The sequence below is a fragment of the Mus musculus genome, chromosome 6 (assembly GCF_000001635.26).
Source record: "Mus musculus strain C57BL/6J chromosome 6, GRCm38.p6 C57BL/6J".
Lineage (NCBI taxonomy): Eukaryota > Metazoa > Chordata > Mammalia > Rodentia > Muridae > Mus > Mus musculus.
The window spans coordinates 73,927,759-74,071,937 of NC_000072.6; positions in this window are offsets into that span (position 1 = coordinate 73,927,759).

The window sequence follows — 144,179 nt, forward strand, 5'->3', positions numbered from 1 at the left end:
GGACTTGCAAACTTTATATGCCCCAGTACAAGGGAACGCCAGGGCCAAAAGGTGAGCGTGGGTGGGTAGAAGAGTGGTGGGGAGGGTATGGGGGACTTTTGGGATAGCATTGGAAATGTAAATGAGAAAAATACCTAATAAAAAAAATGAAAAAAAAAGAAAATCAAGGTTACATGGCTGCTTGCAGAAGAAACTGTAGAATAAGTTGCTCATTGCCCAAGTTACACCAGGTAATTTACAAGCTGTGATGCTAAGATATTTTTCAAATATATTAATGTATTTCCTCTTTTTTAAAACCCTCCTATATACTAATGGCTTTTTAAAAAAATTAGGTATTTATTTCATTTAAATTTCCAGTGCTATCCCAAAAGTCCCCCACCTGCTCAGCCACCCACTCCCCCACCTACCCACTCCTACTTCTTGGCCCTGGTGTTCCCCTGTACTGAGGCATATAAAGTTTGCAGGACCAATGGGCCTCTCTTTCCACTGATGACCAACTAGGCCATCTTCTGATACATATGCAGCTAGAGACACGAGCTCCGGGGGGTATCTGTTAGTTCATATTATTCTTCCACCTATAGGGTTGTAGATCCCCCCAGCTCCTTGGGTACATTCCCTAGCTCCTCCATTGGGGGCCCTGTGATCCATCCAATAGCTCATTGTGAGCATCCACTTCTGTGTTTGCAAGGCCCTGGCATAGTCTCACAAGAGACAGCTATAACAGGGTCCTTTCAGCAAAATCTTGCTAGTGTATGCGATGGTGTCAGCGTTTGGAAGCTGATTATGGGATGGATCCCCGGATATGGCAGTCTCTAGATGGTCTATCCTTTCGCAGAAAATGTGGTACATTTACACAATGGAGTACTACTCAGCTATTAAAAAGAATGAATTTATGAAATTCCTAGGCAAATGGATGGACCTGGAGGGCATCATCCTGAGTGAGGTAACCCAATCACAAAAGAACTCAAAGAATATGTACTCCCTGATAAGTGCCCAGAAACTTAGAATACCTACGATATAAGGTACAATTTGAGAAACACACGAAACTCAAGAAGAATGAAGACCAAAGTGTGGACACTTTGGTTCTTCTTAGAATTGGGAACAAAACACCCATGGAAGGAGTTACAGAGATAAAATTTGGAGTTGAGACAAAAGGATGGACTATCTAGGGACTGCCATACCACTGGCTTCTATTCTACAAATTTATGGCCTCTTTTTTTTTCCTTTCATTTCTATTACACACACACACACACACACACACACACACACACACACACACACACACACCTACTCAGTTCATATAATGCTACTTCTTTGTTTTCAGGCACTGAACAAACAACTGATGTTCTCTTCACCTCTCCCACTCTCAACTTTCTCCAATGCCCTTTAGTTCTTGGTGTTGGGTTGAGTCCTCCTGGGATTCTTTCCCCATCTGCTTTGGCATGTTTGCTAGGTGTCATCATGTTCAGCTCCTGTTGGAGAATTTCTATGGGTTTAATGTCTAACATTCCCTGGTTATACAATCCTATAGAAAACTTCCTGAACATCTTACAGTCCTTCCTCTCCCTTTTCTAGAATGTTCCCTGAACTTAAGGTGTGGTCATGTTTTATAGGATTTTTATTAATGAAAAGCAAAGTCCTATGCTAGTCACATTTAAAACTTAATGCTGAAGTGTGATCTACAAGTTGAAATTTGTCTAAACTATATGTGGTCTATGTGTTAATAGGTAATAACTGATGGCAATACCATAAAATACATTTCACTGTTGATAGATAAATCCACAGTCATATAGAACTGAAAAGCCCAATTGTGTTTTTCTGTGAATGAATTATTCAGGTTGAAAGTTGGGGGAGAATCTGACAGGATCATCTGGCATGGTAAACTGTAGGCATGTCTCATGGGTTGTTGCTTGGGGTTGTACTATACAACAGCAAGCAGCTGCCTGAGCTAAAATCAGTAGTACATTTATTTGCCTTGCACCTTGAAGAGGGCAATGTCCGTCGGCCATAATAAGACATGTTGAAAATAACAAGAATCCAACTAGTGACTTAGTACTAGGGCAAAGTTTGGACTGAGATGTTTAGTTAGAAAGTGGATATTAGTCCCCTATCTGATTTAAGATAGGTAAAGATCCTTTCCCAATCGGTTGGTGGTCTTTTTGTCTTATTGACGGTGTCTTTTGCCTTGCAGAAGCTTTGCAGTTTCATGAGGTCCCATTTGTCAATCCTCGATCTTACAGCACAAGCCATTGCTGTTCTATTCAGGAATTTTTTCCCTGTGCCCATATCTTCCAGACTTTTCCCCACTTTCTCCTCTATAAGTTTCAGTGTCTCTGGTTTTATGTGGAGTCCCTTGATCCACTTAGATATAAATAAATAAATTAAAAGAAATCCAATACCTAGGGAAATTAAAACAAATATTTTCTAAAAGTTAGAAAGAAATAGTGTGACTAAATTTTTGCCAGTTAAAGTAACCAAGTGCAACAAATTTTCACTCAAATGACAAATAGGAATAAGGTAGTCATTTGTATGTGATTCTCCCTACTTTATCTTAAATTAAAGGTGCATCCATTGTTTTTTCCAAACAAGAAGAATAAAAATAAAAACAGGTGCAAATGTTATTGCAATAAAAAAAAAAAAAAAAAGAAAGTGGAGGGTTGCTTTCACAAAGCTCCGCTGCCTGCTATGGTATTAATCACCTGTTATATTTGTTTCTTGCTTGTTCTGTCTTTGGGGAAAAGAAAGCCTCAAATCTCTTGCTGATTGTAATTGTGAACTCTGCAGTGAGTGATTTTGTATTTCATGCATAATTATCCCTCAAGTGCCTTGGACATAATTTCATTTGAACTATTCCCTTTTCCAGCTGTGAGGGTGTTAATTACTGCATTGTCTGAAGGCTAATTGGTCAGTCTTGGAATGAGCATCTCTGTGTGTGGTGTGTGTATCCAGATGTTTATTCTATTTTTCTGCTCATGTGTTACTATGATGTTACAAAAATCTGGCTGCAGCCATATTTGACGTGTTAAGCTCTTGTGCCTGATGCAATGTCTAAAGATTTCTGAAATGTGAGTAGCCCCTTCCCTTCCAACATGTCAGAATATTTTCAAAGTTCTTTGTAACCCACTATTTTTTAAAATTTCATTTTTTATTTAGTGTTTTTTTTTTTTACTTATTCATTTTACATCCCACTCACTGGTCATGTCTTCTCACAACGCATCCCCCCCTTCTCTTCTGAGTTGTAACCCCTTAAGTATCCCTCATCCTGGCACTTCAGATCTCTGAGAGGCCAATACTTCCTCTCCCACTGAGGCCATTCAAGGCAGCCCAGGTAGAAGAACATATCCCGTGGATAGATCTGTATGTTCTTTGGTCAGTGATTTAGTCTCTGAGAAACTCAAGGGTTCAGATCTCTTGGTTTTCCTGTAGAGTTCCTATTTCCTTCAGGGCCCAAAATTGTTTTTCTTATTCTTCCATAAGAGTCCTCAAACTCCATCCACTGTTTGGCTGTGGGTGTCTGCATCTGTCTGAATCAGCTGCTGGGCTGAGCAGCTCTGAGGACAGCCATAATAGACTCCTGTCTGAAAGCATAACAGTATCATTAATAGTGTCATGGATTGGTGCTTGCCCATGCGATAGGTCTCAAGTTGGGGAATCAATTATTTGTTGGCCATTCCCACAGTCTCTGCTCCTTCCCCCATGCCTGCATTTCTTGTAAATTGGCTAACTCGATATTAACACCACTATTCCTGGACATGAACTAGCTTAAAATTTTTCCATTCCCCATGTCTTTGAAAATTCCTGACCAAAGAAAACATAAATAGTATCATATAAATTGCTACTTCCATGACCATAGAAGAAGTGGTAATTCTCTGGCCAGATTTAATCCATCCACCTCATTAAAATTATGTACCCTGAAGTTTCTTCCAGTGGAATAGCCAATGTATGAACAACATAAGAAATGATTTCTGTACACAGTGAGAATAAGTTCTCTTATTTAACCTGAAGAGAAACTGCTTTTGTTTGTAACCATGTGGATAGATGTCTCATAGTTGAACCATTTAAAAAATGAAAGCAATTTATCCAAAGCCTCTAAAGTTTCCTTAGGCTCTTGATTAGATGGATTGTTTCCCTCACAAAATTCTAATCTTGAAGTTTGAAAATGTCTCTTACTCCTATACCTCATGGCTCTGATGAACATGAAGTGACTGAATAACTAAGATATTTTTAACACCAGTGTGTGCAACCCCTAAGGAAACTCATGTCCTGAACATTTTGCTTTACTAGATCCTGTGATGTTTGAAGGTCCTCTCATACATACTCTTAAATATCCCCTTACATAGCTAGGAAGGATAAGTCAGAGTTATCAATATTGTGTGTTTTACGGAGAACCCTAGTTTCAGTCTCAGCATCAGCACCTCAGAATACCCATTTTTAGCCCCAGCTCCAAGGGATTTGGTGTCCTCCTTCTGACCTCTGCAGGGACTCCTACATGTGTGTTATCTATCTATTCCCCATAGTGGGGTGGGGAGAGAAAGAAATCTTAAAAATCTCACCCTAAAGATCCTCCCACCATCAAAGGGAGCATTATGGGTAAAGAGCAGGAAGAATCTATGAGTTTGAACATAAACAAAAGAGCTGTAAATGCTACTTCTGATCATGGAGTCATAGCAGCTGTGGTTACTTGCAAAAGAATTGTACATCACCCATCCAGTTACAAATTTCATCATAAAATAGCAAGGGGCTCCTGAGGATTGGTAGTTGATGGTTGCGAATGGAGGGCCAATAGCTTTATTTTACTTGGAGTATTGTCATTGGTAAGTGGTCCATGCCTAGCAATGACCCTGTGCCCATTCATATATAGTCAGCAGTAATTAGACTTATTATAACATGATAATAAGGAAATGAATCTACAAGGGAGATAAGTTGGTGTATCCTAAGTTTGAGAGAGATAGTGTGGAATTATAATTGATCAAAACATATTGTGTTCATGGATGAAAATTTCAAAAAATAATGTATGTTCTTTCAGAAATAATAAAATATATTAATATATTATTAAAATATTACCCTAGATTTGGCTTAAACACCTAAATTCTCCCTTCCTTCAGCTGTCTTGTCTGTATAGGGGAGATGAAATCAAACAGGCCATTCTTATGGCCTGACATTGTGAAATCATCTATGTCTATGGGCCTCCAACTAGTGAGATGCAAAGTGAACAACCCCACTGTAAGAATTCCAGGCAAGGCAGCTCTTCAGTCCTGGCAGGGTCATGTCAAATTAAGCCAAGCCTCCATTGCTATAATGCATGGACCTTGAGGGGAACTGTACTGCCTGGTTTTGTGTGTAAACTTGACACAAGCTGGAGTTATCACAGAGAAAGAAGCCTCTCGAGGAAATACCTCCAAGAGACCCAGCTGTAAGACATTTTCTAAATGAGTGATCAAGTAGGGAGGGCCCAGCCCATTGAGAGTGGTGCCATCCTTGGGCTGGTAGTCCTGGGCTCTATAAGAAAGCAAGCTGAGCAAGCTAGGGGAAGCAAACCAGTAAGCAGCACCCCTCTGTGTCCTCTGCATCAGCTCCTGATCCAAGTTCTTGCCCTGTGTGAGCTCCTGTCCTGACTTCTTTGGTGAACAGCAATGTGGAAGTGCAAGCTGAATCAACCCTTTCTTCCCCAACTTGTTTCTTGGTCATGGTGTTTTGTGCAAGAATATAAACCCTGACTAAGACAGGGACAATAGCTGAAACCTCTCTTCAGATTCAAAAATGTAAAAAACAGATTTGCTCTAATCATTTTTATTGGCTTGTGCAGGGTTTTTCTCTACTTCCTCTCTAGCATTCTCTTTAAACCTCACAAGTAGCTATCTGTAAATATAGAACAACTGGCATGTCTGGAATTTGCTATCAGATATTATGATGAAGAAAGATGTCAAGATCAGTTGCATATGAGTGCATACTGTGCTGTGGGGTGTGTAGTAGATTGAGAAGCAAATGTTATGAGGAAAAAACTAGTCTCCTGAGACAGTGGGAATACTTTTCATTAGATAATTAAGTAACTAGATAAAATCCATTAGGATTCTGCAGCCTCTGTTTGCACAGCTACAGAAGAGGAATAAGATTTGAAACCCAGGTGTTTGCAGTGATGTTTCATTAGTCTCCTTGACTTCTGCTGCGGCATTGCCCATGGACAACTGCTTCTCAAATTCCAGGCTTCTTCCATGGTCAGTGAGGCTTAAAAATAATTCTGTCTGGACTGGGGTTGTAGCTCATTGGTAGGTGCTTGTCTAGGGTGCACAAAGTATTGGGTTCAATCCAAGCAGATCATATCCTGGGTATGCTGATGTGTGTATGTAATCCCAGCACTTTGGAGGTGAAAACAGAAGAAACAAAATTTTAAAGGCATCTTTGGCTACATACTGAATTAAAAATTAGCTGGGACTACTTGAGATATTGACTCAACAAACAAATAAAATACATTTTTCACATTTTTCAAGTGTGGCTGTAGACACTGAAATCTGATGCATGTTCCCATGTTAGCTCACACCCTACACAAGCTCTCCCCATCTGACATAACCCCAGGCCTTTCTGTGCTGAGTTCTAGTAGTTACTTTTATGTCCATTGAGAACATTTTGCTATTACTTCAAAATAAACTTTCTCCTTGATCAAGAAGACTGTTCTTTTCTTTGAGTCTTGGAAGTCTTGGAGTCAGGGTCAATTTTTCTACTGATCAGAAAATAGTTATACTCAAACCCTATGAAATAACTCATCATTGATGATTAATTTCTACCTAAAAGAAAATGGCTATTCAATGTTTTAAAAGGAGTATGATTATTATTCACCCTTTATTGAGTTATTTATTGTGAATGAATGGCCATCATTCAAGCTCTCCTTGGGTGGTTGAGGAGGGTGGGTACAGAAGTCTTCCATGTAACATACAAGAGCAAGGATTGAGGATTTTATACTTGGACTTCGAAAAGCCTTGCTTTGATTTAGCCTCAGTCACCTTCTTTAATTGATAATCCCATTTCATTTATATGTCAGTTCACCTAGGGCTCTTAAAACGGCTTTTATAGTAAAAATTATTAAAAATCCCAGCCCGGGGCTTCTTTCCCGCCTTAGACCATTTACATTCCCAGATGAATGACACACACACCCTTTATATTTTTAATATGCCTTAGGCAGCATAATAGCTGGGCAGCTGCCTACCCTCCATACTGTTAGAATCTACTTTCCTGTTGATAACCCAAGTTATTACTTACTATGTTTTATCTGGGCTGCTCTTATTTCCAATTGGAGAGCCTACATGACCATGTTTATTATGGCTCAGCTAACCCATGATGGCTCTCCGTTCCCTCTTTTGCACATTCTCCTTCAATTCCATGGTGCTTCCTCCTGCTCCTTCCCTCCTCCTGGTCTTCTCTCTCCAAACCTTGAAACCTAACCCCACCCCACCTACATCTCTTTTTGCCAGCTATTGGCTTTGGCATCTTTATTTGCCAATCACAATTTACAAGGGGCTGGGGGGCCAGGTCACAGGGGCTATGTGCAGACTTCAGGTCAAGAGGAATTTCCTTATTATTACAATAGACAGTAAGACAGTAAAAGAAAAAAATCTGAACAAACATTAACTGCCTACAGTGGATTAAGGGCTTCCTCTCCATTCTGCCTCTAAGGCGGTTGAGGAAAGGATCTGTTAATGAAAGCATCTTTGCTGAAGAGTCTAGTTTCTCCTTGCCTTCAACTCCCTTTAGAGAGTTTCGTGTGCAGACTATGCTTTAAATCAGGTGAATGTGGACTTTTGTGTGTGCATGCATGCATATGCAGTGTGTGTGTGTGGTGTTTGTGTATTGTGTGTGTGTGTGTTTGCTTGAGAATCTCCTTAGATGTATTGGAAAGAAACTTGTCTCAAATTAAAAAAAATGCAGTTAGTTTTTTTAATTTTAAAGATTTATTTATTTTCTATATATGGGTGTTTCATCTGAAATCATATCTATATATGATATAAATGCCTGGTATCTGTTGAGACCAGAAGAGGGAATCTTATCTCTTGAGACTGGAATTCCAGGTGCTTGTAAGCAATTATATAGGTGCTTGGAATCGAACCCTGGTCTTCTGCAAGAGCATCCCATGCTCTTAACCACTTACTGAGCCATCTCTGTATCTCCACTTGGAGTGTTTTACTGAACATTGACTGCTCTGTTCTCTGTGGCTCACTCCAGCCATTCCTCTCTAGAAACCCTTCACTTGTTTTCAGAGCTTCTTTTCTGTACTTGGTTTACAACTTTTTTTACCCTTTTCTCTAATGACCTAGATATGTGAATACTTACTTGCGTGATGTTTTATTTTTGTACCGCTATTCACACAGGAAGCCTACAATAGCTTTTCATATCCTCCTCCTGTTTTGAAGCTTCTTGGGGTTCCTATTCAAGGTCAAGTGTCCCAAGAAACATTTCCCCTTAGCCTTGATGTGGGAGGAAGGTGCCTATCCTTATTCCCAAACCCCTCTCACCTCAGAGAGGAGATTATACTATGGCAGTGGAATTCTTGCCAGCTTTTTTTCTTTCCTTTTCTCTAAACCCCTATAGAATTAGATTTTATAGCTGCAAAGTGAGTGTAGGCTCAGGAATATCAATTATGGGAAAAGCCTGCATAATTGGTCTCAAACATATCATTCTGATTTGGATATTTTTAGATTTTTATTATTCCTTGTGATGCAGTGCCCACAATTTTGATTAATTGTTAATTAATGTGTATGTATGGGTTCACACAATCTCACTCTGGTGCTCATGTGGAGGTCAGATGGCAACTCACAGGGGTGGCTTCTATTCTCTTACCATATGGGTTCTGGGAATTGATCTCAGGCTGTTAAGCTGAAAACATGCAGCTTTATCTTACACATCTCAGTGGATACTGCATCAACTTTTGCCACTGACAATACTAAGGCCCAATAAGTTAACAACACTCATTGGTGATATTATGAATTTTATCAGAAATTTTGAGACAATTATTTTTCAATTTATGATTGTTTTATGCATATGAGTGTTTTGCCTGTATATATGTCTGTGCACTACATGTGGGTTTTGTATCCACAGAAGCCAGAGGGGAGTGCCAGGTCCCAGGAATTGGAGTTACTAATAGTTGTCTCTATATGGGTGTTAGCAACTGAACCTGTGTTTTCTGCAAAACTAGCAAGTATTCTTAATTGCTGAGCCATTTGTCCAGTCCTCACTTAATTATTATTTAACTTCAGTAGCCAGTTTGATAATAGCTTCACTTACAGTGATTTTGAGGAGATGAAAAGTATTAATTTAATCTACTTTATTGTTAGGATCAAATTAAATAATGTAAGTAAAGTTGCCAGAAAGAGCCTGAGCTATTCTGGGTTTCCAAAGGCATAGTCCAAGTTTTCCTTATTTTTCCCCTCATACTCAAAACCCATACATATTTCTGTAACTTTTTAAAAATTAACTAATTTATTTATTTACATCCCAAAGACTGTCCCCTAGGCCCCCCTCACAGACCCCCACCACCAAATCCCTTAACTCAGAGCGCAATAGTGATAAAAACTGCATGGTATTGGTACAGAAGCAGACATGATGTTCAATGGAATTGAAGTGAACACCAAGAAATAAACCCACACACCTATGTACACTTGTTCTATGACAAAGAAGCCAAAACCATACAATGGAAAAAAGAAAGCATCTTCAACAAATGGTGCTGGTCTAACTGGATATCAGCATGTAGAAGAATGCAAGATTCTTTTTCCCCTCAAAAAATATACATTTATTCTTCATTGTATACTCTGCATGTAAGTATTTAGAGCAATAAACCACAGAGGAGAGACACCTCATAGCATTTGTCTTTCTGGATTTAGTTTAGCTCATTCAATATAATCTTTTCTGGGTTCATCCACTTACCTGCAAATTTAGAAATTTAATTTTTCTTTAGACCTGAATAGTATTCCATTGTGTATAAATAACAAATTTTCAGTATTCATTTGTTGGTATAAGACACTAAGGTTGTTTGCATTTCCTAGCTATTATGAGAAGAACAGAAATGAACATTGCTAACAAATATTCATGTATTAGGATGTTTAGTCATTTTTGCACATCCTAAGGAGTAGTATAGTTGAGTCATATCATAGGTTTAATCATATTTTCTTGAGGATTTTCCATACTTATTTCCAGAGTGGCTGCACTAATTAACATTCACTCCCACAGTGAATGAGGACTCCTCTTTCCCCATAAACTCACCAGAATTTGTTGTCAGTTGTTCTATTGACCTGATGGAGGTGAGATAGGATTTTTTTTTTTTTTTGGTTTTTCGAGACAGAGTTTCTCTGTATGGCTCTGGCTGTCCTGGAACTCACTTTGTAGACCAGGCTGACCTCGAACTCAGTAATCCACCTGCCTCTGCCTCCCAAGTGCTGGGATTAAGGGCATGAACCACCAGACCCGGCTCGAGATAGTTTTTTAGATTTGCTTTGATTTACCTTTTCCTAATTGCTAAGTACCCTTTTTGAGGCACTTCTTAGTCATTTTGTTTTCTATTGAGAATTCTTTGTTTAGATCCCTAGCCCATTTTCTTAGCAGGTTATTTATTTACTTTACTATATTTCTTTATATATTCTGAAGATTTAAAGATATGACAAAGTTAATCTTTGTCAGATGTGTAGCTGGTACAGTTATCGCCCGGTCTGTGGACTGCTTCTTACTTGACCTGATTGCTTCCTTACTTGTATAGAAGCTTTTTAGTTTTATGTGATACCAGTCATAAATTATTGGCTTAATTCATTTATTTTTTAATTAATTAATTTACAGTCCAAGATCTACCCTCCTCCTATCCCCCATTCCCTTCTTCTCTGAGAGGATGGGGCCCCCTTGCTTATTCTCCTATCAAGTCTTTACCAAATTAAGGGCATCCTCTCCCTCTGAGGTCAGACAAGCCAGGCCTGTTGGGGAACAGATACAACCATCAGCCTACAGCTTTAGAGAAAGCCTCTACTCCAATTGGGGGAACCACATAGATATCTGCTTCTTATGTGTTCTTTGGTAGCTCAGTTTTTGAGAGCTCCCAGAGGTCCAGGTTAGTTGACTTTGTTGGTCATCCTGTGGGGATCCCGTTCCCTTCAGTGCCTTCAATCCATCTCTCAACCCTTCCATAAAAGTCCTGGACCTCTATTCAATGTTTGGCTATGGGTATCTGCTTCTGTTTGAGTCAGCTTTTGGATAGAACCTTTCAGAGGAGAGTATACTAGGCTCCTGTCTGGAAACATAACTGAGTGTTGTTAATAATATCAGGGGTTGGTGCTTGCCCATGGGGTGGGTTTTAAATTGTGCAGGTTATTGGTTGGCCATTCCTTTAGTTTATGCTCCATCTTTGTCCTTGCATTACTTTTATAAAGGACAAGTTTGGGGTCAAAAGTTTTGGGTAAGTTGGTCTTCTTATCCCTCCATTTGGGGGGTTTTGCCTGGTTATAGGAGATGCCCTTTTCAGGTTCTATGTCCCCACTGATAGGCATCTTGGCTAAGATTACCTGCATTGACTCCTGGGTTCCTCCCCATCTCAGGTATCTGGGATTTCCTGAAGATTCACACACACACTCCCTACCTCTAGCAGCTGCAGACTTTCATTCATCTTCCTGGTCCTTTGAGTCTCTCTCACTTCTCTTTCCCCACACATGCTCCCTGTCCCCCCTCCCCTCTTCCACCCATTTCCTTTCCTCCATTTGCCTCCTATGACTATTTTGTTCCTCTTTCTAAGTGTGATTTAACGTTCCCTCTTCGGCCTTCCTTCTTGTCAATAACTTTGGGTGTGTGAGGTGTTTCTTTGTTTTATGGCTTATACCCACATATCAGTGAGCACATACCATGCATGTCCTTTTGGGTCAATAAACCAAAGAACACAATTAAAAATAGTTTTACAATGGAAACTCAAGAACGAAGACCAAAGTGTGGACACTTTGCCCATTTTTAGAATTGGGAAAAAAAAACACCCATGGAAGGAGTTACAGAGACAAAGTTTAGAGTTGAGACAAAAAGATGGACCATCTAGAGACTCCATACCTGGGGATCCATCGCATAATCAGCCTCCAAACGCTGACACCATTGCATACACTAGCAAGATTTTGCTGAAAGGACCCTGATATAGCTGTCTCTTGTGAGACTATGCCGGGGCCTACACAAACACAACAAACACAGAAGTGGATGCTCACAGTCAGCTATTGGGTGGATCACAGGGCCCCCAATGGAGGAGCTAGAGAAAGTACCCAAGGAGCTAAAGGGATCTGCAACCCTATGGTGGAACAACAATATGAACTAACCAGTACTCCCCCCAGAGCTCGTGTCTCTAGAGGCATATGTATCAGAAGATGGACTAGTTGGCCATCATTGGAAAGAAAGGCCCATTGGTCTTGCAAACTTTATATGCCTCAGTACAGGGGAACGCCAGGATCAAGAAGTGGGAGTGGGTGGGTAGAGAAGTGGGGGGGGGAGGGAAGGGTATGGGGGACTTTTGGGATAGCATTGGAAATGTAAATGAAGAAAATACCTAATTAAAAAAATAATAAACACATAAAAAAAGAGAAAATAGGGTTACAGAGCTAAACAGAAAATTCTCAACAGAGGAATCTCTAATGGCTGAGAAGCACTTAAAGAAATGCTCATGGAGGGACCCATGGCTCCAGATCCATAAATAGCAGAGGATAGCCTGGTTGAACATCAATGGGAGGAGAGGCCCTTGGTCCTGAGAAGGCTAGATGACCCAGTGTAGGGGAATGCCAGGACAGGGAAATGGGAGTGGGTGAGTTGGTGAGCAGGGGAAGGAGGGAGGCCATAGGGAGTTTTCAGAGGGGAAATTAGGAAAGGGGATAACATTTGAAATGTAAATAAAGAAAATATCTAATTAAAAAAAAAGAAATGCTCAACATCCTTTGTCATTAAGAAAATGCAAATTAACCCACCTTCCCAGAGATTCCACCATACACCAATCAGAATGGCTAAGATAAAAAAAAAAAAAAACAAACAAACAAACAAAAAAAAACAACTCAAGCCACAGCAAATGATAGCAGGGATTGTGATGTTCTCCACAGAAAGGGGAACACTCTTCCAATGCTGGTGGGATTCCAAACTTATACAGCCACTCTGGAAATTAGTCTGCTGCTGTCTCAGAAAATTGGAAATAGTTCTACCTGAAGACCCAGCTATACCACTCCTGGGTATATACCCAAAGGTGCTCCACCATATCAAAAGGACACATGTTCTACTATGTTCATAGCAGCTTTATTTATAAGAGCCAGAAAATGGAAACAACCCAGATGTTCCTTAACCAAAGAATGTATTCAGGAACTGTGATTCATTTACTATGCAGCTATTAAAAACAAAGACATCATGAATTTTGCAGGTAAATGGATGGTACTAGAAAATACCATCCTTAATTCATTTATTTTCATTTGTAATTGGTTTTCATTTTATAACTCCTGTTGTAATGAAGCTACTAGGACTGGATATAGATGACTGAGGTGGCAAGGGACAGTTGCATTTGATAAGGAAAAAGAAAAGAAAAACCCAGAAATATTAATATTCTTTGACAGTATATGATAGGGGATGTGGGGGATTTACAGTTTAAGATAGAAAGTTGGCATTAAAGGGGATGTAAGACTTTAAACAGCACATGCATGGGTATTTGGGTATATATATTTGTCTAACATTGAAAGAAGCCTTAGAATTATTCACTTACTCTGGAGTGCTCAGACTGCACCTCAGTACTGAGAAGTCTTGTTTAATTTGTCAGGGATGAAATCTAAAGAGGTGTGAAAGTCAAAGATGGAGGGGTTGTTTTAGAGTTTGTGACCTTGGACAACTACTGATTCATTGTTAAGGAATATTTGCTTGGTAAGTCAATGACTGGTTGAACACCAGTCCTGGTCACAGAGTCACAAGCAGAGGAGGAAAGGAACAATATTACAAAGATAACAAAAAACTCCAAATATACATGGCAAATGCATCAATGGCTTTGATGCAAAAATAGCACCATAAATCATTCTCATTCAGTGGGTACAAACTTTTTCTTGATTACCATGTATGCATACCCACCATTGGAAGGGGATTTTTTTTTCTTCTGGTCCTGGCATTCTCACTGCCAACCTGTGGAGAAGAGATTTTGTAAGAATTACTGCCCACTGGGAAATTTCAGGCTTGTGAAATACCGAATGATCTTCTAGGAAGAAAATGCAATTCCAGCGTAAAATTAATTCTGAGCTGGTGTCACCCCTGGCCCTAAGTTCTTCCCCAGATGCAATTAGGCACATCAGGAAGTGCTAGCTGTAGCTTCTTCAGCTGCCAATTTCTTTGTCTAGCCTCCATCAAATACCTACTATTAGTCACGGTAACAGTACACTATATCTGGCCTGTTTGCTGTCTATTACCCACCATCAAGTGCCTTGCTGTTTTGAACTGCTTCATTTCCATAGATTCCTCCTTGTTCTATTATGTGTTATGAGATTCCTGTTGAGACCAGAGAGACCCAAGGCCTGGTTTGAAGATCAATTATTGAACTAATTTGATACTAGGCACGCTTTCCTATAGGAAACCAGTGGTATGTAGAATAAAACCTGTACTCAATCAGTCTGAGAGACTTCATGGCTAGGTGGTGTTGCCTGGCTCACAACTGATTTCAAATCATAATGTACTCAGACTAGCTTTGAAGTGAAAGTTTAAGAGGAGAATTTCTGCTTGAGATATCAGGTTCTAAAGCTCTGGTCTAGATGTCAGAATAATAAACATTCGTGTCCCCCCCATCCCCAGATTTCTGAATGCTATTTTAATGTCAGGAAATCTGTGTCCCTGTGTCATGGAAAAACAGTGGTTTATAGGTCATAAAACAGAAGGACTCTCCCTTCAATCTCCTATTTATAACTTATGAGAGGACTTTGCTATTCAAATGAGTGCAAGAATTTTAGCAGTTGATGCTTTGGCTAGTACAGAATGGAGGCTCAGATTCACTTATTCCATATACAACATGAGTGCTCAGAATGCTCCTCAATTCTGAGAAGTCTGGTCTTAACTGTCAGTGATCCACAGGAAATTTCACATCTGTGATGGGGAGTAAAACTGTCTTTCACAGTGGTAAAGCTCGGCATAAGAGTATGTATATAAACTGCATGCACTGAATATAAGAGACAGATATCTGAACTGTCTGTTATGGAGCATTAATTTATTATCACTAAGTTTTATTTATTCTTTGAAGTTTTCATAATTATACAGTGTATTCTTTTTACTTTTTAAAAATTGAAAATAGTTTTTCAAGCAATATAATTAAGTTATGGTTCCTATCCCAGCAATGCCTACAAGATCATCCTTACCTACCACCAACTCCACATCCTTACTTGTTCTCTCCAATAAGAAAACAAGCAGGTATATGAAAAAGTAAAATAAAAATAAACTAAGATTGGGTGAATTTTGATGAGGATTGCTTTTGCTAGTATAGCCATTTTTACCATATTAATCTTTTCAATCAGTGAACATGGGAGATATTTCTATCTCCTGATAACTTGTTCACTTTCTTCAACTTACTGAAGTTTGTTTTTAAATCACACAAGTCTTTCACTTGCTTGGTCATAGTAAATCCAAGATATTTTATGTTTATCTAGCTATTAGAAAATGCAATGTTTCCCTGATTTCTTTCTCAGTCATTTTGTTATTTGTATATAGAAAGGTTACTCATTTTTTGTATATTAATTTTGTATCATGATACTTTTCTGAAAGTGTTTATCAGCTGTAGGAGTTTCTGTTGGAAATTCTTGAATTGCTTATGTATACAACCATACATTTTATCTGCCTAAAGATACTTTGACTTCTTCCTTTCCAATTTACACCCCCTTGATCTTCTTCAGTTGTCTTATTGCCCTAGCTAAGTCTTCAAATGCTATATTGAATAAGTATGGAGACAGTGGACAACATTGTCTTTCTCCTGATTTTAGTGAAAATGCTTTGAATTTCACTCTACTTAAATTGATGTTGGTTGTGGACTTGTAATTGCCTTTATTATGTTTAGGTATGTTCTCTTGTATCCCTAATCTTTCCAGAACTTTTATCATGAAGGGGTGTTGGACTGATTTTGGTTTGAGGTCTATTTTGTCAAATACTAAAATGCCTGTACTGGTTTGTTTCTTGGAGTCCATTTGCTTGGATATCTTCTTACATCCATTGACACTGATATTTTTATTGGATGCAGCAGAATGATACATCCTGTTTTACCATCCAATATTTTAGTTTGTGTCTTTTTATAGGGATAATTGTTGCCAATGAAAGTTATCAATGAGATCATTGATTCCCATTATTTTGTTGTGGTGGTGTAGGTTTCCCCTCTCTTTGGATTTCCTGACTGGATATTATTTATTCCTTGAATTTTTATGAGAGTGTGGTTAACCTCTTCAGGTTGAAGGTTTTTTTTTTCTATCCATTTATGCAGAGCTGAATTTGTAGATATTGCTTAAATAAGTGTTTTCATGAAATGTCTTTCTTTCTCCATCTGTTGTTATTGAAAGTTTTTATGGGTATAGTGGGCTGGGCTGGCATCTGCAGTCTCTTAGAATTTGCAGAACATCTGTCCAGGTCCTTCAAACTTTCAGAGTTTCTATTGAAAAGTCATGTATTATTCTAATAAGTCTGCCTTTATGTTATTTAACCTTTTTCACTTTACAACTTGAAATATTTCTTTGTTCTATATGCTTAGTGTTTTGATTAGCCTGTATTATGGAGAATTTCTTCTCTAGTCCAGTCTATTTGGTGTTTTGTATGCATCTTGCACATTGATGGACACCTCTTTCTCTAGGTTGGGACTTTTTTTTTTATATGATTTATTGAAAATATCTTCTGTGCTTTGGAAATGAGTTTCTACTCTTTTTTCCTTTATTCCTATATCATACATATATTTAGTCTTTTCACAGTATCCCAGATTTCCTGGATGTTTTATGCCTAGAAATTTGTAGATTTAATATTTTCTTTGACTAATGTATTCATTTCTTCTGTCTTCAATGCCTGAGATTCTTTCCCCCATATATTGTATTGATTTTTTAATGAGACCTGCCGCTGAGATTCCTGATCAAATTTCTAAATTATTTTATTTTCCCTAAGTTTTCTCCTACTTTAATGCTTTGAGACATTTTTGTCTTTTCATTCTATTGTTTTTCTGTGTTTTCATTTATGGATTTGCTCATATTCTCATATCATATAATGTCTTTGAGCTTATTCATAACTATTTTGGAGTTGTCATACGCTTCAGCTGTATTTCATTTCTCAGTGACTATTGTAGTATGTTTGCTGGCTCTAGTGGAGACATATTATCCTGATTATTACTGATTTGTTTTTGTGCTGGCATCTAGGCATCTGGGTTTGGGAGGGTTATGACTCTAGGTGCTGATATCTGGTCTTGTTTGTTGGAGGGTTTTCCAGTCCTTGCTTTATGTTGGCTTCTCTGGATCTTGGGAGCATGTGGTGACTCTGGACTGCTTGGGAGGGAGTACAGAGAATCTGTGTCCCTGCCAGATGTGATTACTGGGGGTCCTGGGTAGAGCATGTTCTTCGGTATTAGGTACTGACATGCAGGAACTGGATAGACAAGAAGGGTAGGGTGCTGAGAGGATTCACAGAAGGGAAATTGCTAGGAGAATCTTTGGAGTCCACAGGGTACGGAAAAAGAGGAAAGACAAGGCCTTCTCCGTGCTCAGATAAATGCTTGGAATGAAACTGTAGAGTTGGAACTAGAGGACAGAAAGAACAGTGAAATAACCTACCTGACTCACTAGCCTACTTCGGCAGCACGTTTCCAGGGAGAAAGAAGGTGTTGACGACTGAGATTAAGAGATGCAGTGAAATCTTGCTGGTGTATGCAATGGTGTTAGTGTTTGAAGGCTGATTATGGGATGGATCCTCAGGTATGGCAGTCTCTAGATGGTCCATCCTTTTGTCTGAGCTCCAAACTTTGTCCCTGTAACTCCTTCCATGGGTGTTTTGTTCCCAATTCTAAGAAGAGGCAAAGTGTCCACACTTTGGTCTTCGTTCTTCTTGAGTTTAATGTGTTTTACAAATTGTGTCTTGTATCCTGGGTATTCTAAGTTTCTAGGCTAATATCTACTTATCAGTGAGTACATAACTTGTGAGTTCTTTTGTTATTTGGTTATCTCACTCAAGATGATGCCCTCCAGGTCCATCCATTTGCCTAGGAATTTCACCCTGATATAGCTGTCTCATGTGAGGCTATGCCAGGGTCTGGCAAACCCAGAAGTGGATACTCACAGTCAGCTATTGGATGGAACACAGGGCCCCCAATGGAGGAGCTAGAGAAAGTACCCAAGGAGCTAAAGGGGTCTGCAACCCTATAGGTGGAACAACAATATGAACTAACCAGTACCCCTTCAGAGCTGTGTCTCTAGTTGCATATGTAGCAGTGGATGGCCTAGTCAGCCATCATTGGGACAGAGGCCCCTTGGTCTTGCAAACTTTATATGCCTCAGTACAGGGGAACGCCAGGGACAAGCAGTGGGAATGGGTGGGTAGGGGATTGGGGGGGGGGGGAGGGTATGGGGGACTTTTGGGATAGCGTTTGAAATGTAAATGAAGAAAATACCTAATAAAAATTAAACTATAAAAAAAGAGATGCAGTGAACACAGAAGGCTGTGGGGAGAGAAGATCATTTTAGTCTCCTGTAAATGGGAGTGTAGGGGAGGGCAAAGATCAGCAGGTGATCTGCTGCAAAGTTGGGAATAAGACCGTGTGATTGGAATGGAAGGATGAGAAAGAGTGGAGATGCCCTACCTGATTCTCTTGCCAACATGGGTTCCAGATTGTCAGGCCTTGTGACATGCACCCTTACCAGGATATAGATTTTTCCATCTTTATTTAATCAGTCAAACTGATTAAATAATGTTGGATTAATTATGCATTCTAATAAGTAGCTAACCAGTCCTTTAAAATGCTGTATAGATTTAATCCTGCTATACTATTTAATAAGTGAATATGGAATTCTAAAATATGATCAAGAAACTCACAAGAAGGAACAAAATATAAAAATGGCAAAATGCAGAACAAACCAAAAAATAAAATAAAAATGCAAATTTGAATCCCAGCAGATATATATAAATGCAAATGTTCTAAATATTGTCATCAAAAGACAGTGATTACAAAATATTTTTAAAGATGGTTAATCTGTTCATCTTAGTATCTCTATTTTGATGTAAGGGAACAGACTTTTTCAATTTTTAAAAATGAATTAAGTGTATCGGTACATACCATCAATTCTAGAGCTTATGAGGCTAAGGCAAGAAAATCCCAAGTTTGAGATTAGCCTGAGCTATAAATAAAAAACCCTAAGTCAATCAACCAATCAAAGAATTCTTAATTCTTAATAAATGTTATTTTCCAGAGTTCTTTGAAATCAACCAGTACTTTTCATTCTCTGTTTAGCTTATTTCATTTAACATAATGTCCTCCAAAGTAAACCATTCCTTCACAAAAGTTAAGATCTCATTTTTGAAGTGGACTTGCATTTCTTTGTGTGTGTGCATGCTATTAACTTCCTTATCCATCAGCAGGCACTGAAATTATTTCGATATCTCTTCCATTATAGTAACTAATTTTATGGTAAACTTGGGAGCTCAAATACCTCTAAAGTTACTGATCTTTTAAAATAAAGATTCTTTGTTGTTGTTATTTTCCATTATGTTTAAAGATCTACAGAGACTCTGGCCTGGATCTAGACATAAAGACACCTGATATGGGTACTGGGAACCACTCATCCTCTGAAGGAATAGTGAATGCTCTTAGGCATTGAGACATCTCTTTTGCCGCTATTCATGACTTTGCATTATTTTAGTACATACCTTGAAAAGAGATTTATTGGCTGATATGGTTAAATTTTGTGGAACCTCCACTTTTTTTCCATAATCGTTATGACCATTTACATTTCTACCAAGAATTGGAGAATTTATTTCCCTCTGCATCATTACCAAATCTTGACATCTCTTAATGGCTGACATATCAACAGGTTGACTTAGTATTCTATGTGATTTTTATTTGTGATGATTAGGAATGTTGGGAATTTATTTATGCTTTTGTTCATCATTTGTATGATTTCTTTGAAGGAATATCTATTTATTCTTGTTTATTTTACTTTTTAAAAATATTTATTCATTTGTTTGTTTGTTTATTTGTGTGTATATATTCATCTTCTATTTTCATTGTGTGGGTCCCCAGGGCTAGAAGGCTCTTCTGTAGGGTGAGTAGTGAGTGCCTCTAGGTCAGTAGTTCTCATCTTTCCTAATTCTACACTACTTTAATATAGTTCCTCATGTTGTGGTGACTCTTAAACATAAACCTATTTAATTTCTAGTTCATAACTTTAATTTTGCTACTGCTATGATATGTAAATACCCGATATGGAGGATGTCTGATATGGGACCCCACAGGAATCATGACCCACAGGTTGAGAATGTGAGAGTCTAGATGCTGTGCCCTCTCCCTGGCCTCCTGGGTTTGAATAGCAGGTTTCTTGTTCTCATTGCTATTAGTCTGTATGAATTCCTTTCATTTGGCTATGACTCCTCTGAAAGACAAATTAGTTTTATAGCTTCCCCAACTGTAAACCACCTTCCTAATTGTCTATCGTTCCTTCTACTACCCAGAATCTGTTTTACTTTGGTGTGGTCCCGTTTCTATATTTCTGCTTTTATTGTCTGAGGCTTGGGTCCCATATTTCAAAAGTTCCCTTCAGCATCAACAGCATACAGCCTAACTCCCCATGTTTTCTTCTAGTATATTTATACCTTCTGGTCTTCTGCTCAGGTTGCCCAATACTTTTGATTGGAGTTTTATTCACAACATGAGATAAGGGTCTGAGTTAATTCTTACAGTTCACTAGCAGTATACACTGTAGATATTATCATTTCCTTCATGCTGCTTCATGAAGATATTATCAAATATTATTTGGCTGTATTGTTGGATTTATGCTTAAGTCATTTTGGCTGGTTTAACTGTAATGTAGTTTGAAGTCAGAAACAATGAAGCTTCCAGACAACATTGCATTTCTTTCTCAATTCTCAAAATTGTTTTGATTATTTAGGGATTTAGGTATTTTTTTTCCCTTCTAAGGTACATGTTACAGTGATTTGAGTGTTTCTCAGGGTTTGAAACTTCTCCTTGATATCTGCAGCAAACTTTTTTTGTGTACTTTCTTTCCCCATGTCAGAGGCCTCCACTTAACAAGTCTTCAACAGCCTGTGAATACTTTGAACATTTCCCTTCAATCCATTATATCAGATTGTATATTCAGAAATAAGCTGATGAGTAATTCCATCTCACAGACACAAATACAAATGTTTTCATGCCTTCCTTGTCAAGAAAAAACTTTACATTTGCAAAGGTGTACCCAGGCCTAGGGATTAGATTTTTCTTTTTAACTGTGGGAGTTTGGCATTCCTACAAGATTGGGAAAAGCTTTATTTGGGAAAAAGAATGTGTCTTAGTCTACTGGAGTGGCCTCTCTAGACTCATGTCTATTCAAGTATCTCAGTTTCACAGGCTCACTAATTAAAGTATGTGTCACATATGGAAGTGTTATTACACATGGACCTTTTAAAGCTCTTGTATGAAATTTAAGAGTTATTTCCTCAGGGATTTTCACAGTGAAAGAGAGAGATGTTTGTGATTGATTGTGGGTGTAGAGAAAATAATTTGATTGTACTGGCAACTGGCCACCCAGTGGAAGTCTGAACCCTTTTGTTCTTCGGCTATGTAACCCCCTCTTGTTTCTCAGCTGAGTCCTTCCCCTGGAGGGTTTCTTATGCATGTTTGGTGCCAGTTCAGTTTATTTCCTGGGAACCAGGGAAAGCAGAACTCAGCAAGCAGAATGCCACATTTTTCTTTTCTTGCAGGACCACCATAATCATTAAAGGCATTTGTGAAATCATCGTACTCAGCACTAAACACGCTCAATAGATGTAGTTTCCAGCTCCCTCACTCCAGGCGTTCCAGATGATGAATGTGAACATTCCTAAAGGATGCTTCCAAGGTGATTATTTGTCTACTTGTTCTAATGTAACTGTCTGCTTAAAGAAACCTAAAGAGAAAAACTGGACTTTGTGTAATAAATTACAGTACAAGGGGGTGGGGGGCCGCATAGGCAGCAGGTGAATTTGAAAAGTAAGGAGGAAATAAAATAAACCAACTGCAAAGAACATGAAGTGCCCCTGGAGGCCTATTCTATTCTAAATAAAACATTTTTGTTTGATCTTTCCATGTATCCTGTTGCAGGTTTGCCTCCTATTGGAGTATTCACTTGAGCCTGTTGCCATTGGTAACAGTCACTGAAGTATATTGCAGGGACCTCCTCAACACCCACACAGCTGAAAACTGCTCCCTATATGGGCTCCTAGAGTTTAAATTTGATGTGTTTGTAACTCTGATTTGTCTCTGCCCTTGGGTCTCCCAAATGTCACAGGAAGGACTTAGGATATGTGAAAGAAGTGTTGCATAGACATTCTTTCAACACTATAAAAGATAAATTTGAAATTTTATATTAGAAGGGATTTTAATAAGGGTAGGTGAAACATTATATTAAGAAGATCAGATAAAATGCTTAATAATCTCACTATGAAATATTGTTTATTCTTTCAACTGGCACTTATATTTCATGTATTAAATCTTTTTAGGTTATTTTGAAACCAGATCCTACAGAGAAAATCTATTTATTTTCTTTCAATGTTTGTATTAACAGAATTTAAGTATTTTCTAAGAGACTAACCTGTGATTTAAAAACATCATGAACAATGAGACATAGTTTTTTTTCTATAACAAAATACTCCAATGAAACCCAAGGAAAGAGGGATTTGTGGGTGGCACACAGTTCTGGGGTGCTGTTTATCATGGTGGGGAGGTCAGAAAGACAGGAGCTTGGGGCATCTGCTCATGCTGTACTTTCCAGAAGAAAAGAGGCACGAGCCCTCATGCTTACTTAGTCTTCTTCTTTCTAGGTAGCCCAGGATCGAAGGTAAGTGGGCCACCCTTCCTCAAAGCAGGTCTACCTATATACACAGGATTAGCTCTAACAGGTACCAGAGGCAATAGTGATTGGCCATCATGGAAGGAGAGAACAGGCATTTATACCTGAGGGAATTTTTAAAAAAGCAATTAAACTTTATGTCATCTTTGTGCAAACAAAACAAAACCAAGCGCCAAACAAATGAGACAGTGAAAAACAACATGTACTCGGGTTTTCTTATCCTGTTCTCCATCATTGTTTCCACAATTCCGGTATAATCATTATCTTGAATTCTATCATTTCTTTTTTATGATTATAATTTAATTACAACAGTTCTCCTTTCTCTTTCCTCCATTTGAACCCTTCCCCACTCTCCTTCAAATCCATGTCCTCTTTTCCTTGTTATTATCTGCATTTATGCATACGTATATGTCCTGAAATATAACCTGTTCAGTACATATAATGTTACTTGTAAGTATGTTTTCAGGGATGATCATTTTCAGTTAACCTATTTCTAAACATTAAATAAATAACATCAAATAGTATTGATTTTGTCTTTCTCTTTTTCTCTCTCTCTGTCATTGATTCTCTGTGTCTCTGACTCTGTCTTTTATCTCTGTCTCTCTGACTCTCATTAACTGTCTCTTTGTCTCTATCTCTGACTCTGTCTTTCTGTCTGTCTCTGTCTCTATGTCTCTGTGTCTCTGGCTCTCTGCGTCTCTCTTTGTGTCTTTGTCTTTCTCTCTCTCCTCTCATTCTCTCTCTCTCCCTCTCTCTCTGTGTATGTTTGTGTTAGTAGAAATTTTAACAGCACTAATAAGGCATAAACATGGAAATTCCAATAATAATTAGTACAAACACAAGAAATTAAAGCCTAAAACAGTGATATAAATTATTGTAAAGTTGTTCTTCCCAGAATAAGCAATATTTTAGGCTACTTCACAAATTTCAATTAACTTTTAAAATGTGAAAGTATAGGGTCAGTGAGATGAAATGAAGGACCTGCTGTCCAAGCTCACTGAACTGAGTCCAATCAATGAGGCCCACATGATGGATGGAGAGATCTGACTCCTGCAAGTGGTCCTTTGACTTTCATACACATTCTGGGGTACATTTACACAAACACAAAGAATAAATGCTTGTAATAATTTTCAGTAAAAATAAAGAAAATCTTTGTGCCTTTTTTTGTAAATGCAATCAAATTTAACCAGAATTCCACAACAGAAATAAAGCTGGAGATATGCAGATTTTAACACAAAGTCAGTCAGAGAGTAGAGGAAAGGGGATCAAAGAAAGAAAGACTTTTACTCCCAAAGAAAACTTTAAAAAAGTTCAAATAAATAAAATAAGACCATAAACAACCAAACTTATGATTGAAAAGAAGGTTGTAGTCAGAGACAAAACAATTTTAAATCTATTTATCTATCTACTATCTACTATCGATTAACCTATCTATCTGTCTGTCTGTCTATCTATCTATCTATCTATCTATCTATCTATCTATCTATCTATCTATCAATCAGTATATGTGTCCCTGTGTGCACATACACATGTGCCTGCATTTGGATGTCAGAGGACAAGATGCTGTGCATAGGTTACCCCTCCCACTATGTAGGTCTTAGGGATTGAACTCCAGCTTCATATTAATTTGCCACCCCAGCACCTTCTTCATTGATTCCTCAGTAGTCAGAGGATTAAGGATGATGGTTTTGAAAATTTGTTATATTCTTTTATTTTTGAGGTGTCTATGATATGAAATACCACTCTTCAATAGTAAGAAACCTTAAAGATTTAATATATTCTTTCAGGAGTAAAATATGTTCTTGGGAAAAAGCCAAACTATTTCTTTCTAATAGCAAAGTTTTCTTTCTCACCACCCACTGTCTCTCCAGGCTGTTTTGCATGTATTTGATCTAGTATATTCTACTCCATATAATTTTCGTTAAATATCAATGGCAATAAAAGGAAAATATAAATTGTAATTAGAATGTGTGTGGTGATACTTGCACAAATACGTGAAGAATGGTTATACAATTAGAGTCAATTGTCAGTCCACGAGTCACAGTTTCTGTGGGTGAAGCACTGAGGCCTACATTAGACCCTTTTTTTCTTTCCAGGCTTTGCAAGAGTATTTTGTCAGAGACTTTAGCATATATCTTGCTCTGTTAGCGTAGAAAGAAATCTAGCCTGAAAGATAACAAGAAAGGGTTTGAGGAGGAAAAAAGATAAATATCCTTTATCTAAGTACACACATATGTATATATGTATGCATGCATGCATGTATGTATGTATGTATGTATGTATGTATGTATTACATGTATGCCTCTTCTCTTCTCTTCTCTTCTCTTCTCTTCTCTTCTCTTCTCTTCTCTTCTCTTCTCTTCTCTTCTCTTCTCTTCTCTTCTCTTCTCTTCTCTTCTCCCTGTCCCTCTCCCTCTCCCTCTCCCTCTCCCTCTCCCTCTCCCTCTCCCTCTCCCTCTCCCTCTCCCTCTCCCTCTCCCTCTCCCTCTCCCTCTCCCTCTCCCTCTCCCTCTCCCTCTCCCTCTCCCTCTCCCTCTCCCTGTCCCTCTCCCTGTCCCCTCCCCTCTCCTGTCCCCTCCCCTCCCCATCCCCTCTCCTGTCCCCTCCCCTTCCCTCCCCTCTCCTGTCCCCTCCCCTTCCCTCCCCTCCCCCCCTTGGAAGCTATATAAGGGGAGGGAAAGGATTTTCAAAATTGTGGAGGAAAAAAATAGGGTACTGGAGGGAGTTGAGGTGAGCAAACTACATTGATACACAAGTATAAAAGTGCCATAAAGTCACTATTTTATGTAAACTAAAATATTAGTGATAATAATGTTTATATTCTCAGTTGGATATACATCAATGATAGGGTAATACGTGTTTTAAAGAATGTAAATAAAGGGTTTCTTTATTCCTAGTATGAATTGACACTAGGATTTCCTGAGTGACAACTGTGGATAGTAATTGTCACTCAGCATGTTAGGAGAGCTGTCTGAAGGTTGAGTCTCTGTGAGGTATTCACTTCAGGCAAAAGCTGTGAGATTTTTAATTGTAATGTTAGCAGCTATAACCTGTTAGTGTAGCCTTTGTTACCACCCCACGTTAGTATTCTGAGAAAAGTCAATATTCCATGTCATGGTTCATATCATTCAAAGACACCCAAAACTTTTGTGTAGGAACCACATCACATGCCTCCAGAACCTAGCAGCTGACTCCTGCTTTATTACTGTGATTCTGTCTAAGCTATGATTCAGTGTATGTATGTGATCAACATCCAGCTTTCAGATTTCAAATATATTGTTCCAGCACTGAACACATATTTCCAGTCATGGGAAAATGGAAATATAAGAAAGTAAATACACACAAGTGAATTGTTCAACAGGAAAAGGTAGAAAAAAAGCTATAATATTATAGCAATGTCTCCTCGCATGTTAGCAGTCCCCACCTGCCCAGCATCTGGTGGTACCAGAGGCTTCACTTAGTCGTTTCCACTATAAGTGAGTTAAAGATATCCAAAATCATCCACAGCATGGTCAACTTGAAAAGAGAAATATCTCCGTGGAGATGTGTGTTACACTGATTCATCCATCACAAGAACCAGAAGCAAAGGAGAAAGCATGTCAGTCAAGTCTGTTTAGTTTTACCCTTTAAAATATGATGACATTAAAGAAGAACCATCTTGCAGGCAGGAAAAATTTTGGGTCAAAGGTTTTGTGGGTAAATTGATGCCCCCTTCCCTCCACTGGAATTCCTGCTGTGACTTGATTTCCCAGAGTAGTACCCAATGGAGGAGCTTCTCTTTCTCTTAGAGAAAGGGAAGGAGTGATGGGGGAGGGATTTTTAAGTTTGGGACTGGGAAGAAATGAGGGGGAAAGGCTGCAATTGGGATGAAAAGTGAATAAATGAATTAACAGCAACAACAGCAAGAACAAGAAGGATAGCTACACAAATGGAACGAGGCATGTACTACTTGCCACAGCAAAGGAGTTAGCATCATTTAGAGTCAGATAATATGGAAGGCAAGCAGGCTGGGGAGAATCTTCAAAGCAGAGACAGGGAAAGCTCCAGTGTAACTGAGCGGGAGGTCTAACTAGAAGTTAGGTATTCTGACTGACACACTGAGAAGCATATCTGACTGTCTGTGGTTGCTTGTAGTTAGAACCATAAGGAAAATTATGAAAACTTATGTTCAATACATCCTGAGCATTGGTTGCAAAGGCTGTACTCTTAACCTATAGGGTTGGTTGTTACCAATGTTATAGGTTAGGTCTCTATTGTCACTTATAATCTACCTTTTGCTGCTTTGTGCATTTCATTTGTCATATCAATGCGACTTAAAAATCTTAAAATTTTCTACAAAGACTTGGAACTTATATTTGACAATGGAAGAACATCAAGTAGCTCATAAATATCTAAACCTATCCATTTCCATTTTAAAGTTATGCTTGATTTGGTAGCCATAAAGGATGGATGATGAGCATACAATTTTATTTATAAACAATGATAGTTAGGACTGCTTAAAATATACAATAGCATGATAACATTAACGTGTTCAATTAAAGTCCTGTGTTTAGAAATCTATTAGAATAGAAACATATTCTTCTGTGTAGCAGAAAGAAGATACTTTTAGAAGATGTCAGATGGGTCAGCTGTAATAGGGGTCCAGAAAGGGACTTGGCCAGGTGCACTGGCATAGCTCTTCAGGATGAAGTAATGATGTTAAGGCTCTAATCCCTACTCTGAACCCATAGCTCTCATAGTAGAGACAGGCAGGCCCAGAGTTGATGCCATTCCCCAGGTTTCAGTTTGGTTAATCTATATGGAAGCATTAAAGATATTAAAAATCATTCTTAAATATAAGACTGTGCAGAACAGGCTGTAACTTGTTTATCCATGAACTCACATATCAAATTACTGAATTGAAAAAAGAGGAACAACAACAAGCAGAAAAGATCAAACCATACAACCCAAACTAAATTTGTTACTTCTCCTGTAGTAACTAATAAAATTCCCTTAGCAGAATCATCACATGGCAATGAAATGTAGATTAAAGGAACAAAGGCTTGTAATATTTGAGTAGGGCCATTTGTACAAGCAATGGACAAAAAAATCTTTTAGAGAAGATCTTTTAAAGTTGGAAATTGCAGATTCCAGTAGACACTGAGATTCAGCAGAGTTAAAATTATCACTTTTCTTTTTTTTTAATTAGGTATTTTTTTCATTTACATTTCTAATGCTGTGGGGAGCCGCCCTCACATTCGCCATTACAAGATGGCGCTGACATCCTGTGTTCTAAGTAGTAAACAAATAATCTACGCATGTGCCTGGGTAGTTCTCCACTCCATGTGCTCTGCCTTCCCCGTGACGACAACTTGGCCAATGGGCTGCAGCCAATCAGGGAGCAACACATCCTAGGCAGAGGATAATTCTTAAAAGGGACGGGGTTTTGCCATTCTCTCTCTTGCTCCTGAAGAAGCAAGCAATAAAGCTTTTGCTGCAGAAGATTCCAGTTGTCCTGAGCTTGTTCTTTCTGGTGGAAACAAAAGCTCAGGATACAATGCTATCCCAAAAGTCCCCCATACACTCTCCCCCTCCACTCCCCTACACACCCATCCCCACTTCTTGGCCCTGGCGTTCCCCTGTACTGGGGCATATAGAGTTTGCAAGACCAATGGGCCTCTCTTTCCAACGATGGTCGACTAGGCCATCTTCTGATACATATGCAGCTAGAGACATGCGCTCCGGAGATTACTGGTTAGTTCATATTGTTGTTCCACCTATAGGGTTGCAGATCCCTTTAGATCCTTGGTTACTTTCTCTAGCTCCTCCATTGGGGGCCCTGTGATCCATCCTATAGCTGACTGAGAGCATCCACTTCAGTGTTTGCTAGTCCCCGGCATAGCCTCACAAGAGACAGCAAAATCTTGCTGACATATGCAATAGTGTGTGCATTTGGTGGCTGATTATGGGATGGATCCCAGGTGGGGTAGTCTCTGGATGATCCATCCTTTTGTCTTACTCCAAACTTTGTCCCTGTAACTCCTTCCATGGGTGTTGTGTTCCTAATTCCTCTGTTGAGGGACATCTGGGTTCTTTCCAGCTTCTGGCTATTATAAATAAGGCTGCTATGAACATAGTGGAGCCTGTGTCCTTATTACCAGTTGGAACATCTGGATATATGCCCAGGAGAGGTATTGCAGGATCCTCCGGTAGTACTATGTCCAATTTTCTGAGGAACCGCCAGACTGATTACCAGAGTGGTTATAATAAGCTTGCAATCCCATCAACAATGGAGGAGTGTTCCTCTTTTTCCAAATCCTTGTCAGCATCTGCTGTCACCTATATTTTTAATCTTAGCCATTCTGACTAATGTGAGGTAGAATCTCAGGGTTGTTTTGATTTGCATTTCCCTGATGATTAAGGATGCTGAACATTTTTTCAGGTGCTTCTCAGCCCTTTGGTATTCCTCAGGTGAGAATTCTTTATTTAGCTCTGAGCCCCATTTTTAAATGGGTTTATTTGATTTTCTGGAATCCACCTTCTTGAGTTCTTTAAATATATGGATATTAGTCCCTTATCTGACTAAGGATTGGTAAAGATCCTTTCCCAATCTGTCGGTGGCCTTTTTGTATTAATGATAGTGTCTTTTGCCTTGAAGAGCTTGGCAAATTTATGAGGCCCCATTTGTCGATTCTTGATCTTACAAGACAAGCCATTGCTGTTCTATTCAGGATTTTTGCCCTGATCCCATATCTTTGAGACATTTCCCCACTTTCTCCTCTATAAGTTTCAGTGTCTCTGGTTTTATGTGAAGTTCCTTGATCCACTTAGATTTTACCTTAGTACAAGGAGATAGAAACAGATCAATTTGCATACTTCTACATGATAACCACCAGTTGTGCCTGCAGCATTTGTTGAAAATGCTGTCTTTTTTCCACTGGATGGTTTTAGCTCCCTTGTGTAATCAAGTGACCATAGGTATGTGGGTTCATTTCTGGGTCTTCAATTCTATTCCATTGGTCTACTTATCTACCACTATACCAGTACCATGCAGTTTTTATCACAATTGCTCTGTAGTACAGCTTTAGGTCAGTCATGGTGATTCCACCAGAGGTTCTTTTATCCTTGAGAAGAGTTTTTGTTATCCTAGGTTTTTTTGTTTTTCCAAAAGAATTTTCAGATTGCCCTTTCTAATTCGTTGGAGAATTGAGTTGGAATTTTAATGGGGATTGCATTGAATCTGTAGATTGCTTTTGGCAAGATAGCCATTTTGACTATATTAATCCTGCAAATCAATGAGCAAGGGAGATCTTTCCATCTTCTGAGATCTTCTATAATTTCTTTCTTCAGAGACTTGAAGTTCTTATCATCCAGGTCTTTTACTTCCTTAGTTAGAGTCACGCCAAGATATTTTATATTATTTGTGACTATTGAGAAGGGTGTTGTTTCACTAATTTCTTTCTCAGCCTGTTTATCCCTTGTGTAGAGAAAGGCCATTGACTTGTTTGAGTTAATTTTATATCCAGCTAATTCACTGAAACTGTTTATCAGGTTTAGGAGTTCTCTGGTGGAATTTTTAGGGTCATTTATATATACTATAATATCATCTGCAAAAAGTGATATTTTGACTTCTTCCTTTCCAATTTGTATTCCCTTGATCTCCTTTTGTTGTCGAATTGCTCTGGCTAGGACTTCAAGTACTATGATGAATAGGTAGGGAGAAAGTGGGTAGCCTATTCTAGTCCCTGATTTTAGTGGGATTGATTCTACCATTTACTTTGATGTTGGACACACGTTTGCTCTAGTTTGCTTTTATCATGTTTAGGTATAGGACTCAAATTCCTGATCTTTCCAAGACTTTTATAAATGGGTGTTGGATTTTGTCAAATACTTTCTCTGCATCTAAGGAGATGATCATGTAGTATTTGTCTTTGAGTTTGTTAATACAGTGGATTACATTGATGGATTTACGTATATTAAACCATCCTTGCATCCCTGAAATGAAACCTACTTGGTCAGAATGGATGATTATTTTGATGTGTTCTTGAATTCGGTTGGAGAGTATTTTATTGAGTAATTTTGCATCGATATCCATAAGGGAAATTGGTCTGAAGTTCTTTATGTTTGTTGGGTCTTTCTGTGGGTTAGGTATCAGAGTAATTGTGGCTTCATAGAATGAATTGGGTAGAGTATATTCTACCTCTATTTTGTGGAATACTTTGTGCAGAACTGGAATTAGATCTTCTTTGAAGGTCTGATAGAACTCTGAAATAAACCCATCTGATCCTGGGCATTTTTTTTTTTTTTTTTGGTTGGGAGACTATTAGTGACTGCTGCTACTTCTTTAGGGGATATAGAACTGTTTAGATCATTAACCTGATCCTGATTTAACTTTGGCCTGGTATCTGTCTAGAAATTTGTCCATTCATCCAAATTTTCTAGTTTTATTGAGTATAGCCTTTTGTAGAAGGATCTGATGGTGGTTTGGATTTCTTGAGGATCTGTTGTTATGTCTCCATTTTCATATCTGATTTTGTTAATTAGGATGCTGTTCCTGTGCCCTGTAGTGAGTCTGGCTGAGGTTTTGTCTATCTTGTTGATTTTCTCAAAGAACCAGCTCCTTCTTTGGTTGATTCTTTGAATAGTTCTTCTTGTTTCCAATTGGTTGATTTCTTCCATGAGATGATTATTTCCTGCTGTCTCTCCTCCTGGGTGAATTTGCTTCCTTTTTTCCCAGAGCTTTTAGGTGTATTGTCAAGCTGATAGTGTGTGCTCTCTCTAGTTTCTTTTTGGAGGTGCTCAGAGCTCTGAGTTTTCCCCTTAGACATGCTTTCATTGTGTCCCATAAGTTTGGGTATGTTGTGGCTTCATTTTCATTAAACTCTAAAAAGTCTTTAATTTCTTTCTTTATTCTTTCCTTGACCAAGGTATTATTGAGAAGAGTATTGTTTAGTTTCCAAGTGAATGTTGGCTTTCTATTTTTTATGTTGTTATTGAAGATCAGCCTTATTCCATGGTGATCTTAGAGGATGCATGGGACAATTTCAATATTTGAGCAATATTTGACAATTTCAAGCCTGTTGAGGCTTGTTTTGTGACCAATTGTATGGTGAATTTTGGAGAAGTTTCCATGAGGTTCTGAGAAGAAGGTATATCGTTTTGTTTTAGGATAAAATGTTCTGTAGATATTTGTTAAATCCATTTGTTTCATAACTTCTGTTAGTTTCACTGTGTCCCTGTTTAGTTTCTGTTTCCATGATCTGTCCATTGATGAAAGTTGTGTGTTGAAGTCTCCCACTATTATTGTGTGAAGTGCAATTTGTGCTTTGAGCTTTACTAAAGTTTCTTTAATGAATGTGGTTGCCATTGTATTTGGAGCATAGATATTCAGAATTGAGAGTGCCTCTTGGAACGTTTTACCTTTGATGAGTATGAAGTACCCCTCTTTGTTTTTGTTTTTGTTTTTTGTTTTTTTTTTGATAACTTTCAGTTGGAAGTTGATTTTATTCAATATTAGAATGGCTACTCCAGCTTGTTTCTTCAGACTATTTGCTTGGAAAATTGTTTTCCAACCTTTTATTCTGAGGTAGTGTCTGTTTTTTCCCTGAGATGGGTTTCCTGTAGGCAGCAATATGTTGGGTCTTGTTAGTGTAGCCAGTCTGTTAGTCTATGTCTTTTTATTGGGGAATTGAGTCCATTGATATTAAGAGATATTAAGGCAAAGTAATTGTTGCTTCCTTTTATTTTTGTTGTTAGAGTTGGCATTCTGTTCTTGTGGCTGTCTTCTTTTAGGTTTATTGAAGGATTACTTTCTTGCTTTTTCTAGGGCATGGTTTATGTCCTTGTATTGGTGTTATTCTGTTATTATCCTTTGAAGGGCTGGATTCGTGGAAAGATGATTGTGAATTTGGTTTTGTTGTGGAATACTTTGGTTTCTCCATCTAAGGTAATTGAAAGTTTGGCTGGGTATGTTAGCTTGGGCTGGCATTTGTGTTTTCTTAGTGTCTGTATTAAATCTGTCCAGGATCTTCCTTCTCTCATAGTCTCTGGTGAAAAGTCTGTTGTAATTCTGATAGGCCTGCCTTTATATGTTACTTGATCTTTTCCCCTTACTGCTTTTAATATTCTATCTTTATTTAGTGCATTTGTTGTTCTGATCATTATGTGTCAGGAGGAATTTCTTTTCTGGTCCAGTGTATTCGAAGTTCTGTAGGCTTCTTGTATGTTCATGGGCATGTCTTTCTTTCGGTTTGGGAAGTTTTCTTCAATAATTTTGTTGAAGATATTTTCTGGCCCTTTAAGTTGAAAATCTTCTTTCTCATCTACTATTATCTGTAGGTTTGGTCTTCTCATTGTGTCCTGGATTTCCTGGATGTTTTGACTTAGGATCTTTTTGCATTTTCTTTGATTGTTGTGTCCATGTTCTCTATGGAATCTTCTGCACCTGAGATTCTCTCTTCCATCTCTTGTATTCTGTTGCTGATGCTCACATCTATGGTTCCAGATTTCTTTCCTAGGGTTTCTATCTCCAGCATTGCCTCACTTTGGGTTTTCTTTATTGTGTCTACTTCCCTTTTTGGGTCTAGTATGGTTTTGTTCATTTCAATCACCTGTTTGCATGTGTTTTCCTGTTTTTCTTTAAGGACTTCTACCTGTTTGGTTGTGTTTTTCTGTTTTTCTTTAAGGACTTGTAAATCTTTAGCAGTGTTCTCCTGTATTTCTTTAAGTGATTTATTAAAGTCCTTCTTGATGTCCTCTACTATCATCATGAGATATGCTTTTAAATCTGGTCTAGCTTTTTGGGTGTGTTGTGGTGCCCAGGACTGGTAAGTTGGGAGTGTTGGGTTCTGATGATGGTGAATTGTCTTGGTTTCTGTTAGTAAGATTCTTACATTTGCCTTTTGCCATCTGGTAATCTCTGGAGTTAGTTGTTACAGTTGTCTCTGGTTAGAGCTTGTCCCTCTCATGATTCTATTAGCCTCTTTCAGAAGATCTGGGAGACTAGCTCTCTCCTGAGTTTCAGTGGTCAGAGCACTCTCTGCAGGCAAGCTCTCCTCTTGCAGGGAAGGTACACAGATATCTGATGTTTGGACCTGCCTCCTGGCAGAAGATGAAGGCCTGAGACAGGGTCTGTCTTAGAAGCTCTTAGCTTCTGTAGTCCACACTCTCACCTGTGCAGAGTTCTCTTGGAGGGATCTGGGAACCAAGGTGGCTCCCCCAGGTGCTCTGACAAAGCTCTCTTGGGTGGGGCAGACACCTGTCCTCTGGCAGGGAAGGTTCCTAGATGTCTGGAGCCAGAAAGGGGTCTGCCTCAGAAGCTGTGTGGCTTCTGTCTGTCCCAGAAGCTGTTAGCTTCTGTAGTCCACACTCTCACCTGTGAAGATTAGTCTCAGAGGGATCCGGGAACCAAGATGGCTCCCCCAGGTGCTCCAGCAAAGCCTAGAGTCAAATTATCACTCTTCTTAAAGGGCTTTCACATGGTAGTCACAACATGTAAGTATGAAGTGACTGATAAAAACCAAACTGGTATTCTTAGTGAGTGACAAGATGAGGTTGTTTACAGGTTGGTTTTGCAGGACTTTGGATTTTCTGATGCAAACAGCTAAGTTATTATCTTTTCTGACTCCTTCACTGAGAAGCAGGAATGGAGAAACACCCTTTGTTCCACACTCCTTATTCTGGTAGAAAGACACACAAATGGCAGTTGACTTTGCTTCTGAGTACCTGAGGGTGACTGAATTATGGGCTTTTTATAGTGCAAAGACAAACTATAGATTTAACTTTTCAGTGACAAGTAATGCCTTGCATGTTGAGGACTAATGACAAAGAATTATAAAAAATTGTAGTATTTGATTTCAATTGTTAGTCCAAGAGGCTTAAGTTAGCTGAAAAAGAGTAATTCTATTTTCTATCACCTTGATTTTTCAGTCAAGGGCTTTCTGCATAGAATAAAATGCATGTAATTAGGTTATTAGTCCTTTATTTGCTACATACTTTTAGCACTGGAGTTCACTGGGGGGAAATGGTGCTCCATCTACAGTCCTGTATCTGTTTTCTTATTGTCTATTTCACAGTAGAAAGAAGGAATTTAATTCTGCTGATGATCATATGCGTGAAATACACCAGCCCTTCCCTACAGGGTATGTCATCCTCCCATTGAGAGACCTGCTAACAGGTGAGGTAGTGTCAGTGGCTTAACCTAGTCACCCTACAGTCTGAACCACTAATCTCCTGGACATCTTCATTTCCCCACTTCTCCTTCCAAGCCCTTGCTTTAGAAAGGAAAAAAAAAGTCTATTTCTTATATTTTGAAGTGGAAACTCTCAGCTGATTTTAGATAAAATGTAGCACAGCTGCAGCGATGTGTATTATAAAACTCCAGCAAATATTCTCTATGTCATATGTCAGTGGATTTGCCTAGGGTAACCTCCTCTGTATCAGCAGGTAGTCTTTCTGGCTTTGGCTGCCTCTTGCAACAAATTTTCTTTCCATGCTATGCATAGTTCTGTCCCTTCCACAAGTTCCATACAAATATTTCTAGATACAAATATTTCTTCTGGAGAATAGGAGGACTGTTTCATAGGGCAGTGTTTTATGAACCAAAATTACTTCAAAGATACATTAAGAATAATCAATATGAAAAAGTACCTTGAGGGCTTTAAATTGAGGACTTCATGCTACTTCACATTTAGTATAATTCATGAGTCAATCACCATATAATGATAGTTAATCTCAATGTTCAACTTGATAGAATTTAGAATCATGAGGGAGGCAAATCTCTGACTATGGCTGTGAGGTATTTTCTAGGTCAGTTTAATTGAGATAAATATGGGTGACACCATTGTACAGGCTTGGGCTCAGAACTGAGGAGAAAGGAGAGGGACACTGAGCCTCAGCATACAGTGCTATCTTTTGTAATTGAGGATGTAAGGAGAGGAGGTACCTCAAGTTCCTGACACCTTCGTTTTCTGACATAGTGGACTGAACCAAATTAAATCCTTCTTTCCTTAGGATGTTTGTTGTCAGGCATCTTATCATAGCCATGAGAAAGATGAGAAAGATAATTAGTGCAAGTCATGGGTTTGCCATGGCTTCTGTTTGCCATATATACTTAGGAGGCAATGACTTGATCCCATAGTTATTGATAACAAATGGTTATGTATAAGTGAATGAACAATGAAAAGTTGAATAAAGGAGAACAGACAGAAGCATGGCATGTAAGTTCCAGTTGGAAACAGAAAACATAAGTTGAACATGAGTGATTCAAGCAAGAAATGGAATTTCTCCAATATGTAATTAATGAGGGCAACCACATTCTTTTGGGATAGCATTTTCAGACTATAATTCTTTACATTATGGGACATATAATTTGGATGTATCCAAGGCTTCACTAAGATCCTAATATCATGCATCTAAAACTGGCGAAATCTTAAGTAATTGGATGTATTTACCCTTTAAATCAGGATTGATACTTATTTAGAGAACTAGTTGTTATTCTATTAAGAAAGTCACCACTCAAAGGGGCATTTGAAAGTTTGCTTCTTTAATAAACCATAAAAGGCTAAAATGATGCATTACATCTTATATGTTATTTGTGAGACTTCCTGTAGTTCAGATATTCCAAATTTTTATTCTATTTAGCATTTTACTTTTTATTTTTATACCCAGTTGACATACTTGAAATCACAATGTAAAGAAATCAAGTCTTTCTAGATCCAAGATTTGACAGTAAGTGGTCATCTTACCCAATTCAGTTTTTGATCTAGTGCTCTGTCCATGGTTACTTGATATAGTTAGCACATTATTTTGTTTCACATTCTTGTTACCTATATGGTTGATGAGAGTGGAGTAGAGAGTGGAGTCAATCTCCATTATTAAGAGTGGCGTACAGAAGTCTCAATCTATAATAGCTCAAATATTCATTTCTTCAAAATTGATATATTTTGTATCATTTACTTTGGTTACCTGTGAAATGTCAATACTCATAATTTTTCTAACTTTATTGCCATATGGAAATTTTTGTCCCTTTTATTATATTTATGATTCTTATTCATTTATTATTTACACAAGATATACACTTCTAATTTTAGTTTTCAATCTGTTTGTATACTATTTTTATTTGAATTGTGATTGTTGTAGATGGTATGTTGGTGGATTGTAACATTTTATCCACCCTGATAATTTCTAGTTTTTCTACTATAGATGTTAATCTGCTTATAATTAGAGTGACTATTGATAAAAAGGGATTTAGTTCTACAATCTTGACAGTAGCTTTCCCTCTGCCGATTAGCTTTTCATTCTATAGTGTGCATTACTAGTTACTTTTATGTCTCACTGAAGTTTTTGTTTTAATATCATATAATTTTAATATTTTATTATTTTAAATTTGAGATTATAATCTAATTCTGTTATTTACCCTTTTCCTTTCATCTTTCAGAGCTCTCTTATATGCTCTTCATCACACTCCTTCAAATTTTTGGCATATATTTTATTAATTGTTGTTACATATGTATGTATATATTATTTTCCCTAAATATAACCTGCTCATTCTGTATCATGTTAATTATGTTTTCAAAGCTGATCATTTGTTATTGGGTAATAAACTGATATACTCTCTCCTGGAAAAGAATATTTTTCCCATTCTGAAAATATAGTAGTTTCTTTTCTTTTCTTTTTTTATTAAGTATTTTCTTTATTTACATTTCAAATGTTATCGCCTTTCTTAGTTTTCCCTCTGAAAATCCCCTATCCTATCTGTCCCCTGCCCCCCAACCTACCCATTCAAGCCTCTTGGCACTGGCATTCCCCTATACTGGGGCATAAAACCTTCACAAGACCAAGGGACTCTCTTCCCATTGATGGCTGACTTGGCTATCCTCTGCTGTATTTGCAGCTAGAGACATGAGTCCCACCATGTGATTTCTTTGATTGGTAGTTTAGTTCCAGGGGGCTCTGGGGTTCATATTGTTGTTCCTCCTATGGGACTGCAAACCCCTTCAGCTCCTTGTGTAGAGTAGAGGCCTTGTGGTCTTTCCCTCATTCACTTTAGTGAGTCTATAGTTGCTGTTCTTGTTTAGATCATGTTTTGACATCATGTGCATGAAACTTTATGGATACTGCTTTTGACATTCCTAGGAGAGGCACAATCTCCTAGCAAACCCTGGATCCTCTGGTTCATGTAATCTTCTAAGCCCTTCTTCCACAATGTTCCCTGAGCTTGAGAGTCTGGATATTTTTTATAGATGTATCCACGAGGTTTGGGCTCCACAACTTTGAATTGTAGTTGATAGTTAATAGTGGTTTTATGTAAAAATTTCCTTCTGCTGAAAAGAAAAATTTCTTTGATGAGGGTTAAAACTACACTTGTCTGTGAGTATAAGAGAAAAAAAAAACTTAGAATGCAGTTAGGTTGATGCTGGTTTAGTAAAGTGGTAGTTGTAGTTTCTCCTTTAAAATCCATGACTTCACTAGCCTTAAGTGCTTGGCTAGCTTCCAAGGAAACTGGCATGACTTTCTTCTTGTTGAGAAGGTCTTCAGTCAGGTTAGAAGGCTGTTGGTTACCATCAAAGTATCTGTGCTACTGTTACACCCTTAAGATTATGTACCATGCTGGTTATTATTACGGTTTATACATGGTATACCTTGGTAGGAATGTTGATTGCTTCCTCCTTTGGAAGACCTCAAGATATCCTCTGGTACCATGAAAAACACTCCCCATGGATGAGGTATCCAGGTCAATTTCAGCTCAAGAGCTGTGGGTCCTATCTCTGAAGTTCATGGTTTCTTCAACAGCAGGACTTAATTCCAACTTTGGAGAACAAATAAGCACAAGAGTAATAGTCTGGAACATTTGAGCAATCTCCTGGACAACCCTGACCAGCAATTCCAAAGAGGATTTTTTTTCAAACTTTGTGTTGAGGTTTTTGTTTAATGATCTTTGACTCTTGGAAAGAACATTGTCAGCTCAGATGTAAAAACTCCAAATATTCAGATGTGAGTATATATTCTGTAGGAAACTACAAAGTCTTACAAAGTAAAAATGTAGCCTTGCTGGGATCGGGTTTGTGCAAGCCTTAGAGAGAAGGCATAGAAGATATATATAAACTGATTGGAGAAATGCAGAAAAGAGGGGGTCTCTAATTAGGGAGGAAGGGGAGGGATAAATACAGAGGAAGAAGGCAAGAAGCTTAAATAAAAGAAGGAATTTCTGAAAAGGTTATAAGGAATCATACAATTAACTATCTGTGACATAAAATACTGTACTACATATGCATAACTTTACATATTTAATATATATTTTATTTTTATGTATATATATGCTTATATTACTTTATGTGCAGCCAATGTTGCAGTATTCATGAAGACCATATGAGAGTGTCAGTTTTCCTGGAACTGGAGTTACAGGCAGTTAATAATGCTGGGACTTGAATCTGGGTCTGTTGGAAGTTCAAGTGCTCTTAGGTATTGAACTGTCTTTCCAACCACATATTTAACCTTTATAATAAAACAGTTAAATTCTGTCCTCAATCTTAGTTCTTAGTTTTTATATGGAGATTATAGTCAACATCCCTAAAGTATAACATTAGAATTTGAATTAATTCAAATTCAGAGTAATCAAAATATTAGAGTCATTTATAAAAGTTGCCTCTGAGGATATTAAATGTACTCACACAATCCATGTCAATTCAGTGCCTTTCTTACAGTATCTATGACTCTGCTCCCAAAAGAAATAATAAATATTTTTATGTTCCATCACATATACTGAACTGTGCTTTCTGATCACTGCAAGCTGATACCTACACTAATTATTAGATTTGTTGTTAAGCTAACTAAGGGGCCATTAATTTAAGGAGTTAAGTAAGAAGAAGTTATTTTTACAACCTCCCCAAATCAGAAATACTTTTATAATTGAATTTTCATACAATTTCTTCTTGTGTGAGTCTATGTACCTCATTAAATGAAGTTTTGAAATGATTCTGAGAATTGAATCTACAAGCACTTCCAGGGTACCAGTGTACTCTATGTACCAAAAATTTAAACATTTCTACCATGAAAGAAAAAAAGAATTTGAATTAATAACAGCATAGCTGCAATAACCCCTTGTCTTTGAACAGATCCAGCCTCACTCTTCTTGATCATTGAAGATATAAAATTGCATATTTAAATTTCATTTCATCTAAAGCATGGTGTAATTTCCTTTATCAGAATTATAGTTCCTAAATTATTTTGAAAACAAAATATGAAACCACAAGTAAAATTCCAATCCTTTAACCCTTATAGTAACTGATTTTTAATAATATATATTAATATCATAAGTAATATAGAAAAATATTAATCATTGTTATAAACACTTTAGATTTTGCAATTTCTCATGTTTTAATCTTTTGGTGGATATTTATGCTTCAGTATAGCTTCAAATAATTGTTTACTGTTCTTTTAGCTCACCTTCAATTCCCATCAGGATTTTTGATAAGTAGGTCTCTTGGTAACAAATATTATTTTTTGTTTAACCTAGGAATAACTTAACTTCTTTGACTCGTGAGAAACAGCATTTCAGATGAAGAATTCTATGTTGACTGTTTTTATTGTCCTATACAGAAGTCTATGTATATAGTCTCCCCCCACCTTTTTTTTTAACACTTTGAATGTATTGACCAATGACCAATACATTCAAAAGTATTGGGCCATGACTTTCTGATTCCTGAAGCTTCTGAGGGAAATTATATCATGTCAGATATATTGTATTGTAGTGTTTATTGTTAACTTGACTGACTAGAGAATCATCTGAGATGGGCCTCTGTGCATATGTGTTGGCGACTTTCTTGGTTGTATTAATTAATTGGTATGGGAAAACACACCCATAATTCCATGGGCAAGAGATCCTGGTGTGTATAAAATGAAGAGAGTGAGAAGAGCACGATCATACATGCGTTCATTGCTCCCTTCTGACTGGGCAAGTAGAAGAGACCAGATACTTCAAGCCTCTAGTTCCCAAACATCCTAGTTTTGATGGCTAATGCCTTGATATGTGAGTTAAAGTGAACCTTTTAATTAGTTTTCTCCTAAGATGTGGCTGTCAGAATATTTTGTCATGGCCTAAGAAAACAAAAGTAAAACAGTAATTGGTAGTACATAGTTGGGCAGTTGCTATGATACACCTGACAATGCAGTCCTTAGATTATTGGAATGCTGGGTTAGAGAATCCCTTGAGTGATAGATACAGATTTATTTTATTTTATTTTGTTTTTAGAGGTTGTTTTGAAATTTTTTATTTGATATCTCCTTTCTTTACATTTCACATGTTATCCTTTTTCCTGGTTTCCCCCATTTGAAAACCTCCTATCCTATAAGTCCTTCCCCTGATCACCAACCCACCCAACTCCTGCTTCCCTGTCCTGGCATTCCCCTACACTGAGGCATAGAGCCTTCTCAGGACAAAGTAAAAAATGGGCCTCTCCACCCATTGATGTCCAACTAGGCCATCCTCTGCTACATATGTTGTTAGAGCCATGGTTCCCTCCATGTGTAAACTTTGTTTGGTGTCTGGTAGCTCTGGGGGTACTGATTGGTTCATACCGCTGTTCCTCCTGTGGGCCTACAAACTCCTTCAGCTCCTTAGGACCTTTCTCTAGCTCATATACTAGGGACCCTATGCTCAGTCAAATGGTTAGCTGTGAGCATCCACCTCTGTATCTGTCAAGCACTGGCAGAGACTTGAAAGAGACAGCTATAGCAGGCTCCTGTCAACAAGCATTTGTTGGCATCCACAATAGTGTTTGGGTTTGGTGATTGTATATGGAATGTATCCCCAGGTGGGGCAGACTCTGGACCATCATTCCTTCAGTCTTTGCTCTGCACTTTTGTCTCCAAAACTCCTTCCATGGGTATTTTGATTCCTGCTGCAGACCCTCTGGGCCCCTTTGTCTACTTGGAATGGGTCTCTAGTCGCAGGTGGGCAAAGCATTGGATGAGATGACAGGCAGATGCACACAGGAGAGGTTGTGTAGAATCTGAATGTAATTTGTCAAATCAAGCATCAAACTTTTTATACAGAAGAAAATAGGTAAGTTGGGTGACACACCAGCAAGGTACAAAGAGGTTACTGGATTCTTACACAAAACAGGAAAACAAACACAGAAGGTCTAACAGGAACCACCTGGGATAGAATTCATTGTTAACAACTGGGATCAAAAAGAGCTCCACCTAAGATCCATTTAGTCTTAGAAGCCAGGGTCAAGGACTTCGTTCCCTTGCCATAGTTCCTATTTTAGTCTATTGTATAGTCCACTTCCCCCCTAGACCATTGTAAATACGTGTGTATGGGTGTAACTCAGCTATCTATAGTTCTAAGTATCTACTCTGGTTCCTCCTTAGGTCTCAAAATTCCTTCTTCCTAGATGATGGTAAATTCCTGTGTAGGGCAGTGACCTAGCTTTTATTCAAAATGATAGTATAATACCAGATGCAATTCTGAATGTCACTGAATAGGCAACATTCTTATTGAATTCCAAGCCCATTGTCAGCTCAAGGACTTTCTAGGACATTGGAACACTGGTGAAGGCTTAGCTATGTCAGAATTCAATCTTAAAGGCACTTATAATAGGATAATACTAAAAGAGAGCACATGGATCCACACACCAGACTAACTCGGGAATGGAATATTAATATATGGGTTAGAGAGGGTGCCAGACTCCAGGAGGTGAGTTTCCATGAAACTCTTTGCCTCCTGAGTAGCTTCCAAGCCTCTTGGCTTGTCAAGCTGACTCGACCAGCGTGTGTGGCAGATTCCCCTTCTAAGAAGGATCAAAGTATCCACACTTTGGCCTTCCTTCTTGAGTTCCATGTGTTTTGCAAATTGTATCTTGGGTATTCCAAGCTTCTGGGCTAATATCCTCTTATCAGTGAGTGCATATCATGTGTATTCTTTTGTGATTTGGTTACCTCACTCAGGATGATATCTTCCAGATACATCCATTTGCCTAAGAATTTCATAAATTCATTGTTTTTAATAGCTGAATAGTACTCTATTATGTAAATGTACCACAGTTTCTGTGTCTATTCCTCTGCTGAGGGACATCTGGGTTCTTTCCAGCCTCTGGCTATTATAAATAAGGCTGCTATGAACACAGTGAAGCATGTGTTCTTATTACAAGTTGAAGCATCTTCTGGGTATATGCCTAAGAGTGATATAGATAGGTCCCTAGGTAGTACTATGTCCAATTTTCTGAGGAATTTCCAGACTGATTTCCAGGGTGTTTGAACCAGCTTGCAATCCCACCAACAATGAATGAGTATTCTTTTTTCTCCACATCCTTGCCAGCATCTTCTGTCAACTGAGTTTTTGATCTTAAGCCATTCTGACTGGTGTGAGGTGGAACCTTAGGGTGGTTTTGATTTGAATTTCCCTGATGACTAAGAATGTTGAACATTTCCTTAGGTGCTTCTTATCCATTCAGTATTCCTCAATTGAGAATTCTTTGCCCCATTTTTTGTAATATGGAATAAAATCAACTTTCAATGTAAAGTTATTAAAAAAGATAAGAAAGAACTCTTAATACTCATGAAGGAAAAAATCTACTAAGATGAACTCTCAATTCTGAACATCTATGCTCCAAATGCAAGAGCACTCAAATTCATAAAAGAAACTCTGCTAAAGTTCAAAGCACACATTGAACCTCATATAATAATAGTGGGAGACTTCAACACTCCACTCTCATCAATGGGCAGATCCTGGAAACAAACCAAACAGAGACACAGTGAAACTAACAAAAGTTATGAAACAAATGGACTTAGCAGATATCTACAGAAGATTCTATCCTAAAACAAAAGAATATACCTTCTTCTCAGCACCTCATGGTACCTCCTCCAAAATTGACCAGATAGTGAGTGGAACTATTCTTTTTTCCACCCCTTGTTTCCTGGACCCATGGATCCTGGCTATGGGGGCAACTGTACCATATATCGAACGCTGATTCAAAGCATATACTGCCTTCTGAAGTACTCTGCCCCAGCCTTCCATGCTGTTACCACCTAATTGGTGCTGTAACTGTGTCTTTAAAAGATCATTCCATCTTTCTATCAGACCAGATGCTTCAGGATGATGGGGAACATAGTAAGACCAGTGAATTCCATGATCATGGGCCCACTGTAGCACTTCTCTGGCTGTGAAATGAGTTCTTTGGTCAGAAGCAATACTGTGTGGAATGACATAATGATAGATAAGGCATTCTGTCAGTCCGTGGATGGTGGTTTTAGCAGAGGCATTACATGCAGGAAAGGCAAATCCATAACCAGAATAAGTATCTACTCCAGTAAGAACAAAATGCTGTCCTTTCCACGAAGGAAGTGGTCCAATGTAGTTAACCTGCCACCAGGTTGCTGGCTGGTCACCTTGAGGAATGGTGCCATATCTGGGGCTCAGTGTTGGTTTCTGCTGTTGGCAGATATGACATTCAGCAGCAGCTGTAGCCATGTCAGCCTTGGTGAGTGGAAGTCCGTGTTGCTGAGCACAAGCATAACCTCCATCTTGACCACCATGGCCACTTTGTTCTTGTGCCCATTGAGCAATGACAGGGATGGCTGGGGAAAGAGGCTGACTGTCCACAGAATGGGTCATCTTATTCACTTGATTATTGAACTCCTCCTTGGCTGAAGTCACCTTTTGGTGAGCATTTGCATGTGACACAAATATCTTCACATCCTTTGCCCATTTGGAGAGAACTATTCACATACTTCTTCCCCAGATGTCTTTCTCACCAATTTTCTAATTGTGATCTTTGCAAGTCTCCAACCATCCAGCCAATCCATTGGCTACAGCCCATGAGTCAGTGAATAATTGTATATCTGGCCATTTCTTCTTACAAACAAACTGTAATACCATGTGTACTGCCCGAAGTTCTGCCCACTGTGAAGATTTCCCTTCACTTGTGTCTTTCGGGGTTGTCCCAGAAAGGGGTCGTAATGCTGCAATTGTCCACTTCTGGGTGGTACCTGCATAATGTGCAGAGCCAACAGTAAACCAGGCCCTAGTTTTCTCCTCTTTGGTCAGTCGATCATAGCGAACACCCCATGAGGCTATAGGTGCATGCTTGGCAGCAGATGACATTGTAACAGGAATAGAAACTATAGGCATTTGAGCAACTTCTTCATGTAACTTGCTTGTGACTTCAGGACCTGCTCTGGCCCGATCACATATATACCACTTCCATTTGATAATAGACTGCTTCTGTGTGTGTCCCACTTTATGTCTTGCAGGGTCTGATAGTACCCAGCTCATGATGGGTAGTTCAGGTCACATTGTCAAATGTTCAGTTTCCACTCAGGCTCAATAGCAGGCCAAGAGCTGTTTTTCAAAGGGAGAATAGTTTCCTCAGCTCTTCTGTGATTCACCTACAGGGGCCTGCCAGAGGCTCAAAATAGCATCTCTATCAGCCACAGACACTTCAAGTACTATAGGGTCTACTGGATCATATGGTCCAAGCGGTAGAGCAGCCTGCACAGCAGCCTGGACCTGTTGAAGGGCCTTCTCCTGTTCCAGGTCCCACACAAAGCTAGCAGCTTTCTGAGTCACTTGGTAAATAGGCCTAAGTAACACACCCAAATGAGAGATGTGCTGTCTCCAGAATCCAAATAGACCCACTAAACATTGTGCTTCTTTCTTGGTTGTAGGAGGGGCCAGGTACAATAACTTATTTTTCACCTTAGAAGGACTATCTCTACATGCCCCACACCACTGGACTCCTAAGAATTTCACTGAGGTAGATGGTCACAAAACAGGCCTCAACAGATACAAAAATATTGAAATTATCCCATGCATCCTATCAGATCACCACGGACTAAGGCTGATCTTTAATAACAACAATAACAACAGAAAGCCCCATGGAAGCTGTACAATACTCTACTCAATGATTTCAAGGAAGAAATAAAGAAATTAAAGACTTTTTAGAATTTAATGAAAACGAAGCCACAACATACCCAAACTTATGGAATACAATAAAAGCAGTGCTAAGAGGAAAACTCATTGCTCTAAGTGCCTCCAAAAAGAAAGTGGAGAGAGCATACACTAGCAGCTAGACCCAGACTTAATGGCCATTTTAGTGGAAGCTTGGAACACAGGAGTGCTGAGGGAGTGTGGGCAGTAGAAGCTTGGACTCTACTGACCTCTCTTTCCTCATGGATATGGGGAGGGACAAGGTCTCTATTAGGACCTGAAACAGGGGCTATTAATATGCTACATTGGCCAAGAATATATCTTCATTATTTTTGTGCCTTGAGATCTTGAGGAAAGTTGCATTTTAAGACAATGGATTGAGTCACTTTGGTAGGAAAGCATCAGTGTTGGTGCTAAGAAACAGCTGTACTCATTAAAGAGATCAGCATTACTCAAGAGAAGCCTCCTGTGGTACACTGGAAGGATGGAAAAGGTATTCAAATGACAAAACCCTACTCCTGGGGATTTCATCTTGTGCAGACCTAAATTCATTTCAAGAACAAAAGCCCAAGCTGAAGAGATTCCCTGATCCTCAAAAGAAATTTCCTTAGGAAATCATCTGCCAGGGTAAGCACACAGAAGCTGATAGGGCTGTCTGTGGTCCAAAGGGATCCAGGTTATACCTTGAGTTGATAGACAGACTTGGCAATACTATCCACTGGGTGTTACTTTGGAAGTCAAGGAGAAAACATTGTTGAGAACAGGTGAGATCAGGTGCTGTGTGGCAAGTTTGAAGTCCTTGCAGACAGGCCCTGGAATGACACTGTATTAAGCATTGAAGATGAAGCTTCAGCTTCAATTGAGACTCTAGGGCATTGGGGATGCCAACACTATGGGAGCAAAAGGTCAAGTTTGGATCTATTTCCTAAGGATCAATCCACCATTTTTCTGTTGTTTGATTTGTTTATTTTATTTTATATTTAAAAAAATATTTTGTTTTTGAAACAGAATTTCTCATTCACTCAGAGCTTGGAAAGTAGGCTAGACAGACTGGCCAGTGATTCCAAGGGGCTCATTTGGGTCTGTCACTTTAGTGCTGGGATTACAAGTCTCTTCCACCACTGTTGAACTCATTTTTTTTAAAATGTAAGTTATTGGAATTGAACTCAGGTATCCATGCTTGCAAGTGAACATTATAGACTGAGCTACCTCTCCAGATTTGTTTCATTGTTACAATTTAGACATGCCTCTACCCAGTTACAGATTTCCATCCATTCTCATTGCCCTCTGGCCCTCTCTCCATCTCTCTCCACACCTGATCCTGAAGCACCCCCATTCCCATCATTCTGTCCTCCACCCACGTCCATCCCTCCATCTGACTTCCATGACTATTTTATTTCCCCTTCTAAGTGAGATGCAAGCATCCTTGCTTGGGCCTTCCTTCTTATCTATAAGAGATGCAGGGAAAAAGAAGAGAAAAGACTGAGGAAGTGGCCAACCAATAACTGGCCCACCTTAAGACCCTGACACTATTAATGTTACTTTGTTATGCTTGGCAGACAGGAGCCTAGCATAACTGTCCTTTGAGAAACTCCATCCAGCAGCTGACTGAGGCAGATGCAGAGCCCCACACACATTGGAGTGAGCTTAGGGAGTGCTGTGGAAGAGTTGGGAAAAGGATTGGCAGCCCTGGAGGGGATACAAACTCCATACAAAGACCAACAGAGTCATCTAACCTCGATCCTTGGGGACTCTCAGAGACTGAACCACCAGTGAAGTTAGCATACACGGGCTGGAATGAGGACCTTGACACATATGTAGCACGTGCACAGCTCTGACTTCATGCAAGTTGCTCAATAACTGGAGCAAGGGTTATCCTTGAGGTTGTTGCCTATCTGTAGATTCAGTTGCCTAATCTGGCCTTAGTGGGGGAGAATGTGCCTAGTCCTGCAGAGACTCGATGTGTCAGGGTTTGGGAATGCACAAGGGGTTCTCCACTTTCTCAGATGAGACATGGATAGGGGAGATAGAGGGAGGGACTGTGTGAGGGAGGGGACCATTGAGAGGAGAGCAGTGATCAGGATGTAACGTAAATAAATAAATAAAAAAACCCAATGATTTACAGTAATGAATCTGGGGAAAAATTGTTACTTTATTTCATTTCATCCTGCCATGACAAGAAGATGCTATCTCCAGAAGACATCCTGATCCTCTGGATCTTTTGCTTTTTTTGGCCCTCTCTTCCAAGATGTTTCATGAATCTTTGCTGTAGGAGTTATGCTGTAGTTGTCTAAACAAGATAAAACTGGAGCTGACCACCCCACAGTCTTATTCTTTTTATTTTGTCCTAGGGGAATCTCTGTAGTATCATCCGTTTACTGAAAAGGGAAACTTCTTTGGTGAGGGTTGAGAAATACACTTGTCTATAGGTATAAGATCAAGTGTTTAAAATACCCCTAGAAATTCTACGGATTTAGAACAAAGTACCTTGGAATAAACTTAACCAAGGAAGTGAAAGCCTTCTACAATGAATACTGTACATTTCTGAAGAAAGTGACTGATGTTGATGCTAGAAATAGAAAAACCTTTTTCCTTTCATGGATTTGAAGATTTAATAATGGGGAAATGACCAGAAGTATATAGGATTGATGCAACACCAATCAAAATACCTCAGAAATTTTCAGAAAAAATCATTCCAAAACATTCTGAAGTTCATACAGAGGTACAGAATATCTTACATAGTCCAAAAAAAATGATGGTTTAAGTTTCTAACAGGGTCTTGGTGGAAATGTGCCATTAGTGAATGAACTAAGAAGGCTATAACATATAATTTGTTTTCCCAAAACACATGGAAATTCCTTATTTTACAGGTGTATATGAATGTGCTTATATTACTCTTATTTAAGGAGGGTTATTGAGTCCCATATGATGATACAGGCATGCTCTTACTACCTAATGATACAATGATTAGTGAAATAGAATAGTCTCTTATACTCATGAGTGCACAATAAGTGACATTTCATCATTTCCCTTAACTTCTGATCTCCCCTGACTTACATAATATCATGCCAATTTGCAAATGACCATACAAGCCCAAGTAATACAGCTAATGGCAAAGAAGTGTGTATGTATGGGGAGGGCTGTAATCAAAATTCAGTGTTTAATTTTCATCTCTAACATTACACAAATGTAATCAAGTTATTGTTATATTTAACCTCCCAAAGATTTCTTGTTATAATTAGAGTAAATTCCAAAGTATATGAGAACAACTACATGCTCTGGTGTATAGCAAATACTCCAAGCTCACAACTACCTCTATTTTTTATCTCTCACTTCCTTTCACCTTTACTTGGTCCATCCTTTAGCATCTTTGCAACATTTGGCATACCATCAGTATTGTTATTGGTTATTAGTGATTATTTATTTAATACCTATTTGTGAGAGAGAGAGAGAGCACCATATTTGTTTTGCTTTTGTAATCTGTATTTTGTTTAATGTTGATGTCCATCACACCGGAATACAATATACATTCCATGCTTGTTAATTCAGAAAATTATTTTAAATAAGTAAATGTTCTTCCTCTGATCTTGAGGACTCCTGATATTTTATCTGATGTCTGGTAGAACACATCTTCCTTCTTTGCTCAGCTTTATAATGTCTGTCAACTACAAATCCAATTTAAGACTCTATAGGGCATGTGTTTTTGCCTTTTTTGTCATTTTACACATTCACTGTTGGAATGACAGAGTCAAAATTTTCTTACACCGATTATTTCTTATAAAAATATGTACATCTTGTAAATTGAATTTTCTCCAAGCAATATTTTAAAAGAGATTTTGAAAATAATTTCCTCCTATTTCATTGTTGAGGCTTCTGTGACTTGGCTCTTCAAAGTGATGCAAAAGCACTAGCTGACATTGATGGGCAGACACTGGAGAGCAGAGAGCAGTTAGGAGACCAAGGTTTTTGATAGAGTGCATGTTGTGAAGCTGATCAAAGAAAGGGCACAGAGCAGGTAGCCTTATTATTTTTTTAGCAGGCTACACATCTTGAGATTGTAGCAAACATTTCAAAACATATCTGAGAAAATAACAGCGTAGATCTTTGTCTCTCAGGATGCATCTGCGGGAAATGCCCTGACAAAGTCCATCTGAAAATTAATAAGAAAGTCAAGGTTAATACAAGAAACATTGCTTGAAAATTCCTGACAATATTCAAAAAGGTTCAAAAGGAACCTTATGTAAAAAGAAGTCCTACAAAAAAGAGAAGCAACTTCGTTAGAATTTAAATCACTTATGATCTATGTGTTAGGCTCTTTTTGTTCAATTTTATAATTCCCAAACATTGAGTTTAATCAACATTACAAAACTTGGCAATCTGACCGAGGGGAAATAATTGAATAGACTCTCTTCTTTGAACATGAAAAGAACTTGTGGACTGAGGAAACTATTTGCTCCCTATTCATTCCAAGTCATCAATCTATAGACCCAAGTAACCTTGTTTTGAAAAATCCTATTCAGACACAGAACATGGGCTCTTAATCTCAAAATCCTGTGTAGCAGTCTGCATTGAGCTGATAGGATTGCTACTTTTGCTACTCAATAGTAAATTTCTAGAGTCTAGAAATATTTTTTATACACCTCCAAGTGTCTGGTTTCTACAAAGCATCCTATTAAAAGTGAAAGTTTTAAAAAATACTTAGGACAGTGCCATTGTAGATAATAATATTCTAAAATTCCACTTGAAAAATATGAAACAAAATTTCTTAACTACAATTCAGGTAAATACTTTAATAAAGAAAGAATCTAAGAAGAATAGAGATGATGAACGCTTGAATCTTCCTTATCAAAACTGGAATTTCTTTATTTTAGGTTAAGATATGACATTGCTGGCTAGCTAATTATTATGCTATTTAACATGGCAATGATGAAATAAACATATTAAACAACTGACACATAAGCCAGCATATGTAGGTAAAATTTTCTATCAACTATATTTAGTATTGCCCTGATATACATCTCTGGATATGTCTATGAGGATGTTTAAAGAGATGATGAGTTGGAGAATGAAACTGGACTTGAGTGTGTGTGTGTGTGTGTATGTGTGTGTGTGTGTGTGTGTTGGATTGTATAATAAGGAGAAAGGAAAAAGGCAACCCAGTTGGGCACAAGCCATTTCTCTCCCTAGCTTCCTTCCCTAACTCCTGATTGTGGTTATAGTATGACCAGTCTCCTCTTATTCCTGGTGCCATGTCATCCCGGCTACAGCAGACGGTGTCATCTAAAACAGTGAGCTAGATTAAACTCTTCATGTCTCACACTGATTTGTATAGATATTTTATTAGAGCAATGAAAAATTAACTAATATAATTGGATAAAAATAGACAAAGCTATTTAAATTGTAGCAGCATATGTTTTGACAAAGAGACACAAAAATAACCATGATCCTGGATGTTCCTCCAGGAAGAAAAGATTTGTGATTATTACAAGAAGAGAAAATAGTTGTTGAAAGGATAGAGGTGGAAAAGGCCAAACTACAAATTTCTCACTTTGAAATAGATCCACCAAAACTTTTTCAATTCAATGGAAATTTAAGAAACTTTCTTGTGATCTGTGAAAGAATTATAGGAATGAGAAAAATAGCATGCTGAGCTCTCTCACAGAAATGTCACTGTAAGGGCACAGAATTATATCTCATCTCTGAGGGTTTGTGAAAATACTTTATGATTAACTATTTAGCATGGTTATTTTATCATCTTTAACCTGTTTTAGATGGAACAAAACTGTGTGGGTAAAGTGGTTAAGGGAAGTTTTGGGGAGGAGTGGTGGGGTACGTTGGCATGCTTAGTCTCCTCATGAGGCAGCGATGATAATCTTTTTGGGGGTTAATTTTCCTCTCAGGTTCTTCCTGTATTCAAAATACAAATTTATAATATTTAATGTTGTTTCTCTTTTAGTACAGATCTGATCCTGTGGAAATTGTAACATATTTTATAACAAATGTAGGATGGGTATGTGGGGACCTTGGACATTGAGGATAGGCATTTGAGAATAGAGTACACAAGCACTCCTTAATTCTTGACCAATGCTGGCTCATGTAAAGTTGGACATTCTAAAATGGCACAGCAAAAATATGTTTCCTTCCTACAAGTACCCATTAATATAGTGAAGTCTTAGCTCTATGAATATGCTCTGACATGACAAAAGATAATTTGAAGATATAATAGAATGACTAATGATTTGTCCATAAGGTAAGGGCAGGAGTGAGACCGGATTATATAATGTAATCATCAAAGGAATGACAAACAGGGATCTTTCTCCTGCTTGTCCACAGAAGAGAAATAGTGAACAGGATGTCAGAATAGTTTCAAGAATAAAAAGAACAGTCTATGGTTTGAAGAAGATGGATACTGAAGGAATGAAAGCAGCTTTGAGCAGTCAACATTACAGGCACTTAAATGCAGCAAGGAAGTGAATCTCAGATCTGTAGCTACTACGAAGTATATTCCCCCACACATCTAGAGTAGAACTGAGAACAGATTATTTTTGCACATCTCCACTAAACAAATGCAGTCTACCTAACATCCTTAACCTTGAAAGACCCTGGACCCATAGAATCTATTCAAGCTCACTTGATTCTGACTTACAGAAATACAAAATTATAAATGGATACTGTTTTAAGATAATATATTAGTAGGGATGTGCTTTATATTTATAGAAATTAAATGACATACTTATAAATTGAATAATTATTATTGAATATTGCCTTGTGGCAATATAATCTATTGGGTAAAGGTAGGGATAGGTAAGAGATGAAACTATATTTGTACACTTTTGAACTTATCCATAGTAAATATTTTAAAAAATTAAAATGAGTTCTTATTACTCATTTTTTTTACAAGGGAAATGATTGAAATTGGGTTCCATCAAATTTTGAAAGTTCACATTTAACCTGAAACCCTAGAAGTGTAAAGCCAGAGGGGAGTTTTTGTGGGTCTGTGATGGAACTTTGCTTTGGTATTCCTGGGAAAGGTTGGAATGAACATGCTCTCCCCTTTCAAGACTCTGGGAAAGCTTAATGTATTTATGATTTGATTCATGAAATCAAAGCAGCCTCGGATACCTGCATAAGCATGTATGAAATCCAGTCCAAATCCCAGCATGGATGGGAGCTAAATTCTCAAGATTCCACCTCTTTAGTTGAGTAGCAACTGGAATCAGATGGCTAAGCAGTATCAAGTGTAGCCAATGAATGAGGCTGCTTCTGCTGAGCCTATGGTTTCATACCTAGGCATATTTCTTCAGCACTCGTTGAACTCAGTGGCTTAAGATTAACAAGAAAAGTAGACATGAAGGCAGGGAAGAAGGAATGGGGGAGTGGGCATAATAATAAAAAAACATTATATAATAATAATGTGTTTATTATATATATAGGTATATACACATATACATATATATGTATATATATGGAGATTTCAAAAAATAAATGAAAATATAAATAAAAAATTAAAAAGCTAAATGAAAGCTTTCTGTAGTTGAATGACAACACAAATAAATAAAGAATATATTAAACCAGATGTGCTGTAGGACGCAGGGGAGAGGGAGGAAAGAGAGTCTACATTTGAGATAATACTGTACTCCTAGAAAGACAGAGAATATTTAAACAAGTAATATTTATTGGGCCAGAGATGGACTCTCTGCAAATACAGCAGGTCTGAAATGGACTTAGATCTTTCTGGAAGGCTTTCCTGAGGTGATGGTGCTTCAACACTCTGGATTTCTCTGGTCTGCAGAGTAGCTAAGTGACCTCTAGTAGAGATGTCATTTTCTGTTTTAAGAAATGTACATTTGTGTGAGTCTAGTTTTTTGTTTGACAGTTCTTTTCGCTGCATTAATGACTACTGGATATGTTTAATATGTATCTTTATATTAAAATAAAATGTAAATGTTAAATTATTTTTAAAAGATGAAATCTCTTGAGCACTGAGGAGTGATAAAAATCTCCAAAAAAGCCCAAATAAACATCTCCACAGAAGACTGTCTCTTTAACATTTTTCATAACAGAATCAGAACCTTCGTAAGTACGTAGAAGAAGAGAAAATACGAGCATGGGAAACAAAATTGCCCATCTGTGCCCCAGTTGTAGGCGAGAAGGACATATGCTTAAGGTAGAGTAGTTTCCACTATGACAGTTCTGTGGCATTTGCTTGCACACTAATTACTTCTCACAAGAAACTGATGGTGTTAGAGATGCTCCAAGCTGTTGGCCTTAGGGGCAGGAAACAAGGCAGTACTTGCCCAAATATCTCCTGGAGCCTATGACATGTAAAAGGCAAAGAATGATCTACAGAAACACATGCCAGGAGCCTGTGATCCTCTAGCCAGGGAGGGCAGAGAATCAGTGGTTTTCTTTCTGCAAGTTTGGTTTCCTCTTGTCTGTAAGAGAGGGACTCTGAGTCAACATTTTAGAGGGGAGGATTATTTCAAGCTTATAATAACTGTATGTTAGAGGACAAATGGATTTTAATTTAAAACTTCTGTTAGTATGCAATTTTTGTATATTGGTCAGATTTTTAAAAAGTATATAAACTCTGCTGAGGTTCCTTGAAGGTAATACTTGTATGTACTTCATGTACTGATGTATCTTGAGGCTCCAACAGACTGAAGGGCCCAAGTGAGGATGTCTCAGTCCCACTTGGGAGGGAGAAGAAAGCAATCACAAGTGGAGAGGGAGCGAGGGACCTGGGAGAGAAAGGGGGCTCAGTTAGGAGAGAGGAACATGATCTGGTATTGGGTGGGGGAAAAAGACTGAAGCACTAAGGGCCAGCAGAAAGAATGGAAACAGGCAATCTCAGGAGGTAGGAGGTTGGGGGGAATGCTTCATAATGAACCAGAGACCTGGGACATGAGAGACTCTCAGGACTCAAAGGGAGGGACATTATATGAAATGCCCTACAGTGGGGAGAGGGAACTTGTAGAGCCCACCTCCAGCAGAAAGACAGGACATCAAGTGAGGGATGGGGGTTGCTATCCCATAGTGAAAACTCTGGCCCATAATTGTTCCTGACTAAATGAACTGCAGGGATGGAAATGGAGAGGAGCCTGAGGAAAAGAGGGTCCAGTGACAGGCCCAAAGTGGGATCCAGCTCAAAGGGAAGCCCGAAGGCCTGACACTATTACTGAGGTTGTGGAACGCTCACAAAAAGGGACCTATCCAAATGAATCTGAGAATTGCATTTTCTAAATCTATGAAGAACTGAGTTGGAATTTTGATGGGGATTGCATTGAATCTGTAGATCTTTTTCAGCAAGATGGCCATTTTTACTATATTAATCCTGGCAGTCCATGAGCATGGGAAATCTTTCCATCTTCTGAGATCATTCTCATCAGAGACTTGAAGTTCTTGACATACAGGTATTTTACTTGCTTGATTAGGGTCACACCAAGGGATTTTGTTACTATTGTAAAGGGTGTCATTTTCCTAATATCTTTCTCAGCTTGTTTATCCTTTGAATATAGGAAGGCTACTGATTTGTTTGAGTTAATTTTATACCCAGACACTTTGCTGAAGTTGTTTATCAGGTTTAGGAGTTTTCTGGTGGAATGTTTTGTGTCATTTAAGTATACTATCATATCGTCTGCAAATTTTTGACTTCTTCCTTTCCAATTTGTAACCCTTTGACCTCTTTTTGTTGTCTAATTGCTCTACCTCGAATTTCAAGAATTCATGTAAAGTAACAAAAACCCTAGATAGCAAAAACTATTCTCAACAATAAAAGGATTCTGAGGGAATCACCATTTCTGAACTCAAGCCATATTTCAGAGCAATAGTGATAAAAAATACATGGTATTAGTACACAGACAGAGAGGTAGACCAATGGAGTAGAAGATCCAGAAATGAATCCATTCAACTATGTTCACTTGATCTTTGACAAAGAAGCTAAAACCATCCAGTGGATAAAATACAGTATTTTTTAACAATTGGTGTTGGTTCAACTGGTAGTAAACATGTAGAAGCATGCAAATCAACCCATTCTTATCTCCTCGTCCAAAGCTCAAGTCCAAGTGGATCAAGGAATTCTTCATAAAACCAGATACACTGAAACTAATAGAGGAGGAAAGGGGGAAGTGTCTCGAACACATGGGTACAGGGGAAATTTTCCTGAACAGAACCGCAATGCCTTATGCACTAACATCAACAATAGACAAATGGGACCCCATAAAATTGTAAAACTTGTGTAAGGCAAAGGACACTTTCAATAGGACAAAACAGTAACCAACAGTTTGGGAAAAGATCTTTATGTATCCTACATCTGATAGGGGGCTAATATCATATATATATATATATATATATATATATATATATATATATATATATATATATATATATATTCAAGAAGATAGACTCCAGAGAATCAAATAACCTTATTAAAAATGGGGTACATAGATAAACAAAGAGTTCTCAACTGAGGAATATCAAATGGCAGAGAAGCACCTAAAGAAATGTTCAATATCTTTAGTCATCAGGGTAATTCAAATCAAAACAACCCTGAGATTCTACCTCACACCAGTCAGAATAACTAAGCTCAAAAACACAGGCGACAGCGGATGCTGGTGAGGATGTGGAGAAAGAGAAACAGTCCTCCATTGCTGGTGGGATTGCAAGCTGGTACAACCACTCTGGAAATCAGTTTGACAGTTCTTAATAAAATAGGACATAGTATTACCTGAGGAGTCAGCTATAGCACTACTGGACATATATCCAAAAGATTCTCCAACATATAACAAAGACACATGCTCCACTGTGTTCATAGCAGCCTAATATATAACAGCCATAAGCTGTAGAGAACCCAGATGTCCTTCAACAGAGGAATGGACATAGAAACTGTGGTACATTTAGACAATGGAGTACTATATAGCTATTAAAAACAATGACTTCATGAAATTCTTAGGCAAATAAATGGAACTAAAAAAATCATCCTGAGTGAGGTAGCCTAGTAACAAAAGAACACACATGGTATGCACTCACTGACAAATGGATATTAGGCCAAAAGCTCAGGATACCCAAGATACAATTCACAGACCATATGAAGCTCAAGAAAGAAGAGCAAAGTGTGGGTGCTTCAGTACTTCTTAGAAAGGGGAACAAAATACTCATGGGAGCAAATATTAAGACAAAGTATTGAGCAGAGACTTAAGGAAAGGACATCCAAAGACTGCCCCACCTGGGGATCCATCCCATATAAAGTCACCAAACCCAGACACTATTGTGGATTCCAAGAAGTGCATGCTGACAGGAACCTGATATAGCTGTCTTCTGAGAGGCTCTGCCAGAGCCTGACAAATACAGAGGCAAATGCTTACACTCCACCAGTGGACTGAGCACAGGGTCCCCAATGTGGTACCCAGTGGAAGAGTTAGAGAAATGACTAAAGGAACTGAAGGGGATTGCAATTCCATAGGAAGAACAACAATATCAACCAACCAGTCCCCCCCCCCCCTTCCCGAGCTCCTAGGGACTAAACCACCAACTAAGGAGTACACATGAAGGGACTCATGGTGCCAGCTGCATATGTAACAGATACCTTGTAGGGTATCTATGGGAGGAAAGGTCCTTGGTCTAGATCTAGATCTATCTATCTATCTATCTATCTATCTATCTATCTATCTATCTATCTATCTATATCACTTGTGTGTATGTATGTGTGTGTGTATATATATATATATATGTGTGTGTGTGTATATATATATGTGTGTGTGTATATGTATATATATGTGTATGTATATATATGTGTGTGTGTGTGTGTGTGTGTGTGTGTGTGTGTGTGTGTATATATATATATATCTCCAGTTAAAACATGAAAAAAGGGGACCTATCATGACTGCCCTCTGAAAGACCCAACAAGCAGCTGAAAGAGTCAGATGCAGACATTTGCACCTAACCAATGGACAGAACCTGCTGACCACTGTGGATGAATTAAAGAAAAGCCGGAAGAAGCTGAGGAGGAGGGTGACCCTATAAGAGGAATAGCAGTCTCAATTAACCTGGACCCCCGAGATCCTTCAGACACTAGACCACCAACTAGGCAGCATATACCATTTGATATGAGGACCCCAACACATATACAGCAGAGGACTGCTGGGTCTGGGTTCAGTCAGAGAAGATGCACCTAACCCTCAAGAGAATGGAGGCCCCAGAGGATTTAGAGGTCTATGGTTGGGGGATGGCGGGTGTGGATATCCTTGTGGAGACAGGGGTTCAAGGAGGAGGTATGGGATGTGGAAGATTTGGAGGGTGGATCTGGAGCAGAAGAAAATCTGGAGTGTAAAAAAATAAAAAGATTAAATAACAATAAAAAAGAAAATTAGAAAAAAAAGAATTTAGGAATTCTCATGTTCTTATCATTATTCTTCGTTATTCATTGTAAATACAATTGATGACTTATTGGTCAAAAGAAAATGTATAATGTTTTGTTTTCCTAGTAGATATAGGTCCAGATCCATATGGCATTTTTGTTGATGGCTCTAAAAATTTAGTAGTTAGTATAAAACACATAAATTAACATAAAGGTAATATACTGATTTCAATGTATAAAGAACAATAATTAAATGGGTGTGTGTGTGCTTAGTAAGTATCTCTCAACTTTGAAATTTTTGGAATCACATTAGCATCCCATTTCCTTCAGTATGCTGATCTTCACACAGCATGTGTTTTCTTTTTCTTTTTCTTTTCCTTTAAATTATAGTGTTTCTGTGTGCACTATTGTCTTTGAGTATGTACAAGCCAGATGTTCAAGTCTTGAGAGTTTTTCTAGATCAATATTTTTTCAGATTTACTTTATTTTATTTGTATGAGTGTTTTGCCTGTATGTATTTATGTGTGGCATGTGTATGCTTGGTATCCAGGGAGATCAGTATAGGATGTCAGATCTTTGGAAACTAGATTTGTATATAATTGTGTACTGCTAAGTGGTTTCTGGGAACTAAATCCTGGTCCCCTGCAAGAACAATCAGTGTTCTTAACTACTGAGCCATCTCTATAGCCCTATCTTATCTTTTGAAATAGCATTTCTCAATGAAAATGGAGCTCACTTCTTTGACTAGGAAGATTTGCTAGCAAACCATTGGGATACTCCTGTCATTTCTCCTGTAAGCTCCAACACTTACTGAGCCAAGCTTACCTGATATGGTTGATAAAAATGAATTTTTATTAGGCCAGGATGAAATGGTGTCAGCAAGACTGAGGCTGAAATCAGTTTATCCAAGTAACAGACTCTTTCTATCCTTATTAGAAGTGGAATATAGCAGTGGCTGCCAGAATCAAAACAGGAGTAGTTTCCAGGATACAATGATATTTTCAAGCTTTACAGGGTACACAAGATTAATGTCTAAGACCAGTTGTCCTATCAAGCTACCATATGCTTTACTGACGTCCAGGAAACAGAAAATCACAAGGCAACCTGAATGTTTCACTACCTGAGGGAATGCCTCAATTTCTCAGGAACTGAAAGGCACACAGTACCTCAGGAACCATGGTCTCTACCCTGGAAAACCTACACAATCCTCTCAAGGCAGTTAGACCAGATTAACTCTATGGTTCTCTTCACTCCAGCATTGGCGTTATAACACCTGCTACTATGTCCGGCTTTTTTGTGGGTACTTGGGATCTGAACTCAGTTCAGCAAGCACTTTACCCTCTGAGAAATCTCTCAGCTCCAGGCTTTTTTTTTAAATTCAAAGCAAGATTGTTGAAACATGCATCACAGAAGGGAAAGAGTGAGACCCGAGTCTGGACCTCTGATCCAACAGGAGCTAGAAATTACCGTTTGTAGAGGGTGTTGAATAACACTGTTATTTCTCTTGGGAAATAAAAGTGACTCAGGGTACATCTCTTAATTCTCTGTAGACACAAAACACACTGTGAAGTGTTGAGCTAAGCAAATGGATGAAAATCATATGAGAAAACAAAATAAAGTGGAGAAGGTTAGGGATATCATTTGATCTTAAGACTCCATTGACCCCAAACACGATTTGTAAATACAAGAAGATTCCAGGGTTGCTGGAAAATGACAGATTTTTAAAATGTTAGTAGGATTCTGTGCATATTGGGATTTTAGCTATGTCTAGTAGATCCTTCCACTTACTTAAATGCTTATTAAACTCTGCAGTGATCAAGGTTTTCTAAAATGTAACTGAAGCAAACTCTGCTAGCACATATCTGCTCACAGTCAGTGTGTGTTCCTCGTACTGAAGTATTCTCAAAGTGATAATTTATGCAAATTAAGGGAAGTCCTATTTGTGCTCACAATAAAACCTGTTTAGTTAATTAAACACATTTCCCATTAAAGAAAGAGCTGCTTGGATTTTTCTGGTTGGTTGTGATTTAGTGGTGGCTTTCTTTTTTTTTTTTTTTATTTTATTTTATTTTTTTTTTTTTTTAAAGATTTATTTATTTATTATATGTAAGTATACTGTAGCTGTCTTCAGACACTCCAGAAGAGGGCGTCAGATCTTGTTACAGATGGTTATGAGCCACCATGTGGTTGCTGGGATTTGAACTCCTGACCTTCGGGAGAGCAGTCGGGTGCTCTTACCCACTGAGCCATCTCACCAGCCCAGTGGTGGCTTTCTTTAGAGATACCCTCACATGGTTTTTAACTAATATTTATTTGACTTCTTATCATTTCATGCATTTTAATGATACTTATCTTTCTCAAATAAACAAAATAAAACAATCAAAATGCCTGTGGAGAAGGATCGTTGTGTAAAATTGTTTTAGCCATAACATTAAGAAGTCCCACATTGTGCCACTGTCAAACTTCCCTGCTACTTGTTTATAATCTATCTGTGTCTCAAAACAGTATTATTAAAGTATGTTCAAGAATTCAGTAAAACTTTAAAGTGTTTTCTGTGTATGTATCCAATAAAAAAATCAGTATGTTATGTATTACATAATAGAGACCAACACTTTCTGAACTAAATTTCCTAATAGATTATATTTTAAGTTTGCTGAGGGAGAAAGACTTGGCTGCTGGGAGATTGAGCATGCTATGTGCACATGGAAACACTAGTTTTATGTGAGGTTATGTGGAGTTATCAATAACAAAATGAGATTTAAAAGGACACTGTATTGGGAGAGAAATAAGGTGAGAGGCGATAAGGGAAGATGGAGGGAGGTAGCAGTGGGCAGATATGATCAATGTTCATCATATGAATACGAGAGACTTTCTGAGAATAAAAACTATTTTTTGAGTAGTTAATCTAAACAAAAATAAATACAATTCCTTTACAAATAACTTTTTCATAATATCTAGGTGTGAACTCACAGTGTAGCACATACAGAAGATTTTCGAGAAGGAAATGGATCATCATCATAGAACCTTTAGGTTTTCATTTATTTTAAATGCAGGCAATTACAAACTCAATGTTTATAAGTAAAAAAAGAACATTTTACTACTGCAATATTTTACAACTTAGTTTTAAAGCTGAGAGCAGATTAATTGTAGAATTTACGCCTCTGTCTTTTAGAGGCACATGCATCAGTGGTTTGAACCACAAACATTTTGCATGTAATTTAAATGCTGTTTATTCTACAATCTCAAATAAAGACATATTTTTAATATATCCTAGAAAAGGTTTCTTTAAGTAGCTATTAGCAGGTGATTATATTTACAATCATTATCATGCAAGTGCATTGCTATGTGTACTTGTGTGCATGTGTGAGTGTGTGTGTGTGTATGTGTGTTATCTTTTGTTTCTAATGGGCTGTATGTGGAAGCCATAGAACAATTGTGTCAATCATTTTTAGGTTTAGTGAGATGCCAATTTATCTGCTAACATAGCTCACTGGTCCAAGTGGTTGTATTTAAATACATTAAAATACCAACATGTACTTTTGTGGGGGTGGGGAGTAGGGGGTGGTCCTGGACCAGTCAGTGATTCAGCAAGGGATTATAGCTGGCTGTGAGATGTAAACAAATATAAAAGCAATAAGAAGAGTTAATTTTGCACCCAGGACAGTGGAAGCCAGACTGGCTGAAGCCCACCATACCTCCCACCTCCATGTCATAGAGAAATGAATAGCAGTTACAGGTATGAGAGAGGGCTGAGGATTTTAGTGGAACAGTTTGTTGCCCAGTGGAGTTGGTGGGATAGTGAGCTGCAGTCTGGAGCTGAGAATGACTCAGGCTCCTAGTTGGACCACAGGATCGCCCTGGCTCTGGGCAATGAGCCTAGATGAGGAACAATTCACTTTCTGGATCTCATCTCCTCAAAGGACCACCATGATCCATAATGCCACTAGAAACCATCCTGATGTGGTTGGGGGGTCTGGTGTGTGACCTATGTTATTGGTGTCATTATCACCTTACACCCTAGAGACAGATAAGGTCTATGCTGTTGCCTGAAAACATGTTAAAGTCCACGGGCCATGATGCCTCCTCCGTGGGCTATAGTGATGTGAGTGAATGGCTTGCACTGCTATCTGAGCCCATGGTGATGTCAGGGTACCTGAAGCTACCAAGGGCCATGTCTGCATTTGTGGTCCTACTGTACCTGGGTGTCTGTGTTAATGCCTGTGGCCTATGTTACTACCAAGAGCCATGCAGATGTCCATGATATGTACTATAGCCTGAGGTTATGTTGATGTCTGTGGGCCTTGTTGACACTGGGGACCATACTGATCTGAGTGGCCTGAACTCTCCTCTGAGATCATTAGAAACTCAGTGGTCCAGGCTGCCTCTGAACATGTTGTCTAGGGCAGTGCCCTACTATAGCTGGGGGGGGGGGTCACATTTGCGGTCTGTGCTGTCACTAGAAACCATGAGTAAACCCATGCTTCAAGGCTCTAGCTGACTATAAAAAGGAAGATAGGTACTTTAGCAGGGATATTGATGACTGCAGATGAGCACTTGAGAAAGAACAGCATGGAAGGTTTCTGTGACAACCCCCATCCTCCACCCAAGTTGTTATTCTCAAGAAAATAACAGTATACAAAATAAGCCATCAAAGAGAACCCTTAAAAATTGTGATAATCATGCTAAAGTGTAGCTTTCCACCATTGATGGCTTCTGGCTGGGATCCAGGTGGAGAAGAACTCAGATTTCTTTAGTGGGTGGGCCACTGGTAGCTTAAACATTCTTCAGTAAGTATATGGTCAACACAAATTAGAGTAGTTTTATTCAATTTAATTAATTAATTATAGTGTTGGGAGGGTCACCAGGGTGGGGGCCATGGAAGGTTAAGGAAGTGAGTATGATTGGGGTGTATGAAATTAAATTTCCAAGGAATCAATAAAAATATTATTTTGGAAAAAAAGAAGAGTTACTTTCAAACATCAGGATCACAGAAGGCCCATAGTCAGGAGCTTGCCTAGAAAAATCTCAGCAGGACTACTGAATAGTATCTACAAATACAGAATCACATGGCATTCAAGCTTTGTCTTTTAAATATCCTAAAGTTGTGATCTTGGTGTGATTATTGAATATTGACCATATCTATGAAGATATACTGGATCTCAACATTACTTCATGTTCTTGAATTTCTTTTTTAATTAATTAATTATTTTATTTATTTATGTCCCCAATGTTGTCCTTTTCTGGTCCCCCCTCTCAGTGTTCTTTCTCCCCCCAAATCCCCCTTCCCTTTGCCTCTGAGAGAATTACCCCCCACCCTGGGAGACATCAAGTGTTTATAGGATTAGGTGCATCCTGTGCCTCCACTTAGTAGTAAAAGTTTACACTTCCCTTTAATGTCATCCATTATTATTTTCTTTTTTGTTCTAGGATGTGATGGTTTTTCCTTTCAATGAGTATGATTATAGGAGAAAAATGATGTTGTCTTATCCACTTGTTCTCTTCTGTCATCGCTGAGAAATATTTACTGAGCATCTATGAACTCTCAAACACATTTCTCTCAGTTTTGGGGGTTGAAATATTCAGCATTTATAACCTGTGACTGAAGATATCCAGTATGACTCTGGATATCTGAAGACAAGCTACTCAGGCAGAGACACATAGGAAAGTGTTACAGAAAAGTAAGCAGAAATGAGCTGATAAGGTTGTTATTACCAGGAGCACAGTGTCTGTCTGTGCTAAGGCTATCACTACTACTGTGTAATTATGCAAGTCCTAGACTCTTCCTAGGTTTGCTTCTCAGTGACTCCTGAATGTCTCTCTTTATTTGAATTTCTATCCATTATTTGTTGAATACTACATGATTAATTCTATGTTTGGGATTCACCTTTATTCAAATAGTCCATAACTAAGTAAGACTTTCAGCTTTTGTTAGATAAATTCCATAGCCTAAATTGACTATGAAAATGTAAGTTGTAGTTGATGTCTGCTTTAACTATACTGAAACACCTTGGGCTAGCAGTAAATTATTTATCTCCTAATAGTGAAGACCAGAGTTTGGCTCTGCAGAAACCAAGTGAAAGCTGAGTGTAGTTGTGTGTGCCTTTTATCCCGGTGGTAGTAACACGGGAGGTAGAGACAGGTGGATATCTCAATAATCTTGGGTCACCTAGCCTGGCCAGTGCAAAAGTTCCAAGCCAATTAGAAGTCATATTGGAAGGTGTCAGAGGACTGACAACTAGTGTTTATCTTTTACCTCCACAAGTACACAGAGTATGTGTACACACACATGCACATACATATTGGACACACATATACACATACACACACATGTTGCACACACATGTATGCATACACACTGCATCTGACCTGCTGATATCCTAAAACAATAATTTTCTGGGCATTTCCTTCATTGTGTCATTGCCAATTGATTTTTGTTTTGTTTTGCAATTTATATTTTTTTAAATTTGATCCTTTTCAAAAATACAATGGGGGAGTATTATAATGTGTGAGAAATGGCACCAACTAAAGATCAGCATGACCACTATTTAGTAAGCTTCTGCTTAGGTTTATTAATACCCTGTGGATGCATAAAAATGACATTTTGGGAAGTTCAAATAACAAATCCTGAATTTCTTACCATTCTTGATTCAAGAAATTTAAGATTAAGGTTTTGGCATAGTTGGGTTCTTTGAGGATTCTCTCCTTAGATGGTAGAGAGCTGTCCTCTTTCCATGTCTTCAAATATGTCCATAGCATCCTAATTCCCAATTCTTCCCAAGATTCCATTTGCATTGGTGGAGGAACATCCATTCTACATAATCTATGGACACAACTCTGATTTCAAATCATGTATCTGTCTGAGAGCCTATTTTTAAATATGACCATATTTCAATGCATCTCAATGTATGAATTTGGATGAAAAATTCCAATTTTTCATCCAAACCAGCAACAATTTGTCTTTTAATGTTTCTTTAATTTACCAGATTTTGTTTACTTACTTACCAAATAACCAAATGCTTAGTCATCATAGGGGTGCATATTGCCCTGAAGTCTGAGGACTACAAATATAGCCTACATTTATTCTATCACATGGTTAAATTACTATTGAATAATAGTAGTATATAAAACATATCAAAGGTCTTGATGTGTGCTGGCCATGAACATAAAAAGTGAGATATTTCATGGCTTCTGAGTCCATAGAAATTGATTACTTATGAGCATATATATTAATCATAATTTTGTAAATCATAAATTAATACCTGATATTTAAGAGGTACATGCCTGTGTATAATGTACTTGACAGCATATAATGGACCTTCACATTTTTAATTGGTTGGTTCATCAAAAATCTTTTGAGATTCAAAGAGTAAGCATTACATATATTAGGTTTTACACAAAGGGAAAAGACTTCAATAATGTTGAAATAGTTCAGAATCACATTTAACGAGCAAAAGAATGGAGAATCAGATTTAATCAGATGTTAAGCCCTAAGCTCTATTTCCTCTGATATGCTCATCCTTTGAGGGAAGCAAGAAGAAAATGAAAATTTCGAACAAATGTTGTCATTTAAGCTCACAGCAAACATATAAGAATGCTTCTAAAATTTAACTGTTCTTGCCAACACTGATATCAAATTTTAATCTCCATGCTAAGGTATATTTGCTGGATAAAAGTTCTCTCTTACTGTCATATTTGAAAGTTGAATTTGGGATGTGATTAAGGTTAATGAGTGCAGACTGTGGCTTTAAACAAAAGAGGAGTCATGAGCAGGACTCTGTCTCACCATATGGTCTTAAAGAGCCCCATCAGGAAGCAGGACTTTACCTACCAGTATTACCCTTGGCAGCCTTTGAGCTTTAAGGAGAATACACATTTATTCCTCATCACTTACTCAGTCTGTGCTATTTTATAATATCAAGAGATGACTAATTCAAAAGCTTAACAAAGATATAGTAGAGAAAAAAGTAAGATGTTCAGTGGGCAGAGGTGGAAAAGGTGATATGCATTAGTGATTAGAGCAGCAGCAACAAGGACTCTGAATCCAAGCAACCAAACACCAAGAATCTGCCACTTTCAGATACAGTTTTGGGATTTTTCAAAGAAAAGTGAGTAAAGAAAATGAGAAGATAGAACTTGCAAAGAGAGATGCAATGGATTTTCCCTGTCATTCCTTAAAACATTAAGAAGTAGCTTGTCCAACAAAGCCAGTAAATGCACAAAATGTTATCACAGAAGTGGCAAAGAGTTCTACCCTGTCATTTACAAAGACAAGTTGATATTGTTACTTTAGAACCCAGGTAGATAAGGTTAAGATACACTGTTGCCATGCAGTGTGCTCAACTATAAGCTCCTGCAGAACTGACAGCCGGGTGAAGGCCTGAAGAATGGGCACACACAGAAAATGCAGAGTAGGTTCTATAAAAAAGCATCATGCTCCATTTGGAATGGAGTATAGACTAGCAAAGAACCACATTTGAGATTGTCAGCTAAGATAGTCAGGGACTTAGTGACTTCAAAGAACAAGGCAAAGAGTGTTGGTATAGGAAGCTACACAAGAGTTAATAAAATAGCTGTAGCAGAGCACTGCTTTTTCAGCATTGAATAAGTATCCATTTGATGCTCTAAGCCTATTTGATGTTCATGTCCTTGATACAGATTCTTTCTTGTGTCTTCCACATAAATATTGATTGCCTTTTAGTCCTAGTACTTTGATAATGCTCTTAATTGATATTGTTAGTTAAATAATTTATTAAGCATGATGTTTAGTCTTAATTACCCATTTGGAACAACCCAGGGAAAGAAGTCTCAATGTTGAGGGATTGTCTAGATTGGGTCGGCCCATAGTCATATCTGGGGGACTGAGTACGAAGTGTGCATACATTTAATCACTCAGCTTTTGACAAGATGTGATGTGACTAGATGTTGCAAGGTTTCTGTCATCTTGACTTCTCAACAATAATGGATGATTATGTAGAACTGTGAGATAAAATAAAGACCTTTCCCCAAAGCTGCCTTTGTCAGGGTATTCTCTCATATCAACTGAAATAAAACTAGAACATAGAACAACATCAATGATTGACATTAGCTCATAGACTCTCTCTGCCACAGTATATACACATGTACAACACACACACACACACATACACACACACACAAGCATGCACACATGCACAGACTGAGTGTATATATACACACACACAAGACTGACTACAAATACCTTTGCATAGACCAAAGCAGGTAAGTAGGCAGAAAGTGAAAGGCTTTAGGAAAGGAGGCTGATTTCTCCCGAGAAAGCCTGGGCTGTGTTTGATTAGCACTGAGAACTTCCTGTCTCATCCTGGTGATTGAGTAGTGGCTGGAGAGAAGGTGAAGAGAGATGGAGAGAATGCACCTGGGAAATACAGCAGATGGGGCTCAACCTTGCAGGGCAAGTAGAGTTTTTGCAGGTCTATTGATTTTCTTTTTGAAATATCATTTGAGAGGCTCTCTCAAGTTTGTGAGTGAGGATATTTCTAAGCAAGTTATAGCAGAGAAATATTTATGCTCATCACTGTCATCTCTAAGTTTTTGGTACCCATTGGGGTAATATGTTTCTATCCTTCATAGTACTGCCATTTACCAAGCAAAGATACTGCTAGTCCAGTGAATTCTCCCATTAATTTAGCTCTTGCTGAGTGTCTTAGAAAGGAAGAAAAGGAAAAGGTGATTTTTTTTTATTTCACCATTATGTTTTGAAAGACTTTCTGGCTTGAAGAAATCTTTGAAGTTTTAGCCCATGATTTTAAGATTAACAGTAGTGATTTCAGGGACCTGTTATTATGGAAGAGGCTATAGCTCATCTGTGAAGGTGAGTATAAAGGTTCCTGGTCCAAAGCAATAATGAAATTCTGTATTTTTGTTCAAGGACAGCCTGGGACAGAATGGTACTTTCTTCCAGGGAGAAAAACAGAGGTAGTGAGGGTCGATATCTCTTTGAAAATGACATGAGTCTCTATAAACTTGCCCTGAAGACCAATTTAAGATGCAATAAATTTTGCTTTATATTTTTGCTTTGTGTGTGTGTGTGTGTGTGTGTGTGTGTGTGTGTGTGTGTGTGAAAGCTCACCTGGGAAATTAGGACTGCTTTGCCTTATGTTTTATACATGTATAATTCAGCTTTGGCTAACATTTAAAATGGCCTTTCTAGACATTGCAATCTGTCTGTTCCCTTCTTTGAATGAAGAATAGTCTAAGTTGGGCAGGGATTAGGTTGTCCATCTACTATGGTAAATAAGAAATTGAGCCTCTATATGCCTTCATATATTTATAATTATGAAAAATGTCAAATTTAAATAAAACCTCAAGGATTTATCCCAGTAATTTAGCTTTTAAGAGGTCCTTGGAAAAGAAGCAATAGAAACTAGGATTTGATAAATAGGACATAAAATTTAGTGAAAATCATTTTATGATGGAGTGAATGAAGAGTCAAAAACTGTAAAAAAAAACTGTGCAGAAAATAAATGATCTTATAGAGTGCATAGGTAGAATTTTGTGAGAAGAAAGGAGATGAAAGGAAAGAAATGTTGTAAGGAAGTGAGAAGCTGAGAACGGTCTAAAGAAAGAGCAGAAAATAACAGATAAGGAAGAAAATACTAAAGAAAGGGTCCAAAAGAGTATCCATGGAATGCATTTCTCTCATTTCTGTCATCCTCTTTACTTAAGAGAAATGGAAGCCCCCGCTAATATATAGAATGTGTTGTTGCATCAACCTTCCTAATTTCTTAAGGAGAAGTGTATTCAGAGATAGGAAAATTTGTTTTTCAGTATTATTCCTTAAAATAACAAATAAAAGTAACACTGCCAAGTTTCAGGAATGGAAGGAGGCCAGAAAGTCTGAATGTGGAAGATTCTGCAGGATGGATGATTAGAAAGTGCTCTCCACATCAGGAGACTCTGGAATCCTGTCATGGGTGACAGCTAGAGCATCAACTGATGGACTTCTGCCTCATCCTTCCTGTGATAGGCTCATTTATGTCTCTAAACTTCTGTCTACATTGGGCCCTTTTGTGCCAGGTCATGGCAGAAGCAGGAGGATGTTTTGGCTCAGGGGCTTTCAGTTCATCACAGAGGAAGCCAAGGCAGATGTCTCCTCTATGAGGGCTGGGGCATGAGAGGAGACGTGTTCACTGGTAGAGGAACAGGTGGAAGAGTGAAATAAATTGTAGCCGTAGGTTGGCATAATCTCCAGTCTCAAATTTAGGATTCCACATTTCCTTACCATGCCCTATTTTCAGAGGTTCTATACCTTTCAGAAAACATCACAAGCTGAGCACCAAGTGTCCTGAACTTGAGGGACACATTCCACATTCAAACCACTGCATTCACCTTTCTGTTTCCATGCTCTTCAGTATGCATAGTTAAGTCTTCCCCACCAAAGGTAGGATGCTCAAATTTATATCCCTTGACTTTGGGCTTGACCATTTTTCTGCTCACTGCTAGTGGCGTGTTAGTTGGCGATGATTCAAAAGTGGCTTTAATCATAATTCCACAGTTGTTCATTCTAGCTTCTGCTGCCACTGTTAAAAGGATGTCACATTGTCCTAAGAGCCTTCAAAATATGAGACACACAGAGAATAAACCTGAGTAAAGAGGTAGTATTAACTATCTGCCCGCTAGGCAGGGGCAGCAGGGCTCAGCCAAGCTTAATAAAATGATTCCAGTGACAACACTGGGGATGGGGGTGGGATAACTGTCCATTATTTAACCTTCTGAGGTTTTGTGGTTAGATGTTGCAATATATCATTTGTTTCAATGTTGCCATGATTCAGGTTAAAAGCTCTTGGCTGGAGGTAGCCCCACCTCATCATGTCATAAACAGTTATTTGAACATACCTTATTCCCATCCTTTATTGGGCTTCAGCATCCGTCCATCCTATTAACCTTGGGCCTGGTGTCAGACACCTTGGACCAGGCCTACTCTCTCAAAAATATTTTTGAAGAGATTATTCAAAAATATGTAGCCTACAAGAGATTGAGATTCTAAACGAACTATTTTGAGTACTGAAGACAAGTTGGTCCTTCCATTCTCTAGCTTTCAGTTCATCTATGTTCCTTTTACCTAACCAGGTATTAGTGTTTTTTAGCTCCACGATACAAATATGATGAAGTAATTCTCAAGCAACACTTTACGATACTATGTGCCTCCTACCAGGGATCACAGATAAATATCTGAGCCTTCCCTGTGGTGTTCCTGACGTTATACCTTTGTTTGCAATAGCATTTTCAAAGTATATTGAATGGGAGGAAAAGGCACATGACAGAACGCAGGTTCTCTTAATATATGTGAAATGGAAATCAATTTCACCAAATCTTTCATGCAATTTATAAATTTCAAGGCAATGTGTATTCTGTGTAACTTTCTAAGAAAATGGTCATAGCACCTTGGGTATCACATAAATGAAATTTTATGGCAAAGTTTTTGGGATGTTTGACTACTTGTTATGTACAATTATGCCTCGCCTGTTTTTCGTGGAATAGAAAGTTATTAAAGGTATTGTCCATGCCTTGTCTTCTTTCATAACTGGAAGATGTTACAATGTATATATGTATATATGTATAATTTTGTTACTTTTAGCTCATCAGCTTTAGGCAAAGTACTATTCCCCCTCCTCTTATATTCTATATGAACAGTGTTTAAAAAGAGCATAGAAGGCTTCTGTGCTTACATAAACATATCTCAACACAGTTAAAAACTATAAAAATGCCATGGAAACACATATACAGTGAACATTATACAGACTGAGTGGTTTATGCTTAGAAATATATATGTATAATATGTGTATATATATATATATATATATATATATATACACGTATTACACATATACAAATACATATGTGTGTGTGTGTGTGTGTGTGTGTGTGTGTGTGTGTATGTGAGTATACTTTCAATAACAGTTAATAAAAGAAGAAGCCATAACTTTGAAGGAGAGTTGTGAGAGTGGTGTATCAGAGTTTGGGTGGAGGAAAGGAGAGGGGAAAATGTTGTAATTATAATTTCTAAAATTAAAAAAAAATAAGTGAAGGCAGGCAAAAATTATAAATTCTTTTCTGTTCTATTATATCACACACACCATTTCTGTGTTAGAATTATAAAAATGTAACGAAAGAACACTCACTCTGATGAAGTAAAGGAAATCTGAAGTAATTATAAAACACTTCATTGAAACAGAAACAGTTTAATTTATTCAATAGCATGTGCCAATCACATCCTGTCAATCTTTTGTCTTTCTGGAATTTTGGCTAATGAAAGTTGGCTATGGGGGACTTTTGGTATAGCATTGGAAATGTAAATGAGCTAAATACCTAATAAAAAATGGAAAAAAAAAGAAAGTTGGATTAGAAAGTATGACTGTATTAAACATTCTGTTATTTGTTCTAGTTCTGTTGATATGCCACTCACTAAGACTTTAGTTCTCTAATATATTCAATATTATGACATGACCCTGATATAGCTGTCTCTTGTGAGGCTATGACAGTGCCTGGCAAATACAGAAGTGGATGCTCACAGTCATCTATTGTATGGAACACATGGCCCCCAATGGAGGAGCTAGAGAAAGTACCCAAGGAGCTGAAGGGGTCTGTAACCCTATAGGAGGAACAGCAATATGAACTAACCAGTACCCCCTGAGCTCGTGTCTCTAGTTGCATATTAGCAGAGGATGGCCTAGTCGGCCACTATTGGAAGGAGAGCCCTTGGTCTTGCAAAGATTATATGCCCCAATACAGGGGAATGTCAGGGCCAGGAAGCGGGATTGGGTAGGTTGGGGAGCAGGGATTCAGGATAGCATTTGAAATGTAAATGAAGAACATATCTAATAAAATTGTTTAAATAAAAAAACATTATGAATGGTTACAGAAGCCATGGTAAAATCAAAAGGTGCGCACATCATAGTAAATATAACTATGGGCTAGTAAGTTATAAAATATAATAGCTATATTAAAGTATTTCACTAATATTCAAACAATTTTATAAGCTATGCACAATAATAATGACTATATTACTCATAAATTGTAAATGTGAATGTTCCATAAATCAGAGATTTCTTCTGAAAGCAAGATATTTGCCAATAAAGAACAGGTCCATCTAGTGACAGATATCAGCCAAATCCCCTTTATGCTCTTCTGACATCTGAGAATATCTGACAACCAGAGACGTTAATTTGACCATTTCTCCAGCCATCGCATTTACTCATAATCTTGTATGTAGGCTGTGGGGTGTTTAAAATGAGAAATTATTCGAGGAAGAAGAAGCTACCAGGAACATCTCAGATAGGTTTAAATTTCAGGTCTTGCTAAATGAGGGCCTAGAATTTTCAGAATTGCTCTACTTGGACCCACTAATATTTTCTCAGATATATATGCCTTCTGTGGGATAACACTAAAACCAGTAAAGGATAGTTATATGCAATAGTGGAATGGTTTATCAAGGAAGTAAATAAAAATTGGGCTTAGCTATATTATGTAGTCTGGCCATGATATTTACTATGATGAATTTATTTAACTACTGTGAATATTAAGGATTTTTAGGCCATACTATCATAATAATAATAATCATGTCATAGAGATAATTACTAATTGTAGTAAGAATCAGAACATGAAATATTAATCTAGCTTTTGACATCTGGTAGATATAGATTATAATCCTGAATCTTAGCTGTCAGCTTGACACACCTGGAAAGGAGCCTCAGTTGAGAAATTGGGCCTGCCTCTGTAGAATTTCCTTTTCTTTGTCTAATATAAAAATGCTTTCATTTTATAAAATCAGCATGTAGCATGTTAGAAATCATCATGCCATTTTCAAACAAAGTGTACTTTTTTGGTTCTCCTTCCCTGCATCCCTCACACCACCTTTTTCTCCTCCTCCCGGAGCCTGATCTCCATTCACCCCAGATCCCTTTCCTATTTCACATCCCATGTGTTCTTGGACTTATTACCATCCTATCTTACAATCTGCCCATACTCTTTTCTTCCTTTTGTTATTATTATTAATCATTCCATTCATTTACATCTCAAAGGATGTCCCACTTCCGGGTTACCCCCTCCACTAATGCCCCATCCCATGTTATCCCACTTCCCAGTTTCCCCTCCACCACGCCCCCATCCCACATCTGCCCTCCCCCCTCTATGCAAGTGCTCCCCCCACCCATCTCCCACCCCATCGCTCCAGCATGCCCCTATCCTGGGGCACCAACACCCCCCCCCCCCGGCAAGGCCATCCTTTGCTACATATGTATCTGTAGAAATGGATCCCTCTAGGTACACTCCTTGGTTGGTGGTCTCGTCTCTTGGAGAACTGGGTGGTGGTGCCAGCCTATGTTGTTCTTCCAATGGAGCTGCAATACCCCTCTGCTCCACTAGTCTTTCTGCCAACTCCTCCACTAGGTTTGCCGAGTTCAGTATGATGGTTGGGTTCAAGCATCCGCATCTGCATTGGTCAGTTGCTGGCCGGACCTCTCCAGGAACTGCCACATTTGGTCCTTGTTTATAAGTGCCTCTTGACAATGGCAATAGTGTTGGCTTTGGTATCTACAGACGTGATGTATTCCCAGGTGGGGCTGCTCCCCAGTTGGTCCTTCCTTCAGTTTCTGATCCTTTTTTTTTTTGTCCCTGTTCTTCCTTTGGACAGTTCATTTCTGGGTTAAAAAAAATTTGGGTGGGTGAGTGGCCCCTTCCCGCGACCAGGGACCAGGACTATCTACTGAAGATAATCTCCAAAGGTTCTATTTCTCCCTTTTCTGAACATTATGGCCAAAGTCAATCCCATTCAGTCCTGGGAGTCTCTCATTTCTCTGGTGTCTGGACCCTCCAGTGGCTGTCCCCAGTTTCTCATTCGCCCACCTCTGCCCTGCTACCTATTTTTATTCAATTTCCTGATCTTCTGTACCTCTCTCACATCTCCTTCAGATTATGATACTGCCACCTTTATTTCCTCCTCCTCCTTTCTCCCTCCCTGTACCCATCTCCTTCCATCTTCTACAACGGTCCTGTTCTCTCCAGCGTGTATGTGGGCTTTCTTTTGTTTTTGTTGCTATTGAAGACCAGCCTCAGTCAATGGTAGTCCAATAAAATACATGGGATTAATTCAATGTTCTTCTATCTGTTGAGGTTTAGTTTGTGTCTAAGCATATGGTCAGTTTTGGAGAAGGAACCACGCAGCGCTGAGGAGAAGGTGTATTCTTTTGTTTTAGGGTGAAATGTTCTGCAAACATCTGTTAAACCTTTGGTTCATAACTTCTTTTAGTTTCACTTTGTTTCTGTTTAATTTGGTACAAGAGACAACTTTCTGAACAAAATACCAACAATACAGGCACTAAGATCTAAAATCAATACATGGGACCATATGAAACTAAAAAGCTTCTCTAAGACCAAAGGTACAGTCAATAGGAAAAAACTGTAGCCTCCAGAATGAGAAAAGACTTGTACCAGTTCCACATTTGACAGAGGGCTAATTTCCAAACTTTACAAAGAATTGAAAAAACTAGACTATCAACAAATCAGATAATCCAATTTTAAAAAATAGGATACACATCTAAAGAGTGGTGTTTACTTGATTGATAATTACTTGTGGGAGGGCATGGCCGATTGTGGTTTGTATCATGCCTATACAGGTGGACTAGGAATCGATTAGAAAGCTAAGACAGTAGACATAAACTAGTAGCTGAATTTCTCCATGGTACTTGATGCAATTCTTGCTTCCAAGTTCTAGCTTTACTTTCCTTTGATTATTGACCTATAAGCCCACCAAACTCTTTTCTCCCAAACTTTGTGTTGGTGTTTATGACAACATTAGAAACAAAACTAGAATACTGAAGTACTTTTAGTTATACACACAGCCCAAAACAAAGAAAATATTCAAATAAAGTAATGTTAAAAATAGAAATACTAATTTTATTTTTCATGACTAGTGTATCTGTATAAAAATATGACAAGGATCAAACACTCATTTCATTGTTTAGCTCTTTTTGTGTTTGAGACAAGGTCTTAGGTAGCCCATGTTGGCCTCAAAATTTCAAAGAAAGTATGGCATTGATCTTCCTAATTCCTTTACCTCTACTTCCCAAAATGTTGGTATTGCAATCCTATCTCATCTCCTCCTATGTCTTAAGTTCTTAGTCACCTGATTTTATATATATATGTATGACACCTATCATGCATTTGTCAGCATGTGTTCACTATGGTACTTATAAGAAAGGTTATAATCAGAACAAGGTCATAAATAACTTCTTTTTCCAGGAAGAGAGATAAGACAGTATTATTAGTCAGTGGTCCCAAAGAGCTTGCAATGAGAATTTCACTTACATCAGACCCAAGATGCTGTAATCAAATTAGCTGAGAAAAATGCACACTGTACATCTTCTGTGCCATAAAAAGCCCACAAATTAAAATTTCTCTGGAGATTCAGAGGATATCATTTAATTGCTACTCATACATGAGCCATGAAAAACAATTTTATTCTTTTATGTTTATTTTCATTGCAACTAAATCACTATTGATAATTTGTAAGAATATTGCTGAATAAAACACTACTTTTGCAGTATGCTGCCAGAATTAAAGAGGAAAGAAATTAGCAACACTGAGAGGGGGTTGTGAGAATGGATAATAGAGTCTTATATTCACAGAGTCAGGGAAGAGGAGGAATCACTTATTATTATTATTGACACAGGGGACTGAGGGTTTATGGGAAGAGCCTTGTCAGGGTGAAACTTTCAGAATGCTTAAGAACTGTAAGTAGAGAAATGAGCTAGAAAAAGGCCTAAATTGAAAGGAGACATGAGACATAGAAACACGTAAAGTCTACAGTATTAATCTACCATATTTTAAAAAAGAATGATCTGTTTTTTCTTCTTCAACAGTAGCAAGGAATCATTTGAAAATAAATCTTTTGAAAAAAAGTACATACGAGGATATGCTCAAGCACAGAACACTATAGAGAGTAGGCAGGATATCTCCTGTACTATAAAATATTTGATTTGAGACCAGATCCTTATTATATCTTGATCACTGACCAAGTGAGTGGTCAATGAGGAGAACCCTGAATAACTGATATGTTTAAATTTTGTGAATTATACATTTATCCTATCTTCTCTGATGATCTAGTAAAATTTTTGAGAAAAGGGTGCTAGACCAACCTGTGGGAGGTGCAAACTGAATCCAGGCCATAGGCAAGAGCAATATGTACTCTCAAATGATGACTTATCACTATAGCCTGCAAAACTATTGATTTGAACTTTATTTAGATATAAATTCATTTTTTATAATGAAATCACATATGCAAATATAGAGCATATACGGGAGTGAAAATAACTCAGTAAGTATGAAGCATGTCTTAGTGTCCATACAGGTTCATTTAATTTTTAAAACACTGTGAAATATATGATTCTCTTCACAGTTGTATTTATTTTTTATTGAATTTCCTTTCATCATTAGCTGGAATGCACCATATGTAGTGTTCATAGTAATACATTTCCAACAATATACAAACTTGAGATGGCAATGAGAAGTAATGTTCCCTGAGATTAAGCTAGTTTAGAGATACATTCGTTATCAGGCTATGTATGTACACATGAGCCAAATTTCATACCATGATATACATATGTGCACACACATACACACACATACACACTCAATGTATCAATAAAAATCAATGGATAAACCTCAATAAATGTTTCTATATGGGTTTTGACTGTAAAAAAATCCCAGTTAAAGTACCTCAGATGCTACCTTGTACTACTTTTCATAGCTCCTTCTTAGAACTCTTCATGTTTCTAGGGTAGCAGGGGGTGTGGGTGCAAATGGAAAATTATGGTTGCAAGCATCTGAAGAACAAAAAAATGACCACATAGTCATCATGCCTCAGCCCTCATCTAGTCTAAGGTTTTCATGTCATGTATCAAAAGAGGTACAAAGAAGGCAAGCAACTTGTCAAAATCACAAGAGACATTAGTGACAGCAACTTGGACCACCAGGACCTAAGCCAGTGACCTCTGACCTCCAGATCTAAGGGATTTGTATGTCTTTTACCATTTGCTTTGTTTTCAGGTGCTTGAATCTGCTCTCCTTGCTTCTCACACTGTTGTGATTTCATTATCAGGATCTGATGAGTCCCTCCAGTCTCCCATTCACGCACTTCTAAGACTTCTAAGAGTTCTGAGAGAATCCTTCTTCTTGACTACCATCATTTATAACTCTACATGGTTAGGTGGGTTTCCTTGTTCTTTCTTGGTGGCATATAGTCTGCTTCTTTTGATGTCACCACAGATTAGAGCATGTACTACATAAAATTTGAGCATTTCACTCTTTTTTATTTACTAAGATGGTTTATTAAGTCTTGTTAGTCCTCATGGTTACAAGTGGATGATTTCCACACCAATGGCTACTGAATACAATTTAATTTTTTACTGAGCTCCCTGATTTGGCTTTGACCTTCCTTCCTTCCTTCCTTCCTTCCTTCCTTCCTTCCTTCCTTCCTTCCTTCCTTCCTTCCTTCCTTCCTTTCTTTCTTTCTTTCTTTCTTTCTTTCTTTCTTTCTTTCTTTCTTTCTTTCTTTCTTTCTTTCTTTCTTTCTTTCCTCTTTTTTGTTTTTGCTCGATGATAGGTAGGTCCTCTATATTTATTTATTTTCATTAAATTAATTTATTTTTTACACTCCATATTCCATTCTCTGCCCCCCCTCAATCCACACGCCTACTGCTCCACATCCCACAACTCCTCCCCATCCCCTGTCTCCACATGGGTGCCCCCCACAACCCCACCTGACCTCTAAATTCCCTGGGGCCTCCACTCTCTTGAGGGTTAGGTGCATCATCTCTGAATGAACACAGACCCAAAAAACCTCTACTGTATGTGTGTTGGGGGCCTCATATCAGCTGGTGTATGCTGCCTGTCTGGTGTTCCAGTGTTTGAGAGATCTCAGGAGTTCAGATTAATGGAGACTGCTGGTGCTTCTGCTGGATTGCCCCTCTTAGCTTCTTTCTGCCTTCCCTAATTCAACAACAGGAATTAGCTGCTTTTGTCCATTGGTTGGGTGCAAATACCTGCATCTGACTCTTTCAGATGCTTGTTGGGTCTTTTGGAGGGCAGTCATAATAGGTCCCTTTTTGTGAGTGCTCCATAGCCTCAATAGTAGTGTCAGGCTTTGGAACCTCTCCTTGAGCTGGATCCCACTTTGGGCCTGTCGCTGGACCTTCTTTTCCAGGCTCCTCTCCATTTTTGTCTCTGTAATTCTTTCAGACAAGAACAATTATGGGTAAAGTGGATAGGGATTCCGGGAGAGGGGAATCTGATTTGGTATTGGGAAAGGGAAAAAAACTGAAGTCCCGAGTTTCCAGCAGAAAGAATGAAAACAGGCAACCTCAGGAAACAGGAGGTTGAGGACCCTCCAGAATGCACCAGAGATATGGGAGGTAAGAGACTCTCGGGACTCAAAGGGAGGGACCTTAGATGAAATGCCTGACGGTAGGGACAGGGAACTTACAGAGCCCACCTCCAGCTGGAAGACAAGTGAGGGATGGGTTTGCTATCCCACAGTCACATCTGTGACCTTCCTTTTAATATTTGGGAATGCTTGTTATTTATACACTTAGTAGCCTTGCAATAGTTATTTGCCTTTTTAGTTTAAACAATCCCATTACTCAATTTTGTTTAATAGTGAAGGGCAATAGTATTGGCATGTGTATTGCCTAAGTATATTTAAATATATTTAAAGATCCTCATATTGCTTTTCTCTTAATTTTCTAGTTACTTTGTCTCTCTTCTTATCAGAATGTAATCACAATACAAATTTTGTGGCCCTCTTTTGCCTCCATTCATCACTCAGTAATACCAGGAAATACAATGTGTAGGTGAACAAAGAAAAGGCATTCCATTCATTCGAGTCTTATAGTAAAGACAGACAAGTAAATCAATGAGAATTCTGCAACATGTTTCATATTATGATGAAATTAAAGTGTTACTGAGATCACAGATCTCTACAGATCTCTATCCCTTCTGTGGGGAAGAGAAGGAAAATCTCCAGCTAGTAATAAGCATCTTTTATGGATGCTATGTGTTGGCAGGGACGTGAGGATAGAAATGTTTCAATTCTCAGTTTGGCAAACTGGGGAGTAAATAAGCCTTGTAGCTCCTTTAAGCACAGGTTCAGGACTGTCATGATTTGTGTGTACAGTGTTGGAACACTTGGCCACCAGCTAGTGCTGTTTTTCGAGATTGTCAGGCCTTTAAGACATCAAAAATCACTGAAGAAAATTGGTCAATAGGTTTTGACTGTGAGATTTTATAGGGAGGTCCTTCTTGTCCTTTCTCTGCTTATTTATAGATTCAATTGAGCCAGATAGCTGATGCCTCTGTTGTTTTGTCTTTCCCAGTTTGATGGATCTTACCTGCTAGAACTGTAATGCAAAATTACTTCTTCTTCTTCTTCTTCTTCTTCTTCTTCTTCTTCTTCTTCTTCTTCTTCTTCTTCTTCTTCTTCTTCTTCTTCTTCTTCTTCTTCTTCTTCTCTTACATTGTTTCTTGGTAGGTATTCAAGTACAGTAACAGGAAAAGTGAATAACACAGTTGTAAAAGGCAAATTATGAAGAAAACATAACTCTTCACCAAAATTTGGGGAAAAGTTTATTAAAAAAAACTTCAAGTTAGATTTTTTATTGGATATTTTCTTTATTTACATTTCAAATGTTATCCCCTGTTCAGGTTTCTCCCCTCCTATAAATCCCCTATCCCAGACTCCATCCCCCTGCTTCTATGAGGGTGTTACTCTACCTACCCACACTCTCCTACCTCCCTGCCCTCAATTCCCCTACTATCTATTGAGCCTTCATAGGACCAAGTACTTCTCCTCCCATTATTGCCTGACAAGGCCATCCTCTGCTACAAATGCTGCTGGAGCCATGTGTACTCCTTGGTTGATGGCTTAGTCCCTGAGAGCTCTAGGGGTTCTGGTTGGTTGATATTGTTGCTTTTCCTAAGGGGTTGCAAACCCCCTCAAATCCTTTAGCCCTTTCTCTAATTCCTCTATTGGGGACCCCATGCTAAATCCAATGGTTGGCTTCACGCATCTGCCTCTGTATTTGTAAGGCTCTGGCAGAACCTCTGAGGAGACAGCTATATCAGGCTCCTCAAGTTGGGATTTTACTCTATAAATCTCCTTTAATTTTATTAAAAAAAGATGAAATTTTGTTTTTTTTTGTTTTAAGTGTGGTATTTGATATAAAAACTTAGAAGAATATGGAGATGTTAATGTTATTAGTATATCTATGACTTTGTAGATAAGAGAATTATTGATGATTTTGAGACAGTCACTTGTTATATAGTAGTTTAGGATATTCTTTCATAGCAAACAATCTACTGGCAGGCAAAATAGCTTGTAGGTGGGACAAACTAAGACTAACATAAATTCAACATTTAATATTTTGAACTTCAAAATATGAGTTAAGAAATGTAATGTTAATAAGGGTGTGGAATGCTGAGTATATGAGTGAACTTAGCAAATAAATGTCTTTATTTCATGGAACTTCTTAATTTTTGTTTGTGAATTGAAATTTCTAGGTTTTGTGTTGACAATAATATACATTTTATATTACATACACAATGTAATCTCACTACTAAACTTAAAACAAATATATAAATGAGTTAAGAAGAGATAATTAAGAGATATAGTGTTTGCAAAATACTTCATCTTAAATAAATTAATAAAGGAAGAATTCTGCAAGAGTTGACATGCACATTAAACACACTATGACAAAATTTAAAGCCAAATGATCTACTTTGTTGAACTTCTCTTTAAAAGTACAGAAAAGGAAAAGAGATACACATAAGAAATAGAGCATGCACCGCATTTGTGTGTAATTAGCTGAGCAACATTAGAAAGCAACACTGCTGGAAGACCCGAGGTTTCCTATCTTAGTGAAATGAGCAGAGAGACTGGTTAATGTCCTTGGAATCAGCCACTGAGCAGGTGGATAGCAAATGGACAACAAGTGTACATGCCATGGAACAGGGGCCAAAATAAAAGTTAGACTCAGATATCTGGCTTCTCAAACTTTATTATTTTTTTTCATCAGGACAGAAAAAAATAAATAAAACAAAGACCCAAACAAACAGAAAGCCAGTTGTGGTGTGAACAGAGCTCTGGCTATCTCTTAATTCCTTTATAAAATGGAATCACATTCAGCTTTTTAAAAATTTGATTCATCCAAAGCATCTATGAGGTATAAGAACAACAAAGCTTCCCATAGCACCAAATGAAAAGGGAGGATATCCCAGAAAGATGCAGTCACCATATTAGTTCATATAATCTTGTTCCCAATAGGGATGATCTGAAACAATGAGGGGGAGCAAGAGAGCAGGTGGTGAGATGGGAAAATGGTATCTTTACATAGAGAGGAATGCTGCTTCTAAGCATTGGTAGCAATGCATTTCTACTTTTAAAGATTTATTTTTATTTTAGTGATATGTCTGCTTGGATACCTCTGTGTGGACTATGCACATAAGTACTAGTACCTGAGAAATCCAGAGGAGGGTATTCATTTCCTGAAGTTAGGGTTAGACATGATTTTGAGCTGCCCAATGAGGATTCTAGGAACCAAATGTCCTCTGCAAGACCAAGTGCTTCCCACTGCTCAGCCATTTCTGCATTCCCGTGGCTTTCAATTCTCCCAATGGAAATGCAACTACAAGCAATATTTTTTTTGTTCTATGACTATTATCAGTTTGGAATCTTTGATATACAAAATATTAACTGGATAGCATAATAGGAGTCACAGGCTGTAATTTATCATAATTCCTTAAAAACAAACAAACAAACAAACAAACAAATGCCAAACAGAGAGTGAGTCTATTATAATCATGCTATTCTCATATTTCCTTCATGGTTTGCTATGTTTTCTAAGTTTTTATTTTTGTTTTTTATTTTTTAAAGAAAAATTTGTCATGACATGGCTCAACAGTGGTGCCTGCCACCAAGACTGAAGACTAAGTTCAATCCCTGGGACCCACATTATAAAGGAGAGAACTGTCCTACAAAATTTCCTTTAGTTATTTCACAAATGTTATGTATCATATGACCATTCATCTAAACACATAAAAATGAATGAATGAATGAATGAATGAATGAATGAATGAATACATAAATAAATAAGTGTGGTGGTGCTGTTAGGATATGTGGCTTTATTGGACAAGATGTGACCCTCCTGGAGGAAGTGTGTCAGTGCGTTGGTGGGCTTTGAGAGCTCTAATGCTCAGTCTGCTCATAGAGGAAGACAGTCTCTTCCTGGCTGCCTTTGGAACAAGATGTAGAACTCACATCTTCTTCTGCACCATGTCTGTCTGCACTCTGGCATCCTTCCCACCATGATGATAATGGATTGAGCCTCTAAAACTATAAGCCAGTCCCAGTTAAATGTTGTCCTTTATAAGAGTTGCCTTAAGAGATGGAGAGATGGCTCAGTGGTTGAGATCACTGCCCGTTCTCCCAGAGGATCCGGGTTCAGTTCTTAGCACCCACTTGGAAGCTCATACCTGTTACCTCAGTTCCAGGTGTTATGACACCCTCACACAGACATGAATTTAGGCAAAACACCAATAAACATGAAATAAAACAAAATATGTATTAAAAAAAGACTTACCTTGGTTGTGCTGTCCCTTCACATCAATGAAACACTAAGATAGAATTAAATAAATGTCCTATTTCTATAAAGACAGAGTTCTGCTATGTTACCCAGACTGTCCTAGAACTTATGTTCCTTCTGATTTAGCTTCCTCACTGTTGCAATTGTAGCTTTCCTCATTTTCATGAGTTCTCAAAATAAAATTCTCTGGTGTTTCTAGTGAAAATTGACCTCAAGTGGGAGTCAATATTTTTATTTGGGTCATGAGCACATAATGCATTCAGAAGAAAATCATATCTCTATCAAATTTAGCTCTGAGTGTGAGGTTATTATAGGCCATAACGTGCACATAGGCAGTGAAGTTGAAGTGTCAATCAAGGCACTGTTAGAAGTAGAATGTCCCAGTTGGGTTAATAGCCATTACTCACCTGTTACATGGCTACCTAATTCAGAGATTACAATGTCCTTGTTTTCACAAGACTTATTGAAAGTAACTCTTAACGTGACAGGACAAATGAACAAAGCTCTACAAATAGTTATATGTGTGTATCTTCTCAAAGAAACAGTTTATCATTTTCTGAGTAGCTTCATGACCAGGATCTTTGAAAGCTGTGTCTTTATTTTCTTATGTTTTGAACACATGAGAAACAAAAAGAAAATGTAATCATGTAGGACCAGAAAATGAAAAGAAAGATAATAAAAAACTAGATAGACAAAGTGTCTAATGTCCCATATCCTTATAGCACTATAACAAATATCTCCTTCTGTGGGTGAAGCAACCTTTATTGCTACAGTCAGAGTCATAGGTGGAAGAATTCTCTGCCTTTTTTTTCATGTTCCCATGACCAGGACGGTAGAGAGAACTGCTATTACAACTACTGGAATATGTACTGAGCATGGAGATGTTTACCTATGATAACAATGCTGGGAATTTTGAGACAGTATAACTACTAGAGTTGGCCTTGGCTACATAGTGAACTTCAGATTAACTTTAGGAACATAGGAGATCCTGTCTCAAGACAGGAGAAAAAGAATTGCAATATATGATAGTCCCCCCTCTCACCCCTTTTCCTCTTTTTGGTGTTCATTTGGCAGTTTGAGCCTGAAGGAATCAATAACCACTTTGAGCCATACTTGGACTTTTTTCAAAATGCAATTACCTTAATTGCCAGAAATTTCACAGTGATGATTAAGACTAACATCTGGCTCCTATTATAATTATAGAAACCTCTAATTTCCCTTGCCTTTAATGAGCTCATATTGGTCGCCACATCTTGTGACAACAGTCTGGAAGACAGTAGCTGCTGAGATTCTCAAGGATGGCTTTCTATAGTACATCCATCTTGCAACCATAGGAAAACATGTGTTCTCTATGCCTTCTCCTGTTGGTTCTTCTTGGTCTCTTGTAATGCCATGTAGGTGTCATTTATATAAGCCTCTTAGCCTCCTTCTCTATCTTCATCACAGCATTTTTGGGTGATTATGACACTGAGTGGGATTCTCAGGGGCTAATCCAGTAGCACATTTTTCACCAACTCTCAATATTCTTATCTGGATATTTAAGTTATATCAAGGCATAGTGTTCTCATATTTACAATCACTTGACTATATTTGTATCTCACTCCACCTGATCTATTATTTTCTGGACCCAGCCTCATATACTTTCTAGGGAAATCCATGAAACAAGACAAAACAACAAACAAAATGAACAATTTGATTAGATCCTATAGTTTAAAAGCATGTATATTTTCCTTACCTGACAGAACTTCAGGTAGGTAATATTATCTGACTAAAGTTACTAGTATGGAAGCTAGAAAGAATATGGTGGTTAGCTTTGACACTTCAAGACCATCTGTAATCACATGGGAATGGAGTTTACATGAGAGATTGCCTAGATTAAATTTGGCTGTGGAAGTATCTGTGGGGGATTATTTTTTTTTGACTTTTGAATACATTTATTTATAAAACTTTGTATAAAAAGTGGCCACTGAAGAATGGACACGAAAACTTCAAATGGCCAAGAAGGCCTTCTCATCAACTGTGTATTTCTTTTTTTTTTTAAATATTTTTATTACATATTTTCCTCAATTACATTTCCAATGCTATCCCAAAAGTTCCCCATACCCTCCCCCCCACTTCCCTACTCACCCATTCCCATTTTTTTTTTTTTTTTTTTTGGCCCTGGCGTTCCCCTGTACTGGGGCATATAAAGTTTGCGTGTCCAATGGGCCTCTCTTTCCAGTGATGGCCAACTAGGCCATCTTTTGAAACATATGCAGCTAGAGTCAAGAGCTCCGGGGTACTGATTAGTTCATAATGTTGTTCCACTTATAGGGTTGCAGATCCCTTTAGCTCCTTGGGTACTTTCTCTAGCACCTCCATTGGGAGCCCTGTGATCCATCCAATAGCTGACTGTGAGCATCCACTTCTGTGTTTGCTAGGCCCCGGCATAGTCTCACAAGAGATAGCTACATCTGGGTCCTTTCAACAAAATCTTGCTAGTGTATGCAATGGTGTCAGCGTTTGGAAGCTGATTATGGGGTGGATCTCTGGATATGGCAGTCTCTAGATGGTCCATCCTTTCGTCTCAGCTCCAAACTTTGTCTCTGTAACTCCTTCCATGGGTGTTTTGTTCCCAATTCTAAGGAGGGGCATAGTGTCCACACTTCAGTCTTCATTCTTCTTGAGTTTCATGTGTTTAGCAAATTGTATCTTATATCTTGGGTATCCTAGGTTTGGGCTAATATCCACTTATCAGTGAGTACATATTGTGTGAGATCCTTTGTGAATGTGTTACCTCACTCAGGATGATGGCCTCCAGGTCCATCCATTTGGCTAGGAATTTCATAAATTCATTCTTTTTAATAGCTGAGTAGTACTCCATTGTGTAAATGTACCACATTTTCTGTATTCATTCCTCTGTTGAGGGGCATCTGGGTTCTGTGGGGGATTATTAAGACTACATAAAATGAGATGGGGAAAACTGCCCAATGTGGACAGCATGAACCTTGTTGTAGATTGACCTGGTGCTGTCTGTATGTTGATGATAATTCTGCTCTCCTGGAAGGGTTTGCAGACAAGGAGTGAGTCATACTCAGGTGACTTCTTGTGAACCCTAATGAATAAAGGAGCCAATCACTGGGTGAGTAGACGGGATTTCTGGGTTGGAGAGGGGAAAAGAGGAAGCAGGAGAGAGTTAGGTCCTTTTTGGATGGAGATAACATGAGGACAAGATGTAGCTATGAGTGTCTCCTGGTTTCAATGGCAGATCCATCAGGATTTGTCACCAGAAGATTTAGATTTAATAAGGCTTATGAGATTAGGACTTCAGTTGTGTCCAATAAGACTGTGTTACTGTTGTTTCTGAACTAAGTTTGTGTGGACTGTTTTCCTTCATGTAGTGACTCATTTGTGTTCAAGAGAGAAAGGTATGGTGACAAAGCGTGGGTTTACCTGATGTGTACCACAAAGTCTGTGGGGGATTTGAAGCACAGGGTTGGCATGGTAATGATCCACCAGTGGGAACCTAGCATTCTGAGTAGAAAGATTGTCGTGCTCTGAGTTAGAGAGTCTCCACAAGATAAAAATAATTTTGCCATTGCCTGCCAGTACATGGCCAGCCAGGCAGCCAGGGCAGAGAGTTGCCTGCACAAGCATGGGAAGGTGCTGGTTCGTTTTTAAATATTTCCCACAATAGAAACTGAGTGGGGTGTATGCATGCATGCATTCTTATTTCTTTGTTCCTGGTTTTGGATATGGAATGGCCATCTCCCTTAAGCTTCTGCTGATACTGTGCTTTCCGAAGGAAGATGGTCTGTGACCTGGAACTCTAAGCTGAAATAAACTCTTTCTTTTCAAAGAGCTTTTGTCACAGCAACTAATATGAAACTAAGACAAGAGATTAGATTTTATTCCTAGAGAGATATAACTTAAAAGATGAAATTGCACCAACATCTCAATGCTATTAAGTGTAGCAATCTTGACCTGTTTATCCTTGGTCTCAGGTTTTATCCATTGGCACAAAGGACTTGCTTCAAAGTTAAGTATTTCAACTTAGGTCATGTTCTATTGACATGATTATTTAATGTAAGGACATTTTCTGGCCTACAGCTGTGGAATTTGAAGTTTCTTATTTTTGGGGGTTTGAATCCTTTTAATTGAGGATTGAACCCAGGACCTTGTAGATACCAGCAGGCATTCTACCATGAGCCACATTAGCCCTCTTGCATTTTAGTTTGAGGTAGGGTCTTACTCAGAAACCTAGAAGACTTAGCTCTCATCAAGTAGTTTTAGATTCATTAAAAAAATATTTATAATCTTTCAGCCTGGGGTGATTGCTTGTATGATGTGCATTAACCAAGAAAGCTGTTTTGAATTTTTGAATAATCTTCTCACACAAGGTTCTTTACCTTTCTTGCTCTATGGCTGCTGATTCTGTTGAAATCACTGTCTGGCACTGATTCTGACATCCTCTCAGCACCTCGTTATGAAGCCCCATCTCCAAATCCAGCAATGATACAAATTGTTTTAACCCAGCACAGCACTAACTATATCATTTAAAGCCACCTATCACAAACTGATCAATGTCAGATAATAATTGTGTGTGTGTGTGTGTGTGTGTGTGTGTGTGTGTGTGTGTGTGTGTAGGCTGTAAGGTGTCAGGGGTCTTTCCTTCATTACTCTCCACATTCATTTTGAGACAGAATCTCCCAGTGTCCTAGTCAAGGTTTCTATTCCTGCACAAACATCATGACCAAGAAGCAAGTTGGGGAGGAAAGGGTTTATTCAGCTTACACTTCCATACTGCTGTTCATCACTAAGGAAGTCAGGACTGGAACTCAAGCAGGTCAGAAATCAGGAACTGATGCAGAGGCCATGGAGGGATGTTCATTACTGGCTTGCTTCTCCTGGCTTGCTCAGCCTGCTCTCTTATAGAACCAAGATTACCAGCACAGAGATAGTCCCACCCAAGGGGACTTTCCCCCCTTGATCACTAATAGAGAAAATGCCTTACAGTTGGATCTCATGGAGGCATTTCCTCAACTGAAGCTCCTTTCTCTGTGATAACTCCAGCTGTGTCAAGGTGACACAAAACTAGCCAGTACACCCAGTAAATGTTAAGTTTATAATTTCAGCAAGATTGACTGATCAAAAAGCTTCTGGTGTCCTCCTGTCTTGTAGATGCATCATCTTGACTATTTTTTATATAGACCCTGGGGATATAAACTCAGGACTTTATACATTCACATAAACACTATACACACTAAACCATCTCCCTTGCTCAACATCAGAGACTTCCAACAGGGAGAATACTAATGAGAAAGATACTTTCATTTTTATAATAGTACAAAGATGAGAGATGCTTAATACACTAAATGCTACCAGGTTATACTCATATGCTGGACATCACTGTTTTTGTAATGAATCTGTAATTATAATATTTTGGGTATAAGAAACATAAGATGTCCATAGCTTCATTGCGTTCAGAGATCTAAAGTAGATAAGAACTGTGAATATACTGTACATATTCCCAACTGAACTATGCATCATTCAGCTTTCTATTAATGTATCAAAATACCTGTCACAGTAACCTTAAAAAGAAAAAAAAAAGATTTGTTTTTGCTGAGGTTTTGGGAGTTTCAGTGTGCTGAGGGAAAAGTCATGTCAGGAAATAATCAGCTCTCTTGCCCATTCTTCACACGCACAGGCTTAGCAGATATCCGTCTGAACACTGAGTTTTGTTAAACAGTGGATTTTATACTTACAGTGTCCCTTTATTTGCTCCCATAGCAACCCAGAGGGACATGTTTATTAGCCATACTAAACATGCTTAATTGAGTTTTCTGAATTGTTCTATAAGCAGAAATTCGTTTCCATGCGGCAGGATTTACCAGGAGCTACTTACAGCATAAATGTGAAGGTGAGATTTGTTCACAGATAAGACATAGTGAGATAAGTGAGGATGCTGACTAGCTTGCTGTAGGTGTCTCCTGATAGCTTCTCAGGGATCCTTGCCCAAAGTCCTCAGAGGATTGTACCTATTGCTTTTGGGACCTGTGGTGAGAAGGAACCTCATCACAAAGAGTGCTGATACATGATATGTCTCACCTCATAATGGCTGGAAAACATTGAGACCAGGTTTTCGAATTCCCTCACATATGGTTCTATGTGCTTTTCCTAACACTATTCTACAGATTTTTACTGAATATAAAGCCTTTGGTGGACTTTTTTCCAAGCTGTAGCAAATGATGTGTCAGGATATAAAGTAGCCAGTTGTAAAACTGAAAACAAAATGTTTTATTAGTGTTTGGAAAAGGATTTGTTTCCTTTACCAAAAAAAGTTCATGTGCTTTGAAATTTAAAAAAAAAATCCCAAATCCCCTTCCAGTTTTATTAAGAATTTAGATAACTCGTGTACAATTATTTTGTTATAAGAATTTTACTCAATAAAATAGAAAAAAAAAGTGATTCTAGTATCCATTTATCTTCTACTTAGTTTAGTGCTTAACAAACAACAGCACAGTGCATGGATAAATGACTTTATTCACTAGCTCAGCAAGCACTAGCTATTCAGCACCTGCTGTAACCCAGCAACAACTGTATACAGATTTACTAATGCAGCTTGCAGCTTGCTATTGCCCAGCTGAATGTGAAAGAGGAAATGCCCAAACGTAATTGTAACCAGTGTGACTCAGATCAGCCATAGTTTTATTATACCTTGAAAATCTGGGTTAGGGTTAGTTAAAAGATGTGTGAAAGTGGACTGGGGAGACAGCATTCTTAGCGTCAGCTTAAGCATGAGGTCTACATGCTGAGTGTCAGTATCCATAAGGTGTGAGTTTGTAATCCCAACACTGGGGATAGTGGAGACAAGTAGATCCCCAGGGCTGGCTTATCAGCTAGCCTAGACTACTTGGTGAGTTCAAGGCCAGTAAAATGTCTTGTCTCAGAACAAAAGGTAGACAGTACCTGAGGAGCAGCACAGCAAGTTGACTTCTTGCTTCCAGCCTCTACCTGTAGCATGTAAACATTATGACATCCTCAAGCTGGCAAGAAAAGAACACATGTTTCAGAAACAACACCTGGGTAATAACCGTCCAATAGTGGGCAGCACGTACTACTGATGGTTGCATGAAAAAGCCTAGTAATCTAAGCAAACTAAAGTAACTTATCCGTTTGTGGGTTGAAATTGAAATCCAGAGGCTCATATGTTTGAACATTTGGCCAAAAATGTCAAGGTTATAAATTCTTTTAGAGGTAGAGTCTTGGACAAGGAAGGAGGTCCCAGGAGGCAAGTCTTGAGATTGTATAGCTCTCTTCACTTCCCTGTCCTGGTCTTGCTTCTTGGCTAGAGATTCAATGGCACCAACAACTTCACTCTGTTACTTCATGTCCTTCCCTTCTTAGACAAATTCTTTCTCTTTAAGTTCTTTCTTGTCAGGTGTCATGGCAATGAGAACATTACCACATTTGTCAAAACACAGACCAACATTTCCCAATGTTGACATTTGTTTTTCATGGATAGAAATTCACTGTCATTTGGATGCATTATATGAGAGAAGGCTCTCCTTGCGATAAATCAAGAAGAAAATAATGAAAAATGTTAACTATTTTAAAATTAAAAACAAAACTAAAACAAAAACTAAAACAAACAAACAAACAAACAAACAAAAAAAAAAACAATGCCAGTCAGTGAACTTGAATTAGTATACAGTGGTTATATATGATTACATATGTCCATCACTCCAAAATAAAAGACTTAATTTCCTACTATCTTTAGTGTCTTAAAACTACCCGTTAGTTTTCTGTTTCTAGGAATTTACTTATCTTGATAGCTCATACATGAGTTATGAACTTCAGAGTATAGTTTCTTCTATTTAATATATTTCTTTATAATCAATTCAAATAACAACATGAGTCAATACTTAATTTGCTTAGTGGCTGAATAGCATTCAATTATGCACATATGTGTATCATATCATATTTACATATTTATCCATTAATTGGAATTAATGTATACATCTTTTTACAATATTCAATTTAGTACTAGTTTTCAGTTCTTTGGGAGTATATATCCAAGAGTGAAAATGCTGTCTTAGTCTATATTCTACCATTTGGGGAACTACTAGTGTTTTGCACAGTGACTGAATACTTTTCATTCTTAGGTTTCACTGTAGGCAAATATATTAGAAAACATTTGAGAAAAGTGTTAGATATGTTTCCTTCCTTTATAGTGTTCAGGTAATTTGGAGATTACAGGAGATTTCTCATTTTGTTTCTATCCAGCCTTCCTCAGGTTTGAGATCGACAATCCAATTTTCACAGTTCTCTGTGTGTGTACATGAAGTTTCCTTGGTGACCAGCCATTCACATTCATTCAGTAACTGGCTATTCTGACATAGACATTATCGGACAGGCTTGAGTAGTTGATGCAAATATCTATATTTACGAAATGGCCTTTTACAGAAAACAAACTGGTTTCTAAAATTTTATTTGTATGTATGTATATTTATTCTCATGCATGTGCATGCCTGTCTTATGTATGTGGGTACCCACAGAGGCTAGAAGAGGGTGCTGGATCTTCTGGAGCTACAGGTTAGGGTGATTATGACATGATAAATAGGTTCTAGGAATCAAAATCGGATCCTCTGGAAGAATGACAATCACATTTAATCACTGAACAATCTCCTGAGCCCTCGAACTTTGTTACATTTAATTTTGTTTGGCTGGCCGGGAATCTTGAGCTTCCTTTCCAATCATTGTTACCTATTCACAATCTAGTTAGTCGTCCCCTTCTTCCTCCACCATAAGAAGGAAGATGAACAAACAAAATGCATGACATTCTCTCTTGAAAGACTTTCCAGAGAAAATTTAGTTGCACTCTGTTCTTGTAAGTTAGTCCTACATCCATAATTTAGGTAAAGGAGGACTGGAAACATTTTCTTTGGGTCAGCTGGCTGGAGAGCCATCTAAATACTGAGTTCACTTAGAAGGAAAACAGACAAGTGTTCTGAGTGCCCATTTCTTTCCTACAGAGAGCAGGGCCATCATTGGAAAGAGAGGCCCATTGGTCTTGCAAACTTTATATGCCTCAGTACAGGGGAATGCCAGGGCCAAGAAATGGGAGTGGGTGGGTAGGGGAGTCTCAGGGTGGGGGAAGGGGGGACTTTTGGGATAGCATTGGAAATGTAAATGAAGAAAATATCTAATAATAATAATAATAAAAAAAAAGATGAGGCACAAGTTTCCTATATTGACTGTGTCCCTGACAAGAGTGGCTCCAGATAGGAGTAAAGGAAAGTAAGAGGTTCAGGACCAAACAAACACCTAAGCACCAAAGAGAGTCCTTATTTCCCCCTCACCTCAAATTTGTAGCCACAATTAGAAACAGTAATGTGCGCAATACGTCTCTATCTTCCTTGATAAATTGAAAGATTTCTAAGTTCACTGGTGCTCATTTTCTGGTTAGTTTCAACGTCTGATTAAAGTTTTACCTTTCATAATTGAGATCAACATGGCATAATTTCTAGTTCTAATTAGGTTTTCAAGGATTTGCATTTGTAGATGGATTGGAACTTAGGGAAGTCATCAATTTGTAGGATGGGGGAAACCTGCATCTACATGCTATTTTAATTTTCAGCAAGAAAGATGTTAGATGTGGATGCTCTCACAGTTTAGGTTAGGATATCTATATATAAAAGTAAATAAAAACTAGAACAATGTAGCATTAGCTTAAATGAGTCAGTTTCCACATCAGCACTGACTCCAGAATGAAGGAGAATTTTCTTGTAACTGCTTAAGACAGCAGAAAAGTAACCATTCATCTCTTTTCCTTAATAGTATTTTTCCCCACAAAAAAGCTGCCCTGACAAGATATCATGGTTCTCCAAATTCTCAAAAAACCTTAAGATACAAAATTAAGGGGTAAAATTAATTAAAATGTCATCCTTGGGGATCACGATATGCATAAAGTCCATCACTGAATTAGAAAAAGAAAAGAACTTAATGTTTTGGGTAATGTTCTGAGAGACTTGATATATTCATAACAACATTTTGTTTCCAAGATGATATTATTTTTTCATCAAAGCAAATGGAAAATTACAATAATGCTTTTTTCCTTTGTTTTCCAGTTAACTTCACACACTACAATACTCTTGATGTATAGTTCAATGAGCTTTGAAAAAACAAATGATATTGTATCATTTCTTCCCACAACCAAGACAGAATTATCTATCACTTTCCTTGGTGATACTAACCCTTGGTATCCATTTTTGTAGACCAAATCAAATCCAACCTTTTCTGTTTTTCATGTACATTATTATGCTACCTAGTAAAGTCATTACTTCAAATCAATCAAACATTCTCTGTTCTGTTAACAGTGTATGATTTGACACTCACTACTTATAATACCTCAGAACTGTAGTCTGCAATATAATTTTATTATTGGAGTTTTATATGGTATTTTTGGAAGACTCTTATTTTCTGTTGAAGTTTATGTTTTTGCTGCTTTATATTTTACATTTCATACATAAATGATATTTGTCACAAAATAGTAAATGCTCATGAGAACTAAGTACTTGATGAGTCTGAAAGAGCCAGCATCTTCTCATTGACATGTTTCCAAGTTTGCTTCCTATTGCTGTGTTAAAAAAACCATGACCAAAAGGAACATGGGGAGGGAATGGTTAACTTGACTTACACTTCCTCATCAGAGTCTACTGAGGAGGCTTCCAAACAGAAGCCCGCAGGCAGGAACTGAAGCAGAGATCAAGGAGGAATGGCATTTCCTGGCTTGCTCTCCATGGTTCAGTCAGATTGCTATATCATATAACCCAAGGTCATCTTTCTAGGGATAACTCAGCCCACATTTGTGAAGTAGAATCTCCAACATCAATCACTAATAAAGAGGTGCCTCACAGATTGACCTACAAGCAATATGACAGAGACATCTTTTCAATCAGGGTTCTTTCTTTCCAAATGACTCTAGTTCGTATCATTGTATAAGATTTTGTGAGGAAGATGATACTTTTTAGTGAACAGTAATGAAACAGAAATTCTTTTTCCATGTCAATGGACTCTTACCTTTCAGAGACAAGATAGTAACTCAGTTGCACTAGATGTCATCTTGCACACAGAGCCAGTCACTTCAAGTCTGGAAGATATAGAAGAATGATCATAGCACTTGAAACTTTTCTACATTGGTGTTATTTCTATGTTCCATAAAGTCCCACTGAGAAGAGCTATGAATGGAGGCAGACAGTAGTAGCAGTAACTACAAACACACTTTGTTTTCCTTAGGAAGCAAATAGTTTGGTTCTACGTGTGAGAAATTATGTGTGAATGAGAATATGAAACTTGGAGCTCTCAGTGCCCTTGCAGAGACAGAGAATGGAAAGGAAAATCTGCAGTCAGAGGCCAGATAATCTGCCTCCATCTTCCCTTCACTCCAAAAAACAAACAAAACAAAACAAAACAAAACAAAACAAAAACCCTGCCTCTCATGCTTTCAAATAGATAAATTTTTTAAAATAAACCAAGAGTAGATCTTTAGTGGTGTATGTATACCTTTCTCCCTGTCCCTGTCCCTGTCCCTGTCCCTGTCCCTGTCCCTGTCCCTGTCCCTGTCCCTGTCCCTGTCCCTGTCCCTGTCCCTGTCCCTGTCCCTCTCCCTCTCCCTCTCCCTCTCCCTCTCCCTCTCCCTCTCCCTCTCCCTCTCCCTCTCCCTCTCCCTCTCCCTCTCCCTCTCTATGTGTTTGTGTGTGTACATGCACATGTCCTTGAGGGAGTAAGTTCTCCTTACACATTATGGGGCCTAGGGATTGAACACAGACTGTGATACCTTGAGTAGATTCCTTTGTCTATTGAGCCATCTTCCCTGCCTCAGATAAGTACCTCACTCAGATAGCAGTATCTCAATATTTATTATTTATGTTATCTGGGGATATTTTAGGTCCTTAAAGGTGTTTAGTAAGTAGAGGAAAACTCCAAGTGTCCTGGAATATAAAATCTAATGATATATAGTTGCAATTATTTAAACATACTCAGCAAGAAATGGAATAAATAATATTTGGAGGTAAAAGTTTACAAAGGTAACAGGAAGTTTAGCAGGTTGCTGTTTTAAGGTTAAAGAAACATTTAAATTCCTCATTGAGAAGGAAATAATTCAGTAAACTTCTCAAAAGCTGAAGGAGCAAGTAATTTGGGGACAATATGTGAAAGATTATGTGCAAGCCACAAGGGAACCAACAGAAATGCCTATGACCCAACTATGCCTCATATGTTCAAGGACTAACAAAAAGGTATTTAAATAGGGAGTTGAACTGCATCCAGTGAGGAGGATGGGAGGAAAGGTTGCAGGAGGGGCAGCAGGTAGGAAACTCATGTGTCTGGCTTTTGGCATAATTGCACTGTGTTTTTCTCGGAATAAGTTGTATGTGCATTTGCAAATGCTCTATACCTTATTCATTTTTTCCTTTTTATTAATTATTTTATGTATTTACATTCCAAATGTTGCTCCCCTGCCTGGTCCCCCCTCTAAGAGTTCTTCACCCTATCTCCCCTCCCATTGCTTCTGAGAGGGTGCTCCCCCACCAACTCACCCACTTCCACCTCCCCCTTCCTTGTGGTATCAAGTTTCTACAGGATTAAGCACAACCTTTCCCACTGAGGCCAGACAAGTCATTCCTCTGCTACACATGTAGCGGGGGGGGGGTCACTGACCACCCCATGCATGCTCTTTGGTTGGTGGTTGAGTCTCTGAGAGCTCTGAAGGGTTCAGGTTAGGTGATATTGTTTTTCTTCCCTTGGGGTTCCAATCCCCTTCAGCTCCTACAATCCTTCCCCTAACTCTTCCATAGGGGGTCACCAACCTCAATCCAATTGTTGGCTATAATTATCTGCATTTGTCTCAGTCAGCTGCTGGTAGAGCCCCTCAGAGGACAGCCATACTAGTCTCCAGTCTGCAAACACAGCATGGTATGAATAATATGTCAGAATTTGGTGCTTGAACATAGAGGGATCCCAAGTTGTGATGGTCTCTCAGTAGTCTTTGCTTCAGTCTTTGCATCATTTTATCCCTGCATTTCCTTTTGACAGGAACAATCCTGGGTCAAAATTAGCCAAAAATTTCAGAATACCCATGATACAACTCACAGACCATATGCATAAAGGAAGGTCCAAGTGTGGATACTTCAATTCCACTTGGAAGAGGGAACAAAATAATCATACTATAATTATTTTAAAGATGAACAAGTGGCCCCATGTCTCTAGTGGGTGCTATGTCTATCTAATGGAGGTGGTCTCTTTAGGTTCCATCTTCACATTGTTGGGCATTTAGGCTAAGGACAACCCTAATGGGTCCTCAAAGTCTCTAACATCCTTGGTGTCTGGGACTTTCTAGAGGTTCCCCCACCCTCCACCCTCCACTGATGCATATTTATTTTCATTTTCCTGGCCCTCTGGGCTTTTCTCCTATATCCCCCCATACATGATCCTGTCTCTCTTTTCTCTCTCTCTCCCCTCTGCCATCCAAGTCCCTCCCTCCCTCCCTCCCTCTACTTCCATGATTATTTTGTTCCTCCTTCCAAGTAGGATTGAATTATCCACATTTGGATCTTCCTTTTTGTTAAGCTGCATATTGTCTATTATGGTATGGGTATTCTAAACTTTCTGTCTAATATCCACTTATTCTTACAGATGAACTGATGTCAGGTATGAGACAAATAATAATGTATTGATGTTTTCACCTTGGATATGACAGATGAATAGACACTAACTGAGCATGTAAATTCAAAAGTAGAGTCTTGGTCAATGTCACCTTCATTTAATATACTCAACAACCTATAAAGGGTGTGAGATTCTTCATTAGTAGATGGGGTTACTGAGGAAGAATGAGAAAAATCAACAGATCCACCTGTTATTTAATAAATGCATGAAATGAAAGGTGACTGGGATTTCCCAGATATTCATGAGCTTCCAAAGGAACAGCTTGTGTAAACTAAGAACCTAAGTTCTAAGGCATGAAGCAAGAGCCTACTATAGACCAGAGAGAACTCACACACAAGTGTGCAGAGAGAAGCCATGGAATCTGGCTGGGTTGCCATCTCTAGAATACTTTGTGTTGCTTGTGAGGTGTGGATTGTTTTAGATTATTTTTTATAATTAAAAGTAACGATACCATTTCTTCCCTCTACTCGTCCATATCTCTCACCTTATTCCTTCTCAGATTCCTTGCCTCTTTTTCTCTGATGCTTATGTGTATATACATATAACATGACAGATATGTTTAGTGCTGCTCATATGCATATAATATATAGGCTGACCACTTGGTATAGGAGAACTAATTAGGGGACTTAACCTTGGAGAAGGCTAATTATCCCTCTCTCAGCATTTCTTAATTGTCTGTACATCTCTGTCTAGGGCTGGGCTCTGGGAGATGTCTCCTTTCCACATTGGAATGTCTATTGAGGGGGTCTTTGTTCAAGTCTTATTTCAGCAGCCATATTGTTGAGCAATCATGGTTGAAGCTTCCCTATCATTTCTAAGAGATATAATCACACAGTAGATTTCCTGGCCTTACTCTTTTCTAATATGCTAGGCTTTATGTCCTAAAGCACCTTCAATCATAAGGAAAATTCTAAAGAAAAGTAGAATTTTCTTCTCTTCCATAAAGGATATTCTTGGAATGCTTGAATTTCTTATCAACTTTCTAACCTTGATCTAGCATAATTATGAATTGACCAGAAAGAAAGAAAAATAATGGATTTTCCAGTACTTTCTACTCATTGTATATATCTGGTAGGAAAAAACTATGGCAGCCTTTCTCTTTGTATTATTCAGGGTACATTAGAAAAACAGAACCGATAGAATGAATATATTTCAAATGAATGTTCATCATAGTATCTATAATGATACAGTCTGGATGGTTCACATTGGAGATGCTGGATGATCTGCCATTTATTCAATCTTTGAGGGTAGATTTTTTTTTAAGAGTTCCAGTTTCACATGGAAGTCAGTGTTCTTCAGTCTACACTTCAGGCCGAAAAATCTGAATTCCAATATCATAATGTCAGTAGCAGAGTAGTAGCAACAGCAGTATAGGTGCACTCACAAACAAGGAGTGAAAGTGAGAAAAAATAACCAAAACCAAATGAAATGAAATGAAATGAAATGAAATGAAATGAAATGAAATGAAATGAAACGAAACCAAACCAAACCAAACCAACCAATAGATTTCCATTGATATGCTCCAGGATGACTGGGAAGAGGGAGTCCTCCCTCTCAGTTCAGGCTTTTTGGAAATAATCTTCTTGCTCACCTTCTTAGTTGACTGCAAACTCAATCAAGATGGCAACCAAGATTAGCACTCACATATCTACTTGAGAAATCTCAGTCCTTTGAAAGCAAGTTGGTAACAGTCTCCTGCCTCTCTTATCTACTAGATTTCCTGTCTCTGTCTGTTTGTCTGTTTGTCTGTTTGTCTGTCTTTCTAAACAAACTCATGAGAAGTGTGATATAGGCCTTTAACCACAGAACTTGGGAGACAGAGGCAGGCAAATCTGTGAGGTTGAGGCTTGCCTGGTCTACTGAGTGACTTCTAGGAGAACCAGGACTCCATAAATAAATCCTGTGGCAAAAAGGGAAAAATAAAAAGAAAATAGTGTTTTTTTTTTCATACAATACATCCTGACTGCAGTCTCCCCTTCCTGTGCCCCTCCAAGTTCTCCCATCTTTCTCCTCTTCCCGAGATTTATTCACCCTCTGTTTAATTTTTAGAATACAGCCAGCCTTCAAGAAACTACAGCTAACCAGAACAAATAAGGCAAAATTCCTCATATCCATGCTGGACAAGGCAGCCCAAACAGGAGGAAAAGAATATCAAGGTTAGGCAAAAGAGTCAGAGATATACCTGCTTCTTAGAAGTAGAAATGGCACAGGCATGCAGCCCCCACCCCTACATTCAAGTTCATTTAACTTCTAGATCTTTAAACATGTCTTGTGAGTATCCTAAGACTGAGTGGAAACATCAGGATGGTCTTTTCATATAGCTTGAGGAAAGTTAGATCTTGCTGTACTCACAATAGATACTATATGAAGGCTAAAGTCACAGGCAAGCTGTGTGGGAGAGAGTCTGCTGCTATTCATGTTTTCATTCAGATAACAGCATCTCAAGTATCCTCTAAACATGTGTCTCCTGGAAGAACACTAAGTGCTCTTAATGGCTGAGCAGTCTTTCCACCCTGATTATGATACTTTAAATTTCTCAGAATGGAAATTTATCATTGTATGAATCACACTTTAAAATCGTATTAGTTTTTTTCTCTGATTAAAAAAAATAAACAAAATAATGATAGTTCTAACATGGTAATTTCAGTACATAGAGAACTAGTTTAAAACTGAGGCAAGGGTTAGATTGTGCAAATATCTGACCTCAGAAATTCTGAGTACCAATATTAAGAAAACCAAGCTACTTCCATGGGCAGCAAATAATAAGCACTGTAATCTAGCCACAACTGCCTTATATTTTCCCTCAACTGATAATTAAATGCCTTCAGTTTAATAATTGTACACTCATCATTTCCAGTTGAATGCTGCTACTTCCCATCATTCATTCCCAGGTTTTCAATTCATAAAAAATTCTGTTTGCACAAATAGAGGAAAAGGCCCAGGGACTTCTAGGTGATGTGGCTCATAGGAGCTGTCAATTACAGTCAGTGCACTGATTGAAGTATATTATGTGTTTAATGATCTCTAGTGCTCTTTGCTTACTCAGAACACAGTGAGTCTAACCAGCAGATCCACAACATCTGGAAATATTTAGGGCATCATTTTTGCTTTACTATAAAGGTTGACTTTTTTTTTTAAACAAATGATGCTTCTATGATGAGTCTTCATTTTCTCTATTAGTTCTTTCAGTATTTGGGAAGATATGTATTCTTTAAGTACCTGGGAAGAAACAGAAAATTAGCAGATAATATATTTCTAGAATGAGTTTATAATGTAGTGCCAAGGAAATGTTAGTGAGTCCCCCCCCCCCCACACACACACACAAAAGACAGGAGTCAATCTGATGTAATTCACAGCAGAGTCTTTATCCTATTTGAGCTATCTTGGGGCCCTCTCAATGCATCACTATCATGCATGACAGTTTTGATGGTGGGGATCCCTGAACAGCTATCTGGGCAAGACTTTACAGTAAGCAGCAAGTAGGGGATAAGTGCACAAGCATCTAATTGGAAAGCTACTGTGGCCTTTAACACAATTGTTTGATGTTGGGAGTCATATCATAAACTTATTTTCTTCTCTCCTCTGCACTGATGGTCATTAGGCAGGATGTGAGTTTGTAACCTAGGGTTGAAGATTTAATAACCTGGAGATGCTGGTCTTGTTGAGGGTGTAACCTGGAGATGCTGGTCTTGTTGGGGATTAATTAGCCTAGAGACTGGAGCTAGGCTTGATTTTGTTGGGGAGGGGGTGGATTTAGAAACTAATGTTAGGTACCAGCCTGTTAGTTTACCTGAGTTCAAATTTAAGTAAGGTTCTCTAAAATGGAGTTTGATCTTAAAAGATTTGTCCTCTCATTTTTCTAGAGAGAAAAATAAACACAGAAGTGGATGCTCACAGTCAGCTAATGGATGGATCACAGGGCTCCCAATGGAGGAGCTAGAGAAAGTACCCAAGGAGCTAAAGGGATCTGCAACCCTATAGGTGGAACAACATTATGAACTAACCAGTACCCCGGAGCTCTTGACTCTAGCTGCATATGTATCAAAAGATGGTCTAGTCGGCCATCACTGGAAAGAGAGGCCCATTGGACACGCAAACTTTATATGCCCCAGTACAGGGGAACGCCAGGGCCAAAAAGGGGGAGTGGGTGGGTAGGGGAGTGGGGGTGGGTGGGTATGGGGGACTTTTGGTATAGCATTGGAAATGTAAATGAGCTAAATACCTAATAAAAATGGAAAAAAAAGAAAAGTTAAAAATCAGTTATCGCTATATAAGTAACAAATGAAAATGAAGAAGAGTTGGCATATTTCGACACCATAGAGAAAAGTGAAGATAGGGCAGACTGAGTCACCTTGCCATAAGGAGGCTTTCAACTCTGGGAGGTATGAAAGAGACAACTGTTAGCTGCTGTCTGGGATTTCTGGAGGTTTCCATAGCCACATATGAGTCCTTGGGTCTTCGATGGGCCTGAGTGAGTAAAGGTTTCTGCCACCAAGCCTGATGTTTAATCCCTAAGATCTACTTATTGAAAGGAGAGAACTACCTCCCATGAGTTGTTTTCTGACAACCACATGCTAGCTTATGTGTACATATACAGCAAAACACTCATGAGTAAATAAATGTAAGAACAAATTAAATATCAGCCCTCCATCATCATGTTAAGGTTTTGAAGTGAGATTTCCATAAAGACAGGGATATAAATAGATTGTACATTATAGATTGTACATTTAGTGCTCTCAGTTTTAAATTTTGGAGTGGTTATTATAGTTGAGATTTTTTTTATAATTTTGAGGGGGGAGAATTTATGATTTTTATTTTTAAATTTTTCATAAAGGAAAATTGTCTTTTTTCTTTAGTTTTAAACACTACTTTTTTTTGTTTTTTAGTCCTATACTTAACCAAAAGAAAAGAGATTTTGACCCTTTTATCGATCAAATTCCAGCTGTTAACATGCTTCACAGAATACTGCTCTGGGCACAGTACAACTCCATGTATAGGTCATTGGGATGTTAGAGTAGCTGAAAAATGTCACTCAAAATGCTTTGGACAGTGCCATCCAACAATACATCATTTCAGCCCAAATCATAGTGGTATCAAGATGCACAACCAAACAGATAATCTAATTCCAGAAGAATTGGGACTATTAACGCTTATCTGTAGTGTACTCCTGGAACACTATAGGCCTGAAAAAGACATCTAAAACTAATCAAAACTAAAGATTAAAAATTAGCTGAATAGAATGTGTGCCTTTAGAGTAACTGTAAATTGTTGACCTTTTCAAAGGCTTTGACAGTAAAATGTCAGCTATGGGTTTTTTTTTGTTGTTGTTGTTGTTGTTTGTGTTAATTTTTAATAGTAACCTCGAGTTAAGGGGCAGGGAAAGGAAAGGACAGATGTTGGTTTTAAAAGCATGAACTCCTGATGTGTTGATTTCTATGACACAGGAATACAAAACATAGCTTTTTAGCAGAAGCTTGCTAAGAGAATAAAAGAAATTTCGAAAATTGAAAAAAAAAAGAAAAATAACAGTGACTAAGTTGACAACAGAAAGTGATGGGCAGGAAAGACAAACTGGTGTCAAGTGGTGGTGCATTAAGACTGATTCTTGTAGCGACTGACTGTGAATACTCCCAGTGGAAGCATTATAAGAAAGTTACCTATGAGAAAGATACTGAAGCATTAACCCAAGGAGTCTGAACCATGACATATGCATTATAAGCCTGCAGTAATTGAATCAATGTAATATAACATAAGACAAAAATATAAATGGTGTAAAACACTCTGAAATAGACTGGTTTATATTTAAAATGTGATGATCCAGTTAGTGTGAGAAAGGTTGAATGAATTATACTGTAAAGGGTATTGGACAATTTCCTATTTCAAGCCAGAATTTATGACTTTATATTTTATAGTACAGTAATATAAATTTTGCTGCCTATGAAGACAAAGAAACTTGAAGCAGCAAGCATAACCTCCACACTGATCCTTAGATTAAAAAAGTCATTTACAAGCATTTAGTAAACACATGAGTTGATTTGCCTGAAATATTGTCTGCAGCATTTTAAGATGCAAAATATGTACAAATTTGATTTCTTTTCCTTTCCAAATTTATTTGACAGGAAAATAAGAGGGTTTAAAGATAATACATTTATAATTATGCTAAGAATGGGAAGTGAGGCCACCACTGAATTAAATATTTGACAAGTTCTTGGAAGAAGAATAGTATATTTAATCATGGTAGACAATTCAAATGGACACAATTATTTTCAAGAACACTGCCCGTATATGAAAGTTTAAAGCCACAAAAAGACACTAAACTCAGGTTGACAGATTGACAATAGAGATAAATGCAAATTGTGGAAATGTCTGTCCTGAAAGGCTTCCTCTGAACTGATAGATATTATAGCAAAAATATCACTGTAGAACATGGATAAGTTAAGCTGAGAAATTGGTGGCTGACTAAAGTTCTCTAAATGCTACCTTTAGAATCATAGGTAGTAGGAATAAAGAGGAAATTGAGACAGAACTTAAGATCAAGTACCATTTCTGGTCATAGAATTATTGATAAACAAAGACTTGTCAACTGCTCAGAGCCAGTATCTGTTTTCTTTTCAGACATACTCTTCAACAGGTAAGCCTGTTTGGAATATTCTGTAGTTAAACTAGTAGGTCCTTATTTTTCCTTTCCTTTCCTTTCCTTTCCTTTCCTTTCCTTTCCTTTCCTTTCCTTTCCTTTCCTTTCCTTTCCTTTCCTTTCCTTTCCTTCCCTTCCCTTCCCTTCCCTTCCCTTCCCTTCCCTTCCCTTCCCTTCCCTTCCCTTCCCTTCCCTTCCCTTCCCTTCCCTTCCCTTCCCTTCCCTTCCCTTCCCTTCCCTTCCCTTCCCTTCCCTTCTTCCCTTCTTTTCTCTTTTCCTTTCTTTTCTGTTTTTTTTCATTTTATTTTCAGTCATGTGTGTAAGTGTGTATTTGAATGTTACCACACAGATGTGAGTTTGAACGCCAGTAGAATCCAGAGGAGGGTGCAAAATCCTTTTTACCTAAAGTTTCAGGCATCCATGAGCTGCCTAATGTTGGTACTAGAAACTGAAATGTGGGCACTTGGCAAGAACAAGAAGATGCTGAGCCATCTCTCAAGCCACATAAATTTACTTTTTCCTCATAAAATTTTGACAAGTGAAGCAACTATTCCATTTTGGCAAAGACAGTGTATCAGAGTGAGAGAGTAGAATCTGGCTTAGTAATGAGAAAATAAAGAAAGCAATGCTTGGGCTGGGGCGATGGCTCAGCGGTGAAGAGCACTGACTGCTCTTCCAGAGGTCCTGAGTTCAAATCCCAGCAACCACATGGTAGCTCATAGCCATCTGTAATGGGATCTGATGCCCTTTTCTGGTGTGTCTGAAGAGAACACAGTATACTCACGTACATAAAATAAATAATTCTTTAAAAAAAAAAGCAATGCTCTTCAGAACTAAAGAATAAATGCTTCCATTTAAGCATTAAGAGTCCGAGGTGGTGGCTATCAGTGCAGAGAGCTAGGAAGTGAAGGAATAGCTGCATGAAAGGAATCAGATCCTTCAGGCCTTCTGTTTACTCTCACCTCATTTGGCCTTCAGTTTACTCTCACCTCATTTCATTAAGTCTGCCGTCTTCTGTCACCCCGTGGTGATGTAAAATTTAGAGAAGGCTGGATAGGGCTGGGAGATGGCTAAGTCATTATCGCAGCTGTCATACAATCTTGAGGATCAGTATTCAGATCTCCAGAATTCATATAAATGATGGGTGGGTATGGTGGTCTACCTGCAATGCCATCTTCTAAAGGCATATACAATGAGTATAAACAGTAAACTAGCTGTAAAACACTAGTTTGTCCTTATTGGCCAAGCTTTAGGCTTAACTAAGAGATCTTGCATCATTATATGAGATGGTAGAGTAATCAATAGTGATCCCTGACATCAACCTTGGGCCTCCACATTTATGTTATACCCATGGTCATGTGCACCCACATACTAGTGTGAGAAAGCATGTGTGAATATGCACATATACACATGCACAACACACACACACACAAACACAGAGAGAGAGAGAGAGAGAGAGAGAGAGAGAGAGAGACAGAGACAGAGACAGAGAGACAGAGACAGAGAGACAGAGACAGAGAGACAGAGATGAGACAGGGAGAGAGAGAGAAAGAATAACTGATTAAAGTAATTCGAAAGCCACTTGGGCATTTAGCAAATAAATAAGTCTAACACAAAAAAAGTGATATGTAGAAGAATGAGCCTGCCATTCATTGCTGGTTTTCTATTTAAGTATTTGCCAGTGAAGAGTGAGGAAAAAGTGATGAAGTGAATAGTTAAAACTTTCAAGAATCTTAGGTGGAAACCACTGAAAAGTGTGCAATTATATGAGTTAACTAGGTTGCACCCCTACCCTACTCTGTATGTTGAAATTGATACCCACAATCATATTGAGACCTAAGACTGTTAGTAAGTAATCTTGGCATTCCTCATAAATCAGGATGCTGCTCTTGGCATTTAAGTATGCCTACTTGCATCTACCACCACACAATCACACATCAAATAAGGCACCACACAAGGAGTCTTCAGGAAACATTGAAGCCACTGGGCACTTAAGGATGGACTTCCAAGGCCACAGAACCATAAACAATAAGTCTTTACTATCTATAAAGTATCCATATAAAGTATATTGTTATAGCAACACAAGTGCTCTAAGACAAATGACAATGAGGGCAATGATGGTTCTAGGTGGATCTGTACCTCCCTATTTCTTCTTTCCTTATAGCATACCAGTGAGTCTTACTTTTGGAACAGCAGTGAATATTCCTTCTTCTGTTATTTTTCTGTTTATCTCATTATACAAAAATTAGTTGTGGATAGGCAGAGAGTTTGTTTATGGTTTTTCTATTTTGTCAATAATAACTGAATCAGTTCTTAGATGAGAATTTGCATTTATTAAGAATTTTTAAAATAAAACAATATTTCCATTCATTTATATAGTATCTTCAAGTTTTTTGTACTTAATGAATGTACTACCTATCAGTGTTTCAATTATTATAATTTTGTAATTTTTCTTGGGCATCTCTTTATTTTCCATACTTTCTAACATATGTTATTCATAAGATCAATTAGTATATATTTTTATTTCATTGAGAGGCCTTGAAATAAAAGGTAATTTTCTCTTAAAACTTCAATTCATCAAGTCAGAACAGAGGATAACATTTTCATATGATGCTTTAACATTATGGGGCTATTCACAATCACATCACTGTTGAGTCACTATTGTGACACATCTATGGGTTTACCTGGTAAGGCTGAAACACCAGGGGGATGAAACAGAGCCAGGCTAGCCAGACTTTGAAAAATTGTTTCTCTAGGCTATTTCTATAGTCCAAGAGCCTACTATTATACAATCCTCAGAAAGACAGTGTCATAGCTAAATTAGGGTCTGCTCCAGACATTATCCAGGCCATATGCTCCCTATGTCTTTCACTGTCGGTGAAATTTTTATTATGTTTTAGTATATTGCAAAAGATTCTGCCTTGGAGACTGCACAGTCCATATGTTTCTTGTATATTTCACTATCTGCCAATCATTTATTATGTTTTATTATACTCTAAAAGATTCTGCTTTGGAGACTACACAGTCCATATGCTTCATATATATTATGCTGTCAATAATTTATTATATTTTACTATATTACAATAGATTCTGCTACAGAGACTGTGCAGTCCATATGCTTCTTAGAGATTTCAGTGTCTGTCAATCATTTATTATATTACAACAGACTATTCTGTAGAAACCACATAGTTTGTATGTTCCATAAATATTTCATTATTTGTCAATTACTCATTTATTTTTTTCTACATGGACTGGGCATTGAAAAATAAGTATTTTAATTAAAATTACAAACTATTATTTATAGAAAATGATTAGTAATAAAATATTTGTCAATAAGATATTACTTGTCTGAGTTCATTCTGTAGCTTTATTTATAGCACACTACAAAAGCTAGTGACACTGTTGATTATGTGGTAAAGAAAAATGTGAAAATTTTTTGAAATATTAGTAATGTCTTACAGATTAACATTATTATTTTCATGGACATATACATGGGTAGTACTCTCTTGTGTGGAGTATTAGAAGTCAAACATCATCAGTTTATAGTCTAGAACATTGAAAATCTTCTGACCACAATGAATCTTGTTCTAAAATTTCACCACCCCATGCACTGGCAAAGTCTATGAGACAGCTACACAGGCAAAACTGCCTGTCTGAAGATGTTTACTAGCTCAGACTTTGCTGTCCTCTAAGGAAATCTGAGTCTACCTTACTATACACTTGTACAATGGCTTGTCAGTAAGAAAACAGCCAGCATATGTGCATTCTTTATAAAATGTCACACTTATTATTATTGTTACACAACAAAATAAAATGGAAAGAGAAAAGAAAAGAAAGAGAAAAAAATCCAATCCACATAGGCATTTGAGGCATTTTAATAATATTTCTAATATGGATACTAGTGAGTAACATGAATTTTTACAATAGCAATTTCCTAAAATAAATACATTAGAGGGTAAGATAGTTTAAAATGTCTTTTAATAGTGGGTATAAAACATATTTCCTTAATTAAAGAGTACAAGGTGCTTCTAGAAAATAATTTGTAAAATGAAAAAGGTCAAAAATAATAAAAGAAAATTTATATTGAAAAGTGACATAAACAGGACATGGCACATGTCTGTCCTCCTAGCACTTGAGAGGCTAGGGACATGATTGTAATTTTCTCAACAACCTGGGCTACATAATAGTTCCAGGCCAAGATGAAATACATAGCAAGACCTTATCCCAAACACAGACTAAAGTAAATTGAATTGAATCTGTTTATTTGGATGTTCAGCATATCATGAACATTCTAGTAGAATCAGGAAAAACAAGTTGGAAGAAAAATGAATATTAAGAATAAGAATTAAGAAACAGAACTCAGAATCAGCCATAGGGTTTCACAAATCTTTCAGAGCATATATTCTTTGTAAGTACAAATGACTATACAATAAAACAAAGATAAAAATATAATTCAGTTTTAAGTTAGCAAATCTTGACAACTGCATATAGTTAACCTGAAATGTATAGAACATACAAGTTCATAAAGAAAAAATATATAAATAAATTACTTGCAAATGAAATTTGTACTTTATTGTAAGAATAGATTTAATAAATCAGCCCTATTCCAGAGTCTAAAAATGTTACGAGAAAATAGGCGATGTAATATAATTAAATTCTATTCACAGAGTAATGGATAAAAATAATTTGATGGAGGAAAATACTGCTTAATAAGATTCAAAATTCATTATCTAAAATATAACATGTATTAATAATATATTAAACTCTTAATTGGATGGAGGAAGCAATATAGTCTAACAATTCAGAACACAATCATAGTTTTAAAAGCTTGTTGAATAAGAAAAAAAAAACTTCACTTAAAAGTAGTGACATGTAATTCCAACACAAAAAGAAATTAAATAATTTACTAGATGTGTACTACCTTAAAAGAGAAGAAACAAATGGATATAAGTGATGCCATTACCAAGATTCTACAGACAGGAAAAGAAAAATTAAAGAAAAGACTATAAGCCAGGCAGTGGTGGTGCATGCCTTTAATCCCAGCACTCGGGAGGCAGAGGCAGGTGGATTTCTGAGTTCGAGGCCAGCCTGGTCTACAGAGTGAGTTCCAGGACAGCCAAGGCTACACAGAAAAACCCTGTCTCAAAAAACAAAACAAAACAAACAAACAAACAAATAAACAAAAAACCCCAACAAAACACAACGAAAAGAAAAGAAAAGAAAAAGACTATAATAACTAAAAATATTATAACCTAAATTATTACAATTGTTTTTTTATAGGAACCCTCTGCTAATATAGAGAAATACAATTATAACTACAGAAAGTACAATTATGTAATGCAGGTGGAAATTTTTCCACAAGCAAAACCTAATACAACTTTCAAACAGGAATTTTGCTTACACAATTTTGCAACTCTAATGGGAAAGGAAGGGAATATGCAATAGCAATATGGAAAATTCCCAGAAGTTCTATTAAAAAAAACTGAGAATATTCAAACAATTCTGATACTTTCATATAGCACCTCAATAATACAATGATGTGATTTCACATAAAGCAACTTTAAAAATCAAATGTCTGATCATTCACAGTCCTACCAGGAATTTCAGGACTCAGCTTCTAAAAGTAACCTATATAAATGAACAATTCATGCAAAAGTAGGGATTGGAAATCCCAAAGGTTAATAGTTTAAATTGCACAGTTAGTTTGGAGAACTATATCCTGCTACTCTCTTGTGAGGCTATACCAGTGCCTGGCAAATACAGAAGTGGATGCTCAGAGTCATCAATTTGACGGAACAGAGGGTCCCTAATGAAGGAGCTAGAGAAAGTACCCAAGGAGCTGAAGGGTTCTGCAACCCTATAGGAGGAACAACAATATGAACTAACCAGTAGCCCCAGAGCTCGTGTCTCGAGTTGTATATGTAGCAGAAGATGGCCTAGTTGGCCATCAATGAAAGGAGAGGCCCTTGGTCTTGTGAAGATCATATGCCCCAGTACAGGGGAATGCCAGGACCAGGAAGCAGGAGTGGGTTGGTTGGGGAGCAGGGTGGGAGAGGGTATAGGGCACTTTGGGGATAGCATTTGAAATGTAAATGAAGACAGTATCTAATTAAAAAAAGACTTCAGCATAGAGATGAATAGATATACCCTACAACTTCACATATAATACCTGTTTACATACATACAAATTATGTTCTAAATGCAGAACTACTTAGTATACTAAATTAGTGATCAATACAATTTTTTTCAGCAAAAGTATCTATCATATATGCTACCTTTTAACAGAACAACTTTACTAACCAAAATATCTAAGACCCCATGGTGAAATGAATTAAAAAAGTTACCAGTAATACAACTGATTTAATGACATGCACAGCAACAGTAAATAATGTTTATAGACATACAAATGTAATGCCCTATGAAAACACTTCCCATAAATAACTCACAATACTTTTACCCAGTAGATTCTATTAGATATAAAACAGTATTGTTATCAAAGGTTTAATGAGAATGTGTGTTTTTCACTTTCATTTTGACTTCAAAACATTTTTCTAAGTTTTTTTTTTTTCAAGTAGATATATGTGCCTACAGCACATGCATACAGTACCTCAGGAGTCCAGAAGAGGTGTCTGTAACTGGACAATGACTTGCCCTTTGGAAATGATACCAAACCTGCATCCTCTGGAAGAGCCATCAGTGCTCTTACCCCTGGGTCATTTCTTCAACCCTACCTTCAAAATGTTTTTTGAAAAAAAAAAAAATCTTGTTTAGAATGATAACTGAGCATGTGTTTGTTATGATATATCATCTCCTGAATGTGGAAAATTGTTAGTTAAAAATTATTTAAATTAGTTATTTTCTACTACTGGTGGTTTTAAGTATCAAAGGATAGTATTATTTTGATTGCATGAAAATCTTTTTGTGACCAGATAGAGAGGAGCTATGTTTCATGTCTATAACTTCAGCAGTTCAAGAAAGGTCCTACAGATATTTGATAGGTAGTGCATCAACACAATGAAAGGGAAGCAAGTTACAGATATCTCTTAGTTTGGGAATCTCACAGAGTTTTCATCTGTAGCTTTTGAGAGTATCATCCCACACTCCATGTAAGCAGACAAATGGGTTAGTTGCAAAATGAAAACCAATATAGACATTTGGCTGTGATTATCTTTCAACTGGGGACAGATGACTGTCATTCACAAGCAAATATATTGCATGCATCTTAAATTGCCTGGTGATTTAGATGTGCATGGCACCCCTCCAGGAACACCAGACAGTTGACTTCGTCTTCTGAGAACAAGGCTGAATTTACTGGAAGACTTTAGCTGGCTGGTATGACTTGGGGTGTCACTAGACATAGCTTTCTCCTTCTTGACATAACACCATGCATTCAGTTTTTAAATTGGAATATAACAGTTGCTTTGCTTTCAAGGTCTCTACTAAAGTATCAGGTCTCATAAGGGAGTTTTTTGCATGAGTTTTAAAAGTAATAAAAATCAAGATCTGACCAGTATAACATTGAGGAAATGAAGTTATTGCTATGATAGTGCAAACTTTAACTTAAATTGTGGGTTTCTGGTTCTTTCTGCCTGCTTCTCAGGATTCAATGACCTCAGGCAACACCACCAATTGTGAACTTAAAGAAAATTACGTTGATATATCTTGTAAACTTTAAAGATCCTTTATTTTTCATTTCATCAGGATATTGAAATCCAAATTAGTTTCATGAATCTAAATACTTATTCTAGTAGTAACCAATGAAGAGTCCACACGGTTAATATAAACCAAAGACCACTTCATGTGAGCCTGAAATGAGTTGGGGTTAATATTGACTAAGGTGAGTAGAAATTGTTGTACCACATGACTGAGAATTGTAGAAAATTCAGTACTTACTTTTTGACCCATTGCTTCCACACATATGACAGAAAGTAAGGGAATAAACAAGTATTCATGTATGTGAAAATAGATAAGGCATTTCCATGTGATTGTCTACCAAACCCATCAAGCCAGAGTTCTTTTAGACCAATGTGCCTGGCAGATTATGGAACAAAAGAAAGCAAAATAACTGGTTCCACAGCTAGAGAATTTATGTGTGAGTCTGTGGTTTAGAAATCACCATTTTTCTCTGTTGAGTGTGTTTTATCCTTTACAATTTGGGGGATAGTATTCAGTGGATTGTCAGGACTGAATTGTCTTGTCTGCATCTATCTTTTCTAGACCCTTGCCAGGAGTGTAGTAGAGAACTCAACATTTACTCATATCTATGTTATACACACACACACACGCACACGCACACGCACACACACATACACACACACACACACACACACACACATATATATACATATACACATACACATACACATACACATATACATATTCATGAGTACATGGACATATGATAAAAGACATTCTCTGTCACAAAGTTTGTGGGTAATTGATAGTGCAAACTGACTTAAACTGTGGATTTCTGGTTCTTTCTGCTTGCATCTCAGGATTCAATGACCTCAGGCAACACTGCCAACTGTGAACTTAAAGAAAATTATGTTGATAAAACATTTTTTAACTTTAAAGTTCTTTTATTTTTCATTTCATTAGGGTTTTGAAATTCAAATTAGTTTCATGAAACTAAATACTTTCTGTAGTTGTAACCAGTGAAAAGTCTATTCAGTTTTTCTACACTGTGAGTATAAACCAAAGACAAAGTTTTGTTCAAATTCATGTTTACTGCCTTTAGCATAGGGATGAGACCCAACCAAGCAAATGGATATATTTTTATCCACATCAGATATTTATTCCTGTATTTTAAATTTATTATTATCACATGAAATGCATCTTGACCAGAGTTTCCCCTCCCACCGCTCCCCCCAGTTCACCCCTTTCATACTTCCTCTCCTCCCTCTGGAGGCGTAGTCCTACTCCAATTTCCTTCAGGAAAGAGTAGGCTCATGAGTAGTGAACCAAATAATTGAGTTAGCTTCACCCTCAACATTTCATCTATGTATATAAATGATACATACTACATGTATCTAAATGAAGATACACATTTAAATGATACTACTACAAAGCATGTAACCACTTAGGAAAGAGAGCATGGTGGATTAGGTTAAGAAGGTTGACTATATGGAAATTCTTCTGTAGTTTAAAACGAAGTCAAATCATGATGTTTCCATCTTTTCCAAAAACTGAAGTATGTCTACGATGTGTAAAGTAATCAGCATTCAATCAGAACTCTGGAAACCTCTTTACTATATTAATCTCATTTTGCAGGTCTAAATTCCTCATGTATTAATACCATTAAAAAGAGTCAAAAATTAGTTTATGCTACAGTACATATTTAAGTATGGTTCAATACATTATATCTGCTTGGGTGGCACGAAATCAATGTATGTCTGCATGTCTTTTTCTCACTTTTTATTATATACACACCTAGCAGCAGAAATAGCCAGAGAAATGCAATTATTAACATGTGGGTTTTGGAGATAAAGTTGTCTCATTCATTGTGGGAAAGAATGGCCCAAAGGTCACTATGTAGACTTACTGACCACCTACTAACACTGAGAGGTACAATATTTACTCTGAATTGAAACTTTCCTTCCAGGGAGCAGGGAGAAAGTTCACTAGGAAATTAAACAAGATTCTCATGTGTAAGAAAGCAGACACAAGTTTTTAAGAGCTCTTCCCTTTGCAAGACCAGCCATTTGCACAGAGGATGTTCTCAGTCTTAGGAGCTGCTGCAAGCAAGCAGGGAGCACCAGAGATGCACCTTTGTGAGTCTTCACTGATGCTATGATGCGTTTTGATGGTTCAGCTTGTGCTGTCTCTCCCTAGCCCTGTAGAAATCCCCCCAAATGTTCCAACAACTCACTGATTGACCTCATATGACTTTAGTAACATCTTTATGTTGTTCTGTCATCGGTTCCCTATATTGGTTAAGGAGACAAGCATATTTTGTGTCTGACCAGGAAATGCCTCTCATGTAAAACAGTATTACTTGGGAGATTTGGCTTTTCTCTAAATTTGTAGTAGTTTACAGCAGCTCCTACCAATTCCATTTTTTAACTCTCTAATGTTACTATGCAAACCTTTCTTAAAGAAAGTAAGGCAATTATTGTGTTCCCACCTCTTAGTGGTATCAAACCATCCTCACTTGGGCCTTCCTTCTTGTTAAATTTCATACAGTCTGTGAGTTGTATCATGAGTATTTTGTACTTTTGGTTATATGCATTTATCAGTGGGTACATACCATGCATGTTCTTTTGAGTCCATGTTACCTCATTCAGGATGATATTTTTCTGGTTCCATCCATTTGCCTGCAGAAGTAATGATGACATAATTTTTAATAGCTGAACAGTATTCCATTGGGTAAAATGAATCACATTTTCGGTAACCACTCTTTGGTTGAGGGACATCTGGGTTGCTTCCAGCTTCTGGAATAAGGCTGCATTTTGGGGCACCTGTCTTTGTGGTATGGTGGAGCATCTTTTGGGTATATTCCCAGGAGTGGTATAGCTGGGAAAGGGGTGGCAGGATCAGATACGGGGTCAGGATCAGGGAACAGGAGAGAAGCACAGATGGCCAGGAGAAACCATGGAAATATGCAGGTGGAAGATGGAGGGAACCTCTAAAAAGTCCCAGAGATCTGGTTTGTGGGAGTCTTACAGAACTCAATGGGGATGACCTTAGCTGAAATGCCCAACAGTGGGTAGATGCAACCAAAAGAGATCACCTCCAATAGATAGACAGTGCCCTCAGTGGAAAGATGGAGCCATCAACCCATATTCAAATTTTGTAACCCAGAACTCTTCCTCTCTAAAGGAAAGGCAGGGATAAAATGGAGCAGAGACTGAAGGGTCATCCAATGACAGGGCCAACTTGGGATCTATCCCATGTGCGGGCACCAAACCCTGAAACTATTACAAATGCCATGGCTGTCCTTTGAGAGGCACTACCAGCAGCTGACTAAGACAGATGCAGATACTTATAGCTAACCATTGCACTGATGTCAGGGATGTCTATAGAAGAGTTAGGGAAAGGATTGAAGAAGCTGAAGCAGATGGCAACCTCATAGGAAGAACAGCAGTACCAACTAACTCGGACCCCTGGGAGCTCCCAGAGACTAAGCTATCAACAAAAGAACGTATGTATATGGGCTGGCCCATGCCCTCCTGCACATATGTATGTGGCAGAGGACTGCCTTGTCTGGCTCTTGGAAGAGGATCTGCCTAATTCTGTAGAGACTTTATGCCCCAGGGAAGGGTGATGATGGGGAGGTGGAGGTGGGGAAGGGTGGGAGGGGGAGCTCCCTCTCAGAGGCAAAAAGAAGGGAGGGATGATGTGAAGAACTCTGGGGGGGGGGGCTAGGAAGTGGACAACATTTGGAATGTAAATAAATAAAATAATTAAAAAAAGAAAGTAAGGCAATTTCATCTAATTATGAGACATATTTAAAAATTTAAATTTGTTTATTTTTTTTACAAAAACTTGGAACTGACTAGATTAATAATTTTCTATGTAAGTGATGACAAAGCAAAACTCAATAAAAAGTGTGATTGAAACACAACAGAAAGTTAAAATTTGAAATAATTTAATGGAATGAAGAATGAAGTTTAGAATGAGTGAAAGATATATTCCATTGCAGATATACAACTGTTATGAATTTTAAGATCATTATAAAACAAAAGATATCAATAAATATGTGATAGATTTATCAAAAAGTTACTCAAAAAGTAGAGGGAGCATAATGCACAACAAACATAGTAAAATTACTGTACTTCCCCACTACTGGGTCTGATCAGGTCTGAAGTCTTTATGCTCTGGTTAGGCTCGTTGCACTGAAGCTTTATATATCCTTAATGGAGCAGTGGGATTTAATACACAGAGGTAATTAGATTACATTCAGTGACAGAGAAAGAACTAACAAGCTTCCACTTCCTCCCCAAGTCTAAAGGCACTGTTTCTGTTATTCATGCCTATGCTTTCCCATGGGTAGAGTCATGGAGATCTAAGAAAAATGGTGTTTTGCACAATGCCAGAAAGATTTTGCTGAAGGGACCCTGTTATAGCTGTCTCGTATGAGGCTATGCCAGTGCCTGGAAAATACAGAAGTGGATGCTCACAGTCATCTACAAGATGGAACACAGGGCCCCCAATGGAGAAGCTAGAGAAAGCACCCAAGGATCTGAAGGGGTCTGCAACCCTATAGGTGGAACAACAATATGAAGTAACCAGTACCCCCCGGAGTTTGTGTCTCTAGCTGCATATGTATCAGAAGATGGCCTAGTCGGCCATCACTGGGAAGAAAGGCTCCTTGGTATTGCAAACTTTATATGCCCCAATACAGGGGAATGCCAGGGCCAAGAAACAGGAGTGGGTGGGTTGGGGAGCAGGGCGGAGGGAGGGTATAGGGAACTTTCAGGATAGCATTTGAAATGTATATAAAGAAAATATCTAATAAAAAATAAATAAATGAAAAAAGAAAAAAAGAAATATGGTGTTTGAAGCATGGCTTGTCATACAGGTGAGGGACTCTTGTATCTTGCTCTTCTTCATGCTGCTTCTTTGCCTGATTTTTTTTTTTATTACAAAGGTCACTTCATAACACTGAATTTGATACATGAATTGTGGTACCGACTTCTCACAACATCCAGCAAATGCTTTTCTCTCTTGAGGGCAGTGTAGCAGAAACCCTGACTTCCAAGGGTCTCACTGTTTCATTTTAAATTTTATCTTGTGAGGTCTGTGAGCAGAGATGGTAATAAAGGTAGGAAACAAACTCGGAAACAGTGTGGGTGCTTTGCTCTACCCATGCGTTTTAAGATCCTGTCTATGGATTGAAGGGAGTCGTAAGTGTTAAAGTCACTGTTAACAGTGTTAGGGGAAGCAACCTAAAGCTACAAAAGATCAATGTGATTGTTCTATATTTTTATTCATTTGATACAATAACATTTCAGAATGTAATACAGTGGGAGGCCAGAAAGGGTTTGGTTTTTTTTTTTTTTTTTTTTTTGTCTTTTTTACAATTTATTTCAGTTTAGACATATCTTAAGAAAAATTTAAGCAGGGAGTTGGAGAGGTGTTTCAACAGTTGTAAGTACTGAGTACTCTTCAAGAGAACTGGAGTTTAATACCCAACAGCAAGTGGTAGCCCTGAGCCATCTATAGCATCGATCCAAGGGAATCTGCTGTGTTCTCTGAGCTGTTATAGACACTGCATGCATGTGGTGCAAAGACATGCAGGCAAACAAAACACCCATACACTTAAAATAAAAATAAATGTTTTCTTTCCAAAGAACAATTCAAGTGATAATGAGTTATTTTGGCAGAATGATATTAGAATATGGTTGATTCAAACAAGTTAGAAGTTTACCAAAGATATTAAACTTGATATACTTTATATTTAATAAAATTCATAAAATGATAGTTGTTATTTGGATTATCCTGAGACTACCAAGATTCAAATTCAATTTGTGAGAAGAGAAATAAAGAGAGGGATGTGATATCTGTATTTTCTTGGATCTGTGGTTTCATGTTTGTGCTTTGCTTTTGTGCTTAACAATGCAAGAGGAAACACATGAGAAGAAATCACTGAGACTCCAAACTGTTGCTGTCAGCAATTCTCATACCTAAAACCACATGGACCTGTGTGTATTCATGGAAGCTCATGAGACATTTACAAGACTTTCCTATGCATGGCCCTAGGCATGCATACAAACAGAGAAACCCAAACACACTCACACACAACTGAACTCAGACTCAAAGACAAGTAAGTTCACTTTCTTATTTTAATCTCTTACAAAAATTCAGTAAAATCAGAGTTGATGGCTTATTGAGTTTTGGGCTGTGTGTGATATGAAGATTAAAACATGAATAATAACAGCAGAGTATTTTAAAGGGAAAATGAAGAAAACACTAAATATTCAATCCTCCAATATAAAATTGAAGATAATTAATTAGAATGTGAGAAAGGTGAATTAAAATAACTGAAGTTTCCTATGCATATCTTACCCCAAAAGAGATGATGAATGAATAAAAAAAAAACAAAAAACAAAAAACTCAGAAGACAGATGGGGGAGGATAGAGGATGGGAAGGAGGGAGGAAGGGAGAGGGAGAGGGAGATGAGAGAGAGAGAGAGAGAGAGAGAGAGAGAGAGAGAGAGAGAGAGAGAGAGAGAGAGAGAGAGAGAGAGAGAGAGAATGAGAGAGAGAGAGAGAGAGAGAGAGAGAGAGAGAGAGAGAGAGCACAAATATTCATATTTGGGATTGGATTGCTTCTAGAATTTTCCCCAGATACTCAAACCTATGTGTGCTTGCTGGGCTGCCTTTTCTGGTCTCAGTAGAAGGCGAAGAACCTTGTCTCTCAAAGACTTGAAGTGCCAGGTTAGGGGGATACTCAGAAGAGAAGGGGAGGTGGGAAGTGAGGTGAATATAAAGTGAATAAATAAAAAACAAATAAAATTAAGTAAAAAAACCACACATGGTATTTGCATAAAATCTATGCTATAAAATAGCTATAATTAGTTTTAAATATATTCATAGTATAGTTGTTTTGCTTAATAATAATGTATTGTCTAATTATAATACTATATTATTTAATAATAATATTTTATGACGAGTCTGAGAGACCCACAAAAGTTTAGCAGGGAGATGTGGTATGAAGAGTGAGCCAGCACAATGCACAGTCTCTCTGGAACAACTAAAAGAAGACAAGTCTAATGAAAAGATGATTTTAAAAAGTGATTTTTTACCCCTGGGATATCCCAGAGACTAAGCCACCAACCACAGAGCATACATAGGTTAGTCTGATGCCCTCAGCACATATGTTGCAGAGGACTTCCTTATGTGGCCTCAGCGAGAGAGGATGTAGCTAATTCTGTAGAAACTTGATGCCCCAGGGAAGAAGATGTGGGGGTGGGTGGTGGGCACCCTCTCTGAGGCAAAGGGGAGGGTGAATGCAGGAAGAATTTTGCAAGGGGGTACAAGGAGGAGAACAACTTTGGAATGTAAATAAATAAAAAAAATTAATAAAAGAAAAAAGGTAAAACAAATAGATGGCAGAATGGAACTGAAGCAAGCTGTGGAGATAAGTGGAACAGGAGGAGCAGCAGATAAAGGCACATGATATTGTGGAATAGGGTTGGTCCTCCAGCCTCTGGCATTGGGAGGCTAGGACCACCCTCAGGTCTGCCTTATCCTGTTTGCCCATGCTAGGAAATGATGCCACTTGACCTGCAGACCTAGCCCTCAGCACTGAGTCATGTTGCTCAATCCGTTCAACCTGGGGGATGGGGGCAACAAGAGAGTGCAGGCCTGCAATGCTACCCATAGGCCTCCAGTATTGTGGTCATTACAAGATACCCAAGATGAAGACTGGTTGTGTTTCTAGATTAAATCTCTTTGAAAGATTTCTGTGGTGTGGTGCCATCAGAGGCTATGTTGATTTCTGTGGATTCTGATGCAACTAGAAACCATGTTTGTGATCTGAGCTACAGCCTGAAACAATGAAGCACACAAACTGTTGCTAGGGCCAAGGAAGCTTCTTTTGCAGTGGTATAGATGACTTCAGCCTTATAACTGAGATTGTAAGACATTGAAAGATTCTGTTAAATCACCTATCCTCAAGTCAATCAGTCCATGGGGGAAGGTCCACAGGGGAGGAGGGTGGACCTGGAAGGAATGGAAAGCAAGTGTGATCAGGGCGCATTGTATGAAATTCCCTAACAATTAAAAAGTTTAGATGTGGAAAATAATGTTGTGCATTTAATATCAAGGACAAGCACAATTAAAATGTCATCACACTATTTTTGTCTCCATTCAACCCCTCCAATGTACAACCACACCTTCTTCTCTCTTATATACATGACCTTTTTTTCCCTTTTAATTGCTATTGTTAGTCTGTTTAGTGTTACTGGTGTATATCATTTCGTAATGGAACACTGTGGCCTGAGTAAGTACAACACAAGGACATGCTTACATGAAAGAGGGAAATCTCCTGGGGCTCAACTCAGAAAAGTAACCAGGCAATTAAGGAAGGCTGAAAGAGGGAGAAAGAGCCCTCTCTAGGGATAAACCCTATAATTGGTTATTCAATACTGTCTTACTTACTGTTCTATTGCTGTGAAGAGACACCATGACTTATAAAAGAAAGCATTTAATTGGGTGCTTGCCTACAGTTTCAGAGGGTTAGTCCATAATCAAGACAGGAAACAGACTGGCATGGTATTGGAACTGTAGCAAGTATGTACAGGCTCAGGAGCCTGGATCTCGGCATCTGTGCCAATTATGAAGGTTTATCTATGTAGCCTGTGTCTTATGAGAAGTAAAACTGGATTCATTTATGGAATTTAGGAAATATCCACTCAGAGATGACATAACTTTTGACCATGACATACCCACACTGGTTCCCTCATCCAATCTGAAAACCATGCAGAAGAGAAGGTTCATTGGGTAGAGCATTTACTACACCAGCTTGAGAGAAATGGGGATGTCCAGAACACACATAAAACTGTGTTTTAGTTCACTCTTGTAATTCTAGCAGAAGGTAGAGACAGTCCTTGAAAGCTGATGGGTCAGCCAGTCTAGCAGATGTGATCTGAGACTCTGTCTCAAACAAGGAATAATGGCAGGACTGAGCACCTACAGTGGATTTCTAAAACCTCCATTTCTTGGGACACAAATGCCTTCAGTCACATACGTGAGCCAAACACTGATTAAAAAAATCCCATATTTGTATACCAAAATTGAAAGATTAATACTGCAACATTTTACTTGTTAAAATATTAGTCTATAGGTTATGTAATTTATACCTAGAAATCAATGAAAAAGCAGAGAGAATCTCAAAGAAATAATACTTTAAGAGTATAAATGATACTTTCTATAGCTCCTCCCTTGGGAGCCCTGTGATCCATCCAATAGCTGACTGTGAGCATCCACTTCTGTGTTTGCTAGGCCCCGGCATAGTCTCACAAGAGAGAGCTATATCGGGGTCCTTTCAGCAAAATCTTGCTAGTGTATGCAATGGTGTCAGCATTTGGAGGATGATTATGGGATGGATCCCCGGATATGGCAGTCTCTAGATGGTCCATCCTTTTGTCTCAGCTCCAAACTTTGTCTCTGTAACTCCTTCCATGGGTGTTTTGTTACCAATTCTAAGAAGGGGCAAAGTGTTCACACTTTGCTCTTTGTTCTTCTTGAGTTTCATGTGTTTCGCAAATTGTATCTTATTAGGATAGCATTGGAAATGTAAATGAAGAAAATACCTAATTAAAAAAAAGAGAGAGAAAAGGAGTATAAATGAAACATTCATAACAAAGGAAACCTGATTGCTTGTGTATAATATATTTACCTTCTCAGATTAGGAAAATGGAAATTATTGATATGATGGTGTATCATTTGCAAGTATTATATTTTAAATTGGTAATACAATATCAGCATTAAATGGGAGTCAAGAAATAAACTTTTTTATTCCTTGCTAGTTTCAGTGTCTGTAGGTGATCTTTGCTATGTATAACAATTTATTAATAAATTTGCAAAATAAGATGAGATAAACATATTTTAGAAAATTTCCAAATAATTTATATGCATCATGGAATAAGCTTCTAGATTGAAATTGCTGGGAGAAATTGAGGATAGACATCAATGTGTTGAGAAAGACTTGTAAGAACTTAGGAGAATTTTTAAATAAAATTTTTCAGACTAGAATCTGAGAAATCTCTATCTATCTATTGATCTATCTATCTATTTCTATACCTATGTATACATATATATTCATTATATATATATATACATATATATATACATATTCATAGTTCACTTTTCTCCTCATGGAATACAATAACATTATATGTATAGGAATAATAAACAAAAATTTAAACTAATTAGTGATATCTTCAAATCCCAATAAAATATTTTCATATTAAATTTTCATTATAGTAAAATAATATGTAAAGCAAGATTATTCTAATGAAAAATGGTATTTTTACGATTACAACTTTATTAAAGGGAAACTCTGGATTACAAATTAAATGATAAATATCTCAGTAGCTATTACACTACTTGGTACTTAATATTCAATTTTAAAAATACTTTATGTATATAAATGCATTGCCTGCATGTACATACATGCATCACTTGACAACCATGTAGACTAGATGAAGTTTCTGAATCCCCTAGAATTAGAGTACAAATGGTTATGAGTGTTCCTGTGTTTTTACATGTGTGCGTGCGCATTTTTGCATGTACATGTGTGTGCGTGTGTGCGTGTGTGTGTGTGTGTATGTGTGTGTGTACTAAAAATTGAACCACGGGTCTCTGAAAAAACAACCAATGCTCTTAACCATCAAATATTCTCTCTAGCTTCCTTAATTTGTTTAAAATTTTACAATGTACCCATAAATTTAAAAAGAAACAGTATCTTTTCAATATATGTTTTATACACACATATACATATATACACACATATACTCAACATATTTCTATTTGCCTATATGAAGATATGGGGAAGTTCAGCCAAATTTCAGAAGGAACATGTAGGAGGTACTTTGCTTTAGTATTCCATATTCAACTGTTGTTTCCTTCACAACATGATCACAGCTATAAGAAACATCTACATAGCAGCATGTTTGAATTCCTAGGAAAATTATAAAATTGTTTGGTGCATGAGTATTCATTGACCCATGTCCTAGAAACATATATTGAAACTCATAGTCATTTGTAAGGAACTAGAAATATTACCATGAGATTTAGGAACAAGAGGTAGATAAAGATTGTCTTAGTCCCAGACTCTGTTTTTTCATTAAATATGTTTGACCCGTTGGTCATAAGCAGCAGAAATGTTCTGATCCATAGTTCAAGCATAATTCTGGAAGCTCAAGGTTGGCTACCAAAACACCATCAAGTACCTCAGTTTTTATCATATGTGAATCTTAATGTGGAGGTCCTTCTCCTGAGAAAGCTAACATCTTACTCTACGTTCATTTGAGAGAGCAGCAGGGATCTTTCTGGAACGCATTTGTAAGGGTGCTAGTTTTACTCATGAGAGCTTTGTTTTTATGTCCCAACCACTATCAGAAAGCCAAAAATCCTAGTACCATAAATACAGCCTGAAGAGTTCATATGAGTATGGAGAGGAAATTAATATTCATTGCATAGTATCCCAAACTAGCCCCAAACCCATTCCTTCTCAATACACAGTGATTCTATCTCAATAGTTCCAAGTTATATTTTGTTTCAACATCCATTTCAAAATACAAGTTTAAATTTCATCTGACTATCTTGTAAACTTGATATTCTCAAAACTCAATGCACGATTTATTTTAAAATATTCCTATTCTGCAATGGCAAGATGTGGATAGTTAGGCAGAAAAAAAAAAAGAATTAGGAAGAATAAGGGAAATTTTAGGTCTTGAAAAAATTAATTCTTAAAGCTTAAAAATAACTCTGTTTGATTCTTTGATTTTCTTTGCAGAAAGAGTATAGGAGATGTCCCTTTCCTGAATGTAGCATTGCTGGGCTGCCCACCTCAAGCTTTGGTTTTCTGGGGTTGTCTTCACTTATTCCAAGGAGGCTCTGACCCTAAGGATTCGGTGCAGGTAATTCATTCCATCTTTTGATGGCATAATTACTCACAAAAAGCTCTACTGGTCTGGAGTATTTTTGTTTATGACAGACCTGCAGTCATCTGAGATGTCTTTTGAAATCTATATGGAAGCAAAAATTAAGAGAGAGAGAGAGAGAGAGAGAGAGAGAAGAGAAAATTTCTGTGAGCAGCATACAACTAACCTGATCTTTTAGATTTGAAGCTGGGTAGAGCAAAAGAAATAAGAGGAGTGGTAGAAATTTTAGATGTAAATATATGTTAATTATTCTAACATATTTTAGAACAGTCATAATATACTAATATATTTTATTTTAAAAATATTGTCTTACATTTGATGTCTGATAAGTGTATGTGTGTATGTGTTTAATTGACCTAATCAAGACTTGTTCTATTTTCAAACACAAAAATCTCTCATAATTAAGACAAATACAATATTAGTATCTCACTAAATAAGAAACATATTACTTTCTTAGATACCCATGTCTGAAATTAATCTTACCATTATTTCCATCCAAACAGCAAATGTATGTATGTATGTATGTATGTATGTATGTATGTATGTATATATGGTTTTTCGAGACAGGGTTTCTCTGTATAGCTTTGGCTGTCCTGGAACTCACTCTGTAGACCAGGCTGGACTCGAACTCAGAAATCCTCCTGCCTCTGCCTCCCAAGTGCTGGGATTAAAGGTGTGTGCCAGCTTTAAAGATATTTTATCATTTGTAGTTTTTATTCCTCTGTGTGTTAATGTGTGTGTGTGTGTGTGTGTGTGTGTGTTTGAGAGAGAGAGTGAGAGAGAGAGAGAGAGAGAGAGAGAGAGAGAGAGAGAGAGAGAGAGAGGGGAGGGAGAATAACACTAACATGATAGAAACCATTGTCATGGAAGCAGATTCCTGAAATAGAGTTACTACTAATCATGGCTCTGAGTCATGTAGATGGCAGCAGTATTGACTGAAGGCTCTGCAGAAATTTTTTTTTTAAAATATAGTTTGTAATTCATAGTTCTCAAGAAATAACCTTCTGGTTAAACTATCTACACTAGATACTGCTATTTTTAAGAAAGATTTCTAAAACCAAAATAAGCCCATTTACAGTGCCCAGAATCATTGAATTTTGTGGTACTTCAAAAGAGTTTATTATTGAGAGCATTATTTGTGCATAACTAATTTTTTTCAGAAGCCTGTCATTTTGTTGATGTAGTGTAAACATAAGCTATAATGTAGGCATGTTCTCTTTTTCTATGGAAGGGTCGCATGTGTACCAGGCAGAATGTGAATCCCTTGGTAACCAATGATAACCCTGAGCACCTGATTCTTTTGCTTCCACATCTTCAGTGCTGGCATTATAGATGTGTGTTACCACACTCACTTTTGGGGATCAGATTCAGGACTTCATGTAGTCCAGAAAAGCATTGTATCCTAGACATTAGCTTTTGGTTTTAGCACCTATTTAGAACTCGACATGACCAAGCATCCTGAAAGGACATAGGGATTTATGTTACAATAGTTATATGACTTTATTGACTTTGCGAAGTCAGTTTTCTTATATGCACAGTAAGTTTCTCCTAATATGATTAGACTCTACCTAATAGATACATTGTGAAAACATTCTAAGGCTAGCAACTGTATTATCAAATCCACACACAGTTCACATACAGAGCTCCTTACGTTGTAACTAGCGCAATTTTTGCTTAACACAGATGCAGAGTATTATATCAGACTTGTTTCAAAAGTTATTCATTTAGTACAAACAGGTCTTATCTGCTATGCAAAAATCCCCATACATACTTAGTGGAACATTGCTGCTTTTCTTCATCTAGCAGTAATAGATAGCTTTTTTAGTGAACTATACATGTGATATTATTCTTATCAAATGATTTCAACTAGGAAAAACAGTGCTCCACAGAAATCATTTCTACATGACAGACCATGAATGGCAAATTGCCTAAACTATTAACTTGGCATGCATGGACTACATGAGTCTTCTTTTCTATGAAGGTATTGTTTGATAAAGAATAACAGTAATCCTGATGCTCAAGGAAGTACTAGAGCAAGTTCTCAAATTCACTTCTAGTATATTTATATGGGAAAGAGCTAAAAATATTGACTCTATTATTCATAATGACAAATCACTTTTTATTTTTAATAAATATCTACTAGTTTTAAAGTTACAATTGAGAAAATGGTAAAGGTAATTGGGTAACCAAGAACAAAAGAGAAAAAACATAAAACAAAAACTAAAACAAAAATCTCTGGACTCTAAACAAAGGGGGTAAAACCAACTTGGAAAACCCAGTCTCTTCCATGTTATTCAGACCAACACTTTAATTTTTCTATGCAAAAAATAAACAAAAGTAAGCAAAGGATTTAATTTGAATCAAATATAAGGGCTCAGATACATTTGATTAGGTATATTTGATTTCTTGATATAATATACAAAATAGTATACAAAATATACTAATATAATATAAATAATATATACAAAATCTTTTCATTTTTCCTTTTAAATCCCTCTATAACTCATACTTCAGGCAAGATACTTTTGGATACTTTAGTCATTGTGAAACAACTAAGAATGTCAATTCTACATCATGGACAAAGTGAATGAAAACAATAAGGAAACATCTGATATTTCTTAAGCACCTTTACTCTTATAGCAAAATCCTGCCTTTGTGTCTAAACCTTTGCCACAAAAAGCGATTTTAGCTCAAAGCAGATATTCACATAGTAAATACTAGAGGCTTCCTATCGGTGGCAACTGTTCAATTCTGCTGAAGAGTAAGCACAATCATGTTCAATACTGAAAAAAGATAGATAGAACTGATCCAACATAACTTTATAGAAATCTAGTGGGTTATATTTGATACATAAGCTGTTGATTTTTTTCTCTGCCCTAATAACAAAATAAAATCACACTGGGACATTAGTTCTTTAATCATAAATCAGAAAAACTCTTTGGAGCACTAAGATTGATTTTCTATGCATTACAAGCAGGCCTTCATCTTGGGACCTTTCTACTTCAGCCTCCTGTTTAGCTGGGCTTACAGACCTGTCCCAAGACACAGAACTTTGTAGATTTTCTTAAGTCAAGTAAAGAACATGAAATAAAGGAAGCCATAAACAATGGATTTGGGTCAGAAGCAGCAAGTAATGATCCCAATACTTGTATTATCTTCCCTCTCCATTGTGGGCTTGGCATGGACATGATGGGAGTAATAAACACTTTTTGTTTCCTCTTGAGTCTATGCGGAACACTGGTTTATTTATAACTCATAGGAAACTGCAGAAAGATACTGAGTACCTTCCAAGTCTTCTCCTGTAAATAGTATGAGATATCTATTCTAGTATTTGTTTATTGGAATATACTCAATTCTGTGCCCTAGACTTTTGATATAAAATCTGAATTCTTTGAAGCTACTGTGATCTGAGGAAACAAATTCATAGAGAGGGCATGTATAGATCTAGTCTGAAGCTGAAGTCATGGGTTTTCTTAACACTGATGCCAACTACATAAGATACTGTGGTTTAAAGAGATCCCTTTCCAGCCTTCATGTCAAATTGAATCTTAAGTGCAACAATTTGGGCAAGGAATTAAATAATGGGCACAGAGATTTTATAGACTAAGGATTAACATAAAATGACTTGAGAGAAGGGGCTCACTCCTTTTCTCCCCTCTATTCTTCCTGTCCTGTGAAGACACAGCATCCCCATACTGGAAACAGAATAGCCTTTCCCATCTAGTTGAATATGCTGGGTACAATTTTTGAGTTTTTCTGAGGTTAGAACTATAAGAAACACGTTTCTGTTCTTTATAACTTACATAAGCCAAGATGCTTTGTTAGAGCAGCATCCACAGGCTGTATTTGGATGATCCCATTTGCCTATTAGTTGTGGCAGTGTCCAGTGCTTTCGGGCTAAAGCTGTTCGGCTGAGACAAACTCTGATTTTCTTTTCCACATTACTGAATTAGTGCATTGATGAATACAGTAAACCTTTATTGATAAGTCTAGAGTATGTTGTAATGTAGAAATGTACCTAAAATATCTAGTTTTTATTTTGGAAAATATTTAGTTGCAAATAAATATGTCAAGAAGTAGAGCATATTATTATGTTTATTGACATCTCTTAAATGACAATGTGTGGAACCACAACTTTCTCCACATAAAACTCCAATGAAATTTTTACGTTTGGTTTTCCAAACAAAATTAAGTCTTCTACCATAATAATTTTATAAGGTAAAACAAGGTGTGATTGAAGAAAACAATAAGTAGCTAACAAAAGATAGCAATCTTTTGATATTTCTCTAAAATCATACTTGGTGATTATTCTATGCCTTGACACTTGGAAATGCAATCAGCTTTAATTGCATAAAAACACTATCTTGTATTTTAAAGATGAATACACTCTTACTGAAACTTAACAACTATTTTTTTCATGAACATGAAAATGTAAAATGATTTTACCTGGAAAACTTTCCTAAAATAAAAGTGGATTACACAAGAGGGCTGTAAAACTCAGGATTAGAGTGCTGACCTCCTATGCAGGAGGCCTTGATTTCACTTCTGAGAACTGCATGTGAACACCCTCACACACACACACACACACACACACACACACAGAATCAGGTGTCCAAGGCCATTCTTTGTTAGGTATGTAATTGATGTTGACCTGGGATATATGGGAAACCTACCCTAAGCTAATCAACTGATCAAATAAGAAACAAGCAAATAAATGGAATGAAGCACCTAATAAAATTCAGTCTGGTGACCTTCAAAATTACTGTCAAGTGCAAGAGTCAGAATTGTATTCATTGTTCTTACTTTTACCTAAGAAGAACCTGAGCTTTGAACATGTTAATGGGATGATATATAGCTAGGTGTAATGATTTTTGTGCACATAAAAATTTATTCACTCCACAAGCACAATAAGTTTACTCATTTATCATGTAGCACAATTTATACTTGATACAGCATTTGTCATTTTCAGTGAGGCATCTTCTATTTACTAGTTCACCAGCTAGTCTGTTCATGATCCTTCTTCACTGCTTTCTGTGTGTGTTAGTTGTGTCTTGCATCGAGTCATCTTGTGGTTTTGAATGTCAATTTTCTTGGGAAGTTTGAATAAGCCTGTTTATTCTATGCATCCCCTTTTCAGACACACATCATGTTGAGTTAAATCACTTTTAATGATGTGAAGTTTCAGCATGCACATGCTAAGAAAATTCAATTTTCTCTGCAATTTGAGTCTCTTTTGTCTCCTAGGCTAAGTATTATTTGCAGTCTTGGACAAAACCTTGGAAAATTTGCATTTTTTCTCACTAAAGTGTTTTCAAGATACTTTTATACCAATATTAAATGTATATTTAAAAATTATTCATAATAGAAGACAGAATAGTAAGATTTACTGAAACCAAATCCTCCAATACTTATTGCTACCATTTGTTTGTGATAACAATCTTATGTCAAGATCAACTAATTTTTTTACTTTCAGGCCACACCTGGATGAAACTTGGTATGGAATTTCAAATTGTTCCTTGCCTTTAGGATGCAAAACATTAACAAATATACCAAGAAGAAAATCTTCATTTTTATTTTGGACACATAGGTCACTTTAAAATGCAAGTGGGTTGGTTACTACATAGTTGTCATGAATAAAGTCATGATCTTTGTTTATCATTTTATTTCCTTTTTGCTGAGAGTTTAATGAGACCTCTTATATTGAAAATATTAATATGCAAGCAGATAGGATCTGAACTTTGGTATCAAGGATTCTCAAGACATGGGTATGCATGTCTAACTAAAATTTAACATATTTATTGGGACCAATATCTTTGAAATTCATAACATATTTTTAATATGTAGACATGCACCTCTTCAGTTAAGACTGCCAATTACTGTGCTGTCTGTGTAGATTGAATTGTGTGAATGCTATGTGAATGCTATTATTAAATTGTGTCTTTCTTACTGTCACTTATATATTGGAGTGTAATTCTTAGGTCTCAGAATATGGCTTTACATAGAAACAGAATTACCATGGCAGACACAGTTGGTTAAGATAAGACCATGCATTAATCAAATAATACTGGTGTCCTACTTTCTATAAGAATGCAAAATCTTTCTCTAGCTCCTCCAATAGGGGCCCTGTGATCCATACAATAGCTGACTGTGAGCATCCACTTCTGTACCCAAGAAGCTAAAGGGGTCTGCAACCCTATAGGTGGAACAACAATATGAACTAACCAGTAACCTCCGGAGCTTGTGTCTCTAGCTGCATATGTATCAGAAGATGGCCTACTTGGCCATCAGTGGAAAGAGAGGCACATTGGTCTTAAAAACTTTATATGCCTCAGTACAGGGGAATGCCAGGACTAAGAAGTGGGAGTGGGGGTTAGGGGAGTCGGGGGGGGAGGATATATGGGACTTTTGGGGTAGCATTGGAAAGGTAAATCAAGAAAATACCTAATAAAATTTTAAAAAAGAATGCAAAATCTTGATACAGATAGACATACAAATACATGAAAATTGCTATGGCTATCTGAAGATGAAGATAGACAATTTGAGAATGCTGTGGACTGCCTACAAACCACAAACAAGAAGAGATTGATGGGATAAAATGTATCATATGTAACTCATCCTTCTCTTATCTTGGACTTCTAACCTGTAGAGCTAAGCCTCTACTATTTTTACTGTCCAACTTGTGGTATTTTGTATCTCTGATAAACCTAAAAATGGAATTTGGGGAAGCACTTCTGAAAGCATCATTCCAAATCACAGAAATTCCAGACTTCTTTTGCATACAGAATATTCATATCAAAAATATATACAATTAGTCTGCCATCCTTTTCTGAGTAGTGTGCATAAAGCCACCCATTTAGGAGTTTTCTATTTTTCACTAGAAAGAATATAACTAGATTGTTTACAGTATCACAAATCCATTAGTATCAAATTACTGAAGCCAGTGACTTATGTGAGATTTGTAGCTTGCATATCTTGAGTGGCATGTCATATGTTTTTTTATTTTCTGCACAAAATGAAGAAAATAAAGGCTGACTTTGCAGTCGAATTTATATTGATAACACTCAGGGGAAAGTCAGCTAAAATGATCCTTATTGATTGGTAGCCTTAGTTGGCATTAGTATGGAAAATTAATGTATGCAATTTTCATAAAAATAGATGCCAGAGATTGAAACTGACACAGAGCCCAAGTATAGGAGGATATGACATCATAACTGAACTCACCCTATTTACATATCTCTTGGCTGTTTTGCAGCAACTTTTACATTAGCCTCAGATGTGATGTTTCAAATCACTAAAAAAAAAAAAAAAAAACAATAGATCATAATAATCCTATCAGAAAGGAAGGAATTTCATCTTGTACTACTGTTCTTGAGTGGCTATTAATTGACTAATTTCTAAGGAACTGTGGTGTAAATTAAACATATGGGCCATGATTTATGCAGACACATATTCATATTTACAGGAAATACATCTGAAAACTCAAGAAGAATGTTCGGTTCCTCCATTTGCTGCAGACTCATTTCCTTGTGTAATCAAACTTCTTTAGAATGTAATTGACATAAATTGCTTTGCAGTAAATTTGCCTCATTCAAAACAAATAACATCCATATTTCTTTGTTCCATCAATTCTGGGAAACCAGCTTCTCTTTCAAATTTTGGTATGATTCATTTTTTTTTTTAGGTTCACTAATTTTTTAAATTAGGTATTTTCCTTATTTACATTTCCAATGCTATCCCAAAAGTCCCCCATACCCCCCCCACTCCCCTACTCACCCACTCCCACTTTTTGGCCCTAGATTTCTCCTGTACTGAGGCATATAAAGTCTGCAAGTCCAATAGGCCTCTCTTTCCAGTGATGGCCAACTAGGCCATCTTTTGATACATATGCAGCTAGAGTCAAGAGCTCCGGTGTACTGGTCAGTTCATAAAGTTGTTCCACCTGTAGGGCTGCAGATCCCTTTAGCTCCTTGGGTACTTCCTCTAGCTCCTCCATTGGGGGCCCTGTGATCCATCCAATAGCTGACTGTGAGCATCCACTTCTGTGTTTGCTAGGCCCCGGCATAGTCTCACAAGAGACAGCTCTATCTGGGTCCTTTCAGCCAACGCTTGCTAGTGTATGCAATGGTGTCAGCGTTTGGAAGCTGATTATGGGGTGGATCCCTGTATATGGCAGTCTCTAGATGGTCCATCCTTTCATCACAGCTCCAAACATTGTCTCTGTAACTCCTTCCATGGGTGTTTTGTTCCCAATTCTAAGAAGGGGCAAAGTGTCCACACTTTGGTCTTCGTTCTTCTTGAGTTTCATGCGTTTAGCAAATTGTATCTTATATCTTGGGTATCCTAATTCACCCAAGAGGAGTAGGTGGCAGGAAATGATTCATTTTTTAAAGATATTTTCTTTATATAGATTTCAAATTTCAAATGCTATCCCGAAATTTCCCTATACCCTCCCCGTGCCCTCCTTCCCTACCCACCCACTCCTGCTTCTTGGCCCTGGCATTCACCTGTACTGGGGCATATAAAGTTTTCAGTACCAAGGAGTCTCTCTTCCCAGTGATGGCTGACTAGGCCATCGTCTGCTACATATGCAGCTAGAGATATGAGCTCTGGGGGTACTGGTTAGTTCATATTGTTGTTCCACCTATAGGGTTGCAGACCCCTTCAGCTTCTTGGTATGATTCTTGTGACAGGGCACCAGTATTCCATTCATATTATACCATCACAGGCATCTATAATTTCCATCACATTTTTCATTTATTCCGGTTATGTTATAAGAATGCTTCATAAAAGAATCTACTGAGTTTTTACCAAATGTGAAAAATTATTTTATTACTAGAAATGTGTTTGCCATACTTACATCTTCTCATATCATTAATAATATGATACAAATGACTATGGGTTTCATTGGCAATAAATGAATACCACCTCTAGAAAATGGTATTTCTAGGTTCATAAAATATCATTTTGAATTATTCATGTATTACTATATAAATATATATTAAATCATAAATAAAATAACAAGCTATTCATTTTCAGTCTTATATTGTAAATATGAAGCTTTAATCTCTTTTTTATGGAGGAAGCAGTGACATAGAGCTGTTTTGATCTCAATTAGAGCTTTTTTCCTGTCACCTATGTCCAGGATTAGCCATTGACCATTTCCTCTTCCAGGCTAGTCCAGGGACAACTAAAATTCCTGCAAATAACTTCAAATGTGTCATCATTCTTACTTGTCGGTGTATTGGGTTTGATACTTCAATTATTGTAATTATAGTATTTTCTAAGCCTTTGCTAAAGTTTCTAAGAATTGGGAGTTTTATATGTTATCGCATACTGTTATATTAATTATTGATCTGATACAAGAACATATACCAAGATTGTAGCTGCTTAGGACACATTGAGTACTTCATCATTTCTGGTGGTAAGAACTATGGACTTTGCTTCTGAAATGAAGTTAAGGGCTTTTCTGCAGGAAGGATCCCAAAACAGCATCTGACATCTAACAGTGACTTATCTTTTAACAGACCCTCTTACCCTAATAATCACCACGCTTCTAGAAATACATATATTTATTAGGTTGGATACATGCAAAGGAAGGCTTGCTTATCCCCTCCTTTGTCTAATCCTCTGGTACTATCATGTGAAAATGTTTTAAGTTTTCAGGTAGGGTTTTTTGAGAGTGTCATCATATAGGTGATCTTTTTCTTTTTTCCTCCCTCTTCTCTGTGTGCTACTATATATGACCTTGTCCATGTATGCTTATGTGAAGACAAGAGGTTTATATTCATTTTTCTTCGGCTATAGTTTCAGCTTATTTTTTGAGAGGAGGTCTTCTATTAAATCCAGTGCTCTTAGTTTGGGCTGGGCTGTTGTCTCTATCAGTTTCCTAGCATCTGCTGGTTAGTAGTGTCTTCCTCTGCTAGGCCTGTGATTGACATATGACCTTGCACCAGACATCGTCTTTATTGTCATCATCATCATCGTCATTGTCATCATCATTATCATCATCAATAATTCATACATTTATATAATAAATTTGAGGGCATATTTGCCTTCCCTAATGTCTTTCTTATACCCATTCACTCTCCTATTGAGAACTTTTTTGCTGACAACCTCCCCCTTTCTACTTCAATATCTTTTTTGTGTGCATGTGTGACTCACTCAAATTAACTAAGGTAGCTTGCATGAGCTTACATGGGGGTTATTACCTGGAGCGTGCATGCCTAGCTTTTCATATGGTACTGAGATCTAAACTCAGGTTGTCTCCTAAACTGAATCATCTCTCCAACCTAGGTCTGGCTTCCTAATCCTAGTGACTGATCTTCATCAATTAATATGTTGAGATAACTTATATTGTTAAGAGAGATTATAATACTTGAAACTTTTTGTTTGTTATTCTTGTTCATTAGATTATTTGCTGGTTACTTTTTTCCGTATTGGTATGAGAGATTTGCTGGTGACTGTGTTACATATGGTGGATTCTTTTTAGCTCTTTGTTGCTTTTTTTCCTGTATTTCTTGAGATGCAAAACTTATGGGAATACCTGTATCATTCATTCTAAAATGCTCCCTTATACAACCATGGGAAGAGTTTTTAACTTGCACTTATACACTAATCAACCAAGTCCCTGTTTCTCATTATATTACTATTGTGTCATGATATACAGTCTCCTTTTGAAAGGCTAATTCTGAAATAAGTTTAAAAACAAACAAACAAACAAACCCAAAAACTTCACAGTATCTATACATCAGTGATTCAAATCCAGTTAGACAGGTCCCAGTATAATTAAAATTACTCAGCAGAGACTTGGGGCACATAATGGCCCAGCTGTTAACAGAGGATAGGGGTATTTGCCGATATAATCATGTTAGAAGTCAGTGATCTCTTACAGATATTCTAATTTGAACTTCCATATTCCTATTATATAGGATCTGAGGGTTTGCAGCTTCAACAACAATGAAAAGCTTTCAGTATAAGCTAGCCTCACTTCAGTGTTCTTCCCAGTGACAAATGGCCTTGCTCCTATGTGGGAGGTGAGAAGGTATGAAAGGCTAAACTGAAGCTAACCTCATAGGAGACTCTATGACTTAATGACAAATTGTCCTGTTTCAACCTGAGAAGATGAAAGATGTTCCATTTGCTTTGAAGCAGAGCAATCCCCCAGTGCTCACTACCACTGATTACAGAGGTATCTAAATAATTAGAGTGGCAAAGTACAAGACACTATTACACTTAAAAGCTATCATTACCATTTTCTTTGCTCCAGAAAACACATCTGCTGCCTAAGAAATCATCTATGTTGCTATCCTTGGACGCAAATTCAAATAAAACTAAGACAGTAAGTTAAGTAAGCCCTTTTCTTTAAAAGAGAGCTGTCTATGAAAAAGCAGAGCACAGAGCAATCAAAATTATTAGTTTCTTATTTTCAAAAGCTTATATTTTATAAAAACTTGTAATATGAACCATCTGTCAAATAACCTTTCTGTATTTTAAGTAAACATTTTATATTTAGAAGAAAAGAAATTATTATATAATTTGTTTATGAAATTTTCTTGTCAGAGTAAAAATAGAATGACGAGAAGCCTTTAAGGGGAGAAAAACATAAGTTAGAAAGGCTACGACTCAGTGTTTGAATATATCCAAGTGTCATGATGTCCACCTTCAATGGATTTTATTCAAAGGCTGTTGGCATGTAGATCACTTATTATAATTTCTTGAAAGGTACTGTCCAAATGTATTGACACTGCTATAGGAATAAGATTATTTTAAAGTTTATATATCATGTAGCCCATATAGTCTAGAAAATACTATTGAAGAAAAATATTATTATAATATGAATGATTTTGAGATTCTAAACTAATTAAATATTAAGTGACTAGACAGTCCTACCATGCTCTGACTCCTTCTCCATATATTAATACAACTGTATGTTTTTGGTTTATGCACAGATTTAATTCTAATTGCATTTTGTTCTCATTTGTAAAAAACAGTGCCCAGTAATGCTGTAATGGCTGTAGAATCATCAGAGACAAGCATATATCTATCTCATAGAAACTCTCTGGATTCCATGTGGGATTTAACCACTGCTGGGACCATTGTTTCTTTAGTACTACTGCTGTCAGCTGAACTCTGGGATAGCACTGGCTATCTGAATCAAATGCAGGCATGTTATGCAATTAAAATATAATCCAAAATCTTGCTGGTGGAACTTGACAAGTTCTAACAAAACCTATCTCCATGCTTTCCAGTCCAAACCTCATTTTCATATACATTGCCTCTTTTGATTAGGTCAGAATATACCATTTTTAGTTGCTTGTTTTTTCATTATTGTTTGTTTTCCAATTTTGTTCTTTTCATTGTGTGAGTGAACCTAAGTTTACTATAGTTGTGTTAATTGAGTTATATGTAATTATATGTTGACATTTGTTCATTTAAACTTCCCACTCAACCCCTATTTTGTATGAGAAAGCCTTCACAGGGCGAATTGTGGAAATATGAAGAGATTAACACTCTCACTATGTTCTAAAGTGTCAAGTGTTTTATCAGTAAATAAAAAAAAATGAAAGAAGAGTAGAGCCATCAGCTTTATTCTTTAAACATTTTTACTACTATGTAACTTATTGATAAATTTTCTCATGTGAACTTGAAAGAAAACTAATCATGTAAATGCAATATTTTCAGTGATCTTATTTCTGCTATAATACATCTTTCTCTCTCTGTGTGTGTGCATGTGTGTCTTTCTGTCTTTCTCTTTTACTGTCTCTCTTTATATCCATGTGTCAATACACACATGGATATGTAGAGATATACATTCTTCCTTCCTTTGATGCATGCTGATCTATATATCAAAAAGCACTCTCTGTCAAAATATAGCTTTTACTCCCCAGTAGCTTAAAGGGGGTCCTCAGTTTCTATCCTCTGCTTCTATCCAATGTGTCTATAAGCAAAATGCTTGCTTCTGCCTTTCAGATATGGAGAATTCTGGGCTTTAGATTGCCTACTGATTAGGTGAGACTTAATTATAGCCTCTTTTCATTCTTGTTCTGATTCATGCCGATGCTCTCCTTCTTCCCAGTTGGTCATTACAGGAGTACTGACATACATTTACACTTCAATCTTCATTCCAGAGTCAGCTCCCTAGATAATCATGAAATAATATGAGTAGAGAAAAGTCAGTTTAAAATATATGTAAATCATAAATTTCATCAGATATTGACATTCTTTATTTGTAAAAAGTTTAGCTAGGCAAACAGATACATTACAACTCCATGTATGTAAATATCACCTAGACTATTGTATCTCAAAAACACGCACACACACACACACACACACACACACACACACACACACACACATAAAGGAAAAAAAACACATGTGTCTCCTATTAATATGTGTAAGGCAAATTCGTGCTTCCCACATGCCAGCAGGAGACTGAATAGCTGTGACAAATAGAGACCAATTTTCCAAATGTGGCTGTGAACCTCTTTTCTGTCACATGTCTGTATTTAACACAGATATGATGGAAATAAAAATGCCATTGTTACTGACTATGCAATGCTTTGATTCCAGAAGTCAAACATTTTATGCATTCTCTTTTACTGGTAGTGTCATCCCCATTGAATCCTGGGACCCTCTTGCACCCCTGATGTTTGGGAATTTCTAGAGGTACTACTTGTCCCCTAACCCTTACTGCTGCATATCTTGATTCATTCTCTTGGCGCTCTGTGCATCCCTCCAGTCTCTAACCATACCTAATTCTGCCCCTCTTCCCCTAAACCCCTAGTTTCTTCCATCCCTCTGCCTCCTATGATTATGTTGTTCCCCTTATAAGTAGGTTTCATGTATCCTCACTTGGGTCTTCCTTCTTGTTAAGCTTTCTACAGTCTGTGAGTTAGTTTTATCATGAGTATTCTAAACTTATTAACTAATATCCACTTATCAGTGAGTTCAAAATATTAATGACCTTTTGGGGCTAGGTTAACTTATTCACAGTGATATTTTCTAGTTCCATCAATTTGTCTGCAAAATTCACGATGTTCTTGTTTTTAAAGTTGAATATTATTTCATTATGTAAATGAACCACATTTTCTGCATCTATTCTTTGATTTGCATATGTCTTGATTGTTTCCAGCTTCTGACTATTACAAATAAAGCTGCTATGGACATAGTGGAGCACATGTCCATGTTATGTGTTGGAGCAACTTTTGGATATATGCCAAAAAAAAAAAAAAAAAGGTATAGTTGCATCTTCAAGTAGAACTATTTCCAATTTTCTGAGGAGTTTCTAGATTAATTTCCAGAGTGGTTGTACCAGTTTGCAATTACACTAGCAATGGAGCACTATTCTTCTATCTTTGCATACTCACCATCATGTATTGTTGCTTGAATTTGGATGTTAGCCATTCTGATTGGTGTAAGGTGTAATCTCAGGACCGTTTTGATTTGCATTTTACTGATGATTAAGAATTTTGCACATTTATTTAAGTGCTTCTCAGTCATTTGAGATTCCTCTGTTGACAATTCTGTTTAGCTCTATACCCCATTTTTTAATAGGTTATTTTCTCAGAGTTTAACTTCTTGAGTTCTTATTTTGGATATTATTCCTCTATCAGATGTAGGGTAACTGAAAATCTTTTCCCAATCTGTAGGTTGCTGTTTTGTCTCATTGGCAGTGTCCTTTGCCTTACAGAGCTTTTCTGTTTCATGAGATTCCATTTGACAATTGTTGATATTAGATCCTGAGCAATTGGTGTTCTGTTCAGGAAAGTTTCCCCTGTTCCAAGGCGTTCGAGGCTCTTCCCCACTTTCCCTTCTATTAGATCCAGTGTATCAGGTTTCATTTGGAGGTCCTTGATCCACTCAGACTTGTGCTTTGTACAAAGAGATAAATATGGATCAATTTGCATTCTTATACATGCAGACTGCCAGTTAGAACCAGCACCATTTGTTGAAGATGCATTCTTTTTTTCCCACTGTATGGCTTTGGCTTCTTTGTCAAAGATCAAGTGTCCATAGGAATATGGGTTCTGGGTCTTCAATTCCATTGCATTTATCTCTGAATATGTCTGGCTCTGTACCAATATCATACAGTTTTTATCACTATTGCTTTGTAGTATAGTTTAAGTTCAGGAATGGTGATTCCTCCAGAAGTACTTTTACTATTGAAAATTGTATACGGAAATCCATCAACATAAATGTACTATATAAACAAACTCAAAGAAAAAAGTCACATGATCATCTCATTAGATGCTGAAAAAGCCTTTGACCAAAATCTAACACACATATTCATAGTGTTGGAGATCAGGAATGCAAGGCCCATACCTAACAATAAAAGCAAAATACAGTAAACCAACAGTAAATTTAAATTAAATTGAGAAAAGCTTGAAGCAATTCTACTAAAATCAGGGATAAGGCTGCTTACCCTCTCACTATCTATTCAATATATTGAATAACTATATAGTTAGAGCAATTAGACAACAAAAGGAGACCAATGGAATATAAATTGGAAAGGAAGAAGTCAAGGCGTCACTATTTGTGGATGATATGATGGCATATGTAAGCAAGTCAAAATTCTATCAGAGAAATTCTACAGCTGATAAACAACTTCAGCAAAGTGTCTGGGTATAAAATTAACTCAAGCAAATCAGAAGCCTTCCTTTATACAAATGATAAAAGGGCTGAGCAAAAGATAGGAAAACATCCTTCCCAATACTCACAAGTAATATAAAATATCCTGGTATAACTCTAACCAAACAAGTGAATGTTCTGTTTGACAAGAACTTCAAGTCTCTGAAGAAAGAAATTAAAGAAGACCTCAGAACATGGAAAGATTTTCCATGCCTATGGACCCACAAGATTAACATAGTCAAAATGTCCATCCTACCAAAAACAATGTACAGATTCAATTCAATCCCCATCAAAATTTCAATCTTCACAGATATGGAAAGAACAATTCTCAACTTCATATGGAAAGGCAAAAACTCCAGGTTCTCAAAACAATTTTTAATAGTAAAAGAAGTTCTGGGCAAAAGTGTTTTATAAAAAGTCTAATCACTTCATTCCTATCTGCTTAAGTGACCACAGGGACAAGCATCAAGCTTTTGTGTGTGATCTTTTATTGCTTCATTGCTTAGGTGATTGTGTTGCCAACATGACTCTAGAATTATTGTTCTTTTAAGGGGGGTGTATTTTTTTTTGGTGTGTGTGTGTGTGTGCTTACACAGGCAGGTGCATGTACATGTGTGTGTTCTTGCATGTAGAGGTCTAAAGTTCATGTTTGATGTCTTCCTCAATTATTTCTAGACTGGCTAAGCAATGAGCCCATCACTGGGATTGCAAGATCACACTTAGCTTTTGGATGCTGGCAGTTAAACCTAGGATCTCAGACTTTCACAGAAGTTCCTCTGTGGATGAGACATCTCCCCAGCCCTATGAGTTCAACTTTTGAGTAATGATATTTTCCATGCTATTCCCAAACACAAACCCATTTGGTAAGTTTATGGGACATGTTTTGTTCCCTTAGAGCAGCAAGCTCAGCAAATGATCTGACACTATTGAATTATTCTCTCTAATGCATTTTAGTAGAAAATCAAATCATCCAATTTTATTGGGCTTGAGGCTCTTTGCCATCTTGTTAGGGATTACATTTTCTTTATGAAAAAGATCATCATCAGGTGGTATGAAAAGGCAAACAATGAGCCTTCGGGTTTTTAATGATACACTGGCATAAATTCTAATGGAACCTGTGCATCTTGAGCAAACTACAATAGGACATACTTAGGATACTCCTTACAAGTATACTTCCTGCATTTTCAGCTATTTGCTTTGCTTGCATTTGCTTGCTTGTTTTCTCTTTCTTATCTAAATCTTAGCAACTTTATATTCTAGAATATCAGTAACTCCTGACGAGACTGAACTATTGAGGGTAAAAGAGTTTAGTCGAGTAAAAAGTTGAGCAGTCACAGAAACTATAAAGTTCTGACTGTGTACACACACTTCTGTGTGTACATTTCTTTGCAAAATATAAAACTGTTAGTGACAATGTTGTTTCTTCTATTGTTTAAGTACATATTTATTTTCTATATCTCATTATACTATCTCATGCAGTTGTTTTGATTTTTTCAAAATTTTTATGTTTTATCTTTCTTTTTTTTTTTAATTTACAGTTCATCTGTTGCCCCATTCTGGTTCTGCCTCCCACAGTTCCTCTTCTCCTTCCTCCTTCCTGCTGTCCCTGAGAGGCTACTCTCTACCATCAGGCTCGCCCCACCCCTGTGGCTTCGAGTCTCTCAAGGATTGGGTGCATCTTTTCCTACTGAGGCCAGAATAGGAAGTCCCTTGTTATATATGTGCCAGGGTCTCAGACCAGCTCACATATGCTGCCTGGTTGGTGGCTCAGTGTTTTGGAGCTCCTAGGGGGTCTGTGTTAGTTAGGACTGCTGGTCTTCTTGTGGGGTTTCCCTCCTCCTCTGCTTCTTCCATCCTTTCTCTAATTCATCCATAGGGGTCCCCAACTTCAGTACAATGCCTGGTGTAAGTATCCCCATCTGTCTCAGTCAGCTGCTGGTTGGGCCTCTCAGAGGACAATCATGCAGGATTCTGTCTGTAAGAATATCATAACGTCATAACAGTGTAAGAGCTTGTTGTCTCCTCATGGGGTGGATCCCTGTTAGATCAGTCACTGTACTGCCTTTCTTTCCTTCAGGATCTTCTCTATTTTTATCCCTGCAGATATTTTAGACAGGAACACTTCTGGGTCATAAATTTTGATGGTGGGTTGATAACACCATTCCTTCTCTTGAGGTCCCATTTATTGGAGGTGGACTCTTAAAAATTGGGTAGAGAGTTAAACAAAGAATTTACAACAGAGAAATATTTAATGACTGAGAATCACTTTAAGAAGTATTCAAAGTCCTTACTGATAAGAGAAATGCATATCAAAACGATCCTGAGATTCTACCTTACAACAATTAAAATGACTCAGATCAAAATCTCAGGTGACAGCACGTGCTGGTAAGGATGTAGAGAAAGGAACACTCCTCAGTTGCTAGTGGAATTACAAACTGGTACAATCACTCTGGAAATAAATATGGCTATTTCTCATAAAATTGAAAATAGACCTATAAGAAGACACAGGCAGGTATAATTCTTGGGCATATACCCAAAATATGCCCCACCATACCAGATGGACACATGCTCCACAATGTTCATATCAGCCTTATTTGTAATAGCTAGAAGCTGCAAACAATTTAGATTTCCCACAAGGTAAGAATGGATACAGAAAATGTGGTACATTAGCACAATGGAATACTATTCAGCTGTTAAAAACAAGAACATCATGAATTTTGCAGGAACTAGTAAATACCATCCTGAGTGAGGTAACACAGACATATGTGGTGTGTACTCACTCACTACTAAGAAGATATTAATAAAAAAGCACAGAATAATCTAGGATACAATGTGGAGAGCTGTGTCGCGAGCAATCGCGTGCGTGCAGTGAGCAGTGAGCAATCGCCATTATAAGATGGCGCTGGCTTCCACTGCGCCTAACTAGTAAACAAGCCTTATGCGCAAGTGCAAGAGTGAACTCACACCTAGTCACTGCCCATCTCGCGGGGAAGTAATGGGGTGATGGGCAAGCAACGAATCAGGAGCTGTCACGCCACATCAGGTGCTGAAATTTCACACTGCGGGCTATATAAGCAGCGCCATTTTTCCCGGTTCGGGGTCTTCCCTCCTGATAAGTAAGCAATAAAATTTTTGCTGCAGAAGATTCCGGTTGTCCTGAGTGTGTTCTTGCCGGCGGGGACAAAAGCTCGGGCAATAATACAACCCACAGAATTTAAGAACTTTAACAAGCAGAAAGGCCAAGGGAAGATGCCTCAATCCCAATTAGTATGTGGAAGAAAATAATCATGGGGGCATAGGGAGGGAGGGATTTGGGAAGGACTGGAAGAGGGGAACAGGATCAGGCATGGGGCATACAGAGGAGAATCCCAGAGGGACAGCAGAATGAATAGAAATATGCAGCCTCAGGAGGTGGGAGGTAGGGAGACCCTCTAGAAAGTACCAGAGACCTGGGAGATGAGAGACTCTCAGAACTCAGTGGGAGTGTTCAATAATGAAGAGCACAAGAGAGGGGAAAATGTTTTAATCTTTTAAATTTATATTATTTTTAATTATGATTATGTATGTGTGGCTATGTGGCAGTATGTGAAGAGAATTGCAGTTGGAAGTCAGAAAATGAGTCAGGTACTCTGGAACTGTAGTCACAAGCAGTTGTGAGCAGGCTAACCTGGGTGTCAGAAAGAGAACTCTTGTCTTCTGCAAGTATACCATGCACTGGTTTTTTTGTTGTTGTTGTTGTTTTGTTTTTGTTTTTTTTTGTTTTTGTTTTTGTTTTTGTTTTTTGCATGTATCTAAATGTTTTATTCTACCAAACTTTGTGAAATGGGCATTTTTGGATATATTTGTAATCTAAAAGGAGAGGCTTGATGAGTATCTTTGTGCCTATGTAGAAAACTAGAAATAAAATTATCCTGATTTCTGTTCCCTTGTTTTGTACTGTCCTTTAACTTTAGGAAAGAAAAATTTAAAAATGTCTTCCCTGATCTACCCCCCTTTTGTTTTTTTTAAATTTTTTTTCTAAATAATTTTATTATTATTCTTTAATCTTTTTTTTTTTTTTTGTGTGTTACAGTCCAGTTGCTTTCCCCCTTCAATTTGCCCTCTCACTGCTCGGCATCCCATACCTCCTCTCCTGTTCCCAAGAGGATATCCCCACATCCCAGTTTCACCCCTCCCCCAAGACCTCCCCACTCCCTGGGGCCTCAACCCCATCATTTGTACACTTAAATTTATTTTTAATTAATTAATTAGTTAATTAATTGATGATTAATTTTACTTATTCATTTTACATCTGGCTCACTGCCTCCCTCAAGGTCAAGCTCTCTTACAATCCTTCCACGTACTTCTTTCCACTTCTTCTCTGAGCAGGTGGGGGACCCAACGGGAATCCCACATATACTGTAAGTCTCTGTAAGGCTAAGTGCTTCCTGTTACCCTGAGGCCAGACAAGGTAGATTTTCATTACCACCTAGCCATCTCTCCTGTCCTTTCCCACACCTAATCCTGAGCACCCCATTCCCTTCACCATCTGCTCTTTCTCCCAATTCCCTGCCTCCTATGACTATTTTATTCCACATTCTCAGTGAGATTCAAGCTTTCTTGCTTTGGCATTCCTTCTTGTTTAGTTTCTTTACGTCTGAGAAGTATAGCATGGTACCTGTATTTAATGGCTAATATACACTTATATGTGAGTACATACCATGCAAGTCCTTTGGGGACTGGGTTACCTCACTCAAGATGACATTCCATCCATTTTCCTACAAAATTCATGAATGGCAAAGATCAAAAACTCAAGAGATAGCACATGTTGACAAGGATATGAGGCAAGGGGAGCACTCCTCCATTGCTGGTGAGAGTACAAACTTGTACAACCACTTTGGATTTGACATTTTCTCAGAAAACTGGGAATTTTTTTTACCTCAAGACCCCGCTATACCACTCACAGATATATACCCAAAAGACATTCCAACATCTCACAAAGACACTTGTTCAACTATGTTCCTAGTAGATTTAATTTGTAATAGCCAGAAACTGGAAACAACCCAGATATCTTTCAACTGAAAAATAGATTAAGAGAATGTAGTACATCTATGCAGTCAAATACTGTTCAGCACTTAAAAACAAAGACGTTATTTGTATACTCTTAAATGATGTTTATTTTGTGTTTGTACTCTTTGTGCTTTTCTATATGGGGTCAGATTCATGGTACAGACAGCAAACTCACTCAAGTGTAAAAATGTAATACAGAATACATGGTAAAAGATGTGTGTGAGTAGAGGGAGGTGTGTGGGAGGAATTAGAGTGGTAGAGGGAGATGGAGAGGGAAAGAAAAGCCAATTTGGGACGATAGGAAATGACAGTAAACCCTCCAGGATTTATTTCTTAGATTTGAGTTCAAGGATCACTTAAGTTTCTAGGTGGAGACAAAAAGTCTTACCATTGAATTTCTAGCCAATAGCTGGAGTTACTCACTTATTCACTTGCTATATGTATGGAAGAGTAGCTGGGGCGTCAGTTTGAGACCCAGTGTTAAAAAGCATCTTGCTGGTAGATACATATAATTTTTCATATCTCATTTCTATGCTTTATTTTCTATATTTTTGAGATTATAACATAAT